The sequence below is a fragment of the Heteronotia binoei genome, chromosome 8 (genome assembly GCF_032191835.1).
Source record: "Heteronotia binoei isolate CCM8104 ecotype False Entrance Well chromosome 8, APGP_CSIRO_Hbin_v1, whole genome shotgun sequence".
In the NCBI taxonomy this organism is placed as follows: Eukaryota; Metazoa; Chordata; class Lepidosauria; order Squamata; family Gekkonidae; genus Heteronotia; species Heteronotia binoei.
In genome coordinates this window covers 79,361,959-79,476,755 of record NC_083230.1, presented here as the reverse complement: position 1 = coordinate 79,476,755, position 114,797 = coordinate 79,361,959, and the positions used below count along the sequence as shown (strand labels likewise).

At 44.3% G+C, this 114,797-nt stretch overlaps 5 protein-coding genes across 6 annotated transcripts; 3 read left to right on the top strand and 2 right to left on the bottom strand.

Moving 5' to 3' along the window:
• Positions 1-9,373: 9,373 nt before the first annotated feature.
• Positions 9,374-36,774, top strand: WBP2NL (WBP2 N-terminal like). Its single transcript, XM_060245349.1, has 8 exons — positions 9,374-9,535; positions 13,915-14,023; positions 14,535-14,670; positions 15,560-15,652; positions 16,856-17,074; positions 31,042-31,161; positions 33,092-33,168; positions 35,151-36,774. The coding sequence occupies exons 1-8, from the start codon at positions 9,477-9,479 to the stop codon at positions 35,196-35,198; spliced, it is 861 nt and encodes a 286-aa protein (XP_060101332.1). The 5' UTR covers positions 9,374-9,476; the 3' UTR covers positions 35,199-36,774.
• A 254-nt stretch (positions 36,775-37,028) lies between these two features.
• Positions 37,029-68,721, bottom strand: NAGA (alpha-N-acetylgalactosaminidase). Of its 2 annotated transcripts, XM_060245347.1 has the most exons (10): positions 68,658-68,721; positions 68,457-68,514; positions 57,843-58,020; positions 55,177-55,351; positions 53,548-53,725; positions 46,590-46,684; positions 43,058-43,219; positions 41,737-41,934; positions 41,380-41,523; positions 37,029-38,390 (listed from the first exon to the last, which is right to left on the bottom strand). In XM_060245347.1, the coding sequence occupies exons 3-10, from the start codon at positions 58,001-58,003 to the stop codon at positions 38,202-38,204; spliced, it is 1,302 nt and encodes a 433-aa protein (XP_060101330.1). In that variant the 5' UTR covers positions 58,004-58,020; positions 68,457-68,514; positions 68,658-68,721; the 3' UTR covers positions 37,029-38,201. The 2 variants fall into 2 exon arrangements, with proteins under 2 accessions (XP_060101330.1, XP_060101331.1); XM_060245348.1 differs by lacking the exon at positions 68,658-68,721 and having other exon boundaries at positions 57,843-58,017; positions 68,457-68,619.
• A 7,834-nt stretch (positions 68,722-76,555) lies between these two features.
• PHETA2 (PH domain containing endocytic trafficking adaptor 2) lies at positions 76,556-83,753 on the top strand. The gene is made up of 3 exons (XM_060245346.1): positions 76,556-76,784; positions 78,381-78,579; positions 79,072-83,753. The coding sequence occupies exon 3, from the start codon at positions 79,087-79,089 to the stop codon at positions 79,876-79,878; it is 792 nt and encodes a 263-aa protein (XP_060101329.1). The 5' UTR covers positions 76,556-76,784; positions 78,381-78,579; positions 79,072-79,086; the 3' UTR covers positions 79,879-83,753.
• Positions 83,754-88,635: 4,882 nt separating this feature from the next.
• On the top strand, positions 88,636-92,084 carry SMDT1 (single-pass membrane protein with aspartate rich tail 1). The gene is made up of 4 exons (XM_060245345.1): positions 88,636-88,717; positions 89,264-89,552; positions 90,835-90,975; positions 91,823-92,084. The coding sequence occupies exons 2-3, from the start codon at positions 89,292-89,294 to the stop codon at positions 90,970-90,972; spliced, it is 399 nt and encodes a 132-aa protein (XP_060101328.1). The 5' UTR covers positions 88,636-88,717; positions 89,264-89,291; the 3' UTR covers positions 90,973-90,975; positions 91,823-92,084.
• Positions 92,085-93,969: 1,885 nt separating this feature from the next.
• On the bottom strand, positions 93,970-101,568 carry NDUFA6 (NADH:ubiquinone oxidoreductase subunit A6). The gene is made up of 3 exons (XM_060245343.1): positions 101,226-101,568; positions 96,732-96,847; positions 93,970-95,166 (listed from the first exon to the last, which is right to left on the bottom strand). The coding sequence occupies exons 1-3, from the start codon at positions 101,431-101,433 to the stop codon at positions 95,035-95,037; spliced, it is 456 nt and encodes a 151-aa protein (XP_060101326.1). The 5' UTR covers positions 101,434-101,568; the 3' UTR covers positions 93,970-95,034.
• Between the last annotated feature and the right edge of the window lie 13,229 nt (positions 101,569-114,797).

Below are 114,797 nucleotides of genomic sequence, written 5' to 3'. Positions count from 1 at the left end.
GCTTCCTTACCCTGCTTTGTGCTCACTGTAGATTTTGCCAAGGCTGGATCTCATAATCCACATGGCTGCCAATTGCCAATATCCCAAAATGGAATCTGGCAGCTCTATGTTGGTCCTCACAATTCCAGCATATATTTTTAAACAAAGAACAAGTGCCTGGCTCTCATGGCTATGGAGAAAAGGTGTCAAGGTGTCTGAGTAGCCCCTGCGGAAGGTTTAGGATGAGGTGATGGCCTGGGTAGAACTTCTAGTGGTCAGGATGATAGCATTACCCTGCATGGGCCCCATATTAGCCCTCTCTGTCATCACTGTTTCACACTGCTTCCCAAAGTGCCATAAATATAGATCAGTTGTACTCCCTCTTTCAGAAGAAAAAGCAACCCTTGCTCATTTTCAGATGTCAGTGCAGATATACCTTAAATATCCCCTTCTCCCCAATAGTTACTTATTTAAAAATTATGCCCATTCTTTCTCTAGATGTAACTACCAATTACACAAGGTATACAAAGTTGTAAAGATATAACAACATGAAAAAGTCTGACATCAATACTATATAATCTAGTACATGGCAGTCACAGTTGACACAGATTACTGAAAAAGAATGTGTGAAGGAACATTTTCCAGAATCTCCTAATCTAATCTAGGCATGGGATTACCTCTTTAGGAAGGACATTCTGTAGAGCCAGGGAGTCACAAAAAAGTCTTCATTGTGTATTTGGTGTCCTTTTACAAACTGGTATACAAGCTTTCTTCAAATAACACATTATTCTCCATAAGATGCTATTTATGCAACTACTGTATTTCATTTATTTAAAATAATTTTATGGTCTGCTTTCTACTAAAACACTTTCAAGGCAGTTTATGAAGGTTTTTTAAAAATGTAATTTTTTTTTAAAATAACACTAGCACAAAATTAACAATAAAACCACAGCAAAAAGCAATAGCATAAACCCACAGCATAGAACTAACATTTTTCTACATTTTTTAATCCCACTCTTCCTCCAAGGAGTTGAGGGTGGTGGCACACATGGTTCTCCCTGCTCTACATTTCCTATTCAAAAAGTTAGGCAGATTGTGACTGGCCCAAGAATACCTAGCGAGCTGGGGCTATGAAGATGGGTCTTCCCAGTCCTAGTCTAGCACATTAACCATTAATAATATAAAACTAAAGCATAAAAATTGCCATTGCCAAGAAGCCAAAGAAGTTCTAACAATAAAAGAGAGCAACAGTCAGAGCAATAAATACTGATTTGTTATGAGATCAAATTAAAACAGCTATAATCAACCACCTTCAATATTAAGCCACAAATGCCTGGGGAAAAAAGAATCCTCCCCCCTCTCCCAGTACTAGGGCTGGACAAATGGTTGTAAAAGATAAGGTGGCACAACAGAAAAAGCAGAAAAAGTACTATCTCTGGCAATCACTCACCTCCTTTCTGATGGAGGAGACAGGGCATCTTAAGATGATATTAACTGTCTGGCAAATACATATAGAAGCACGCAACCTTTAGATACTTTGATCCTGAACTATTTCCATAACTGCATATTCAGCCTGAAGGTTGCAACTTTGCACTTAGAATTGTGCCCAGAAATGAATAGGCAACCAGTGGAGCTCTCTTAATACTGAAGAGATGTATTCCTTAAAATTGACACCAGCTAAAATCTTGTTGTTGCATTTTGAGCATTGTGAAGTTTCTGAATGCCCCTCAAAGGCAGAATATACTGGAGCCCACTAAACCTAGGTGAAAGCAAACCATGGATAGCTATGGTCAGATCTTGCTTCTCAAGGAAGTCTATAACTGCGACATGAATTGAAGTTGGTTAAAGATGCTACATGCCACAGAAGCAATGTAGTACATCAGTTTCTGGACATGTATCTAGTGGCATCCTCAAGCAAGAAACCCTTTAGGAGTTCATCTCCATTCCATAAAAGATTGTATCTTCAAACTCCTATTAGCCATTTTATCAGTCACCAGCACCTCAGTCCTTTCTGGGCTGTATTTCAATTTATTTTTGCCAGCTCATTGCTGCCTCCAGATGCCTGTTCAGAATACTGGGCTATCTGTGTCATTGACATTCTCCAAATCACAATACAGCCCCTTCCAGCAATTACAAAATGGCTTGGGGCACAGCATGGAGCTTTGCAGGACTCTCCAGTGCATTGTAGTTGAGCAGCAGTCCCACAGCACCACCTTCTGGAAGCTGGGAGCCAGATGGGAATGGAACCACAGAATGGTTGTGTCCTTGTTGAAACCCCATCTCAGCCCATCCAGGATATTATGACTGGTGATACTGAAAACCATTGAAAAGTCCTGTAGAAGCAACAGGATCACACTCCCCCTTGTCTCTCTCCTGATGAGGGTGACCATCAAGATATGGTGTATTTGTCACATACGAAATGGCTGTCTCCAAAAAGTGAGTTTGTGCTCCACGATTTATTAAGGGGGCCAGCAATTTTTTCATGTTACCAGAGATTTTTTCAAGCCATGTACATTTTGCAGAAAGGGAGTCCCTTTTATGAACTGTGGCATACAAACAGTTCACCAAGTAGAGAAAGTTATAATATGGAACAGTTTAAATATGTTAGACTCCACTAATTGCCAGTAACTTCCTCACAATTTTATTCACAGTCCTAATGCAAGCAAGATGTATCTTCAAAGCTGCAGAAGCCTTAGTACCCATCTATTTAAGCCACTGTCCTTTTGGCACTAAAACAAGCAAGGAGTGGTGAGATCATATCCAAAGCCCACTTCTCACAGCATCACTCACTGACAATACAACAAGATGTACAAGGCACTAATGCTGTGGCTTTTCCTTTCACTGTAACTTTAATTAGCACTGCGTGGTTATGTTTTGTTTTCATTATATATGGCAGCAGTGCATTTGAGAAATTAAGATTTTTCTCTTTGATGAAGGAAGTCTGGCCTGGTCTGGTCTGAGCATCCCAAATGGGAAAAGTCTTGATGGGTTCCTTGCCTGCCTGCTGTACAGCTTTTGTTTGCATCACTATAAAAACTACAAAAATATTTTTGTTTGCTACTTTACTTGCAATGTAATAAGATTAGATTTGGAATTCTATTCTCATGCTAAACTGAGTAAGTCCAGAGAATTTACTGTTTATGTTATACTCAATCAAAACTTGAAGTCAGTGCAGTCCATTATGGGGGAAAGCCTGCATATACCCATTATCAGGATACACCTTTGTTTTTCAGTAGCCAAGAATGGAACTTCAAATGTTCAAAGCCTTCTGCAGCAGCCGGGGGAATGCTTATTCTCCATAGCAGTCTTCCCCCAACATCAACACTTAACTGATTAAATAATACTCTCTTGGATTACTGGTATTACAACAATTATACAGTGCCAACAGTGTGACAAGATGTTAGAAAGGTAATATTTCAGTCTTTGATGTTACGCATGGATCTGTATGATAATGCAGGGAGAAAAGGCCATAAACAGAGGCAAAGGATGCCAATTGGGAAAGTATCAGTAAAAGTCTCTTGTGGTCTCTGTAAGTTCCACATTGTCTTCATGCATATCAAGATATACTCAAGCATACTGGAAATCTAGACCCTTCTTGGAATAAGGTTCATGGCACACCAGTAGATTATTGTAAGGTAATTTAGAGCAAGATACACACGCATGAAGGAATGAATGAAGGCTAGATCCTCCTGATAGCTCCAGCCCACGAAAGTATCCTATTGAAGTTCTTTGTATCTGTCTAGCCCTATTTGAGAAAAAAAAAGAAAGACATATACCAGTGATGTAAATGTTAGTAGACTTAACTTTTTATCTGTGTTCTGTTGTCTGATTAAACAAAGTGTCATTTGAACAAATGGTGTGTTAATTTATTTGATCAGTTGTTTCATCAGTCTTCTAGAAGTCCTTCATTTGGTCAGAATTAACATATGCAACTCTTGATGTGAGCGACTCAGCATGCCTGGACATAGGGGAAGAGACTACACTCTTAAGTGTGCATAGGAGTTATCTCCTTGAATGGATTGCCTCTCTTTGTCTTAACCTGGGAGCTGCCCTTTGACACCTCCTTTTATTTTCCTCTTGGTGAGTTAAGGTTGCCAGTTCCTTCTGGCAACTGGTGAGAGTTGGAAGGGGGCTTACTGGGAGCAGCAGGGAGGCTCATCCGACAAGCAGTGACATTTCCACATCACTGCCCATGTGTCCCAGAAATGACATCATCACATCTGGAACATCAGGGCAATGCACTGGCATTTGGGCAAAAACTCTTTGGCAAATTTGACTTTTACCATAGTTTTTGCCCAAATACCAGAGCATCACTCCAATATCCCAAATGTGATGACATACTACCACTTTAACCAACTATCCCAATAGCAACACTTATTTTTGCAATCATTGTGTTGCTTAGTATTACTCTGCAGTCACAGGCAGTGTCTTTTCCAGCATGCAGAATCGCAGAATGGGCCCTAGTCTTGCTCAGATATTCAACATTTTCTATGCCCAAAAATACATGCTTAGGATGACATACAAACTGGAACTTCACAAATCATATTACGACAGGAGTTGCTGTGGCATTGCAGGAAAATATGCTAGTGGTATTGTTAGCATAGCCCTGTGTCTTGTCTGTTGCCTCCAAGCCAAAGCAGATTTATTTTCTACATTTTTCAGAGTCACTTGAATTCTGCCTGCAAACTGGGTGGTTTATCACTATAGTTAGGCCATCGGCTAACATAGCCTTTGATCCTATACAGCATGCATGGAATTGTATTATACAAATAGCAATTTTCCTGTCTCCCCTACCCTGCTGCAGTATTCTATGCCCCCTTCCCAACTGAGTCGTCATGGGTCAGTGGGCTCCCCAGGAACATAAAGGTGAGGGCTGCAGTGAGAGGGGGAAGAGGTGAGAAGAAAGGAAGGTTGGGATCCCAGTCACATTTCACAGCTAAGCAACTTTGAAGTGGCGGGGAGCAAAACCAAAGGGTTAAATGGCTGGCAGCCATTTAAGCCTAACAGCTGTGATGGGGGGGTGGTTTTCTGTTCAGCTGTTAGGTTTAAATTGCTGGCAGCCATTCAACCCTTCAGTTTTGCTTTCTGCTGCTTTGAAAGAATGGGGAGCAAAACCAAATAGTTATATGAAGTCCCTTCCCAGATGGTCCACCCTTTTCCAGTCTGTGGCCAGGAGACAGGAGGAACCAAAGTTGCCAGACTCATTCAGTATGTTTGGGGCACATTTGGTTTGGGGCTTGGTCCATGGGCTGCCCCAAACTGCCTTTTCTAGGTTCGCACCCATCCCTATTGATAATACTGAGACTAAACTATTCTTCATAACACTGAGACTAAACCACTGTAATACACTCTACATAGGTCTATCCTCAAAGACAATTGAAAACTCCAGTTTATTTTATTATTTTTATTTATTACGTTAAGCTTATATCCTGCCCTCTCCGCAAGCGGACTCAGGGCGGCTCACAACATCACATTAATTCCATCCAAAACCAATAAAACATATAAAACATAATTACATATTTAAATTATTTAAAACATTTCATGGTGCTGTATTAATACAGTACAGTATAGCGGTTCTGAAAGTTCGATGGTGACCATCGGTACTCTGCTTGGAGCTCTATATAATGTCCAGTGGCAGCTCTCTCTCGGTTAAAGGTCGAAGGCCTGTCGGAACAATTCGGTCTTACAGGCCCTGCGGAATGTAGACAAATCCCACAGGGCCCTTATGGCCTCTGGGAGAGCGTTCCAGAGTTCTGGCGCTGCCACCAAGAAGGCCCTGGCTCGTGTCGTACGCAACCTGGCTTCTTTTGGTCTGGGGATGGACAATAGATTTTTTGTCCCTGAACGCAGTGCTCTCTGGGGAATATGCGGAGAAAGGCGGTCCCGCAGATAGACAGGTCCCTGCCCATAAAGGGCTTTAAAGGTCAACACCAACACCTTGAAACGAACTTGGAACACAACAGGAAGCCAGTGCAGCTCTTTCAGCACTGGCTGAATGTGCTCCCATCGAGGGAGTCTCATTAACAGTCGTGCCGCAGCATTCTGCACTAGCTGTAGTCTCCGGGTTAGCGTCAAGGGTAGCCCCAAGTAGAGAGCGTTACAGTGATCTATTCTTGAGGTGACCATAGTATGGATCACCATTGTGATGGGAACGGGGCCAGCTGCCGTGCCCGCTGAAGGTGGAAAAAGGCGGATCTAACTGTGGCCGCTACCTGAGCCTCCATTGTAAGGGAGGACTCAAGGAGCATGCCCAAGCTCCTGACCTTAGAGGCCGGTATTAATGGCACCCTGTCAAGAGCTGGCAGATGAACCCCTCCCCCTGGACCACCCCGGCTCAGACAGAGAACCTCCGTCTTCGTCGGATTCAATTTCAGTCGACTCAACCTGAGCCACGAAGCCACGAAGCCAGGTCTAGATTTTCAGAGGTACATTTGGACTGGCTGCCCATCAATAGATAGAGCTGGGTGTCATCTGCATATTGATGACAACCCAGTCCATACCTCCTGACAATCTGGGCAAGGGGGCGCATATAGATATTAAATAGCATCAGGGATAGGACTGCTCCCTGTGGCACGCCACAACTGAGAGAGTGCCTCTGGGATGCTTCCTCCCCTATCACCACCCTTTGTCCCTGATCTTGGAGAAAAGAGGTCAACCACTGTAAGGCGGACCCCTGAATCCCCACATCGGCAAGGCGGCTAGTCAGTAGCTGATGGTCAACCGTATCAAAAGCAGCTGACAGATCTAATAACAACAGCACCGCTGAGCCGCCCCGATCCAGATGTCGCATGAGGTCATCTATGAGAGCAGAATACTGCAGCTCTGTTATTAGGAACCAAATGGAGCCTGCATATTACTTCCATTCCGCAATCACTCCATGGGTTGCCCATCAGTTATTAAGATCAATTCAAGGTACTGGCTATTTGGCTATCACATGCAAAGCCCTCTGTGGCCTTGGTCCTTCATGACTTTGAGACTGCCTCTCTCTCTCTGTGCTCTGTCATAACACATAGGGATGCCAATCTCCAGGTGGTGGCTGGAGAATCTCCTAGGGGGGTTACAATCTGGGTTCCCAACCTTTCACTGGAGGCAGGGTTCCCCTGGTTTGGAGGCCCCTAACCTGCCAGCACAGAGCTGGCTGGCAGGGGGATCCTCAGCCCCCGAAGAGCTTTGTTGGTGCCTGACATGTCCAATGCAAAGAGTGTCACCTAGAAGTGATGTCATCCTGCAGGGCATGTCATGTGGGGGATGCTCTACCATTTGGGTAAAATCTCTATGGTGCCATAGAGTTTTTAACCCAAATGCTAGAGCATCCCTGTGCAACATGCCCAGTGTGATGATGTCACTTTCAGGTGATGTCATCACGCCTTGTGGGCTTTGTGTGCATGAGGGTCATCCCCCGCTGGAAGCCAGGTAAGACCTGGCAACCCTAATTACAACTGATTTCCAGGCGATAAGAGATCAGTTCCCCTGGAGAAAATTGCTGCTTTGGACGTTGGACTCTGTAGCATTCTAGCTCATTGAAATCCCTTCCCTTCCCAAATCTTGCTCTCCTCAGGCTCCCCTTCCCAATCTCCAGTCATTTCCCAACCTGGAGCTGGTAACCCTATGCAACAGCTTTGCTCCTCTTAGCAGGGTCACCTGCAGGATTCAACCTGCAAATGGGCAAAATCAAAATTCTGTACACATGCATTCTCTAATGTGGCCTCCATGTTATTAGAATGGTCTTCTTGATGAGGTCAAGAAGGCTCCTGACTTCCTGGCATTCTGCAGGCTAGGCAAAACTGAATGATTCAAGTGCACTTGTTGCCCAGGAACTAAGGCTGCATTCTAACAATATGATTCAGAAGGAAGCTTGGAGTAAAGGGTTGGGGACTGTATTCTACATCACTGTATACAGTTGTACTATCTGGTGCTATAAGTAGGTTCCTACTATGTAAATTTTAATGTAGCATGTTAATATACATGCTGTACTTCACCTCTGATTAATTTCCAGACTTCAACAAGTCAGTTATTGCACTGTCTATGGCAAGGTTCCCAGACTGATGCCCATGGCTGCCATGGCACCTGCCAACACCTTTCCTGGCTCCTGCCAAAATATTTTAGGAAGTGGGTGGGGCCAGGTAGGGCTTTTTGTCTGGCAAGGCTTCTGATTATTCTAAATGTTACTTGGCAGCAGCTGCCGCCACAGCACAAGGATCTGCACTGTGTTCCTGAAGTAAAACTGTGGCAATCATTTTGTGGCTGGCTGCACCTCCTAAAGCAGACATTTTGTTGCTGCATCCACCATGCCTTGTTGGGATTCCAAATGTGCCCCACAGGCTAAAAAAGATTGGGTTAGGGTACTCCTGGTCTATTGAGTGTCCCATTCCTTTGACTGTATTGACTTACTGGGTGTAATCTATCTTGATTCCTATGAGAAAGGCAGACAATAATAATTATAACATCCCTGACAACGGTGAATGCAAGATTCCCCCAGGTTTTCTTTCATCAAGGGAGTGACCAGATTTCCACTTTCGATGATGTTGCTGCATCATGGGCCTTCTACCACTAAGATGGGCTTTTACAATGTTAGGAGTCCAGTGGCACCTTTAAGACCAACAAAGTTTTTATTCAAGGTATGAGCTTTTGTGCGCACATACATATTGTATCTGAAAAAGCCAGGGGGGTTTGTGAGCAGGAATGCAGTTCCGGCTGGTTTGGCCAGGGTTCCAGCTCAACAAAAGGTGTCTGGCAGAGGGAAGGCACTAGACAGCCATGCACTCCCAGACTGCACCCACTGTCCTCTCTGCCACCTCCGGGGCTTGCAAAGAGAGCGAGAGAGGCGGAGCCACCCATGAGTGCACCCTCCTGGGAGAAGCTGAGCAGCTCTCTCTCTCTCTGGCTGTGTTTGAGGGTGGGGGTTGAAACAAGGTCTTTCACTGGGCTGTATGAGAACACACATCCATGAAATGCAGCTGATGGCACTGTACTGTTCTGTGGCAATATGCAGAAAGTAACCTACTGAACTGGTAACTGGGGGTGTGGTCTAATATGCAAATTATTCATGCTGGGGTTTTTTACCCCCCCCCCCAAAAAAAAAAAAGCCCTGGAAGAAGTCTTTGTGCACACGAAACCTCATACCTTGAATAAAACTGTTGGTCTTAAAGGTGCCACTGGACTCAAACTTAGTTCTGTTACTTCAGACCAACACAGCTACCCGTATGGGTTCTCAGGTAGGACTGGAGCAACAGAAAGCACGACCGCCTTCCACGCAGCAAACTAGAAGTACAGCCTCCCTGGCGTGCAGTTCCGCGATCAATCTCGCGCTCCACCTCCTTATTTGACAAGCGAGGCCCCGCCTCCCTCGCTCCTCCCGGCCAATCTTCCACTTGCCCCGCCCCGCGAAGGGGCGGTCTGGAGTGCCTGGAGGTGGCGGCAGCTGCGGGGCGGTGTCGTGGGAAGCGGACAAGGATGCGAGAGGAGGACCGCCCCAGTTCGTGACACCGGCGGTGAAGATGGCGCTGAACAGGAACCACTCAGAGGGCGGCGGGGTTGTGTTGCCCCACGGAGAATGGTAACTATGGGTCGGGCTGGAGCCCGGGGGGCCCGCAGCGTCCATCCTCAGGGACTGTCAAGCGGTGTTGGTCTGTCTTTGCGTCACAATCCTGCTGTAAGGGACGGGGAGCAGGCTCATATAGTGAGCCTCGGGGTGCCCCTAACAAAGTCGCCCCTAATTCTCCGCTGAGAACGACGCCCGAGCCCTCCTGGCGGTCCCGACAGCCGGATTGTGACGCGTCCGAACAGTGCTACCCGAGCGAATGCCACTCAGGGCTTTCTTCTTCCTGGGTTTTCTTCCCAGAAATTGCAGTTTCTTGTCCCTCTCCCCGTTCTTGGAGCGGAGATATTAAAGCGATTTTTAACTGTGAACTGTCCTTCTTAGTGACTCATCCTCGCTTCCCCCTTCCCGCAGCGTGACCCTAATCCACGCCTTCTATTTTCTGTTATGCGTCAGGCACATAAGTATACATGGAAGATCCTTCACAGGCCGTTGATAAAGAGCCTCACTTGCTCAGGCTTCTCCCTGGTAAAATAACTTTTTGGAGAGGAGAGTAAGGGACTCAGTGCAGGATAAATATATTCCTTAATGTTTCTCTGGCAGGCCAAGCACATCAACAGTGCCTCTGACAGAATTATCTGGATTGCATTTCTTTTGTGGGAAATCATGGCCAGCAGTATTTGGGCTGTAGCTCCAGCAGCCAGATGTCATCTTGCCCTGGTTAGGGAGGTTTCCCATTTTGGGATGAATGGAGAGCTCTGCTAGTTTAAAGGTGTCACCATTATTCTAATGAACTCAGAAGTTAATTAAAAGTAGAGTGGCCCGGCCTGATTCTCACTACTATTATTGTTGAAGTGGTACTCCATGTGTGAGCATTGTTTTTTTTTAAGTAGTATTGCTGAAAATTGGCATAACTAGGTAGGAAAGTTATTGCCATAAATAAAGTTGTATATTTCACATGGCCACACATGCATTGGTTTTCATGTGTGAATTGGGTCTCAAAGGTTTTTCTGGAGGTGTGAACTGCTGGCTTTTGTGTGTTTCAAGCAGGATCTGTAGGATAAGGGGTGATTTGTGAATGAATTGGCCATCAGATGGTATCTAGTGTTAATGGTAAACACCTGTTTTTCTTCTTCAAGGTTGCTGACAGCAGTGTGAGTTTACTTGGGCTGCATAGCTCAGGACTCATAATTTACATCCATCAGGGACAGATCAAAAATCCACCTTAGTTTCTTATACGATATATTATACCATCATCTCTTTTATTAACTTTTCTCCTGTGGTTGTTAGAAATGATATTTTTTGCAATGTAAATCAATTGGGAAAGTATGAAGTGTTGCTGCAGACTGTCCTCTTATGTTGCATCAGCTATTGATTTTGTCACTTTGGTTTAATTCTTAGCAAGTTTAAGTTTCAGCTGTGTTGACTGACTGATGCTTCATCATTGATTAATCATTGGTTCCATTTGATTTAGCTTCCTAGTTAGTTGTAGGAAGCCTGTTGATCCAAAAAACAGTCCCTTGCTGATATAGATCCAAAAGGAATGTGAAGAGTTAAATTGATGTCACATGATTTCTGTTTGGTCAGTGAGTGAGATGAACCAGAATGTATTGTGCCTCTTTTGTAGCACATTCTTCAACAGTACATCACCAGTAAACATTTCCCAAGCAAAAAGGAAAAGGAAAAAAAGGAATAATCTGATAAGAATATTCAGAACTCTGCAGAAGGAATGAGTTAAGTAGATGATTGCTTGGCTGGTAAGGGAGCTCTAGTATGCTTTTGAAAAGTAGGAAGTGAATATGAAGCAAAGATTATTTATGTGACTTTTTGATGCATTTCGAGGGATGCAAAGTGAAAGCCAGTTATAAAGGGTAAGAGGTGTAGGGCAGCAGATTAACTGCATGCTCCTTAGAACACTTTCTTGGAAGTTAGTTCCATTGAAATAGACAGGTCTTTTTCAACATATGAAGCTGCCTTATACTGAATCAGACCCTCGGTCCATCAAAGTCAGTATTGTCTACTCAGACTGGCAGCGGCTCTCCAGAGTCTCAAGCCAAGGTTTTTCACACCTACTTGCCTGGACCCTTTTTAGTTGGAGATGCCAGGGATTGAACCTGGAACCTTCTTTACTTACCAAGCAGATGCTCTACCACTGAGCCATCATCTCTCCCCTGAATTTTCTTGACAAGAATGCAGTTCCAGGTGGCTCAGCATCAGGGGGTATGGTCTAATATGCAAATGAGTTCCTGCTGGGCTTTTTCTACACCCCCCCCCGAAATAGACATAGACTCCTAGAATCACAGAGATGGAAGGGACCATGCAGGCCATCTAGTCCAACTCCCTGCTCAGTACAGGATCAACTCAGAGCATCCCTGACAAGTGTTTGTCCAGCCACTGCTTGAAGACTGCCAGTGAGGGGGATCTCACCACCTCCCTCAGTAGCTGATTCCACTGTCGAACAACTCTTACTGTAAAAAAGTTTTTCCTAATATTCAGCTGGTACCTTTCCACCCTTAGTTTAAACCCATTATTGTGAGTCCTTTCCTCTGCTGCCAAAAGGAACAGCTCCCTGCCCTCCCCTAATACTTAAAGAGAGCAATCGTGCCCCCCTCAACCTCTTCTTCTCCAGAATGAATATTCCAAAGTCCCTCAGCCTTTCCTCATAGGGCTTGGTCTCCAGGTTCATGATCATCCTTGTCACTCTCCTTTGCACCCGCTCCGTTCTGTCCACATCCATTCTGAAGTGAGGTCTCCAGAGCTGCACACAATAGTCCCAAGCGTGACCTAACCAATGACGTGTACGGTGGGACTATGCCATCTTGTGATTTGGATGTTATGCCTCTGTTGATACACCCCAAGATCGCATTAGCCTTTTTTTGTCGCTACATCACACCAGCTGCTCATTTTTAATTTATGGCACCCCACTGGACACCTCCATTCAGATTAAATGTCATTGACAACTACTCTTTGAGTGTGGTTCTCCAATCAATTCCCTATCCACCTATCTAAACTAGAGTCCAGTCCATTGTCCTCTAGTTTACCCATCAAACCTCATGAGGAAACCCTTTCAAAAGCTTTACTGAAATCCAGGTAAACAATATCAACAGCATTTCTTGATCCAGTAAGCTCTTCACTCAATCAGATAAAGAAATGAAGTTGGTCATGGGTAGGATTCTCATTTTTGTTGTTGTTGTTCAGTCGCACAGTCGAGTCCGACTCTTTGTGACCCCATGGACAAAGTCACACCAGGCTATCCTGTCTTCCATCATCCTCTGACCTCTGAAGTCTGCTCAAACTGCTCTCATTAGACATTCCTAAAATCAAGAGCCCCATGACGCAGAGTGGTAAGCTGCAGTATTGAAGTCCAAGCTCTGCTCACAGCCTGAGTTCAATCCCAGTGGCAGCTGGGTTCAGGTAGCCAGCTCAAGGTTTACTCAGCCTTCCATCCTTCCGAGGTTGGTAAAAGGAGTACCCAGCTTGCTGGGAGGGAAAGTGTAGATGACTGGGGAAGGCAATGGCAAACCACCCCATAAAAAGTCTGCTGTGAAAACATCATGATGTGACGTCACCCCAGAGTCGGAAACAACTGGTGCTTGCACAGGGGACTACCTTCAAGTTGCTCTTCTATTTTGGGGTTGGCTTGATAGTTCTGTCCCTTACTGCCCAATCATATGCATGTTTATTAAGAAGCAGATTTTGATTTTATCAAAAGCTTACTCCTAAGCGTATGTAAGATTATAGCTACAACCCAAGAAGCACAAAAGTGTTAAATGTTTGCATGTACAATGATGGAGAGCTCCTTTAAATTCAGCAGGCCTCCCCTGCTGAAGACATCACTTCTAGGTGGCCCAGATTAAACAAACATAAAAGTCCAGTGGCACCAGTTTCTGAGATTGTGTGCACTACAGATGGTGCGACCTGTTTTTAAATTTTTATGTGTATTTTAATTTTTTATTAATTTGTTTATGTTCATCAAATGGCCTAACTACTTTCTGCGATCAATCCTGAGCCTGCTTGTGGGGAGGGCAGAATATAAATCTGAAAAATAAATAAAATAAAACAAATACATGACATTTATTACAAAAAGAAATTGTTAGCCTAAAGATTACTCTAAAATGTAATCTTTTTAATGGGTTGTCTGAGTGGATTTCATTTAAATAAAGACAGACAGCGTGTGTCCGTCCAGTGGAGGCACAAGTCTTGACAATAGTGTTCAGGGGGACTGCAGTTCCAGCTTTGTACCTAAAGACTAATACATTTATTGGAGTGCATTATGTGTTCTTGGCATGTCTTTCCCTGACACATATTGTAAAGATTACATTTCACCCATCTGTGCTGGTACCATCTGTACTGAAATATGCTAATTGTGATTTGTGTTTTGTTATCTTCTCTTAAAGTATTATCAAGCAGTGTAAAGATGTGGAGTTGACCTTTATTGATGTGACAAGCAAATCTGATATCTTCAAAGGCACCAAAAAAGGGACGGTGTTTCTTACCCCTTATAGGGTAAGTCTTGGGTTAGTTGCATCTTTAGTCATACAACGCATTATTCTTTTCCAGACACAGTTGTGATCATTCTTTAAAAGGAACTGAGTGATATATATATCACTCTTGGATCCAGATTTATGATATGTGCAGGTAGCCAATGGTGCTTTTATAAGGTTACTTTGATATTCAGGTTGTATCCCTTATTTAGGGAATGAAGGAAATCTGTGCCTCTTTACACCTTGAATCTTTATTCTGAATAGTCTTCAACATTTTCAGGCTCTATACCCACATTTAACCTGCAATCTGAGTCTTTTCTTCCATGTGCAATGGAGAATAATTCTTGTTGTATAGAGGGGGAAATTTTAGTGTTTTTTCTCAGTCTGCACCTGCAAAAATTGCCTAAATTACTGACTGTAAATCTTCTACAGGTTGGGCCTTGAGTAGCTTGGATAGAAACATCTTTCCCATATTGAGGTCTCTCTCCATGATGAGATCTTTGACTGGGGTGCTGATTTGCATTTTCTTTCAGGTCATCTTTTTGTCAAAGGGAAAAGACCCAATGATGTCCTTTAATATGCCATTCACCTTGATGAAAGGATGTTCTATTGAACAGCCAGTATTTTCTGCTAATTATATCAAAGGAGTGATACAGGCAGAACCAGGAGGTATGTTACCACTCATGCAGAGAAATACAATTGTTGTGTTTGTACTAGGCATGTATATATCCTGTTGGAGGAGTCAGTTTTTCATTTCCATTGCTTTTGAACGACAGATTCCACAGAGAATATATAGTAGAATCCCTTTGGATTTGAGAGAGAACTCCCTTGTACCGTTTAGTAAATACCTGCAGCTAAATAAAACAAATCCCACTTGACCTGATTTTCTGTCAGTCTTCAGCTTGTGGAAATGACCTTTTGACTTGCAAATTCTTTTCTCTAGTGGCATTGCTATAAGATAAGCATTATGAGCATCGTCCGCATGAATTTTGTTTCTGCTATTCTGATAGTTTGAATTTGAATGCAGAAGAAGCTTTTTTTTTTAACTTGCATTTCAGCTAAGAATTTGATGACCAAGCCACAGAGGCTTTGTGTTGAAATAAGATTAAAGACTTTGCTCATGCTGTGGTTAGTTTCAGACTCTGGTTAAATTTATTTTATGTGGGAAACAACTGACTTTGGCTTTAACTACCCACTTAGGTCTTTCCAGATGAAGTGCAAGTTTTCACTCCTCCAGCATTTTGAGTTTCCGCTTCAAAGAAGTATGTCTGTGAGCACTTGTTGGATGCTGGGAGAAGAGAGCAATTGAACAAATGCAACCTTTGTACAAATCTCATTGAAACTTAGTTTTATGGGAGCAGCACTTGATTTTGGGGTGCATTGGAGCTTGCATTGTAGTATGTTGCCAGTTGTAAAATACAGTTGAATCTCATAATTATCTCACTTTTTAAAGTTACGTAATATTTGTTTTGTCTTCACTGCCAAGAAATGTGCAGATTCAATCCTAGTTTTTATCTATGATTTCCATGATTAAAATTTCTATGATTATTTCCCTCAGGTGGCTGGGAAGGTCAGGCTTCATTTAAGATGAGCTTCTGCAGTGGAGGTGCCATCGAATTTGGACAAATGACGTTCAGACAGGCCAGTGATCGTAAGACTCTTTTCCCTCTAGTCCTAATCATTTGGTAGCTGCTGCCTGGTTTAAGTAGCAGGTGTGCTCTAAATCAGGGGTGTCAGACTCATTTGTTGCGAGGGCCAAATCTGACATAAATGAGACCTTGTCAGGCCGGGCCATGTCAGACCAGGCCATGTGTGTACCTATTTAAGATTAGATAGCAGAGACATAAATTTAATAAAGGACACAGACAAACACAATTAAATGTTTTTTTTTTTAAAAAAATCTTAAAACATTAGCACATTGACCTTAAAGGTGCTTTCTTTGTAGCTCTCCCATGGGATTTAGGGAACTCAGCAAAGGAAGCTCTGGCTGTTTTCTTCCTTCCCTAGGGGATGAGGAGGGGGGATAAGCCTCAGCCAACAGAAAGAAGAGAGGCTTGACACAGTAGCTCTGCTGTGTGATCAAGAGAGCCTGGCAAAGCAAGCTATCCCTCCTCCCCTTCCTCCCCAAGGGAGGAGCCTCAGCCAATGGAGAAAATAGAGGTTTTGCTCTTTAGTTTCTATGCGATTGAGCAAGTCTTGCAAAGCAAGCTGTGATGCAGAAGGAAGCAAGAGAGAGGGAGAAGGAAGCAGATGACAGCCAGTTGCTTAAGGGTCTAATAGGAGTCCTCCAGGGGCCTGATTTGGCCCCCTAGTCACCCCTACTCTAAATAGTCCTGCAATAGAAACAAACTGCCCCACCATGCTTATGTTTTTTGCACTCTTTGACCTATTTATTCTCCCCCTCAAGTTCCATTCTTGCTCCAAGTGTAGTACTGATAACATGTATCTGTCAGCATAACAGGAAAGACTCACAGTGGTTAAGAGCAACTGACTCTAATCTGGAGAACTGGGCTTGATTCTGCACTCCTCCATGTGCAGTCAGCTGGGTGACCTTGGGTCAGTCACAGTTTTCTCAGAGCTCTCTCAGCCCTAGCTACCTCACAGGGTGTCTGTTGTGGGGAGAGGAAGGGAAGGAGACTGTAAGCCACTCTAAGACCCTGAGTAAAGGGCGGGGTATAAATCCTACTTTTTTTCTTTAAAATCGACAATAATTGATATGTTAGTTATATGATGTTTATGCTTCTATTTCAGGATTTGAGTTGACAAATTTAATGAATGCAATCATATTGCTCATCAAAATGCAGTGAAAACATTTTTTCTTCTAAATCTTGCTTACTAAATATATTCTGTTTAGGTTCCAGGGGAGTACCTTTCCAGAGCTTTGTCTATGGGTTTGCATATTTTGCTGGGGGCTATGCTCCTCCCGCACCTGTTCCAGGAGGCTACGTACCAGCATCAGGGACTTACATTGTTCCACCACCTGCTGCTGGACAATACCATTATATGCATGCACCAATGAATGGATACGGACCAGCTCCACAGCCTATGGGATATCCATATCCGCCTCCTCCAGGTGTGTTTCTGTCTGTCTCCATAACATTTGTTTCTCAGATACAGATAGTATTATACTCCCCTGTAGTATTTACTGTAGAAGTGAACAAAAAATCTGTAAAAACATAATAGAAACCCTGCTGAATTAAGCTAAGAATGCATCTATACTAGCATCTAGTCTAGCATCCTAAATTGGCCAATCATATACTTCTGGGAAACCCTCAAGTAGGGCGTCCCATATTCTCATCACCTTTTGAGCTTCCAAAGCCAGTTGCAGTAAATTCCATAAAGCAATTTTGTGATGTGTGAAGAAGTACTTCCTGTTTTCTGCCCTGAATCAGTGTGATTGGGCCCCCTCCCCCCACCGTATGAGGAAACTGAAAAATAAATTTCTGGTAGTAGTGACTGAAGCAGCTGACCCAATCAAGGATGTGAACAGTAACATGATTTTGCTTTTGTGGAGAGGATCATAGTTAGTAAAAAGAATACTCATTATATATACATAATGGACAGTGTCTTCTCTAAATTAATAAGAGTTATCTTTTAATAGGTTCAGTGTGGCCAAGTGCAAAGTAATGCACATTGGGGCCAAGAATCCCTGCTACAAATACAAGTTGATGGGTTGTGAACTGGCAGAGACTGACCAAGAGAGAGATCTTGGGGTCATGGTAGATAACTCACTGAAAATGTCAAGACAATGTGCGATTGCAATAAAAAAGGCCAATGCCATGCTGGGAATTATTAGGAAGGGAATTGACAACAAATCAGCCAGTATCATAATGCCCCTGTATAAATAGATGGTGCGGTCTCATTTGGAATACTGTGTGCAATTCTGGTCACTGCAGCTCAAAAAGGATATTATAGCATTGAAAAAAGTCCAGAAAAGGGCAACTAGAATGATTAAAGGGTTGGAACAATTTCCTTATGAAGAAAGGTTAAAATGCTTGGGGCTCTTTAGCTTGGAGAAACGTCGACTGCGGGGTGACATGATAGAGGTTTACAAGATAATGCATGGAATGGAGAAAGCAGAGAAAGAAGTCCTTTTCTCCCTTTCTCACAATACAAGAACTCGTGGGCATTCGATGAAATTGCTGAGCAGTCAGCTTAAAACAGATAAAAGGAAGTACTTCTTCACCCAAAGGGTGATTAACATGTGGAATTCACTGCCACAGGAGGTGGCGGCGGCTACAAGCATAGACAGCTTCAAGAGGGGGTTAGATAAAAACATGGAGCAGAGGTCCATCAGTGGCTATTAGCCACAGTGTGTGTATATATAACTTTTTTTTTGGCCACTGTGTGACACAGTGTTGGACTGGATAGGCCATTGGCCTGATCCAACATAGCTTCTCTTATGTTCTTATCTTCTTAATAGCTTATTATAAACCTATTGAAATACAAATCATGAAAAGAATGCTAGCTAATTGTTAGCTCCTCCAATATCGTACTGCAAGCAGTAGTAATCACTTCTTTATTTTATTACTCTAATTTGGGTAAGTAATAGGGATGGGCACAAACTGGGAAACCCCAGATTGGCTTGTGAACCGAACTGGGGCATGTCTCACCTGGTTTGTGAACCCAAAGTGACCCTTTCTTCCTGTGCTGTATGAGTCCATAGCTAGAAATGTTTGGTTGGTGGGTTGAGGCAGGGGAGTGGGGAACTTAATTAGATCACCAATCAGATTAGCACTAATCTAATTACCAGTGATGCAAATAGGGGAGGGTGCACCAGCCAGTGTGCTTTCTGCTCTGCAGCAGAGAGTGCATTCCAGCTGGCTCTCCTTCTCTGAACATGAAGGGAGGACAGGAGCCCCATTGCCCACCCCTCAGCAGCCCCATTGTCCACCAGTCTGCCTGCAGCAGGGCCAGTCAGTATAGTTTTACAGGTGAGCAAGCCAAGCAAGTGGATGGGTGATGAGCAGGCGGATTGCTGGCAGGTGTGCGAGCTGAGGAGCAGGTGGGCAAACAAGCCAAAGAGTGGGTCAATGAGTCAAGCAGGCCTCTCTGACATCGTGACCTGTGATCTGATCATTTGACCTAGCCACCATGGGTCACATGAAGTCAGAGCAGCCTGCCGACCTGTTCTGCCCACTCCTCAGCCACTCACTTGACTGGCTTGCTTGCAAAACAATGCTGACAGAGAAGGGCTGGGTGAAGAAAAGCCATTCATAGCTTGGCCATGGTGAGGATTAAGTGTGGCAGGGGCTTGATTGGTTGGGCATGGCTCAACACGGAGGGGGCTTGGCCCTGAAATGCCCCGCTGTAGCCCACCCACTACTGACATGGTAACTGCTGGACAGGGCAAACACTCCTGCCCTGCTTGGGTCCTCTGTCTCCCTGGGCCCAGCCTCCCTCATTGTGTGATAAGTGGGCAGGGCCAACCAGTTTTCCCAGTAAGCTGTGTTAGTGTTTGCTAGCTCACAGTTTTTTAGCCTACGGCTCACACATTTTTGTCTTAGCTCAGGAAGGATAACCCCTGAGCAAACTAATTTATGCAGTAGCCAAATCACTCACAAAAATGTTAATGCCAGTAATTCACAAAATCGAATTTTTGCTCACAAGAATAAAGATTGCAAGCTGTGTTGTTAGATTTCTTCCCCCCACCCCCCTATGTTAGAACTGGAAAGGGGGATCTATCTTTCTCTTTCATGCTCTCTCTGGCTTTTTCACTCCTCCCCACCACACCAAAAAAGTGTGCTTGCACACGAAAGCTTATACCTGGAATAAAACTTTGTTGTCTTAAAGCTACCACAGGACTCCATCTCCCCCCCCCCTCCACTGGCTCTTTCCTTCCCCCTCATTTCCTCCTCAAAGGAGGGAGAGGAGCATATAGTTGAGGGAAGGGGGGCTTGGCTTGCTTCCTTTTCTTTGCAAAGCATGAAGCAGGAGAGGAGAGAGCTGGGCAAGAGCAAGTTGTGAAGCAGGAAGCAGATGAGAGCCAGTTGCTTGCAGGCTGGATAGGATCGCTGCAGGGGCCAGTTCCATCCCATGGGCTGTATGTTTGACACAACTGGTATAATGCATACAACATTATAGTTCTTGCACACAAACTGTGAGCCAAGCGTGCTCCCTCACTGAATCAACAAGGGAACACACAACCAGGGTTCTGTTGAAGCAGGAATTGTTTTTATAAGGCTTATCAATAGGCCTGGAGAAACACTTAACAATCTCTCTACCCTGTGTTTCTCAAGGAATTAAATTCAGTACAGCAGTTTATATACATTTTGATAACATATCCAGTGTGGGACAATTATAATTGGTTTTTCAAAACATGACCCAATAAACTATCTCTGTTCCCATTGGGCAGTTTCCCCTCGAGCTACTTGTGCCCTTGTGAAAAGCTGAGTAGTGCAAAAAGTGTATACCTTAGCATAGTCCAAAAAAAATGCTAGCCAAGGCCAGTGTGGACTGCTGGAAGTTCTGTTCCTAAGGAAATGCTGGATTATTCTGGAATGGACTGGGCTCTTCCCGAAGTGCCTGCGTCAATTTATTATCACTTTGACCCACCTGCAGTTGTATGGAATATGGAAGTTTTCCTCAAAAAGGCTTCCATTTGTTTGGCACTTTCTCTGAGATAAAGACCTTTTGTTTAGGAATACTCTTCTCTCTTGCTAACACTTTCTGGCTTAAACTTTTCTCTATTAGAAAATAAGGCTTTAATATAAAACTCTTTAAGCATAATCAATATCTCCCATATTTAAGTATGATTCTCTCTGTAAGGCACACAGATTAATTTTAATTAATCTCAGAAGTGTTAGTGCAAGTTTAATGTGCAAACAGGTTGCTTTGTCTATTATAGTAACACAGTGTAATGAAGTTAGATTACAAGATTGGAGAATACTGAAATAATAACAGTATAATATAATATAGTGGAATCAAGCAACTTTTAGCTACCAGATCCAGATACCTTTCCAAGTTGGCCTCTGGTTTCTGAACAAGAAATTAGATGTCATATTAATAATCTCTGAAGGAATAAAGCCACTGGCTTGGACAGTGTCCCCCCAGAGCTGTTGAAAGAAAATGTGGATTGGTGGGCCCCTTTTCTTGCATCACTCTTCAAGTATATTGACGCATCAGGTCGTATCCCCAAAAGCTGGGAAACGGCAATGGTGGTTCCTTTTTCAAGAAGGGCAGAATGGATGACCCCTCAAATTACAGGACTGTTAGCCTGTTAAGTGTTATCAGCAAACTCTATATGAAACATCTCTTTCACAAATTTTTGTCTTGGCTCATTGATGGGGATATCATTGCAACAGAGCAAGCAGGCTTCAGGGAAGGTAAATCTACCTCGTAGCATTGCTTAGTCCTTCAACATCTCATTAAGAAGTATTGCAACAAAGGGTTTCCCTCCTTGTATGCAGCCTTTGTGACCTTAAGGCCACATTTGATTCATTTTCTAGGGCCAAACTGTGGGATAAACTGGAAGTATCCTCCATCGATAGAAGACTCCTCTTTTTAATAATTCTCTTCATATGCATACCTCAGAGTTAAAAATAGTAAACTGGGGCACCTTACCGAACCCATTAATACTATGAAAGGAGTTAGACAAGGATGCTTCTTGCACCACTGCTTTTTATATTTTATATTAACTGTCAAGTCGGCTGAATTCAATAACGAGTCTCTTGGTGAAACAGAGTAACAAGTTTATTGTAAACAGAACTAGAGACCATGGCAGAGATTGAAGGACTAAAATACATAGGCTCTAAACCAGCATTTAAGGTATAGATGAAAGGAATTCCTACGGTGGGGGTAATCTATGCAACACATTTTCGCACTAGGATGCTACTCCCTTCGTTCCCAGGCCGAAGCCTCTCCCACAGAGAGCAAGGCTGGGAAGGCGCCCTTATCTTATTCACATGTTAGCATTTCAAAGCAGACTACACAACAAAGGCTTCTCTAGTGAGGGGGCAGGAAAGTGAGCTAGCAGCAATCGGTGTACACTGTAAAGTACCCAGACTCCTTCACTTCAGAACCAAACTTAATACAGGTATTGAGTAATTCATAGCAGACTTGACATACTGCCCCCCCTAGGCCCCCTCCCCTGCCGGGCGGCCTTGCAAGGAGGGCGATTCACATTTATGGCTCAGCAACTCGGGCCCCGAGAGGCTCCAGCACTCCCCCTTCGAGGGGAGGGTTGGTGAATCTTGTGAGTGCCACTTGGACGGCCCCGGAGATCAGCGCAGTAGGCTGCAATGAAAAACAGGGTGGACTTTACCAAGAGCAGGGGGAAGGTCTAGCTCTACTGTCACCGGGTTGATTACCCGCTTGATCTTAAATGGCCCTAGGAACTTAAAAGCCAACTTTCTAGATGGTTGTGCCAGAGGCAGGTTTTTTGTTGACAGAAATACAGAGTCCCCCACCTTCAAGTCCCAGACTGGCACATGGCTTTTATCGTACTGTCTTTTATACGCCTCTTTGGCCAGCTTCAGGTTTTCTTGTATGGCTGGCCAACATTGGCTGGGACCTTGCCACCATTGCTCGAAACTTGAGCCCGTCAATCCCTCCCCCCCTGGCAACATGGGGATCGGCTTCCCCTCATACCCAAACACTGTTGCAAAGGGAGATGCTTTGGTGGAACTGTGAGCGCTGTTGTTGTAAGCGTATTCTGCGAAGGGGAGGAGGTCCACCCAGTCTGATTGGCGTAGGCTTACAAAGCACCGTAGGTACTGCTCTAGCACCCCGTTCACTCTCTCCGTCTGTCCGTCCGTCTGGGGGTGATAGGCAGAGCTTAGCCCCTGTTCCATCCCTAATAATTTACAAAACTCCCGCCAGAAGGTGGCAACGAACTGAGGGCCCCTGTCACTTATGACCTTGTCAGGGATGGAGTGATGTTTGGCCACGTGGTCGAAAAATAAAGCTGCTAGTTTCTTGGCTGTGGGTAACTGGCTGCAGGGGATGAAGTGGGCTTGTTTTGAAAACGTGTCCACTACCACCAGTATGACTGTTTTCCCCCGGGAGGGTGGCAGCTCGACTATGAAGTCCATGGACACCACGGCCCATGGCCGTTTCGCTGTTTCTAACGGCTGTAGGAGCCCTGGGGTTTTCCCCCCCCCCTCTTTTTTGCCATCACACACACCGGGCAACCAGCCACAAAGTCCGACACATCTTTCTTTAGAGACGGCCACCAGAACTGCCGGTGCACTAAGTGCAAGGTTTTGACATAGCCGAAGTGCCCAGCTAGCTTGGAGCAGTGACACAGTTGGAGAATTTCTTTCCTTAAGGTTTCCGGGACGTACAGTTTCTCTCCCTTGTACCAAAGACCATCTTTTCTTTTCTGCAACCCCTCTGGCCGCCCACCTCCCTCCCGTTCGGCCTCTAGGGCGATTCGTTCTTTGCTTAGCCCACTCAATTCCTTTTTTCTCTGTGAGCGGGTGGTAACCATAGCCGCCACTTGCGTGGGGGGGATCAGGGAGTCTATCACCTCCTCCCTCTGGCTCTCATGCTGTGGGAGCCTGGACAGGGCGTCTGCTAGAAAATTGCGGGTCCCCGGGATGTGCTTCAGGGTGAAATCGAATTTGGAGAAGAAGCCCGCCCACCTGATTTGTTTTTCACTCAATTTCCTTTTCCCTGTTAGGGCCTCTAAATTTTTGTGGTCCGTCCATATCTCAAAGGGCACCCTGGCTCCCTCCAACCAGGACCTCCAAGTTTTTAGTGCAAACATGACAGCGAAGGCCTCTTTGTCCCACACCGACCAGTTCCTCTGCTCCTCCGAGAACTTTCGCGAAATGTAAGCACAGGGTCTGAGCTTCCCCTCCTCATCCCTTTGCATGAGAATGGCTCCTACGGCGACATCGGAGGCGTCGCATTGGACCACGAACCCCTTCCGCTCATCTGGGTGGCTTAAGACCGGCTCGCTTATGAACAGTTGTTTAAGCCGGTCGAAAGCCGCCTGACAAGTCGGTGTCCAATTCAGCCTGGCTCCTGGTCGCTTTGCCTCTTCCCCCCTCCCCTTCGTCTTCAGGAGGTCTGTTAGGGGCAGAGCGATCTGGGCAAACCCCTCAATGAATCCCCTATAGAAATTGGAGAAACCGAGGAAACTTTGGAGCTGTCTACGTGTCCTCGGGGGGGCCCACTCTAAAACTGCCTGAACTTTGGCTGGATCCATGGCCAGCCCGTCCCCAGACACCCGGAAGCCCAAATAATCTAGTTCCGTGCGGTGAAACTCGCATTTGGACAACTTGGCGTAGAGCTGGTGCTTCAGCAGGGTGGCCAACACCTCCCTCACTAGTTTCACATGGGACTGTTCATCTTGAGAATAAATAATGATGTCATCAAGGTACACCACCACCCCCTTGTACAGAAATTTCCGCAATACATCATTTATGAAATTCATGAACACCCCCGGTGCCGCTTGCAATCCAAACGGCATGACCAAGTATTCAAATTGTCCCATCGGTGTGTTGAACGCCGTTTTCCACTCATCCCCCTCTTTGATGCGCACTCGGAAGTACGCGTCCCGCAGGTCAAGCTTTGTGAAAATTTCCCCCCCGCCACCGTGCTTAGCAGGTCTTTGATGAGGGGGATGGGGTAGGCGTTTGACATGGAAATCGCGTTAATCCCACGAAAATCAGTGCAAAGCCTAAGGCTGTTGTCCTTCTTCTTTCTAAACAACACGGGGGCCGCGTGGGGGGCCGTCGCGGGTCTGATGAACCCCCTTTTCAAGTTCAGGTCTAGAAATTTACGCAACTCCTTCTTCTCAGCCCACCCCATTTGGTAGAGTTTGGCCCTGGGAAGGCTTTCCCCGGGGATCAGTTCTATCGCACAGTCTGTGCTCCTGTGGGGGGGTAGCTGGTTGGCCTCCCGTTCACTAAACACTTCCATTAGGTCGCGGTAGGCGTCCGGGACACGGTGCACCTCTTCCACCAGGACGCACGCCCTCTCCCGAGCGATTGGCGCTCGTGGCCCCCATGCCGCTTGCCAAAGGTGCTGGCTGCAACTTGGGTCGGGAAATCTGATGGTCTGGGCTCTCCAGCGGATGAGAGGCTCGTGCTTCTCCAACCACCCCACTCCCAGGACCACGGGGTAGCCGCAGGCGGGCGCGATCACAAACGTCTCTGAGTCCCAGTGGTCCTCAATCCCCAGGGGGCACGGCTCAGTCTCTTGCGTGCAGGGTTCCCCCCCCATTACTGACTCATCCATCTGTTCAAAGTGCATGGGGTGGGGCAGTTGAAAGCGTTCCAACCCCAGAGCCTCCACCACCTTGGGGGAAATCAGCTCTCTATAACAGCCCGAGTCTATGAGGGCCCGGATCTGTAGGAACCTTTTTAGCTTTGGGTTCAACAATTTGACCACTATAAAGTACAACCTTCCCGTGGGTCTCACCGTTAGTGGTGCCTCCTCCCGGTCGACCTGCTGGATGGCACCGTTCAAAGCAGGTCGGCGTCGTTTCCCGCCGGCTCCTCTTCCCACGCCAGCTCGGCCAGCTCCTCGGACAGACGCACCTCCTCCTCCTGCAGGTCCTCTTGCACTAGGAGCGCGCTGCCCTTCGCCGCATCCTTAGGGCGGCCGGTGGCCTTTTTGGGCCAGGGGTGCCCGGGCGGGTGGCTCCCTGCGATGGGGCAGTCCCGGTGGCTGGTTGGGGGCAGCCGGAGGCCAGATGGTTGGGGTCCCCACACCGGAAACAACGTCGGGGCCCCCCCGGAGCAGCCGCCGCCGGCTTCTTGACTTTAGGTGGCTCAGCCTTCCCGGGGGCTGCTTTCGGCGTTCCCCTGCCGGCGCCTAGTGCTTGGCGCAGCATTGCCACTCGTTTCAGGTTGGTCTCCACCTCCCCCGCCAGCTGAATCCACCCCACCAGGGTATCGGGGCTGGCTTGCGTGAGCGCCCTATCCAGGATGCTCGGGTTCAGCCCATTGGTGAAGTGCTCGATCTTCATCACCTCGTTCCAATTCCGAGCCCGGGCGGCGTTGGCCTGGAAGTCGGCCGTGTACTCTCGGATGGATCGGGCCCCTTGCTTCATGTTCCGCAGCGCCGCCAGCGCTCGGGCTTCTTGCAGGGGGTCCTCGTATTGGGTCAGTAGGGCTTGCACGAAGGTGTTTACGAAGTGGAGGACCGGGCTGTTAGTTTCGCATAGGCTCACATACCACTTCTTTGCTGCGCCCCGCAGCTTCGACCCGAGGTAGTCCACGCGGCTCATCTCATCGGGGAATAGGTCCCCCCAGTAGTACATGTAGCTGTTCGCCTGGATCGCGAAGTAGTTCACTTCCTCCGGGTCTCCATCAAACGTGGCGTCCAGCTCCCGGCCTCCCCCCAGGTCTCTTTGTCTGACCGGGGCAGGAGGGGGCGCCGCTGGGGCTTGCGGGGCCGCTCCGGGTGGAGGGGCGGCAGGGCCCGGTTGAGCCGGGGGTCCCCGCGGACCCGCCGGGGCTGGCTGCTGCTGGCGAGCCCCGGTCACCCCCAGCGCTCTGCCCAGCTGCGCGGTCAGGGTCTGCATCTGGTCCTTGAGGTCTCTCACCGCCCCGTCAATCTCCCTGCGGACCATCGCCCGAAACGTTTCGTAATCCTCATCGGTCTGGTCCTTGGGTCTCGCCCCTCCGTCATCCGCTCCGCACTCGGCCCCTTCGCCTCCACTCCCGGGGTCTTGAGTCCCCGCAGCTCCGGCGCCTTCGCTCGTCTCGCCCGGGTTGGCGGCGGCGGCCTCGGCCAGTTGGACCCGCTTGGTGTGGCGGGTCATGATCGCCTCCCGTCGGATCGGGGCTTGATCCATCAGCGTGGTGGAGGTCCTTGGCTGGTATTGCCGTGGGGTCACCACCAGCTGAAACTGGGGAGGGGAGGCCGCGGTCCTTCTGGCCGTATGGATGTGCCAGGGTGTCTCGGCCCCCTCCACTCTGGTTGGGAGTTCTCCGTTCTCCGGAGACTGTTCGGACATCGCCTTTTCAGTTGCCGGAAAGGTTGAACTCCAAGATAGGGGAGTCCTTCAAAATGTCAAGTCGGCTGAATTCAATAACGAGTCTCTTGGTGAAACAGAGTAACAAGTTTATTGTAAACAGAACTAGAGACCATGGCAGAGATTGAAGGACTAAAATACATAGGCTCTAAACCAGCATTTAAGGTATAGATGAAAGGAATTCCTACGGTGGGGGTAATCTATGCAACACATTTTCGCACTAGGATGCTACTCCCTTCGTTCCCAGGCCGAAGCCTCTCCCACAGAGAGCAAGGCTGGGAAGGCGCCCTTATCTTATTCACATGTTAGCATTTCAAAGCAGACTACACAACAAAGGCTTCTCTAGTGAGGGGGCAGGAAAGTGAGCTAGCAGCAATCGGTGTACACTGTAAAGTACCCAGACTCCTTCACTTCAGAACCAAACTTAATACAGGTATTGAGTAATTCATAGCAGACTTGACATTAACAATATGGTAAATTTGGTTAATGTAACACTCCACCATCCCCCTAAATTGGCCTAGCAACATATTTCAATTTTACTTTATGCTGATGACACTGTTTTGCTTTCCAGAACCCCAGTCGGGTTAAAAAGAGTTCTTCTTTGCCTTGCTTTATATTGTGATTCTCAACAGGTTGTGATTAATCATCACAAAACTAAAGTTATGTCTTTTGGCAAGCACCTCAAAATAAGAAAATGGTCAATAAATGGCCAGAGGTTGAAACAAGTTAATTCTTTTGATACTTGGGGATGATCATGCAAGCGTCAGGTGCTAAAATATCTCACAGCAACTATGTGGCAGATAAGGGAGAAAGATCAACCCTGAGTATTATTACATTTTTAGGGTTTGTAGAATCTTTCAGGATCAAGTGCTGTGTTCTACTGGAGAAAGTTTTCCTTCCAGACGTTTCGTTCTCAGCTGCGGAGAACATCCTCAGTGGCGTTGCAGCCGGAGCAGGCGCTCAGACCTTCTTGGCTACAAATTCCACAGAACAATCAGCACAGTCAACAACCATCTTCCTTATCTTCAAACCCCTTCCAACCCTCCCAGCAATTAACACAGAACAATGGTCACATTCAACAGCCAGTTTCCTTATCACTACCCTTCCAGGAAGCCCCACCAAACAATGGGCACATCCACAAACCAATTGCCTTTTCATCACACCCCCTCCAGCCTAGAAATAGCAGCTCTCCAGCAGCCCTGGCTCCACTCAATGCACAGCAGCCAAGAAGGTCTGAGCACCTGCTCTGGCTGCAATGCCACTGAGGATGTTCTCCGCAGCTGAGAGCGAAACGTCTGGAAGGAAAATTTTCTCCAGTAGAACACGGCACTTGATCCCGAAAGATTCTACAAACCCTAATGATGTTACCAGCCGTGAAAACCTGAAATCTTTGATTATTACATTTCTTTGAATGAAGGAGGGCCACTTTGCATCAAGCTCTTTAAAGCACAATCTTTATCTCAGTTACTTTATGGGACATATATTGGTCCATCTACTTCTTGTTTTACCCCTCATGAAGCCAGGTTTTTGAGAGCAGTATTGCTAGTTCCCAGATGCATCTCTAATGCAATGATTCGTTTGGAAACAAGGATGCTTAAGGTCGCTGCTAGAATATTACTCTCTCCACTCTTCCTTTGGCTTAACCCTCGAGATCTCCTTTCATATATGCTGTTAGATGACTTTCAAGCTGGTTGGCTTAAGGTGGTCCAAGACAAAATTGCACAGTTTGGATTTTCTTTCTCAGCCCTTCTTCGGATTGATGGTGATTTAATTAGGCAAGCCTTGAGGCAGAGAGTTGAAGATATTGAGCTTGGATATTTCAAGGGCATCTAACTACTTTGCTGCTCCTTATAACTTTTATCTTTCCATGCCAGCTATTTACTTTGGAAAATAATAACCAAAGAAGAGCATTTACCCTTGCTAGGTTTTCTGCTCTGCCATCCTTAGTTATTGAGGGTAGATACCACAAAACCCCAGTGGTAGAGAGATTCTGTCCTTGTAATTGTGGGGAGGTAGAGGCAATGGTGCATGTGTTTCTCCACTGTTCTTTTTATAATGGTATTCATACTGTACATATTCTCCTATTACTTGAACACTGTTCAGATACTTCCAATTCAGGTGTTGTAAATTTCCTTTTGTCTGATGATAATACAGAGGTCACTCGGAAAGTAGCTAAATTTTGTTCCAAAGCAATGACAGTGCTATTCAGATTTCTCAGGGTATTGAAGAAGAAGGGAGGGGGGATTCTTATCTATTTCTGCCTGATTGAAATTTAGATGTTATTGTTTCAGTATTATTATTAACAGTGTCTTGGGGGTTTCCTTGGTTTGTGTTTGTTGATTTTTATCAATGTACAGATTTTATATTTTAACATGAGTGTTTTAGGGTTTCGTTTGTATTCTGGTCATGGACTGTAATAAATTTTTTACTACAATACAGTGGACTTAATTGTTCAAGTACAGGTGGTTGTCCCAGTGTTATAGTGGTAACTTCTGCTTTCATTCTTTCAGAAGTATTTTACAAATAATAATTGTGTTAACACTGTGTTAAAATCTTCATTTTATATTCTTTTATTATCAGGAGTTTGTTTTCAATGTTTTGCTACTAGTAGGAGTTTAGCAAATAGCAAATTAATATTTGCCTTTTGTAAAAAAAAAACAAAAAAATCAAACCAATCCACAAAACTACATCCTTAATATATCTGAGGGGACCCCATGGCATACAGTGGTAAGCTGCAGTATTGCAGTCCAAGCTCTGCTCACAACCTGAGCTTGATCCCAGCAGAAGCCGGGTTCAGGGCTCAAGGTTGACTCAGCCTTCCATCCTTCTGAGATCAGTACAACGAGCACCTAGCTTGTTGGGGGTAAAGTGTAGATGACTGGGAAAGGCAATGGCAAACCACCCTGTAAAAAAGTCTGCCATGAAAACGTCGTGATGTGACGTCACTCCAGAGTCGGAAATGACTGGTGCTTGCACAGGGGACTACCTTTACCTTTTTAATATATCCTAAGAACAGTAAAAAAAGGTTCCAGTGGCAGTTACAAAGGCTTGTCCACATAACCCTTAATGTGGTATAGAATGCCTTGGTTCACTGCATCATTCCCCACAATATACTGGTGCAGGATGCTTCATTGTGCACATGTTGTACACAACTAGTGGGAACAGTGACAGAACTGGGGTATTATTTATTTAATTATTTATTTAGTTCCATTTATATCCCACACTCCTCGCCGAAGCAGGCTCAGGGCGGCTTACATGCTCATGCGTATGCATGGGTATAAACATATAATAGGACATAAAAACCATGAAACAATTTTAAAACATAGAAAAATAACGTTTTGATGCTATGATCTTACATTCAGATTTATGTTCTCTATAGGCAAGTCTTAGATGGTCCCTTCCGCTGCTGCTATAGAGCAGTTTGCAAGAGGTGGTCCAGATGTTTCCTGAGAACTGTAGTGGCCAGCAATCTAGTTTGCAAATGCCTGGTGGAAGAGTGCCGTCTTACAGACCCTGCGGAACTGTATGAGCTCTCGTAGGGCCCTAACTTCTTCCGGCAACTCATTCCATCAGCGTGGGGCCACTACAGAGAAGGCCCTGGCTCTAGTTGTCATGAGCCTGGACTCCTTAGGGCTGGGGATTGAGAGGAGATTTTGTGACCCAGACCAAAGTGCTCTCTGGGGAACATGTGGGGAAAAGCGGTCCCTAAGGCATGCAGGTCCCTGGCCATATAGGGGCTTAAAAATAAGGACTAGCACCTTGAAATGAACCCAGTATGCAATAGGCAACCAGTGCAGCGCCTTCAGCCCAGGTCGAATATGCTCCTGTAAGAAAAGGCCCAATAGCAACCTGGCTGCCGCATTCTGCACTAGTTGAAGCTTCTGGGTTTGGGACAAGGGCAGCCCCATGTAGAGGGCATTGCAGTGATCCAATCTTGAGATAGGCTTTGCATCTTGCATTATGATCTCTAAATACATTAGTCACTCAAGAAAAAGGTGCCTTTTTTCTGGGAGAGAAGGGGATAATGTTTCATGTAGAGCTGCTACCAGCTGCATACTGCTATGATATGTATGTAGACTGATGTGGTACCCAATATCTTCTTCCTTCAGGCATGTATCCACCACCAGGTGGGATGTATATGGCACCTCCTCCCTCATATCCTGGCCCTGCTGTTGCAGGCCCTTCGGCTCCTTCAGCCCCTAAAACCTGGGTAGAGCCTGGAATGCCAGGTAAGACAAATCACAAGGGCTTTTTTTTGTTTGTTTAAAATTAACATCAGGTTTTGCCTTGATGCAATTTTCTAGGCTTGAGTAAGAAGTTCTCAGTTGAAGAGGCTGCTGAGAAACAAGTAATCCTCTTCTGTTCTGTCATATTTCATACTGTTTGGAGGATATCCATTTTCAAAACGAATTCTTGTGCTGTTTTCTGCTGTTTCAGTAAAAGGTGGAATGTGGCTGGAAGTAGGAATATTTATTCCATATTTATGAAATTCTGATGGATATATGAGATGTGAGGGCTGTCCACATATGATCTTCTGATTTCCTCAGTAATGTTTTCAGCCCATTATCCTAGCAGTAAAGTGTATAGTTCAGTACTAAAGCAGATGCTTCACATGCAGAAGGTCCTTGGCATCTTCAGTTAAAATATTTCAACTATCAGGTGTTGAGAATAATGCTACTCTACATTAGACCCTGAAGAGCCATTGGTGGTCTGAATAGGAAGCTAGATGGACTAGTAGTCTGATGATCTAAGGCACTGAAAAGCAAACACATGGGGTCTTGCAAGCAAAGTATATTACATAGTTGCAAGCATAGTATATTACAATCTTCACTAAAATTTTACCATGTAATAGTATATAATAATATCAAACAGACACTTCTCATACAATATCAAAATACAAAGTAAGCAATGAACTTTCAATAATACAATTAGAAATAACACACAACAAAAATATACAAACATACTACCAAGTCCATACTTCCATAAGTCAAAATTGTTCTCCAAAATTCTGTTACAAATTCTCCAGGTAGCTACATGGGGAAGTCTCTGATGGTGCTACTCATGGAGATAGAAATATCCATTCAGCTGACCAGTAATCGATGCAAAAGGTCTGGTTTTGGAATCTTGGTCCACAGCTGAGCTTCTCTCACAGAGCAATAGCCTCTTAATGCATCATTTTAAACATAGAGGAGAAATTTTTTTTTTAAATGAACATCCTATGTCTTTCTCAGAGAACGCTGTGCCTGCTGAGAAAGACATAGGATGGTCATTTAAAAGTTACTTGAGGCCTGGGTGCTCCATTCTTTGAGAACTTTTTTCTCCTCTCTGTTTAAAATGATGCATTAAGAGGCTATTGCTCTGTGAGAGAAGCTCAGCTGTGGACCAAGATTCTGAAACCAGACCTTTTGCATTGATTACCGGTCAGCTGAATGGATAATTTTATCTCCATGCGTAGCACCATCAGAGACTTCTCCATGTAGCTACCTGAAGAATTTGTAACAGAATTTTGGAGAGCAGTTTTGACTTTTGGGAGTATGTTTGTATATTTTTGTTCTGTATTATTTCTAATTGTACTATTGAAAGTTCATTGCTTACTGGGTATTTTGATATTGTATGAGAAGTGTCTGTTTGATATTATTATATACTATGACATGGTAAAGTATTAGTGGAGACTGTAATGTACTGTTTACTGGGGGTTTCCTTTGCTTGATGATATAAGGCAGCTTGCATGTAAAAGTATAACTAATTCTGAGGGATTGTGAAGGGCATATAAAAATCATATAATATTTGCTAACAAGAATGCACACTTTGGCTGAAGCTTCCTAACCTTGGGGAAAGGGTTGCATTGGAACTGTGTGTGCATGTGTATAGATTCCGCCATCTTTGTCGAAATGCTTCTTGATGCCATTTGGTCCTTGTGACCATTGTGGGGTTTCCCATCCTTGGCTCCTCAAAATCAGTGCAGTTAAAAATCAAACTACTGATGATTCTGGGTGCCTAGTCATGCTGTGTTCCCTTCCTGCAGAGAATGCAGGAACTTGCCCTCTCTTGTCTTATCTAGAAAAAGATGCCAAAACAGATATGTTAATACTTACAAATAGTCTCTACTGTTTATGTATTTGTGAACAAGTTCTGCTTGATTCTTTTCTTACGTTGCAGGTGGCAACAAAGCAACGCCTGGGACTTCTAGTGCATATTATAACCCTGCCAATCCTCATAATGTCTACATGCCTATGGTAAGGAATCTCTGGAGGTAAACTTTGGGGTGGAGCATGAGGGAGAAACAGTGATATAGGAAGAGCTATGTTTCTGACTCTCTCTAGCAACTGAATTAGAAATGTAAAATATCTGGAAATTTTGAAGCCCCAGGAAAAAAGCACATACACTTTTCTCTGCCCCATCCTGGGGAGGGGAAATGTTACTTTCCTATCAAACCTAAAACCTTTTGAACTGATTGAACAGCATTAAAAATGCATCATTTGTAACCAGCCTATAAAACCTGTAAAATTTGGCACATTTATATAATTTGAAAACATAGACAACTTTTTCTATAAGAAAAATTGCAAGTATATCCAATACTTAAGGAAGTGTTGCAAATTGCTACACCCTGTATTACCATTGTACACGTCTTTAATTACCTTTTCTATCTTTTCCACCTATCTTCATATCTAATAACATTTTCATTATATGACACATTACCAAATTTTTCTTCCTATCATTGTTTTGATTTAATTTTGTTCTTGATTTTGTTTCAGATTTCCATTTTTCTTGAAATTCTGAAGTGTCTGTTATGTATGGAAGATGTTAGCTTTGCCATTGTTGCATATTCATTCAGTTTGTTCTTCCAGTCCTTCAAGTCTGTACATTTTGCTACGAATATTATTCTTGCCACTTTCACCATAAAAATTCACTGTGTATTTTTGTGATATACTTGGTAAAATATTTAATAGCATACTTTTTGGGTCCATCACAGACTATCGTTTTAGAGTCTTTTGGACTTCTTCATGGATCTCTATCCAATATTTTCTAGCCTTCTTACATGTCCACTACATATGATAGAATGTTGCATCAGTATTCTGACATTTCCAGCACTTATCATTAGAGTCTTTATTTGCTTTTGTTGTATCTTTAGAGGATAATATACCATTTAAAGAACATTTTATACCAGCTGTCCTTTGGTGTTTGAAATTCAGTAAACTTAATTTCTTTAATGATTTTCCTATTTAGTCCTGTATATATTTTCTCCATGCAATTTTTCACTTGTTCCGTTTCTGTAGCATATTGCGATAACATTTTATACATTTTTCCTAATAGACGTTCTGAATCCCCAGTGATTAATTGTTCAAAGGTGGCTTTCTTTCTTAATTGTGACCTCAGTTATTTCAGTTTTAATACTATTTGATGATAACCACTGAATGTTTTATCCTTTATCTTGAACTGTTTGCCAGTTTTATTTGTTTGTGCATCATACTCTCATAAGTTATATGATCAAATTTCTTTCATGTCCTCAGACTTGTTCCGTGCCATAGAATTCACCCACCGTAAGAGAGAACATTTCACAGGAATTCCCCCACCCCCTGAAATGTTCCAATTTTTCCACTTGAAAAAATTAAGAGGGTGGGGTAAAAAGGCTTCAGAACTTTTATTTTCCAGGCTTTCAAATTTCTAAGGCAAACCTACCTTGCAAATGGTTAAATTATACAGGCCAATGTTTTATAGTTCCATAAGTAAACCTGGTATTAGTGCAGAGTGAGAGAACTCAAGAACATAGTGTGTTTAAAAAACAGCACCTTGTCAGTTGAGTAATGCTGATGCTGGAACATCCAATGTATCTCTCTCTTCCCACCCCACCCCCCTTAATCAAAGGAAGGGGATAATAAGACATAGCATTCTAACTCCTTAAAACAAGCATACGCAGATTACGTGTAAGTGTGGCTTGAAGCATTTTTCTGGGCAATACTGAACTTCTTCTGCATAATGTGGAAAATAGCAAGATACTTTATGATTCCAGTGCTCTCACCTTGATGTGTTTTATCTTGGTGCACCAAAAGGAGCTATCACAAAGGACTCCCATAAAGGATATTGCATGGAAATGACTTCCATGAATAAGCAGCCAGGACAGAAGGAATGAGAGGCTAGCCTCAAGTATTTTAGCCTAAAATGAGAGAAGCCACCTGAAATGGGTATGCTGAATGATGCAGTTTTCTTTTCTTTTTAGGATCAGCCGCCTCCTTATTCACCACCTGATGAGAAAAAAAACAACTAGCAGGAGCCCAGCAGCAGCCCTCCTCCCTCGTGTGTTTTTGCCGTTGAAGACATCATTGCTGCCACCTCTGGCTTTCTGTTACTAGATCATTCAGTATCAATAACATGTACCATGTTAGGGTGATTTAACATCAACAACTCTTAAACTTTTGTCATGGCAATACAAAATGACAGTGATGGCAACACTTTCTTCACTGTTTGGCTGTTCTGGGGCCCAAGTTGGAATGCTGTAACTCTTTCAGCCTTTTAGTTTGAAGGAGAGATTAATTGCCCACACTGCAAAGGAAGACAAATCTCATGCATAGGAATGAAATATTGAACCTCTTTGCATGACGTAGAACACTTTAAATGATGCACAAATATGCATATAAAAGAAGTCTTATGCCCATTGGCATTAGTGCGATGTGTTAAAATTGTAACTCTGTGCAGTTTAATGCATGAGAGGGGAATTCTGTAAATATGTTGGAGGCTTCTGTCTCCTTACTTTTCCCTTGGGGGAAAAGTCTGCCATGATGTTTAGAAAACAGCCACTATTGGTGTGGTTGGGGAAGGAAAGACTAGAAGAGTAACCAATAACTGTTATTGTATCTTCAACTACATGGGGGAAATCACACAAACAGCAAAGATTTTGTTCATTCTTTGGATTTTCATTACTCATAAAAGAGAAGTATTGAGATGTTACAGATTTCACGCACTAGAATTCTCAATTGCTTTCCTTATGACTCTGGATCTCAAGTGTATCATATCTCTTGCAGAGGTTGGGACATAGTAACAGGTCTCAAATTTAAATGAGGCCAAGTTCTGACGGATAGAAGATATGTTTATATGAACTGGAACCAAAGTGACAGCATTGTGAAAGTAGGAGCCTGGTGAACAGAACAAAACATAATTAAGCAAAGGGTGCAGATTAAACTCTTGACATCCTGCAGTTGGTACCTGTGCAGAAAGCCTTCTGGAAACCAGCATTCCCTTTGTCCACAGTAGTAGCTAGTATAACAGAGATAAATATATTTAGCAGGAAGGCATCTTGTCAGAGATGAACACTGAAGCCATTTCTCCAGCTTGGCCTTTGTGCAGGTTGAGCTAGGCATGAATGTAACTAGAAGCACTGCACAATGCAACAAAACTATGTGAGCAAGTGACAGGCAGTATTGGAAGAACTAGCTTAACTGAGTGAAGAAGGCAAGAACTGTGATTTTAAAAAATTAGCTTTCTGCAAACCTTTGTTAGAATGCCTTTCTTAACAAGCTATCGCTAAGAAGAGTCAGGTTTAGCTGCAACTTGACTTACTTAGTTCTAAAGAGAACTCTTGCTCCTTTTGATGGAAGGGGGTATTGGGGAATTTTTCCTCCAGAAGGCTTGGACTTTCCCCCCCCACAAGAGCTCAAGATACACTCTGGTATCAGTTTCCCCCTCTAGTAGCTGAGCGCATTACTCAGTGTTACAGATATGGGAGGAACTTTTTTCTAATAAAACCTTTTATCTGGAATCCAAGATGGTTAGTGTTCCACAATATAATATTTAGCTCTGTTTATAATATTTTTGGATTGCACTTTAATACAGAAGTATTGAAATCTTTGTCTGTTTTGGTATGTTGATTACTCAATGAACTGAGCTTTGTACAGAGATTGGTGGGGGGTGGGAGGGATAATTCAATAGCCTGGAATAATTTTTTGGGAATTGGGAACTGTATGTAGTAGCAACAGTACTACCCTGCTTGTACATCAACAAGGTTCTGAGAATATCACAAATCTTTTAGCTGTTTGCTTCTGTGAGTCTTTAATAAGAGTAGTAAGATAACTTTAGCTCAATACTCATTAAAACAAGGACAGCAGTGTCAGATTATCTTTATTCCACAGATAAGTGCATGAAAGTTACAAGCAAAAAAAAGAAAAAGAAAAAGCACCAAATGGCTGACAAGTAACAGCATCTTCCAGTGATACTTAAACTTGATTTTGGCCTGCTCAAGTTCAGTTTGTAGCAGTTTTGATAACTGTTTGCATCTGTATTACATGACGTACAGCATTACTTTCATTTAACATGAAGTCCCCTAAATAGTTTAAGGGGGAGCACACTGCTTACTGTACAGTCTGTTCCACAAACTGACTCCCTCCTTTTGGTAGGGCTATCCTTACCAGATATTAAGTTTCTAGGCTGTACATATATTTCTCAAAACTGTATGCTATCCCTAAGCTCAAGTTCTGCCCCAGAGATGGTCATAGCCACTTGTTTTCCTGTTACACAGCAGTGCTTCCTGACAGAGTTAATGGGTTATGTGTTCATTATGATGTCCCCTCACAGCAACAAGCTGCTACTTGAAAGGTAACTATAAAGCTGGCATGTGAAAATGAGTTTTTCCCCTGTTATGGAACTTGTGTCCAAAAAAAAAATCAATATATTCATCATTCTATTTGCTGTTCAAAGAACAGAAGTCTTGATCATAACAAAGTTTGATTTTCCTGCATTATGCAGCGGGTTGGACTAGATGACCCTGGAGATCTCTTCCAACTCTTATGATTCAAAGATATGATTCAGCCTCTCGCAAATATTGTAGGTGGAAGACACCATGCTGGGTAATTTCCCTTCCATAAACTTAATATGCTTGCTGTTAGCACCTTTCCCACTACTGTTGCACATTTGAAAAATATTTGTATGTAGGCAGAATAGGATATTGCAGCTCTCAGATCATTCTCCATTTGGGTATTAAACATCTACTATGACAGCTGATTCATAATTGTAAGAATAATTTAAAATTTCCTACTGTTTAAAGCTATCTAGACTGCACTATGAGTATTTTAAAATACATCAGGCAATCATTAAGGCTGATTCTCCAAGCTTTTCCTTGGCCCATTGAGGTAGATATAAATTGTCTCCATTAGTATCCAGAAGCTATGCGTAAATTACCAACTTGCACAATTTGATTATTTTCAGTGTGGGGCACTGTCAGCTACACCAGGTTTGCTAAGATGCTATACCAAACGAGGATCCATTTGGCCTTTTGATGTCACAGTGGAAAAGGATAGAACTTCTTGGTTTCAGATTTATAAAACTGGTTTAGAAAGCTGAAAGGCTGGTCCAGGTACATTATTGGGTAGAGGTACCACATGACTACCCCAGAGGGGTTAATTACCACTGTGAATTTGTCAGTAATCTTCAACCCACTGATCATTTCACCAGTGTAGACATCTTGTACCTGCCAAAAACAAAGACGCAACATCAGCCCCAGTGTGCCGTGGGTTCCAACTGCAATCAAATCAGAGGATCGTGATAGATCAAGACAGGAAGCTGTGTTAGTCTGTAGCAGTAGAAAAGAGCAAGAGTCCACAGCAGCACTTTAAAGACTAACAGAAGTTGGGGTAGGTTTAAGCTTTTGTGAGTCACTGCTCACTTCTTCATCATGATAGAAACTGACTGTAATAAGATGCCATCTTATGATGAGACAATCAGGTTTTCAGAGAAGACTGTCATGTATCAAAGGTTTGTGCAATGCCAAGGGCTACTCCTTATCCAGGCCAGAATGAAAAACCAGTGCTTAGGTTCAATTCCCCTCCAGAAGCATCCCAAATAACACAGGCCTTCCCTGTGAACCTTAATCAGCAGGATAACATCTATTTTCTGTCTTGTTTCCACCACTGCCAGTAAAAGGAATGAATTTGAATAGAAACAGACCCAATTTTAGCCTTGCATTTTAGGCTCACTTTCACCACTGTGACTTATGATAAAGTTCATTTTCACCCTTAGCCAGATCCTTCTAACACCATACCTTAACTATGTTCACACTTCAGCATCACCCAATGTGAGCAGATCTCCACCCCCCTCCCCCAGGGCCATCATAACAGCATTATGGGCCCCAGGCAAAGCAGTGTACTGGGCCCCTATGACAACTACTCTCAGGGATAAAAATGTAAATGGTTATTAGTACCGCATCATACCCAGATTAATATGGGGCCCCTATGCTCGTGGGGCCCACGGGCAAGTGCCCATCAGGCCCATGCCTTAAGACAGCCCTGCCCTCCACCCACCCAGCAGCTGTTCTCATTCCCAGTGCATTCTTGCCTTCTGTTCTCTCTGACCCCTGCTCCACTTGCTTCCTTTCTCTCCACACTCCCCTTCCCTTCTGTTCCCCATCAGCTCCAGGGCATCATGTTGCTTCTCCCCCCCCCCCCTTCCTCTCTTCTTAGCCTTGCTTGGCTGAGTGCTTCACCCCTCCTCATTGCAATCTCTACTTCAGGTCCTATCTCCAGTCTGCAATCCTTTCTTTCCCCTCCGCTTCCTTTAGGGCACACCACATGCAGATACATTATGTGTGGTCATTATTTAATTGTCCTCTGTTGTATCCCTTAATGTGCATTCAATTGCTTTTTCATTACATTGCCCAAGTTATATTATTACATTCTCTAGATCTGCCCCCTTTTTGTCCCTGTATTTAATATTTAGTTCAGTTTCTCCATCTCATATTTCCCCCATTATCATCCCAGGATGCACTGTAGACAGTTAGGATCCTGTAACTAGCTCAGGAGGTACATGTGTGAAGGACACAGTCACTCATGTGCAGCATGCTGTGTACTACAATGACTGCAATAGGAAGCTGCACAAAACACACAGAGAAACCAATAACTGAGGCATACATTAAATGTTTGTTATCACTGGCAGAGGCCTGTGAGAATTCACACAGGTAGAACATTTTTAAACACCTAGTAAGAATGCAAAGTCCTACAGCTGAGTTCTTTTTCCTCAGCATCATCAGGTTTAAAATCAAGCCTAAGGCCCATTTGGAACAGGTTGCAAGAAAGAATGCATTAATTGTTTCACATACTAATGCAAATATGTAATACAACTAAGAACTAATTTGCACAAGCAAGCAGAGATGTTGGCCATTTTCAATGTAACAAGTGACCCCTAATTGTACTGACAAGCTGGATTTCAAAGCACTGGAAGATCTTGTAGCACCCTCATCTCCTTGCACATCACCTGTCATGGATTGCCTTGTGTTAGTGTGAGATGAGTCCTCATTGGAGGAGGACCAGTACTTGAGCCCTGTGTGGTGGATTGCTCAGTATCTCACAGAATCAGAACTGAAAGTGGCCATACAGGCCATCTAGCCCAACCCCCTCCTCAATGCAGGTTCAGCCTAAAGCATCCCTGACAAGTGTTTGTCCTGCCACTGCTTAAAGATTGCCAGTGAAGGGAAGCTCACCAACTCCCTCCCCAAAGCAAACCTTCACCAGTGCTGCACCAGCAAAACCCTTCAGCCTGGAATGGCCACCATTTCCCAAGTTGCAGAGAAGCCAAAGAGCTAGGGCCGAGGCCTGGACCAGGCACAAGCATGTATGCCTGGCAGACCAAAGCCTCCCCATGAGTAAGGAAGCACCAGAAGAAGTCAAAAGCCACCAAAGGATTTTGGCTCTGCTGCTTCTTGTAAGCAGAGCAGCTGACTCAGCTTGCAAGATGAACCTAATGCGGGACCTACCATCACCTGCAGGGAAACTCCCTGCAGTGAGGCTGCAGCCAGTGTGGAATCAATATGTGTGGAACCTTGAAGTTGAGCCTAACAGTTGCTTGAGTCCTGTGAACTTTGTTGCCTTTGGACCTGGTTGCTGCACCCTGTCCGCCAGAGGCCATTGCTGTGACACACTGCTGTTGTCCAGGGCTTTGCCTCAGGTCTGGTGAGCAGGACACCACCCCTACACAGTCAAACTCCCTTCCCTTTCAGAAGACTAATGCAAATACAACATGCAATTAAGAACTAATTTGCACAAGCAAGCAGAGACATGGTGGCTGTTTCAATGTAATGATGCAGTAAGACCACCACAAGTTAATGGTACTATATGCATCTGGTGATCCCACCAAGGGTTTGTGCATGATGGAGCTTTTCTCTCAGAGAGTCCCCAACATAGCTTCTCACTTACCACCCACATTGTTGCTCAGTGGCAAGGTAGGTAGAAAAGGCACAAATCCAAGAAATAGTGGGTGGGATTCATTTAGGGAAGCAAGGAATGAGATTTCCCCCAAGAATAATTTTGAGAATGCAGCACTACATGCAGAGATGGCTGCAAGGAGATTACATCTCCAGTATACACAGTGTGTGTTCTTAAGGGCCTCATTCCACAATGGATGGCTACCTTGACAGCTAGCATGCTAGGATGGCAACTGCTATGAGATACAGAGGGTTCTTTGCTTACCTCATATATGGCATTTTGTGTATAATTGAGCTTGGCAAGGGAGGTGGTATAGTGATATGGCATGTCTGTCCTCCGGCTAAAGAAAACCAGAGCACTGGCTGAGCAGGAAAGAGGCCTCTGGAACACTTCAATGTAAGATTTCTCCTAGGAAAACAATGTGTCACTAGCAAAAAAAGGCTGTAACTTCCAATAAACTCACACTTCCAATAACACCTCCCCCCGCCCCAGTCTGAGGCCTTTGAATCCTCTAGGAAATATCCCAGGTTAGAGGATCTCAAAGAAGTATGAATTCAGACTCCAAGGAGTCACATGGCTTGCTCAGTCAGCCCCCAGGCCTCAGGCCCCTGCTTCTTTTACCTGAAGGATTCTGCGTCCTTGGATTCCTAGGGGATCTTGGTTGATTTTGATCATCAGTTTGTTCTGCAGAATCTCCTTTGAACTTTGAGAAATTGTGCGGAGGTCTGTGGATAGCAAAAGAGGAGCAGCAAGGATAGTCCATAAGGCCATCTGGGACCGGGATTGTTCCTCACTAAGACCGAAGTTTCCAATGATTAGCTGCAGGACACAGGTAGAAAACAAAAAAGCAAGATTCAAAGTCAGCAAAAATGGCAGAGTTTGGAGACCCTTCTATAGCTTCACCACATGGAAACTTGACAAGTTAGTTTACTGTCCTTGGGGTGGGTTATCTAGAACCAAAATGTGTTTATAGATATTCTAAAAAGGTATTGTTAGGGTCAGATGTATTCCCAGATCACATCTTGCCAGCACAGAAAGTAGCATTAGGTGCAGAATTCAACATCCAAAGTATCTCAACTTTTCTTTTTCATTAAAAACACAAGTTTCTTATTCTTAAACTCTTCAACAACAGACATTCTCTGCCTGTAAATTTTCAAGCCTGGTGAAGTCTCAGAAGATAGAAAAGGTTATGCTTGAGGGAATGAGTTCCATTTCAATGGTGGGCGGAGGCACTGTCTGTCCTATATAGCTCTCTATCTCTCAATATAAACAGTTAAACTAAATAGCTATTCAAAATTTATACACAGTTTCACAAATACCTTGTAATCTTTGTAAAGCCATCACTTTTATTCCCATTTGCTGAGGTGGGGATGAGAGAGAATGGCTTGCCCAAGACCACTTTGGATCAAAGGCAAAATCTGAACAAGGATCTCCTGGATCACAGCCTGTTCACTTAGCAACTATCCTACACCTACTCTAGGCACAGGACATAAACCTGCATACAGGTCCCTGAAAACAGACTCTTCTTGGTGAAGTGCTTTGGTGGCACATGGGTTCCCCCCCCCCACCCCAAATATAGGCTAATTCAGAAGGATGGGCCTTTCAAGAACTCCTAAGCTTCCTACAGAATAATTTATTTATGCTTTTACATTTATACCACACATACAGAAGTCAAGGTGTTGCAGCACAGGATTCCCAAGAAGTCTCCCATTCAAGAACCAGACCCACTCAGCTTCAGAAAACTAAGCAGCAACATGTTTTTTTTTCAAACCATACCCATGAGGACTGAGCCAGGAAGATCATTTCACTTAGCCTTGCACCCTGTTATGTAAGATGCTGGAAACAAACCCTGCCAAGAATTCTATGGAGTTGCATTTTCCAACTTTGAAACTTCTCCTGCTAAGTCCTAGTTTTCATTTCAACATCCTCAGTTCAACATTACCGTGTCTGGATCATTCCAGTGGCCAGGGCCGGCCTGTGGCTGAAGCACATCCTGATGGTTTGAAAACCAATCCACAATGGAGAGGACACTATCCCAAGAGTCTTGAATGTCAACATAGTTTCGCCAGAGATTACAGATATTGCTCAGGAGGGTGTAGTTTACCTGGAAAAGGATGTGAAAGAGTATGTTCCAGAGATGGACTGTTTACCGTATTAAGGTCATGTGATAAAGATTTAGTTGAAGAGAAAACACCACAAATACTTTGCTTGTCAGGAGCTGAATTAGCTGAATACAATGAAAGGGCAACTAAAAGCTTTAATTTGTAGTTAAAATGTGTTAACCATCCAACCTGAAAGGTGCCCAAAGCATGTCATCAAGGCAAAAAGGAAAATGCAACTTAGAGATCATGCTAAAATTTCAGAAACTTGAGGCTCTACAAGGCATAAATACTACAAACGGTTTGGGGAAATGTGTTTCACAAGGTGACACTATTCCCTGAACAGAGATTTGCTGTCCTAAGTGGTATGGGACAAGCTAGGGCTCTCAACAGACCAGCACCCTGTTCCTGTCCTATGGTTAAGAAATGCACTGCTGCATAAAGCCAGTGGACTAGTGATTCTGGAGACAGCCGGTTTGGTGTAGTGGTAAAGAGTGGTGGACTCTAAACTGGAGAACCAGGTTTGATGGTTTGATTACCTGCTTTCCCATCTCAATGACCTCAGGCAAGTCACAGCACTCTCAGCCTAAAAAATAAGCATAGTTCGCCACTAGTCAAAAAAGAGCTTCAGCAGCCAGACCCTCTGGGATCTCCTGGGTATTCCATACACAATGTTATATGACAATTTCAATTACTAATAATTCCAGTACTCTGTGTCCAACTAGACACCTCTGGGATGCTTCCCAAGGAGAGGCATGATGGAGAGAGACCCCTTTTAGAGCATGTTTTATTGTTTATCAGTGTGTATGGCACTGTGCAGAACAGAGTACAACATGACCAGCTCCTGCCCTGAGGAACTTACATCCCAGAACTCAAAGAACAAGAAGATTACTCAGGGAAGTGGAAGCAGGCAGAAATCAGAGAGGAATATGCATTCATGTAGCTACACATACTTAGGCTTCATTTCAGTAGGGGAGAACTAAGGGGTTGTGGCCAAGGCTTCAAGAAAAAGCTAAATCAATACAAAAAAAGGTGTGTGTCTGTCAAACCACTTCTGACTTACAATGACCCTATGAATTAATATCCTCCAAATCATCCTATCATTAACAGCCATCCTCAGGTCTTGCAAACTGAAGGCCACAGCTTCCTTTGTTGAGTCAATCCATCTCACATTGCATCTCACCGTTTGAGGGAAACAGTGCTCAACATGGCAAAAACAGAACATATAAGGAGGGTATGAAGTTCCAACCTAGAATCAGCATAGGGGTAGGACATAAATACCTAGTTTCTTTAAATGAAACTTAAGTCCTCAGAGCCAGATGAATTGCATCCAAGGGTTCTAAATTTCTGAGCCTCTGGCTATTATTTTTGAGAATTCTTGGAGAACAGGAGAGGTGCCAGAAGATTGGAGGTGGGCGAATGTTGTCCCCATCTTCAAGAAGGGGAAAAAAGATGATCCGGGTAACTACTGACCCATCAGCTTGACATCTATACCTGGAAAAGTTTTAGAACAAATCATCAAACAGTCGGTCCTGGAACATTTAGAAAGAATGGTTGTGATTACTAAGAGCCAGCATGGTTTTCTCAAGAATAAGTCATGTCAGACTAACCTGATCTCTTTTTTTGAGAAAGTGACTACCTTGCTGGATCAGGGGAATGCAGTAGACATCAGTTATCTTGATTTCAGTAAGGCTTTTGATAAGGTTCCCCATACTATCCTTGTTGACAAGCTGGTAAAATGTGGTTTGGATTCTGTTACCGTTAGGTGGATCTGTAACTGGTTGACAGATGCACCCAAAGAGTGCTTGTGAATGGTTCCTCATCCTCTTGGAGAGGAGTGACAAGTGGAGTGCCTCAAGGATCTGTCCTGGGACCTGTTTTGTTCAACATCTTTATCAATGATTTGGATGAAGGAAAAGAGGGAATGCTTATTAAATTTGCAGATGATACTAAATTGGGAGGGGTTGTAAACACAGAAGACGACAGAAACAGGATACAGGATGACCTTGGCAGGCTGGAAAACTGGGCTAAAACCAATAAAATGAATTTTAACGGGGATAAATGTAAAGTTCTGCATTTAGGTAGGAAAAATCCAATGCATGGTTATAGGATGGGAGAGACTTGTCTTAGTAGTAGTATGTGCAAAAAGGATCTAGGGGTCTTAGTGGATCATACGCTGAACATGAGTCAACAGTGTGATGCGGTGGCTAAAAAGGCAAAAACAATTTTGAGCTGTATCAACAGAAATATAGTGTCCAGATCACGTGATGTGGGTATTGCTTTACTCTGCTCTGGAATATTGTGTTCAGTTTTGGGCACCACATTTTAAGAAGGATATAAACAAGCTACAACGAGTCCAGAGGAGGGTGACGAAGATGGTGAGGGGTCTGGAGACCAAGTCCTATGAGGAAAGGTTGAAGTTGCTGGGGATGTTTAGCCTGGAGAGGAGGCGGCGGCTGAGAGGTGATATGATCATCATTTTCAAGTACTTGAAGGGCTGTCATATAGAGGATGGTGTGGAATTGTAGGACCAGAACCAATGGGTTGAAATTAAATCAAAAGAGTTTCCAGCTCAACATTAGGAAGAACTTCCTGACCGTTAGAGCAATTCCTCAGTGGAACAGGCTTCCTCAGGAGGAGGTGGGCTCTTCTTCCTTGGAGGTTTTTAAACAGAGGCTAGATGGCCATCTGACAGCAATGAAGACCTGTGAATTTAGGGGGGAGGTGTTTGTGAGTTTCCTGCATTGTGCAGGGGGTTGGACTAGATGACCCTAGGGGTACCTTCCAACTCTATGTTACTATTATCTTCCTCTTTTCCTGCTGCCTTTAAAGTTTCCTAGCATTATTGTTTTTTCCTGTGAGTCTTGTTTTCTCATAACATGACCAGAGTAAAGTACAATAGCCTCAGAAAGAAGATACCAGAAGAGGAATTGTAGGGACTAACCACATGTATTATAATGGAAAAGGACCAATGTGATTGACTGGCTGCTCTTTCTATAGTATTAGTCTAGACAAACACACACAGCCAATCACACCAAGAAGTCTGTCATCACTGACTCAGGCCTTCCCTCAACAGGAAAAGTAAGGCCTTGTCCCTCACATAACACCAAACCTCAGAGACATTTGGAAGCGATGAGACTTCTCACTGCCTTCTGAGGGTTTCCAAAGACCAGTACAAGATCAGACAGGAACACCTGCTGCTTGTCATATAAAAGGAAATGTATGCCATATTTCTTTTTAGCCCGTCCCCATCAACATGGAAGGTGAGAAGCTGCAGTTCAGAATTCTGAACATGATTCAAGGAGCAGCTGTGCAGCATAGTTTAAACTAAGGAAAAGAAAATACAACCCCAGTGCCTTCTCAGTGATGCCTCACCTGTGGTGGAAGCCCCCCTCGATATGCTGGCCAACTACAGGAATAGGCAATATGACGGCCTGTTGCATTTAGAGCCCTGGTCATTCGAGGATAACCTTTTATGGACAAAAAGTGATACAACATCAAAAGAACTGTTAAAGTAAATGCTGTGGGATCTTTATAGACATGGAGGATGGGCGCATGGTGAGAAGAACAAAGGCATTGTTCACCTTATGAGTACTTCTCTAACTCAAGGCCAGAATCTACCACAATCACAATCCTGCTAACAAAACAGCAAATTCCTCCTATGTAAAACATTTAGTTGGACATCGGGTGTTTTAAAAAGAAGATATAACAATTCTCTTTCCCACCCTAACAGCTCCCTAACTGTTTATGGAACAGTCTCATTTTCACATCTTAGCTGGACCCATCTGCCCTCCCCATCTTTTACAAGCTAGAGGTATCACCTGCGATGTCTCTCAAATTGGAGTCCAATGACTGCTGGGGCCTGCAAGCCCTCTCTAAGGACAGAGATAGTCCCTTTCTCAATCTCATGCTATCTAGCTAAACACAGTGAAGGAAATAAATATATCAAAACCAGAAACTGATGGGCAGATGTACCCTTCTTAATTGTGGGATGCCATGGATAATTAACCCTGCCATTACATTCCTTCCCTCTCCTCTCAAGCATGGAGGCAATCTTACAGCATCCTCTTCTTTGAGGTGGAGCAAATGGCTGTCCCCACTTGCCCATCAATTTCACATTTTGACATATTTACTTTCTTTGCTATGTCTCCCCAGAATTAAACCCAAACAAATGGTAACCATATAAATTAAGCTTGTTATTCCTGTTGGTCCTTGAATCTGTTAAACATCTTCATTATGCTGTATGCTAATTTGCTGCTCACCCTCTACCTCTATGTATGGACTGGTAACTTCCATTTTGATGCGTCTGAAGAAGTGTACATGTACACAAAAGCTGATACTTTAAATATTAAATATATTCTTATGAGCCACTCTGAAAGTTCTTTTAGGTCTCGTGCCACTCATGTTCATCTTGTCCCTATGTAGAAATTATTAACCCATAAACAGTTTTATTGCTGTCTGTGTCACAAGCTCTACTCCAATCAAGGGGTGAGCATGATAAGATCTTGGGTCAAGGACTTTTGTGTTGTGGCCCTATTAGAATCCGTTACCCTCTAAAGGTCTGATATTATAGGCAATGTTAGCCTCCAGGTGGGGCCAGAGATCTCCCACCAGCTGGAGATCTTCTAATCTCCAGATGGCAGACATCAGCTCCCCTGAAGAAAGTGGCTGCTTTCAAGGGTAGACTCTATGGCACTGTACCATGCTGAGGCCCCTTCCCCTCCCCAAACCCCACCCTCTCCTGGATCCACCCCCAAAGCCTCCAGCTATTTTACAACACAGACATGGCAACCCTATAGGCAATACACAGTCAATAAGGACATTTTACTTAAGCTTCTTTTAAAATCTAGCTCAGTATATTGTCTCCACGGGGCATGTGTAGCTTGCCACACACCTAGAAAAGGGGATGTCTCATATGCAGCAGGCACCAGTGTGACAATAATTGGCCTGCAACAATCTGTCAAGTGGTTGACTTTCTTGGGGTGGACTGGTCCCTTAACAGAGCAGTCATCTGTGTAAGCATGTGGCCAAGTCCTAATATAGCTGTATCTGCAGCAATTTTGGATATACTTCTAGAATTTTGTGAGAAAATGAACATAACCATAAAGTAGCAAAAAGAACCCTGCTGCTTTTAAAAGATAGTTTAATAGGGTGAGATAAAAGGGATCTTCAAAACTATGATGCTGAAAGTTATGAATAAACACTGGGAACAGAAGCAGGTGGCCTTACGCTATCCTATAGTGTGTATCTGTCTCAGCATAAAGGAAATATGCTCACAGAGCATCTCCAAGTCAAGGTGATTTAAATCATGATTTCAATCCAATTTACCATTCTGAAATCTGTTATCTTCCTGAACATACATACACATTTATAACACCAATTAAACTACACTGGTTAGCTACTAAACTGACCATTATACCATTTAGGAACATACTAGTAACTTAAGATCTTTGAACAGGTAACCCACTCACACCATAGAATTATACCAGCTCAGAGAGATTTCTGTTTGGCTCTCTATACAAATGGAATGATATTAAACAAGTGAGGATTACTACCAAATAAACATATGCTTTATAGGGCTCTAAGGGTCTCAAAGCAATGGCAAACATTTTTAAAGAGACTTTTGCAAGCATTACATTACTTATCTGGAAGCGTCGCAAGTGTTCACATTCATTTTCAGGGCCACAGTAAATGGTTCCATGGATGCCAAGGTGGCATATTCTAGATCCTTGTGTTTATGATGATTTACTTTTTCCCAAGTTCACTTGAAAGCCCAACACTATGCATGGCTTATTGTACCATTTATAATGCTCAACATCAGATGCCATATTTCCCACCCACCCCCTGGCCCTTTTCTACTCAGTAAAACAGATTTTAATGTGTTTGAGAGATACATACAGAGGTTGACAAGCTTCTTTTAACTGTGACAGAATTTAGATTTCACTTTAACCAATTCATTGTTAAATAGTTACTATGATCATTTAAATAATAAATATGAGGAAAGGCTGAAGGAGCTGGGGATGTTTAGCCTGAAGAGGAGGTGGCTGAGAGGTGATATGATCACCATCAAGTACTTGAAGGGCTGTCATATAGAAGATGGTGTGGAATTGTTTTCTGTGGCCCCGGAAGGTAGGACCAGAACCAATGGGTTGAAATTAAATCAAAAGAATTTCCGGCTCAGCATTAGGAAGAACTTCCTGACCGTTAGAGCGATTCCTCAGTGGAACAGGCTTCCTTGGGAGGTGGTGGGCTCTCCTTCCTTGGAGGTTTTTAAACAGAGGCTAAATGGTCATCTGATAGCAATGAAGATCCTGTGAATTTAGGGGGAGGTGTTTGTGAGTTTCCTTCATTGTGCAGGGGATGGACTAGACCCTAGAGGTCCCTTCCAACTCTATGATTCTAAAAAGTCCCTGTTTCAGCTTCCAAGATGGCGACTGGAACTGGAGCCCGGGTGCTAGGGCTCCGATTAATTCAGTGAGAATTTAAGAACAAAAAGCTACTAAGAACAAGAAGCTACATACATAATTCATAGTGATTGTGCCTGGAGGTGCTTGGAGTGGCCAGAGAAAGAAGTAGTCGCCGTGCCGCACCGCACCGAAGGAGTCGCGCCGTGCCGCACCGACCTCCCGGCATAGGAGGTGAGCTGGGAGCGCCGCTGGTTGCGCTGCCGTTGGGCGGCCGCTGTAACCGGCCGCTGGCTGAGTCGACCAGGCCGACGTGGAAGTAGGGTGTGGCCGGAGCAGCCGGAGAGGGTCTGGAGACCGAGGCGAGAAGCACCCAGAACGGGTGGGCCGGCACGGAAACCGGGCGCAGCCGTGGGCTGAGGTATCCAGGGAGACCGGAGAGGGCCAAGAGGGCCGGGAGACCGAAGAGAGAGCCGCTGTGCGTGGCGATGAGAGTTTGGAGGACGCCGTGCTCGAAACAACGAGCGTATAGTGCAGACGGAGCCGACGGGAGTGTGGGGGTGACAAGGCCGCAGCCACCACAAAGGTTTAGTTCGACCCGACTGCCAGGAGCCCCACGACCAAGAAGCCCTGTACGGGGCGAACGGCGTGTGGAGGCTTGTGGAGTGGTGATGGCAGAGCTGGAATCCCCCCACCCCTTGAGATCTACAAGGGCTCAGCCCAGACTGCTGGGAGGTCACAGGGGGGAAATTCCATCTCCTCCTGGACCCTTGGACAATAGAGAACATCAACGGAAACTCTGACCACAGACCAAGGCTACTGACAAGCACTAGCACTTTAAGAACTGTATCCACTGACTTTCACTTCATTGGCAGCTAAATTCACATTCTCCATTGTGCTGGTAACTAGAAAGATTGAATTATTTAGTTAATTAATAAGTGTTTATTAATTGTTTAGCACTAAGGATTATTTATATATTTATTAGCAGATTAATTTTGAGGGGTAAAATTAGGGGTTATTTATTAATGTGCTATCGATATTTTTACAGTTAGCTAGGCAATTGGAGTAGGTTAGGATTAAGGATTTTAATTAATTAACTTGGATTATTAATAGTGAACCAGCAATCTTAGGGATAAAGTAAAAGAAGGGGGAGGGAGGTTAAGATTAGAACAAACAAACAAAGAGAGAAGTAACGACAACCTGGTATTAGTGGAGGACATACCGATCACAGAGGGGGATGTCTGGCATGGGGATCCCAGTGCTCATGGGGAGGGGAAGGTATGACGGTGGGAGCAGACGGTATGATAAGGGAAGGAGGCGGAGACAAAACAGTGCTCGGCCCCCTTCCAGCCTGCGTCCCATCCTGACAGTGGCAGGTAGTGGGGCCAAGAGGAGCCCATCTCCGTCATTGGTGTTATGTAATGCCAGGTCCATAAACAATATGGTTCCAAATGGCTCTGCGGGATCCCTGGCCCTCCAACGATTCCCTTGATGACCTGGTAGAGGCCTGGCATGACAAGCTATCCAGGGCCATCAACGAGATCGCTCCCCGGCGTCCTCTGCGCCCCCATCGTAGGCTGGCTCCATGGTTACGGCAGCTGAAACGGGGACTCAGACGACTAGAGAGGCGGTGGCGGCATACTCGTGACGAAGCAACGAGAACATCCTACAGAACGTTTATGAAGTCTTATGAGATGGCAGTCAAGGCCGCAAAGAAGGAATACTTTGCGACCAGGATTGCGTCTGCAAATTCACGCCCGGCACAATTATTTAAGATAATTGAGAATCTGACTACTCTGCCTCAGGGCAGACCAAATGTAAAAGAATTGGAAATAGGCTGTGAGGCTTTTGCGAAATTTTTTGCAGACAAAATCTCGTCGCTCCGCCAAGACTTTCCCGCCACGTTGGATACAGTATTGGAACCCGAGGCTCCGTGCCTGTCTTCTGATTTTAGTTTGGATCACTTCGACGCACTTAGCTTAGGGGAAGTCGACGGAATTCTCTCTACTGTGCGCCCTATAACTTGTGACCTTGACCCATGCCCCTCCTGGCTGATTAAATCTTGTCAGAGGGAGCTAAGATATCCTATATGGGATATCATAAATAGATCCCTCTTGGAAGGGCAATTTCCAACATCTTTGAAAGAGGCCATGGTCCGCCCTCTCTTGAAAAAAAGTACAGCAGACCCGGCCGAATTGGCAAATTACCGACCGGTCTCGAATCTACCATTTTTAGGTAAAGTTATTGAGAGGGCAGTGGCGGCACAGTTACAGAGATTTCTGGATGACACTTCCGCCTTAGACTCCCACCAGTCCGGCTTCCGTCCAGGCCATGGGACGGAGACAGTGCTGGTCGCCTTGGTGGATGACCTCCAGCGGCATCTGGATCGAGGCGGCGTGGCGGTGCTGATGTTGTTAGATCTGTCGGCCGCGTTTGACACGGTCGACCATCGGCTACTGGCCCGCCGGCTTGCCGACACAGGGATTAGGGGGTCGGCCTTACAGTGGCTTTCCTCCTTCCTTGATGGGCGGGGACAAAGGGTGGCAATTGGGGGAGAGCTGTCCCAGAGGCACCCACTAGTGTGTGGAGTGCCACAGGGTGCAGTTCTCTCCCCGATGTTATTTAACATCTACATGCGCCCCCTTGCCCAGATAGCCCGGAGGTTTGGGCTCAGGTGTCACCAATATGCAGACGACACCCAGCTCTATCTGCTAATGGACGGCCGGCCTGGCTGCATCCCGGAGAACCTGGACTTAGCATTGCAGGCCGTGGCAGGTTGGCTCAGGCTGAGTGGGTTGAAGTTGAATCCAACGAAGACAGAGGTCTTTTGCTTGGGCCGTGGTGCCCTGGGGGGGAAAATCCCCCTTCCAGCTTTTGACGGTGTACCGCTGAAAGCGGCCCATAGAGTCAGGAGCTTGGGGGTTCTTCTGGAGCCTTCATTATCAATGGAGGCATAGATAGCGGCCACTGCCAAGTCCGCGTTTTTTCATCTTCGACGGGCGAAGCAGCTGGCCCCCTTCCTTGGGCGCCAGGACCTAGCAACGGTGATCCATGCTACGGTCACCTCGAGACTGGATTACTGTAATGCCCTCTACATGGGGCTGCCCCTGTGCCGAACTTGGCGGCTGCAGCTGGTGCAGAATGCAGCGGCTAGGCTGTTGTTGGGGCTCCCAAGAGGGGAGCACTTACAGCCGGGGCTACGCGGACTGCACTGGCTGCCGGTGGCATACCGAGTTCGTTACAAGGTGCTGGTTATTACCTTTAAAGCTCTATATGGCCGAGGACCTGTCTACTTGAGGGACCGTCTCTCCCCGCATGAACCCCAGAGAGCACTGAGGTCAGCTGGAAGGAACCAGCTGAATATCCCTGGGCCAAAGGAGGCCAGATTAAAGTCCACCCGGGATCGGGCCTTCTCTGTAGTGGCCCCCCTACTGTGGAACCAACTCCCGGAGGAGGTACGGGCCTTGCGATGCTTAGATCAATTCCGCAGGGCCTGTAAGACCCACCTCTTTAAAATAGCCTTCATATAAACCGAGCCAAGAAAGTCCTGTTGGATATGTTCTATGTTTTATGTTTTAATCACTGGATTTTATGAAAGATCTTAATTGTGGCACCATAATCTTAATGTAAGTTTAATGATTTTAAGGATGATTTTATATTGAAATTGTATAGGAATTTATAATTGATAGCACATGGTTTTGTTGCATACTGTATTCGCATGTTGTGGGCCGCCCTGAGCCTGCCTGCGGGGAGGGCGGGATACAAATAAAAACTTATTATATTATTATTATAAAAAACTTAACCTTAAAAACAGTTTTGTAAGCTTATATAGATTAGATATTAATTCAACCTGATCAGACGAGAGAGTAGCACAGGATGGAAAAGTGTGAGAGATAGAGACCTATAAACTGGAAGTCTTTGGCTCTTACCTTTGGCCTGGTACCATGCTGATGAATAGCAGCCATCTAGCTTCAGCATGTCCACCCCCCATTCAGCAAAAGTCGAAGCATCCAGTTCAATTTGATTCAATTTAGTGCCCGGGTATCCACCGCAGGTATAGATACCAAGGTCACCATAAATGCCAAGCTTCAGTCCCTTTGAGTGTACCTGCCAAAATAAATTGTGACTTCTGAGATACAGAGAAATTTGCAAAGCAAGTAGAATAACTAAGCCCCACTGGGCAATGCTTTGTCATCTGTGAGATTACATACCAAGCACCTTTGTCTGTTTCTGGAAGGGAAAGTGTCTTTGTTCATGTCACAGGTTTATACTTTATGAGACATACACCTAATATTCTCCAACAGCAAGTTCACATATTACTTTTTCTCTTACACAAAAGCAGTCAAAGTGTCTGCTGCCAGAATTATGTGTGTGTGTGGGGAGGACAATTAAGAATCAGGGGCACATGAATACAATTGGCAGCAATGACTGGGGCAGCACTTTTCAGTCACTGGCATTTTTGTTGATTTTTTTTTGGGGGGGGGAACTTGCAATCCTGTTGATTGTACCGGTTTACTGCCATTGTTACATTATGCTTCTCTTTGTGAGTGTGCATCCACAAATATGTGCTCATATGTAGGGATAAAAGCTGTGTATGAACCAAGTCTCAATGTGGGGTTTTTCTCCTTTCTAGTAGCCAGACCATAAAGATCTCCTTGAGTTAAATCCAGGATAGTACAAACTTTTCCATACTATATCAGCAATGACTTCTGAAGGTTATTTGTGTGGGACAAATCCAGACATCATGCTGTTTGTAACAACCACTAACCCCAAAGATTGTCTAAACCCACGTCATTCACTTCAAACCATCCTATCATACAAACAGAGCCGGCCCTAGACTGTCTGGCACCCTAGGCAAGGCTAACTTCTGGTGCCTCCCTCTGTACTGATAAGATCACTGAGTCACATGGGGGCACCGAATTTGGTGCCCTCAGAAGGCCAGAGCCCTAGGCAATTGCCTAGTTTGCCTAGTGGCAGGGATGGCTCTGCATACAAAATTCCAAAATTCATCCACCATCACAAGCAACCTCTTTCTCATACAAACCATATTTCTACTATATGGGTACTATAGAACACCACAACTGAAGTTTGATTTACACTTTTTCCAGCATCCTTGCCTTGATCTTCAGAAAGACAGCATATGGACATGGGGGGTTTCCTTTCCCTCTATAATCCCAGCCTGCTTTGTGAGAGATGTTTCCCCATTCCCCAAAACTTCACTCTAGCTCCAATCATCCTCCCAATCCCTCCTACAATGTCTACCTTTTCTTCCTGTGTTATTGTCGCCTCCAATCCCAGCATACTTGGAACAGCAGTAGAGGTCATGGAAGCAAAGCAAGTGAAAACACTTTGTGAAACTGAAGAAATTTTTCACAAGTGACCCACTGGCCCAGACTCTGAATTAAGTATATTACAGCCCTTAATCCTTTAAGGAGTTGTGCTTTAAGAGCCCAGTGTTTTCACTGCTTAATTCTCACAGCTCATGCCTCAATAGAGGCTATAAAAAAATCAGATGAGACCCCCTAGATCTTGCTTCTACACAAGAAGACTCCACTCACATAATCTGCTAAGGCTTTGATCCCATGAGGAAACCTCTCAGGATCTGGAACCAGTCGTCCTTTGGCATCCCGCTTCTTTGCTGTCCAGCAGTCATCTATGTTCACATACACATAGCCCAAATCCTTCCAGCCATTGGTCACCAGGTAATCTGCCATTTCCATGAACAGATTTTCACTGTCCCAAAAAGAAAATAGAACACAGAATATTTTTAAAAAAAAAAGAAATCTGAAGTGACCTTAAACTATTTTGGGCAATATGAACCATGAAAGGTACGACCCCAGTGACCCTGCAGAGCTGCACATTGTATTGAAATCTGCTTCCTAAAAGTCTGGCTATAGTCTGTTCTTCCTCAAGATGGAAAACTTATATCCATCCTGTGTAGTCTGCTTCCAAGTGCCACAGAAATCCCTTCACTGCAAAATCACAAGAAGTTCTAATTTGTTCAGAAACTAAACTAACAAGAGAGTGAGGCAGTTAACTAAGGGCTGCTTCACTGAAAATCCATAGAACTTTGGGTACAACAGAAGGAGCTATGACCAGTCAAAAACTACCCTGTATCTGCCCTGTGTATACAACTGTGCATATACCCTGTATCACTAGGCTTGCCAATCCGCACGTCCCACAGGGGGATCCCCTGCTTTAGCAGGCTCCTTCCTGCTCCCTGGCAGCTGGCTGGTGAGGGGGAAGTCCAATCCCACAGACACCATGTGCCTTTCCACCTCATAAGGCTTAGAAGTTTGGGAATAGCTTGCTTTTTGAAAGGTGTGTGTGCCTTTACATCTCTGAAGTCAGGCTGAATGGGTGTGGGATGAGCCTACAGAACAACGTGGCTGTTATGAGAAAGGAAAGGAAGCAGCCCAGTCTCTCTATTTGTTTTACAGTCCCTTCAGAAGTTGTTTTGCACAGTAAAACAGAGAGAACTTCTGGTTTCCCTGTATTAGTCTGAAGAACCTGGTTGAGTTCAACAACTCCCATGCTGAGTAAATTGCCCCAGTGAGACCACAGTGTGTGCTTCCAAACTTTTATTTTGGCTGGGGTGTATGTGTTTGTGTGTGAGAGAGAGTACAAGTCGAAGTGCAGCCAGCTGCTGGGGAATGAGGAAATGAAGACTGTACTCAGGGGAACTGCACTTCTGTATTTTTAAAATTTATTTCAAAGAATGGGAAAGTCTCCTGGATTCACCCCCAAAGTCCCCAGGTATTTTCTGACTTAACTCGGCAACCCTATGTATCACATGTGCTGGTACACATACCATTTTGTTTGGGCATGCAATATAAGTACATGCTAAAAACATAACAAATGAAGTGTCCCAAACATCAGTCACTCAACTCAGCTACTAAAATCCTACTGCAGAACATTTCCAGACAAGGGCCCATTATGGCACCCCTCATTCCATAGCCAGAAATTCTGCAACCAAACAGTCTAAAACTGCCTTTTAGGATCTGCTGTTCAAGAAGGGAAAAAATAAACAGGGCACCACAACTGAAAAAGTCCTCTTATTGATTGCTGCCAACTTGATCTCAGATGGCTGAGGATCCAGAACTGGCCTCCAAAGCAGGTCTCAAAGGAAGTACTCAAGGGTGGCTCCCTCAAGCACTGTGGTCCAGGTCAGCTCATCCATGAGGCAGTATTTTAGGGGACGGCAACCTCTCTCCTACCCCTCTGTTCCTGGCATCTACCCTGCTGCTGCCTCTGCACTAGGAGCTGAAAGAACTAATACTTCCTATCTCCTCCCCCTAGTCTCTCAGCAGCATGGCAAGTTATCTATGCCTTTTAGGGCTTCCCAAAATCTTGGCTGATCTTTATGAATTTTGACCATTATTTTGTCTGAGAAGTCCAACGGCCATGGCATGCATAGCTTGCCATTCTGCTTTTAGAAAAGGTTGGGGAGAAATGAAGAGGCAAAAGGCATTAGTTCTTCAGGCTTCCTGAGTGATCTCAAATAGCAAAGTGACTTGAACTGCCACTGCTGAGGCCCCAGGCTCTTTGGAGTTCCAAAGGTCAGAATCTATTTCTTGGATTGTACTTGGGAACATACTGCAAGCCAGTGCGGATCTTTTATCCTGGTGTGATACAATCAGACATGCTCCAGTTAGTAATTCAGGAGCCACATTTTTAAGTAGTTGACATTTCTGAACAAATTTCAAGGGCAGCCCCATATAATTGTAATAATCCAGCCCAGATGTTACAATAGTATGGCTAACTGTGACCAGATTATTTTTGTCCAGGAGAAGTTGCAATGAGTGGTGAAGAAAATACAGTTTGAGGAGTACCAAAGAGTTGGAGAATATCCATATAGTGAAAGGTAGACCTGTAACCTATGCTAGGAAAAAAGGTAACCCTGAGCATTCTGCAAAGGACCTCTTCCACAAAAACAGAGCTGAACTCCCTATTTTAAAATATTTACAAGACCAAAAGGAAATTCCAGATATAATTTCAGTTTTAAACTTATGGTAGATATTAAAGAAAGCCGATTTGCACTTTAGCAAGTCTATAGAGTGTGGTATTTGTTATATCAATATTTATGATCAGAGAGACTTTGTAACTCTTTATTAGTGTTTTACAGTGCTTTGTTTTGATTTTTGGTTTGTTAAAAATTTAATAAATTAAAAAAAACAGTTGAACTTAGTTTGAGCTGCATTGTTTCCAAAGTTCTTACACTTACCTGATACAGTTCTGAGGATCATTCTTGCAGTCAACATTACAACGAAATCGCTCCCATGCAAGCCAACCCATTGGGGGTGTTCTCATGAGTCCGTTCTCCAGAGCCTGGCAGAAGGAGGCTACAGCCAGTATGAAGACAGAGGCTACAAGCTTCATGGCCATAAAGTGATGGATCACTGCTGAAGATAGAGATGACAAAACTACCTTCCAGTAACAGGTCCATCTCCCAACATGCCTTGTCTATATCTCAAGTATTTCCATTCACTTCCACAGTCCATTGCAGGGTCCATTCTTTTGTTCAGCACTTTTCAAACCTGCATTGGAAAACCAAGGACTCAAGGGCTCTCAACTCCTATCAGAGTGGCACCACTTGCCACCGCCATTTTTTGACACTATTCTTAAGTCTCTCTCCTCTCCTTTTTAAAAATCTCTGCACAGATAACAAACTGTTGAAACTCAGAAGGATGGATGGTCAGCCTACAGTATAGGCACCAGCAACAGGTGCTTATGGTCCTCTTGGACAGGAGGAGCAAGAGAGGCTGCAGGACTAGCAGAAGCATAAAAGCAGGCTTACACTTCTGCCTGCCTATCCTGAGCTGCACAGCTGAATTTTCCCTTCCTTAGCAGAGCATGGGCAATTCCACTCCATAGCAGAAGGATGGGCACTACAAATATTGCCTAACGTGCATCAGAGTGGCACACTCACTAATACTGCACTTGGGTTTTGGCACACTTGCCCAAAAGGTTGGCAATCATTGCTCTGAATCATAAAATCATAGTGCTGGAAAGGACCTCCAGTCATTTAGTCCAACCTCCTGCACAATGCTGGATATTTACAAATAGCTCCCCCCCCCGCCCCGCACACACACCCAGTGACTCCTGCTCCATGCCCAGAAGATGGCAAAAATCCTCCATGATCCCTGGCCAAACTGGCCTGGAGAAAGACCGCTGCATGACCCCAAAGTGGTGATCAGTATTTCCCTGGGTGTGTAATAAAGGGCCACAAGAACTAAGCACTGATGCAACCCTTCCTGCCCTCCTTCTCATGATATGCCTAAATTCACAGAATCAGTATTGCTGTCAGAAGGCCATCTAAGCCTCTGTTTGAAAACCTCCGAAGAAGGAGAGCCCACCGCCTCCTGAGGAAAGAAGCCTGATCCACTGGAGAACCGCTGTCTGGAAATTCTTCCTAATGTTGAATTGGAAACTCTTTTGATCTAATTTCAACTGTTGGTTCTGGTCAAAGTTTCTGGGGCAAGGAGCCACTCAGCTCTCTAGAGGCTACTGTAAGTAAAAACCTCACTGATCTTATTAGGATCTCAACAGCTCAGGAGGCACATAACATGAGACAGACAGGGTGGCGATCTACTCTGACTTCATGATGCAAGACATATTAAAAGAGTAAATACATATTACATTCAAGCCTAAAATCAGCCAGTTAAAACCATTTAAGAACTAAGGAATTTACAAGCAGAAAAACTTACCAAAGTTATTGGCCCATAACTTTCTTACTAGCTGACCTGCGGTGTTGGCCATTTCTGGCTTAAGAAGCATCCACTTAGAAAAGCTTTTGTTAGGTAATCCTTACTCTTTACAGGTGATTAGACACAAGGAGACCAGTTACAAGTCTGGGCTGAGGAACAGAACTGATATAAAACAAGAGAATGGAATTCCTGCACATTGCACATAGCCCAAGTTCTTTTCAGAACTTTGGATTTTGGCATCTGCTGTACTCACTGTGGGTAACCTGGGTGGCAGATGTTTGTAAATGCTGCATCTCCTTGAAGCAAGCCAGCATTTACCATTGTGGATATAAGGGCATTTCACGTTCTCTTTTCATCCCAAATTACATCAGGCAGCTTTGGTAAGAAATAGCGAGTATATAAGACGAGTTCTCCATAACTCTGCTGATAGCTCCTGACATCAGAAAGGAACTGAAATTACTTTATTTGGTTGCTGTGCTTCTGTGCAATGACTGATCTTCTCTTCTTGCTATTGATAACGGCAAAGAGAGAACCTCCTGTGAGCCTGAAGGAACCTCTTTCCGGGGGGTCTAGTCTATGGAACTGTAGATTCATCAGCATCATCTGCACTGTCTGGGGGAAGCATATTCCCAGCTCTTGTTCTCACTGCCAGGGCTGGGCTAAGATGTTTTGGTAGGCTGTGCTGCAGGATGCTCTGAAACGTTGCATACCCATTTCATATGACACCAGACTTGATCAGCTGCCATAAAAGTGTTGTCAATCCAAGTGGTTGCTTGGATCACTTATATGCAGTTGGGCCTAATCTCCCCTGCTACTGAAATGGGAAAGTAAGCATCACAGGCAGTTGACCTCTTTCACCTTGACAGCATTGCCACAAGACTGTCATCCGAGATCTCTTTCTTCAAGAAGATGCAACATTTACAAACATCTGCCACCCAGGTTACCCACAGTGAGTACAGCAGATGCCAAAATCCAAAGTTCTGAAAAGAAGTGGCCAAGTACCAAATGACCAGGGATCCAGGTATTTCAGGTACTTTTTACCTACACAGAGAGACTCCCAGGATGTGGGACTTGTTATTTTGTTCACCCAACTTGCAGCCACAAATTGGCCTACCAAGCCGTAATCAGCAATTAAACCACATCCCAAGCAATTTAAATGCTGAGGATGTAGTTTTTGACTGGGTTTGGGCCTAGGCATGATTGAAGGGCGCCTCACTGCTGCCCTCCCTCCTCCAGTGATGGCTGTTTGTTTCAGTGCAGGGAGAGCCCAGACTATGACATGTTAAAAAGGTGTGCAGCTTGTCCTCCCCCAGAGATAAGCATAATGGTGGCATGAATTCACTGTTTCCCCCACTGCAGACAGCATAGATTAGTCAGCTAATACATACAGCAACTACACAGTTTATATAATGCTGACAAGACAAAAACAACTACCTTTGTACTATTGTCATACTTTCCAAGTTTCAGTGTGGGGTTTCTGTCCAATCATCAAATCTTATCCTCATTTTCCTGTCCTTGTAAAACAGGAATGATAGATCCTATCTGCACAAAAAGCATATGAATTTCTCTTTAAAAAACTACAAAGGCATTGAAGGGGCTTTCCTTACAGTATGGTCCCTCCTTTCTGCTGTCTTGGAAATAATGGAACTGGGCAAGTAGGACAGTGGTACAGGAGCTGTCTTGCTTAACTGTTCCCATGCAGTGTGTGAAAATGGAATGATGGTTACATTCTCAGGGAATGCACTTTAAAATGCACACAATGGGAAAGCCTTTGTATGGTTCTTAGGAAAATCTGTATGTTCCAGCAGTGTTCTAAGAAGAAATAAGAGCAATGTTTTCTGTCTACAAGATAGGCTTCCTATGCAATATCACCCGCATTCCCCATTCTTTTTTGGTAAGTATTATCTTAAGAATATCAAGGTAGTTGCATTCACTGCCATCAAAAAGGACAGGTTTCTTACCTGTAACTAGTGATCTTCGAGTGGTCATCTGTGCAGTCACACATATGGGTAATCCGTCAGGATCGAGTCCGACCTCGGAGAATTCAAAGCAATCTTGAAGCGTTAATTTTAGCGCGCCCTCCCGTTGTCCCGGGGAGGAGGCATCGCCTGCGCATGCCTGGACGAAGGGGAGGCGCCTAACCCACTCAGTTTCTTCCCGCCGCCGTATAGGTGGACCAATTCTATTGATAATAAGCATCCAGCTGCGGGGAAGGATGTGTGGGCATGTGTGACTGCACAGATGACCACTCAAAGATCACTAGTTACAGGTAAGAAACCTGTCCATCTTCTTCGTGGTCTCTGTGCAGTCCCACATATGGGTGATTAGCAAGCTATTCTGTCAGAAGGTGGGTGCTGGGTCTGTAACCAGAAATATGGTTAGTAAAGCCAAGAATAATAGGATTGTACTCACGGTTGAGTGTCAGGGAGGATCAGTCAAAGATGGATCACAGCACAGCCTGTCCGAAGGACGAGTCACGCTGAGCACGGACGTCTAAGGCGTAGTGCGAGGCGAATGTGGATGGGGAGGACCAGACCGCAGCAGCACAGATGTCCTCCATCGGGACGCCCTTGCAGAAGGCTGATGAGGTTGCAACGGCTCTAGTAGAGTGAGCTCGTACATATTCTGGTATTGGCTGTTTTGCCAGTTCATAACATAATGTAATGGCAGCCACAATCCACTTTGAAAATCTCTGAGTTGAGATTTTGTTGCCTTGGTTGTGGGTTGCATATGTTACAGAGACTTGTGTCCTTACGGAACTGTCGTATCCTTTCAATGTAAAAGGCAAGGGCCCTACGTACATCTAGGTTGTGTAGAGCCCGTTGGCCTGCATCCGCAGGGTGCTGGAAAAACGCAGGTAGAGTGGAGGGTTTCCCTAGATGAAACACTGAGACCACCTTTGGTAGGAATGCAGGGTCGGGACGTAACACTACCCTGTTGTGATGGAAAACTGTATATGGTGGGTCTGCTCTAAAGGCGCAGATATCGCTAGCTCTCCTGCCCGTGGTGAGTGCTATCAGTAGGGCTGTTTTCCAAGTGAGAAGATGTAGAGGAATGGATGCCATAGGTTCGAACGGTGGTTTCATCAACTGACTCAAGACAAGTGAGAGGCTCCAGGTAGGAAGGACTTTCTTGATGGAAGGGTGAAGGTGAAGAATTCATTTTAAAAAGGCTTTAGTAGCGTGGTGAGAGAAGACTGTGGAGCCCTCAATATGCGGGTGAAATGCAGAAATAGCCGCTAAGTGGACCTTTAGGGAGGAGTACGAAAGTCCAGCATTGGAGAGGGCCAGAGTATATGCTAGGATTTGGGTAATACTGGCAAGGCTAGGATTAAATTTATGCTGGCATGCATATTTGGGAAAACGTTTCCATTTAAGAAAGTAGGATTTCCTGGTGGTAGGTTTCCTTGCGTTTACCAGGACATGGCAGACTTCTGGAGGAAAGTTCAAAAACTGATTCTCCAGGCTGTCAGTCGAAGAAGTGCTGGGTTGTGGTGTAGGACCTTGCCTTCTTGTTGGGAGATTAAGTCCTGAGCTTGCAGAAGCCGGAGGAATGTGTTGCTGGATAGGAGGAGGAGAGCAGTGAACCAGGGTTGACGTGGCCACCAGGGTGTGATCAGAATGCATTTGGTGTGGTCCGTCTGTATCTTCTGTAGCACTCTCGTGATGAGTGGTATTGGAGGAAATAAGTAATGGAGTGCTCCGGACCATGTTTGGAGGAAAGCATCCCCTGGTGACAGTAGGGACGGAGGGCCTCGCATGTAGAAGCGGGGGCACTGGGCATTGTTTGGGGATGCAAATACATCTATCTTCGGGGTACTGAAGTTCTGGAACATGGGCTCTAGGTAGCGCCTGTTGATGGTCCATTTGTGGTCATTGATTAGGCGACGACTCAACGCATCTGCTTGAACATTCTGGACCCCTGGTAAATGTACTGCTGTTAGGAAGATACCTTGGCTGATGCTCCAGTGCCATAGTGCTAGGCATAGCCGGGTAGATGCAGTGCCTCCCTGTCAATTGATGTAGAAGACAGTGGCCACAATGTCGGAAGTGACTTGGACATGACAGCCGCGAAGAGATGGGAGGAAGGATCTCAGAGCTCTGTGGACCGCCAGGAGTTCCAGGCAATTGATATGGAGGGATCTTTCGTAGTCCGTCCATTGCCCCTGGACTGTGAGCGTTCCCAAGTGCACTCCCCATCACCACTTGGAAGCGTCGGTGGTAACAATCACAGAGGGAGGTGTCTGTGCAAATGGCATTCCTACCCGAAGATGATGTTCTATCGTCCACCATCTCAGCGATGAGACAATGTGAGACGGAAGAGTTATCACTGTACTTTGGTGCTGTCTTTGAGGGTGGAATGTTTGGACAAACCACAGTTGCAGAAGGCGCATGTGGAGCTTGGCGAAGCAGAGTACTGAGGTGGTGGCTGCCATTAGGCCTAACATCCTTTAAAAGATGAGAGCTGTTTGGGAACGGTGCATTATGATTTTGTTGGCCAAGGATTGGATATGTAGCACTCTGTCTGGTGGCAGGTAAGCCTTTCTGGAAATCGTTGACAGGTGCACTCCTTTGAATTGTATGGTTTGAGTAGGAGTTAGCTTGGACTTCGTCGGATTGACCTGAAGTCCTAGGGTAGCTAGGAGGGAGAGGGTAGTCGAGACATCCATTTGGAGCTGTTCTTTTGTTTGTGTGACGACCAGGCAATCGTCTATGTAGAGGTAGATGGATATTTGTTGTTGTCGCAGTGCTGCGGCCACCACAGCCATACATTTTGTAAATACTCTTGGTGTCGTTGAGAGACCAAAGGGAAGAGCGCGGAATTGGTAGTGTTGATCTCCGATCGCGAATCTGAGGAATCTTCTGTGATGGTGGTTGATGGTAATGTGAAAATAGGCGTCTTGCATGTCTATAGATGCCATCCAGGCCTGCTCTGGAATCAGTGGTAGGATAGACTGAAGGGTGACCATACGGAATTTTTTGTGGCGGATGTGAAGATTGAGTTTCCGGAGATCTAGTACGGGGTGTAATCCCCCGTCTCTTTTTGGCACCAGAAATTAGCGGGAGTAAAATCCCATATGATGGTACTGTGGTGGAACTGGTTCTATAGCTCCCTTGTCCAGCAAGGTCGCAATTTCCAATTGTAGAGGTGCGGATGCTGGGGTAGTTATGAACCTGTGATGTTTTGGGGTTGAGTTGAATTCTTTGAAGTAGCCCCTGTGGATGATCGCCAGGACCCATGAGTCTGATGTTATGGACTCCCACATGGGGTAAAACGGCTGTAGTCTGATGTCTGGATAGTGCTCTGGACGTCCGCGGGGGGTAGGGGAGTCAAAGAGACTGCTTTGTAGTTGGTGTCGTTTTCTTTGATGTTTGGGGACGTGCTCTCTGTTGGAAAGGTTGTTTTGGCTGGGGGGCTTGCATCTCCAGGGTTCGGCCTGTCGTGGAGATCGAGCGGGTTTGTAGTAGTTCGGCCTCCAGTTCCTCTGTTGTGTGGATTGAGATTGTGGTTGGGTAACCCCTAATCTCTTAGCCCTCTTTCTGCTATTGTGAACATTGGTCAGAATGTCATCTGTAGTGGCATTGAATAGGCCGAGCCCATTGAAGGGTAAGTCCTCTATCTTAAACTTTATTCTGGCTGCAGTGATGAAGACCTAAGCCACGCATGTCGACGCAAGGCTATTGAGGATGCAAGGGTTCAGGAAGAGCATTGGGCTGCGTGGCGTGCCGTATTAATCTACTGCTTACTGACTCTCGCGAGCTCTTGTAGGGCATGAGAGGCTTGTTTTTGTGTTGCTTCAGGCAGAGAAGGAACCAGGGTGTTCAGATATGTGGTTAAGTGAAAGGCGTACGCTGAGAAGTATGTCATATAGTTGTGGATTTTTGTAGTGGCAGTGGTAAGGGAGTAAATTTTTCTCCCAATCGTGTCGAGTTTTTTGCCTTCCCTCTCCGGAGGAACAGGGTGTCTTGTCTGTTTAGATTTAGATGACGAGTGCACTATCATGGAGTTCGGTGCAGGGTGGTTGAATAGAAATTTGGCCTCAGGGGCATGAACCTTGTAGAGTGATTCGACCCGTTTTGAAGTTGGTGGTACTGATGCTGGTTTGTCCCAAGCCTCTTTCAGGGTTTTGAGGTGGACTGGAAGCATCGGGAAGGAGGAGCCTGCAGGCAGGTCAGCGTGTACGAGGTCGTAGACCACAGCTGAGACTCTAGGCGCGTCAGTGGTTAATTTAACATTGAGGGAGTTCGCCATGTTGGATAAGAGATCCAAGTAGAATTTTGGTCCCTCTGATGGAGATAGGTCAGTCTGTTTTGCAATGTCAGATGCTGGTGAATGGAGACCTGAGGTTGAGGAATGGGAGGAGTCAGAGTGCTCTGCCTCGGATTCTTCCTGGGTGTCTAAGTCCAGAGGTTTGGTAGTCAGTTCTGTTAGCGAGGGCTGTGTCCGTGGTTTGGTGGAACCGATCAAGGTCGATCTGGCTGGTGAAGACGATCTAGGCTTCGTAGTATAGTGAGCAGGGACCTCTCGATACCGAGGACGATCTTCATAATATGAATGTTCTCGGCGTGGAGGGGTCTCACAATACCGAGAACGGTCTTCTCTGTGTGTATGGTCTCGGTATTGAGGCGACTCATGGCGTCGGGGGTCGTCACGGTACCGAGAATTGTCATGGGTATGTCGATAAGAACCCGTGGATGGCGACCTTCGGTGTCTTTGGTATCCACGAGGGGATGGTGACCTGGACCTCGATGGAGTATAGTAGTAGTAGCGTTCCCTGTGACCGCTTCTGGACCTCTTGGCTCGGATACGGATGGGCAGTTCTTTCGGAGTCGACGGCTCTCTTTGAAGGGAGTGTACTCATATTGTCTGTGGAGATAATGAGACCTCTCGGAAGGAGCGCACGTCCAGGATATTGAGGCACTGGCTTCTGGTCGAGTCCGGGGACTCGGTGTTCAGTATTTGCTCCGGTAAAGATTCATGGATCGAAGGCGACCGAGAGTGGATGTGAACGATCTCGAGAGGCGTAATGGCAGGTGTCGAGGTTGCCTTCGAGGCCGGTGTTGTCGGAACCGGGGCGCCAGAGCTGGCCGTCGGGTGCGGTGTGGGAAGCCTTGCCGAAAAAGTTGGATCCGATGGCTTATGGCTTGTCTTGGGTTTCTTAGGAGTTTTCGGGTTCCTTAGAAGTCGATTCTGAGTGGTGACGCTTCCTGGAATCGTCCAACTTCTTCGAGTGTTTTCCGGACTTAGGCTTACTGGGAACCAAGGCCATGGAAGCTGCCAGTGGCGCTATTCCCTTTAGAGCTAGGGATGGTGGCGAAGTCTGAGGAGCCGAGGCGTGGGACATAGCCGGGCGCAGAGATGACTCAAGCAAATGGCTTCTGAGTCTTGCGACGTGATTTTTTCGAGCTTGTTTGCCGAAATGGCTACAGTGCACGCAAGTATCAATATGGTGTGCCTCGCCGAGGCAAAAGAGACATAAAAAGTGGCCGTCTCTCGATGGAATTTTAGCGGCACAGTGGACACACGGTTTGAAAGCGATTTTATCCTTCCCTTCCATCCGCCTGGGGGGGGAATGGGACGGGAAAAGTTTGAAGAGATAGTACAGCTTTTTTTTTTAAACGATACCAGGAGAAGTGAAGAGCGAAGAATGAAGACGGTGAAGGATCGGATTGCGATGAAAAAACAGGAGACTCAGTGAAGAAGGTGTGTTCCGGACGGCGGTAAAGAAGAAACTGAGTGGGTTAGGCGCCTCCCCTTCGTCCAGGCATGTGCAGGTGATGCCTCCTCCCTGGGACGACGGGAGGGCGCGCTAAAATTAACGCTTCAAGATTGCTTTGAATTCTCCGAGGTCGGGCTTGATCCTGACGGATTACCCATATGTGGGACTGCACAGAGACCACGAAGAAGATGCATTTTGTTTCCTCAGCAGCTGCACAGTGCAGTGTGAGAGGGGTGGCTCAGATCTCTCAGTACTTTTGGAAAGGATCTTGGGGGGCATGGGTATCTTTCTGATTCACTTCCATCCAAGCATTTACTCAGCAGGACAGTTCCTATTTACATTTTCACTAACAAATTTATTTTTAAAAGAAACAAATCCTAGCCAGAAATCATCAAAAGCAGGCAGGGATGAAAGAGATCTCACTATTAATTAGAGTGCTCTCATCTTGCTGAAACAGGATGGATTTGATGGAATCTATAGCATAGCCAATTCCTCTTTGCACCAAAAATAGATTTGGTTGTGACAGGCACACACCAGGAGTAATTGCTGGGCTTGAATATGCCTTCCCTGAGACTGATGACAGAACCCCAATAGCATTAATACTCTGAGATGATATTCTTTCCTAGTAATCAGGATTCTGAACTATAGTTTAATCTTGGTTGGGAACCCTGGTGCCTAGAAAAAAAACTAACTGAACAAATTAGAAGTAGTTGACTTCCATAGTCAGTCACTGTGTGATGATGGGGCATGGAAGCCCAGAAATTAACCACAAACACTGCCTTATTCTGAACATCTGTAGTGGCCCTTGGAGCATGAGGTGCCTCAATATAAACATTTGACTTTCTTTGTCATCCTTTAGGGATAGAAAGACCACAGATTCACTCCACTGAAGGGCTGCGTCATTTTTGGAATTCACCAGGGTATTGGAACACCCCAGCAAATTACAGCCACCATTCAAAGCACATCAACAGACTGTTTCAGCATGAGTTACATTTGCTCCTTTGGCTGCTGTGAAGTGACTGCTGCACTTCCAGCATGGCAGCCTACCTACAAATCCACATTTAAGCAACAATTAGCAAATAAGTCCAAGTGGGCAGTTGTGTTCGTCTGAAGCAGTAGAACGAAGTAAGAGAGACAAGTTGCTCCTTTAAGATGCAACTTGACTCTTACTTTGTTCAATCAGCAAATAGTTCACTGGAGAAAAGCATTAAGCATCATGGGTGGATGCCACCTTTCTAGAGTAAGGCATAAAAAAAAACCAGACTAAAGAACAGGCAGAGTGAATCCTGTATAGTCACCCTAAGAGATCCTGTAGGAACACCTCAGCAATCTCCAGACTGCTAGCACAACTTTTTCAAGCTTCAGTAAAACGGAGTATTTGAAGAAACAAACATGCATTCATCAGACTTACCAACGAGTGGAACTTAACTGGCTCGTCTCTCTTCTGTTCCTCTCTGCGGTTTCGTTCACTATGAAAAAAGAGAAGCTGCATGCTCAAAACAAAGAGCTAACTGCGACTAGACCCTTGTTAGGTAGCAGCACCCACCAGAACACTGGCAAAAACCGCGCGCCCCAGCACTGTTCGAGCGAATTGCAAGAAATACCAACCTACCCAGAATTGGCAGTAAAGGAAAAGAGCAACCGGAATCCCCCTTCGAACCCAGCGGCGGCCAGTCACGTGCTCTTCTCCTCCCACTGGTCACCTGACCAGGCTGGCCGCTTTGAACACCCAGTCGGCTGATCGGAAGACTTTGCTTTCTGCCGACAGAAGGAAATGGAAGAAAGCTGAGAGGGTGGCCGCACTCGGTCTTGAGAAGCAGAAAGACCCCGGGTGGAGGGGGGGGGGGGATCTGATCTGTGACCTCCAATCTCTAATTCAGCGTTTTCCGGCATGACAGTACAAACGGAACGGTGCAGAGGCCCCCATGGCAACTTTAGTATTTCTTTGCCAATATAACCGGCGAGGGCACATGGTTGGAGAGCGGCGCGCCTTGCACCAAAAGCAAAACTACTTGATTAAGAAAATGAACCACACTGACAGAATGGAAGTGGTATGCAGGTGCCTTCTGATAAGAAAAGTGGACAGCGATAGTCTGTCTCCACACCACATGAAGCTTCTCCCACAGGCAAACCTGCACCAGTTCTTCTTTGGCCGAAAGTTTATTTTGACGAGCACAGGTGACAGCATTCCACTTCCTGGTTCTTTCTGCCCCTCTCCTTTGAATGAGGAACTGAGTGAGAACCAGAAAAGCAGCTTTATCCTCCCACAGAACCTCTTCCTGGATCACCATGAAGAATTACTGTCTAGGGGCGAGGTTGCCTGGACTGGGATATTGTTGTATCTCAAATCCAACAAATTGTCTATCATACTACAGCAGTAAATACTTTCTCCAAATTTAAAAAGATTACAGTTTGCACATTTATAATACAGCTGCGGGAGTTCAGTAGGGTGCTGTCTCCCTGCAACAGCAAGTGCCCCATCAATTGATTTCAGTGTGACTGCTTCAAGAAAGGAAATAGGATTCTTGCCCTGCAGTCCAATTCTATGCATATTTACTTAGAAGTAAATCCCTTGTTTTGCTGTGCAAGCTTTGTCAGAGATAATCACATCGTTCTGGAACTGTCCACAGCAATTAAAGAATTTTCTTTAAGAATTTCATTGCTGAGGACAGTTCCAGCACTACTTCTGATTCCCCCTGATGAAGCCTGCACAGCAAAATGTCTAGGACAGAGGCAACTCATTTGTTACAATGGCCAGATCTGACATAAAGGTCACATTGTTGGGCTGGGCCTACCATGCCATCAAATGTATACATGAGGTATAGAGGTCATTTCAGATGTTGAATGGCAATAGCAGGTGAATGATAATAGCAGGCTTGATTGGATTAGGTGTGATATGCAGAGAGGTAGTAACCCTGGAGATACCAGTATTGGCAATGAGACAAGAAACATAAGTCTCAGTTCCATCCAGGAGGATTCAGTCCTGGAGGATGCAAAGAATCAATGCATAATTCTGACATTAGAAACCACAACATTCAGTTGCTGACCTAAGAGTAGCAGTGCTCTTACAAGGGAATTTCAAAGGAAGATTAGAAAGAGAGACTGCTGAATTGCAATTGATGATGAAGCTCAAGACAATGCATCCTCCTGGACTGACCTGAGAGCCAGTTTTCCTGTCTCCGTACCCATGTGTACTATTATCATTTTGTATCTGAAATCACTTCATTCTTCAAGATAAAAGGACCAATCCAAGTGTTCAGATTCCTAATCAGGGTCTTTTTGAAAGAAAATATAGATAGGAACAGAGAAATCCAATCTTTTCTTTTTAAAAAAACACTTTTCAGAATAAGCCAAAATAATTTCCTCTATGTGCATTGTGCTTGTCACCCATCCATGAATTAGAAGTTTGCTTGCACACCAAGGTTTATATCTGGAATTAAATGTTGTTGGTGTTAAGCTCCAATTTGTTTTCACTTTTTCCTCCCCAAAAGAGGAAGAGCAGCCCTGGAGAAGGAAGCAGAAGCTGAGTGTCTCTGTATGTGTGTGAGTGAGTGAGAGAGGCTTGTTTTTATATCTCTCCGGTACAATGCAGGAAGCAGCCGTGGAGCTTTCTATCACTGAGAGAGCTCCAAAGGCTGCAATCCTTTGCACACTTACTTGGAAGTAAATCTCCTCAAAACAAATGGAACTGGGATCTGAGTAAGCCTGCTTTGTCTCCAGCTGAAAGTTTGTTAAGGAGTTTGGGCTTTCTTTCCAGTTTAACGGAGGTTCTGGTGCACTGCCCAACAATTTAACCTGTTTGTCTCTCTGGTTGTAGGTTTTATTGTTATTTACAGGGGAAATATCCACATCAACAAGGCTTCAGATTCCAATGGAGTAGCCATATTAGTCTTCTGCAGTTTATTAGTGTGCAGCAGCTGAAGCAAAAAGGAGACACATTGGATGAATTGGGTTCAGGCCTATGAAAGCTTATGTTACAGTAAAGAAGGAAGACATAAATAGATTGCAGACAAGATGGAAGTGATGTTGGTTGTGAAGGTGGAGGTCTTAGGCTGTCATGTTTCCCATTTTCAATGTGGTTTTGCTGACTCAGTTAAGAAGAGCCTAGGGGTCATACTGGTTCCAGCATTGATACTGGAGATGCATGTTAACGAAGCTGCTAAAATGTTTTTGTTCCAATTCAGTCTAGCCTGCAAGATGGTTCATCTGTCACACCATGGCAACACTGAGACTAGACTACTGCAATGAACTCTACATAGGTCTTCCCTTGAAGTCAGCTCAGAGACTTCAGCTGGTATAGAATGCTGCAGCTCTGTTCTTACCAGGAACTAGGAACAGCATGCACACCATGCCCATTTTACAGTCACTCTGTTGACTGCCCATTAGTTAAAGGGCTCAGTTCAAGATACTATCACATGCAAAGCCCTTCATGGCTTTGGTCCCTCATCTCTGTGGACCACCCTCCCTCCTGTGCAACAGTTTTGCTCACTGGAGCACAGTCTGCTGTAGGTGCCACATTGCAAGTGGGCAAAATCAACAACTGCCCATACATGGGGATTCCCTGTTGTGACCTCCATCTTATGGCATGGCCTGCTCAAGGAGGTTTGGAAGGCTCCCACCCTCCTGGCTTTTCTCAAACTATGCAAAACAGAATTATTCAGGACTTTTTTCATAGGTAAGGCTATGTTGTAAACCAGATGCTTTTAGACAGGAACTCATTTGTATATTAGGCCACACCCCCTGATGTCATTGTTTTCACACAGGGCTTTTTTTGAAGAAAAAGCCCAGCAGGAACTCATTTGCATATTAGGCCACACACCCCTGACACCAAGCCAACCGGAACTACGTTCCTGTGCATTCCTGCTCAAAAAAAGCACAAACCAGAACTGTATCTTTTAAATATTTGTCAGAACTCGTTACTGAAACCAACAATCAAGTTTTTTATTCACGCAGTAACAGCAGCAAGGATAGTGTATGCGAGATGGTGGAAATTACAAGTGCCTAAACAAGAAGAATTTATTCAAAAGCTTCTAGAAACTGCAGAAATGGACATACTTTCTATTAAATTGAAATATGTCAATATACGAGAAAACAAAAAGACCTGGCAACCACTATATGATTGGTTAAGTAATACATGAAAAATAGGGTATGAAATAAATTTTCTACAATCTTTATAATCGGGGAGATAATAAGAAAAAGTTCATGTATATGACTGGAGAAAGGTATATTAGATAAGAGGTTGACAGGATGTATTGTAAGATGTAATTATAAGAAAGATGAAAATGTGAATTACAAGAGTATGAACAAAATATTTGAATGATATAAGAGATGAAGAGAAAGAGTAGATATAAATGTTAATGTTATATAGATTATGAAACAATAGTAAATATAAAGTGATAAAATGAAAGAGAAATGTAAATAGAAAAGATATGTTCTCTCCCACCCCCTAGCCCCCTCCTCCTTTTTCCTCCCCATGTTCCCTTTTTCCCTCCCCATAACTGCCACACCCCCAGCAGCCCTCATTAACTCCTGGAGAAGCCCGCACCACCCTTTCTACACTTATGTGATTTTGGGTGGTGGAGGGCTTGCTGGCCTTTTAACTGTGTGTGGGGGGGGATGGCCAAGGAGAGCCCCAGGTGAGCAAGGCCTGCTTGGGCTGGCTAAATCTCTAGCCAGCCCAAGCAGGTTTCACTTGCCCTGGGCTCTCCTTTCTTGTGTTGGGTTGCTTTTGGCTGGTGGAGGGCTAGGGTTGCCAAGTCCAATTCAAGAAATATCTGGGGACTTTGGGGGTGGAGCCAGGAGACTTTGGGGGTGGAGCCAAGATCAAGGCTGTGACAAGCATAATTGAACTCCAAAGGGAGTTCCGGCCTTCACATTTAAAGGGACGGCACACCTTTTCAATTCCTTCCTTCCATAGGAAATAATGAAGAATAAGGGCACCTTCTTTTAGGGCTCATAGAATTGGACCCCCTGGTCCAATCTTTTTGAAACTTGGGGGGTATTTTGGGGAGAGGCACTAGATGCTATACTGAAAATTTGGTGCATCTATTCCAAAAAACAGCCCCCCCAGAGCCCCAGATACCTGCGGATCAATTCTTCATGATTTTCTATGGGAATAAATCTCCATAGGGAATAATAGAGTTCCCAGCAGACATTTCCTTCCCCTCCCCCCGCTTTCTGATGACCCTGAAGCGGCGGGAGGGTCTTCAAACCGGGGGATCCCCTGTCCCCACCTGGGGATTGGCAACCCTATCCTATGGAGGGCTGCATATGCTAATATGGTAATGAGCTCCACCACCTCTTTTTCTACAAAACAACCCCTGCTCCTAATACATAATTTCTGCATTGCTAAACATGTTTTGTGAATGTTTATGCTTTGTTTCAGATGTTTGCTTGTTTTATTGCATTGTTATTTGTTGATTGTGTTATATTCTATTATCTTGTTGATTGTATTGACTTACGCTATTGTGTAATTTGCCTTGAGCCTCAGTGAAAAAAGCAGACTATAACCAGTTTGTTCTACTGCTTTTACCTGATTTTTGACAGTGATTGACTCAGTTCCTTTGCTCACTTGTGATTCTGTGGAAATGATCAAGGTTCTTCCCTCTTCCTCCAAACATGCAGAAGTCATTTAGCAAACCCACAAAGGCCGTAATCCTGTGCACAACTAGGTGTATGGTGGTGGTGGGGGGGAGAAAAGTAAGGAAACAGATGGTCAAAGGCTGTTCTGGAGTTGTTTTGATTTCTGAAGCACCTTAATCTCCATTTCACCCTCAAAAGCTAGACTATTTCCTCATGGGAGACAGGAAGATGAATTCAGTTATGTTTCTAAAGCTCTTTGCAAGGTCCTTCTTTGTTTGTTTCAAAGTGCTCCAGGCCCAGCTTGGCATTAGGCAGCAGTAGGAAGTGCAGTCAAATCATGGCTAACCTGTAGGGTTGTCAAGGCAAGTGATGATGAGAAGTGATTTGCCATTGCCTGCTCCTGTATCATGACCCTGGGATTCCATGCACGTGGTGTTCCCTGTAAACTGAGTTAGTGTGAGGTAGGTCACAGTCACAGGTCTTCAGCCTCCAGCTCACACATTTTTGTCTTAGCTCTGGAAAAATGACCCCGGAGCAAATTAATTTATGCAGTAGCTCACAATGCCAGTAGCTCACAAGCTAGAATTTTTTTGCTCACAAGACTTAGAGGGAGTATAAGCTTAGCTTCCAAAATCCAACACTATCAGGCTAGCCTGGGCTATCCAGGTCAGGGCTGTTTCGTATTTGGCTATTCTTCAGCTGCAATCACACACACTAAAGAATGCACTTTCCAACTGGATTTTAGTGTGTGAAGTGGCAAAATTAGGGTTGCCGATCCCCCCCCCCCCCCGGTTTGGAGGTCCTTCCACTGCTTCACAGTCATCAGAAAGCGGGGGGAGGGGAGGGGAATGTCTGCTGGGAACTCTATTATTCCCTATGGAGACTTATTCCCATAGGAAATAACGGAGAATTGATCTGCGGGTATCTGGGGCTCTGGGGGGTGGGGCTGCGTTTTGAGGTAGAAACACCAAATTTTCAGTATCGCATCCAGCGTCTCTTTCCAAAATACTCCCCAAGTTTCATAAAGATTGGACTAGGGGGTTCAGTTCTATGAGCCCCAAAACAAGGTGCCCCTATCCTTCATTATTTCATATGGAAGGAAGACATTTAAAAAGGTCCCTTTAGATGTGATGGCCAGAACCCCTTTGGAGTCCAATTACGCTTGACACACTTTTTCACCTGGCTCCACCCCCAAAGTCCCCAGATATTTCTTGAATTGGACTTGGCAACCCAGTTGGAAAGTGCATTATTTAGTGTGTGTGCTCGCAGCCTTCCTCAGTACATCCAACTCCATATGGACTCAGCCTCGGCCCCTTTCCAGTATAGGTCATGTGATTAGTCTCAGGGTTTCTCCGGAACCGTGGCACAAAGTGTTAAAGCTGCAGTACTGCAGCCCTAAGCTCCGCTCAGGACCTGAGTTCGGTCCTCGGTGGAAGCTGGGTTTTCAGATAGCCGGCTCCAGGTTGACTCAGCCTTCCATCCTTCCGAGGTCCATAAAATGTGTACCCAGCTTGCTGGGGGAGAAAGTGTAAACGACTGGGGAAGGCAATAGCAAACCACCCAGTAAAAAATCTGCCGTGAAAACGTTGTGAAAGCAACGTCACCCCAGAGTCGGAAACGACTGGTGCTTGCGCAAGGGACCTTAGCTTTCCTTTCCTTTCTCCGGGCACCTCCTGAGGCTGGGGTGTTTATTTCCCGATTTAATCATCCTCACTTTGCCGCTTTCGTAAGGGAGCGCCCTCGCGTGGCTGCTTGGTGAAGGCAACGAGGCGCGCAGCAGGCGCTGCAGTTTCGTTTACTTTTCTCTGTTCAACTATCATTTTAGCAGCGTCTGTTAAAACATTGTAATCTTAAAGGCATAGGTAGTCCCCTGTGCAAGCACCAGTCGCTTTCGACTCTGGGGTGACGTTGATTTCACAACGTTTTCATGGCAGACTTTTTACGGGGTGGTTTGCCATTGCCTTCCCCAGTAGTCTACACTCCCCCCCCCCCCAGCAGCTGGGTACTCATTTTACCGGCCTCGGAAGGATGGAAGGCTGAGTCAGCCTGGAGCCAGCTACCTGAACCAGCTTTCGCTGGGATCGAACTCAGGTCGTGAGCAGAGGGCTCCGACTGCAGTACTGCAGCTTTACCACTCTGCACCACGGGGCTCTTAGGTAGTTTTAGGTAAAAAAGGAAGTCCTAGGTAGTCCTAAAAAGCAATTTCTTCTTTGGTTAGAGAGAGATCGTAGAATAAGGTCAGGAGTTGACATGGAAGTGGACATTTCCTCTTGGCATAGGTTACATATTTAAAAATAATAAGTATGATCACCGAGGCTTGTGTTTCTGAATGTATATTCACCCTGGAGCATTTACACCTGGTCCTATGAACTTTCTAAATGAGGATTTTATAACTCTAAGCTGTTAGCAACTGGCATAAATTTAAGATAAAACTACTGTTACAAAATAATATTAGCAATGAAATTTTAGGGAGCAAATTCTGAGCGCTTAAACTGCCTCCACATTTTGGAAGGAGCATACTTTGCCTGCTTCATGTAATTGCACAAGGATATCATTTATAGGGGCAATGAAACGACCAAGAAAAAAAAACTTAACCAGCAAAGACATCCTTGGCAAAAGCAAAGAAGCTTCGATCGTGGCAGGTATGTCGGAATTCTCCTATATGTAGAACAAAATAGGAGTCGATTGCACCTTTAAGCCCAACTTAGTTTTATTCACACCGTCAGTTTTCGTGTGCTCTTACGCTCTGAATAAAACTAAGTTGGTCTTAAAGGTGCAATCGACTCCTATTTTGTTCTACTACTTCTGACCAACACGGCTGCCTACTTGGATCTTTCTCCTATATGTGGCTTCCAGGACCTGGAAGGAAAGAAAGGAATGGGGGAAATCAACAGAGTGAAATAGCGTCTCTGTGACTGATTTGAGGTTGCTGGAAAACCTGGCTTCCAGAGCGCTATCCCGGACAGCCCATGCACTTCCTCCGGCACTAAGGATTATGCGTTCCGGGTTTTGCTTCACGAAATCTGCGCGAGTAGTAGCCGAGTTTAACAAAAGAAGAGGGTAGCCAAGAGGAAAGTGCTCTAAAAAAGGGAGGGGTAGGGATAACGGGCAGATGCGACAGAGGACCCAGATATTTGGATTCCTGAAATAAAACGAGGTAAAGTGGATTATCTACCTCTTCGTTTAGAGCAAGTTTGTGTCTTGAATTGGAAACAATGTTCTGGAAAGTCCGTTAACCGAGTGAAACCTTTTTCTTCGGCATACCCAGATGGTCTGGTGCTTTGGAAACACCTTTCTTGTTCTAAATGTATCTTGAAGTATTTTGGCTCTAGGGACCAAATTCAGGTAGGCCACAGGGCAGTAATATGCTGTCAAGCGCGCTTATTTCTGTAACATAATTGTTTCTTAGACAAAGAGCAGGTCACCAGCTCTCTACTGCTCCCCCCTTATGTACAACCATTGGGCGAGTAATAAATCCATCTGGTCCAAGGATGTTTATGCTACAGCCAGGCTGGTACCAAGTTGTCTTTCCCACAGGTTCACACAGACAACTCTTATCTTCTGCTAGAGAAGTGTGAGAAAGGGAGATGTTTTTAATAGCCTAAATTCCTTAGTAATAAAAGAGTGTTTAGTAACCTTTGAACCCATGACTCAAGTATGCATCTGTAATGTAACCTTTGAAGATACCTTATTTAGCAACTGTGTAACCCTATATACATCATTACTCCCAAGGCTTGCGTCCTTAGTACAGCTTCTGAATTTCTAACAATAAAACAGCTTTGATTTAAAACAAAAGACTGCTTAGTGAGAAATATTGGCGCTTGACATATGCTTAACGTGGAGATCAATGGTTCCAAATGTAACAAAACAAATTTGTGCATCTGGAATAAAGTGTACATCCCAAGGGCAGAATCAGAAAAAAACTAGTGGTTTTGGTGGTTGAATAAGATATTCTAGAAATTGTGCTTTTCTTTTCCTGGCAGAAGTTCAATGGTTGAAATTCAACAGTTGTTTTCTCCATTTCTCAGCCTGTGATATATTAGTAGGGGGGGGGGAATGGAGGTCAATAGGCAACTTTGACTGTTATAGCGCAGAATAGCCAGGTGCTGTCAAGAAGAAAGGACTTGCACCATCAGTGCCTGGAAAGCCTCCTCAACTTTATTAGTTACAGGAGCTGGGGAAGGACAGGTACATGTGGAGACAGGAGAGGGGATGGTTGGGTTGGGATGAAGAAAGAGAAGGCCTGCAAAGGGTTTGTGCGTGATCTAAGCTTGCCATTTAAAAACAAAATAAAAGCAAGCTCATCTCTTGGGCTTATAGCCACAGCTCCACACATTCCTTGTGGCACACTGCTTTGCTGGTGGTTGTGCACAGCTTATAACCTCCATCAGTTTCTTGGGACTTTGAATCCCAAGTCATTTCAGCGGCAAAATCATTCCGAATGAGTTGCACCCTCTAGCGCTTTATTTCAACCGACATTTGTTGCAATCCTTACAGAATTATGGGTGTGTCTGTTATTATGTACTAGGACACTGGAACAGTTCTGTCAGCATGGATGGCAGGAAAAGAATCAACATAACCAGGAATAGAAACTCTAACCAGAAAGGCTGAATGTATTTATATGCGTAATATTACCTTTGTGAATACGATGATATCTTAAGGACAAGAAACCATGGAGGATTACGATACTTCATAGTTCTTGGGTTCTGTTCTATGTCTGCAGAAATATTAGTTGAACCATTTTCTATTTCAGATTGGGATTCTGATCTTCAGCATCTTTGCAGTGACTGGAATCAGCAGCAAGGAGAAAGATGAAGCCCAACAAGTCTTTTGGTCTAAGAAATGTCCAGAGAACTACCATCTAACCCTCCATTTTCTATATTGGTGCAAACATGGCTTTATATGACTGCAAAGGTCAGGTCAAAGTCCCATTTCTCCATGAATAGGGGCAGGTGATTGCATTTGTTTACTTCATTTATAGCACTTTACATTGTTCTTGTCTCCTCCCATTCTGTTCTTAAAAACCCCTGTGAGGTTGGTTAGGCTGAGAGCATTTGTCTGGCCCAAGGTCACCCAGGAAGTTTCCATGGCAGAGTGAGGATTGGAATTTGGGTCTCCCAGATTCTTATCTAACAGTCTACACCTTGCTAATCTGTTGGTTGCTGCAAGTTGATGTTGCTAAATATGGAAGCCTCTCCTTTGCTCCTGTAATACCTAATGGGTGGCCTAGCTCTGGATACTTTAATAAATATTCCTGAGAGTAGGCTGGATCTTAGTGGTGTAAGGGTTTAGCCCAGAATCACTGACTGTAGTGGTAGATCTGATGCTGCAGAAAGGGTTATCTTTCAAAAGACTTGGGTGGCCTGTATTTAGTTGAATTACGCAATCTATGCCAAATTGGAAGTTCAGTGCATTTCTCTCTCTCTGTCTCTCTCTCTCTGCAGGGGCACATCATTACTATGAAGCTGAATGAGCGCAGTGTGGCCCATTATGCCACGTGTGACTCTCCAGCAGACCACACTGGCTTCCTATGTAAGCGTGTGGAGCGCCACCATCACACCACCTCCTACCAGCGTCGCTGGTTCGTCCTCAAGGGCAACTTGCTGTTCTATTTTGAAGAGCGGGAGAGTCGTGAACCCCTAGGCCTCATTGTGTTGGAGGGCTGCACTGTGGAGCTATGCGAGGCTGCAGAGGAGTTTGCCTTTGCCATCCGCTTTGATGGGGCTGGTGCTAAGGCCTATGTGCTGGTTGCTGACTGCCAAATGGCTATGGAAGCTTGGGTGAAGGCACTTTCACGGGCCAGCTTTGATTACATGAGGCTAGTGGTTAAGGAGCTAGAGAAACAACTGGAGGAGACCCGGAAGAGCTTGGTTGTCAGCCATAAATTTCCAAAGAAGTCATCTTCTGGCTGGAAGAGATATCTCTCCAACCCCACCATGGTACCTGTCCAGGAGCATCCTGTCATCATGGAGAATGGTTATGCTACATGGGGTGATAGTTATTCTCTTGTTGAAGGAGTTTCTTTTGACCATGATGGGGGATATTTAAAACCCCCACCCCTACCTCCTCGTCGAAGACTGGCAGGCAGTAACATAAGTGGAGTGCCGACTGCTGGCCTCGCTTCCACTGTACAGGAAAGCCCTGTATCTCCAGAGACAGCCTGCTTCTCCAAGTTGCATGATTGGTATGGCCAGGAGATTGCTGATGTGAGGAGGGAATGGTTGGAAAGCCAGAAAAAAGTGGAAATTTGAACAGAGTGGTTGTTTGTCAAGGGGCAAAGAACGATACATGTCAAGCACATTCAGTGACCTTGCTGCACTTTCTGGATTGATCTCTTAGCCAAGAGAATCACCAAAGATTACCTATATTGCTTTCTGGAAGCCCATGACTGATTGCAAGTCTGTCTCTTACCATTTATTCCACCCTTCCTCAGCAAAGCTCATAGAGGCATATGATATATGATTCTTCTCTCCTCCTTTTTCTTGGAGCAGCCATGCAAAGCAGATTGCAGAGTGTCTGGCCCAAAAGCATCCAGGGAGCAGCTGAGTGGGGATTTCAGACTGGGTCTCCCCAATCCTAATGCTGTGACACTCTTACTACCACACAACAGAGGGTTTATGTGTGTATATGCTGGGATACTTACTACCAGATCTTTGCATTCTCAGAGGCCGAAGAAATGGCCTTGCTGTCCCCAAATCTTATACTCAACATGTACCTCAAGAACCATAACAGTCTTTCATAATTTTGTCTAGAATTGGTTCAAAGTGGGGTGCCCAAGACAAGAGGCAGGCAATAGCAAACCACCTCTGAATGTCTCTTGCCTTCAAAACCCTACAGGGTCACCATTAAGTTGGCTGTGACTTGACGGCACTTTCTGCCACCAATGTGGAGTCAATTTTAAAACTGATTTTTTTTTAAAAGTGTCTGCAGTGGAAGAACTTACAGAAACTTGCACAAATTATAAGTCTTTGCAGGATTGTGTGAGAAAAGGCATTGCCATCTCAGCTGTTAATCAGTTTTCTTCTGGTGGCTAATAGCCCTAATTTGAGGATTAACAGCTCACATAAATTGCACTGGGCTTTTGACCTGTATTGTTGAATATATTTTATATGGACAGGCCAGAAAACAAGTCAACTGGTCAGTGAGAAAGTTGTTCATATGGGACTTGAAAAATTTCTCTTCATAATTGTAGGTTCTTAATGCCCCAATTCCCACTTCATATCTGATTTTGCAGAAAGCTATTACTCCCATTTAAATATGTATATTTCAGCACTCACAGTATTTCTGCTCTATAAGAGTAATACAAATTAAAAACATGGAAGCTATATGCCTTTCCTACTCACTAGAATAAATGCTTAGTAATTTTATATAGCACATATTAAATATTCAAAGCATTTATACAGTTACACAATAGTAATCAGGTATCTCTCATAAACCTATATCTGACCTAGGTCCAGGGTAGCTGAAGGACTGCCTTTACCTGTATGAGCCTGCCTGCCAACAAAGGTCATCCAAAGCTCTGCTCTGTGTATCCTCAGTCTGAGTTGTGGTAGGCAAAAACCAGAGACAGGGTCTTTTCTGTTGTAGCACCAACACTGGGAAGTCCATCCAAGGCTGAATTTACAGTTCTTTGGGTGCTAGGGTAAGTTTTTTTAAAAAATGCTAGTAACTAGGGCTTTTTTTGAACAGGAATGCACAGGAATGCAGTTCTGGCTGGCTTGGCATCAGGGTGTGTGGCCTAATATGCAAATGAGTTCCTGCCCTGTGTGGGACAATGGTGACATCAGGGGTATGGCCTAATATTCAGATGAGTTCCTGCTGGGCTTTTTCTATAACCACCACCCCCCGCTAGTAACTAGTTTCCCCTTTATCTGCTTTTAGTCGAGTTTCTCCTTTGTTCCCTGATTTTAACTAAGCAAGTTTTTATCTGCTTTATTTTTAGCATGTTTTATGGTTGTGATTACTATTTTAAATTTTATTATTGTAAACCACCTTGGATACTCTTGGATCACAGTGCAGGATAGAAAAAGTTTGAAATAAATAAACTTCACATAGCCATATCATGAGGGAAGAAACTAGATCACACTCCTTAACTTAAACTTCTGAAAATGGCACACAAGAGGCTTTTTAAGTTCAAAAATAATATTTTATTCAACACAGAGGGGGAAAAGTCAGGTGAAACCAGGGGTAAAATGTCTGCCGTAAATCAATAATGAACTCTGAGGTAACAGTAATTTCCCATCCACATGTTTCCAGCAGATGAGAGTTTAAAGCTTTTCACAGTCTAACAAGCTTAGAGACTAGAGACTTTGATTTTGGTGTTTCCTAAACACTCCAGTTCATTTCCTTGAGTTTAAACTGACTCCTCAGATTTCTGAAGGCAGGAAAAGTGTGCAGATTCCTTCTCTGAACACTCCAGTTCATTTTTTTGAGTTTAACTGACTCTTCAGGTTTCAGAAGGCAGGGAACACACCAGGAAGCACTCCAAACTTTGAGCTATCTCCTTTATCAACTGGGCAGGAAATCACTTAACTAGAAGATCTATCCCTTTTTCTGGCCACATGGGGGTCTTCGCGGATCCTCTTTGCCAACCTTCTCAGTCCTCAGTCAGTGTTAAATGTTTCTAAGTGCTAACTCTCCTCAGTCAGAACGAAACTGTTCAAGTTCTTAGAATGAAACTGAGTTCTCTTCAGCAGTCATTTCCCAAGTCTTTCTGCTCTACTGATGCTAACCAATCAAATCCCTTTGAGCAGCCTGTCACTCAAGGCTCTCTGTGAGGTATTAACTCACAAAGCCTCACTCCAAAGTTGGATTTAAAATTAAGGTTGCTTTTCTCATGGATCTTGTTCCATGCCTCCTTTGCTACAGTAATTTTCTTTTAGCCTGCCACTTGACATCACTGTGCTGTTACCCACCTTCTCGGTCTTTCCTTGGCTCTGCTGTGTTATAATCTGTCCTTAAAGATGGAACTCAAGAGTGGGCTTTGAGAGCATGTAGATATGAAGTTATATATTTCCACACCTCACTGCCAACATCTGATTCTGTTTTCCCCAGCATCCCTGGCAGACTGGTGTTAAATTGATAGTAGCTATATTGCTATAATATCCAAAAACTATAGCAATATTCGTACTACTGATTTTTTTAAAAAAGCAAAAGCTCTTGATGGGTGAAGAAATAGCAGCTGTGAAGGGCAAAACTGAAAATCCCTGAGTGAATCATCTTTGTTACTTCTAGTAAGCTCCCTATTCTCAAAAGTTCAATCACAGGTCATAACATTGATATCTCTGAACATTACAGGTGGGCTGTTTTGACATTGCAGCTGTGTACACACCTCACATTTCAAATATGCACAGCTAAGGATTCAATACTGCCATTCCACTCTCAATCTTTGAATAAAACTATCTCATAGGATGGACCAAGGCAGAGATAAAAGCAATGACTTTTAATTTTTTCTCAACCACAACCACTGAGTAATGATTTCTATGATCATGACTGAGAACTATAGCTTAGTTCGTGTTAATATGAGATGGAGGAGTTAAGTGGTGTACACAAATTCTTGCATACCATATTGCTTTCTGATCTTTTAGTTCCAGTTTTCTCTTTAAGGGACTTGCACATAAATAAACTTTAAGTGTTGAACCAACAAAGCCATTCAAGTGTAAGCCAATGCAGATGGTAATCATAAGACATCTGTTCTGTTTATTTATGTGGACAACTGCAATACCTAAATAGGGTGGAATATTGGAGAACTGGAGAAAAAAATAACCATCACAATTCTTTTATTAAATTAAAAAAAAATCAAGCTGTCATGGCAAATAAAGCTGCACTTCTGAAAGGAGTGAAATGTGAAATGAAAACTTTTATATCAGGATCCAAAGACAAATTTTCTTCCAGCTGGTCTGGAATATTCATATTAGCAGTTAATAGATTTGCAAACTATACGGAACTTAATGGAATTTAGACTCTTGCAATGTTGAAGTTGCTTTGCATGAAATGTATACAATACAGTCTTACTTTTTAAAAAAATATTTGCATGGGCAGTGTTACATACAGAACAAGGAAATATATTGTTTTTCAGTTATTAGTAATTCTGTTTAATACTGAATAAAGGTTTTTTTTTAAAGTTTGTAGCTTGTGTGAAGTAACTTTCATCGCTGCCTATTCTGTAAACCTCAGGGTTTTTTATGGACACTGAAGATGAGGAACAACCAGCTCTACTTGAGAAGCAAGGACAGGACAACCTCCCCACCAACCCACTTCAAGAAGATGGCATGTGCACTTTCCTCCAGCTGACTAAAGTTGCCGTAATTTTCCAGGTCACAAAGAGCTTTGCCCTCTGGTCCATGTAATATAACCACAGAAGAAAATAAGTTACATGGTCTTTTCTGTTTTCTATGGACCCCTTCCCAATCTGCAAGATTCAGAAATCTTTAATATTTAGACACAGGAAACTTATTTTTATTGGTATTTGATTATATATCTCAATATAAAAAACTTGCACTGAAATGAACTCTTCTTCCATCCAAATAAAATATTGGTACTGCATTCACTTGTAGAATACAAGCCAAAGCTAGTGCATACCAACTAATCATACAAAAATACATGGTTCTATACCGTAGTTGTACAGACATTCCAGTTAGAGGAGCCTTGGAGATTCTGAGAAAGTAATGCTGCCTCCTTCAGGCATGTATTTTGCATTCATTCCTATGGTGAGCTACTATCAAATTATGACAAAGCTTTCAGCCAATATGCTCTCTTCTCAAATCTGGCAATTTATAGTTCAGTCTTAAAAAACATCCTTCCAAGTACTTTGAAGTCAATTGGTTTAACTCTGGCTAGGAGGGCAGTGTTTTTTTGTTAACCACTTCTTCAACAGCCTGCACACTCCCTTGTTTTGCTGCAGGTTCACATGTGAATATTCATGTATTGTTTTCAAAGCTTTTATGGCAGACTCTGTACACACACACAACTTTCCAGGGTTTGTGCATATTTCTTTCTTTATGCCTCATTTTTCTCCCGAAGGTGGACCAAAGTGGCTTATGTAATTCTCCCTTTCTCCATTTTATTTTCACAACCCTGTAGGTGAGTGTGACTGACTCAAGATTACCTAGCAAGCTTCCATGGTAGAATGAAGATTTAAACCTCCAAACAAATATACAACGGACCATTGAATTACCGTTGTGTAATTGTTTGAAAGCTGTGAAATCCCCCAGTAGTCATTACTTTTGTCTTGATGTTCAGCTGTAATCCTGCTTTGACACTTTCTGCTTTGACCTTCACCAGTAGTTGTTTCAAGTCTTCACTATTTTCTGCCAGTAATGTGGCGTTATTTGCATATTTCAGACTTAGTATTCCTTCCACCAGTTTTCACTCCACCATTGATTAAATCAAATTCACACTGGCACTCTTATATTAGTTTATATGTCTTGCTTTATTTAAATATTTTGTATGTGTGTAGTCATGCTGTGTAATCTGAAGGACTGGCCTAACTGCCTCCATCATTTTGTCCAACCAGTTCAGCTTCTGGTGAGGGAAATACCCATGTCTACTGGGGCTTTTTCCTGGAAAAAGTGGTGCTAGAACTCTCAAGATAGAAATGAAGGAGAAACACACAAGATTTTAAGTTGATCACAGAATGCAAACGGGGAGATTGGTGGGTCATCAATTCACAGCCACCAAGACCAAGAGAGAGATCTTGGGTTCATGGTAGATAACTCACTGAAAATGTTGAGACTGTGTGGGACTGCAATAAAAAAGGCCAACACTGTGCTGGGAACTGAAAACAAATCAGCCAGTATCATAATGCCCCTGTATAAATTGATGGTGCAGCCTCGTTTGGAATACTGTGTACAATTCTGGTCACCACACCACACCACACCTGTGTACAATTCTGGTCACCATTACAGCATTGGAAAAAAAGTGCAGAAAAGGGCAACTAGAATGATAAAAAGGTTGGGACATTTTTCCTACGAAGAAAGGTTAAAACGCTTCGGGCTCTTTAGCATGGAGAAACGGTGACTAAGGGGTAAGGTTGCCAAGTCCAATTAAAGAAAAATCTGGGGACTTTGGGGGCGGAGCCAGGAGACTTTGGGGGTGGAGCTAGGAACAAGGATGTGACAAGCATAATTGAACTCCAAGGGAGTTCTGGCCATCACATTTAAAGGGACAGCACACCTTTTAAAATGCCTTTCTTCCATAGGAAATAATGAAGGATAGGGGCATCATCTTTTGGGGCTCATAGAATTGGACCCTCTGGTCCAATCGTTTTGAAACTTGGGGGGTATTTTGGGGAGAGGCACTAGATGTTATACTAAAAATTTGGTGCCTCTACCTCAAAAAATAGACCCCCCCAGAGCCCCCAATTCCCACGGATGAATTCCCTATTATTTCCTATGGGAATCGTTCTCCATAGGGAATAATAGAGTGCCCAGTAGACATTTCCCTCCCCACCCCCGCTTTCTAAAGGGGGGGAGGGCCTCCAAATCAGGGAATCCCCTGCCCCCTCCCTCTCTCTCACACACAAATACTTACCAGATCTTCTTCCGGAGAACTCTTGCTGTGAAAACGAAAGCAAAAGAAAGGGAGGGGCCGTTCTCCCAAGCCCTTCCTGCTTCCTGCCCAGCCTTAAAGGGGCATACATTTTACAAACGGCTCAGGAGCTCTATAATAACATGAAGCCTACAGGTATGTTCTCCCCCCCCCTCCACCCCCCACCCCCGCATCCTGATTTTTGAAGAGCGGGAGATGAGGCTGCGAACCCAGGGGTCTCCCGCCAGAGCGGGAGGTTTGGGAAGCCTACTAAGGGGTGACATGACAGATTTACAAGATTATGTGTGGGATAGAGAAGGTAGAGAAAGAAGTACTTTTCTCCCTTTCTCACAATACGTGGACATTCAATGAAATTGCTGAGCAGTCGGGTTAGAAGAGATAAAAGGAGGTACTTCTTCACCCAAAGGGTGATTAACACATGGAATTTACTGCCACAGGTGGCGGTGGCTGCAAGCATAGACAGCTTCAAGAGGGGACTGGATAAACATATGGAGCAGAGGTCTATCAGTGGCTATTGTTCGAACTCTCTGTCTGGGACAGTGATGCTCTGTATTCTTGGTGCTTGGGGCGGCAGGGACACAGTGAGGGCTTCTAGTGTCCTGACCCCACTGATGGACTTCCTGATGGTGCTTGGTTTTTATTCCCCCCCCCCCCCACTGTGTGACACTTAGTGTTGGACTGGATGGCCATTGACCTGATCCAACGTGGCTTCTCTTATGTTCTTATTTTTTCTATGCAATGGGACACTTTGTTTACTAAGTTTGTTTTCAGTGAGACAGGAGAGTGGCAGCTCCATGTGTTTAAACATAAAATGAAGATCTGGGCAGTAGAACTTTAAAAGGAAAACAGGAGCCCAAGAGAGAGCACAGAACCCTTCCCCTGATCAGTTTCCCTCCCACAAACCTTTTTTCTTATCCAGGATCCTGTACTAGAAGTGGGTGAGTCAGTGAGAGGATACATGGGAAGGCATGTGGAACAGTGCCCAACATCAGGTTTGGCCCTCAGCATTTCATTTTGCTACATTCTTTGGGAGAAAAGGTGGTAATAAAATGCAACAAACTTGAACAACATTTTGGGCCTCAGTGGAAGATGTTTTTGCCTTAAGGACTCATTTCTTTCTCAGATTATAAAGTCAGGCCCATAAATGAAAACAAGTCTTCCACCTATTATGGGCTGGGCTAGCTTGGACAGGGCAGCGTAGATCATGGAGTTATAAAAAACAAGGATAAATAATTCAATAGTTTGAAATAGAACAAGAAGAAAGATCCTCCGTTTGACTTTGGAAAGCCTGAAGGAGTGGGTCTGGGATGTGACATATTGGGAAGAAGACCACATGGCTTTTAAAATTGCTGGAAAACAAACAGTAGCAGGCCTGTAGCCAGGGATTTTTTGCTCAGGGCAGCAAATATTTTGCTGATGGAGCAGCCATTATGTGTCTGTACAGCAGACATGAAGTCTTTTAAAAATCTCTAGGGGAAGCAACACTGAGCATGTACTGAGTGCTTTCTGCAAAACAGTAGCTGTTATGCTTGGGCATGTACATCCTCCTTCTGGCTAAGGAGGATGACATTCTAGGCAGCTGGCTTTGTTTGCACAGCATTTGGCTTCTGAACATGTACAAAGTGCTCCTAACCTTTGCCTAGAAGGATGACTTTGTCTGCAAAGCCTTTTCTTTGTAATGGTTTTGGGGAGGCATTGAAATGTTAGTAAAAGAAATAAAGATTATGCATTGTGGGATAACTAAGTTGCTTGGAACACAACAGCCTGATAATGCAGCCAACTTTTTGTCATTCTCTGTTCCTATGCCTATAAGAGCAGCTTGGTCTGTAGACTGTAGCAGAAGACCATGCTCCATGTGAAATTCGGTGTTTAACTCTCTCTCCCCAGCTCAAGCTGCCCTGATTGGGTTTTGGCTGGTCAGCTGACAACTCCAACTCTGTCTCCAAAATGCATGTAAGGGAGCCCAGTACCTATCCCTACTTACAGCTCCATTCAATCAGCTTATCTCGGTATTTCCCCCTTATTCTAGAAAGTGATGGTTTAAAACTCCCCTCTCTCCTTGGAAACAAATTTCTGCGTCCTAGGGGTAGAAGGGGAGAGCTGCTTTCCTCCTCCCCAATATCTATAGTGTACTCTAGGAAGTGACCCTTAGGATTGGATCTACATGTTTTTGAAGGGGGGGGGGGCGCAACATTAAAAAATGGCGCCTCCTTATGGGCCATTCTATCTTATGGTCCCATAGAATATAATGGACTTCATACCCAATTTGGTGCCCCTCCCCTCCATCGGCGCCCGGGTCAAGCACCCTCCTCTGCCCTCCCTCCCTAGATCCGGCCCTGTGAGCAGTTCCCACCCTTTTTGGCACCAGGGACCGGTTTTGTCTCCCATTTAAAGACCCTCACCAATCAGCTGATCGGGCAGGGTCTTTAAATGCGTAGGCCAAGGTTGCTGCCACACCACCTCTTCCGCCTGCCCTGGATCGGTTGTATGGCCTCAAAACAAGACCGCACTGACTCTTTTGTCCGCCCGGATCCTGGGCAGGTAAAAGAGGCGGCGGGGCACCTCTGCATCGCTCCAAGACTCCCTCCCCTGCAAGGGCTGGGAGGAGAGCAGGCACTGCCCTGTGGCTCTTAGCTGCCCGAGTCTGTGAGCCGGGAAGCCGAGAGCACCATGCCTTTGTGGCCCGGTTGTTAACATACCAGGGACTGGTACCAGTCCACAGCCCGGACATGCACCACCGGGAGTAAATCAGGAAGCAAGGATTGTAGACTGCCACAGACAGTGAAGAGAACAGGAAGGGGGAGGAACTTGAATGAAACATTAGCTCCCGACGGCAGCTAAACAGGAAATTCTCCGTGCGGCGGGCAGTTCAAGGGTTTCTCATAGCTGAGTTTAGACACATGCCATATCATGGGAGTGTAGGGCTGAGGAGAAGAGCCCCGCTGGCCAATGAAAGGCCAGTCCCGCTGTCTTCTCCCTGCCGGCCCGGCCCATTAGAGGTTCCGGAATGGCGTTCTGTCAGAGGGAGAAAAAAGCACACTTCTCTCTCACTTGTCCGCATTAACCCCCACTCCCACCTTTATGCAGCTCCCGGGCTAAGCAGCAACTCAGCCGCATGCGCACTGGCCCCTTCTCGGTATCACGAGATTTGAGAAAGCACCGCCCGCTGCTTTCACAGTCCCGGGCGCGTTGCTACACTAGTCTTCGCGAGGGCAGCGGCTCCGGAAAGAAGATGGCTGGGCGTCTGTTGGCAGCGGTTGGGTCTTGGAGGAGGGCGGAACCCACCAAGATCCATGGCAGCCCTTCCGCTACCGTGGCACCATCACGCAGCATTACGGTCACCCAGTCTGGTGCCATTTTGCCGAAGCCCGTCAAAGTGAGTATCTGAGGGAAAGCCTTAAAGGAGAAGCGGGGGCGGGGGGAGAGTAAGTATTAACCAATCAGATGCGCCATTATAGTATTATTGGCTGGTTTGCCAGCCAGTAATTTACACGGTTTCGGTAGAGGGCGGGATTTGCGCTTGAGTGACAGAAAGCTGGATCGATGAATATTGTAATTCGCCCGGAGGCCCTCAGAACGCGGAAGTGCTATTTGAAAGGGTCTGGCAAAGACAAGAGAAGGAATGGAAGGGGTGGGCTCTTTGATTGCAGTGAATCTACGTTGGAAAATATGGGACTGCCTTGCTAGTATATAACTTGTATATTCATACATAAGCTCCGAAGGTCCTTCTTTCCATTTATTGCTTCCCTTTGTCTAGTAGGTTTACAGACTGTGCAGTGCAGGCTCGTTATCACTCCCTCCGACATCTTATTGTCACCACAGACCTGTGTGGTGGTGACTAACTAGAGGTTTGACTCTCTCCGGTCCCAGACCAACTGATTATTTAAAGTGTCTTCAAATATATTATATAAAAAAATTTATATACAGGCTCCTGGTCATAAAGCTCAATGCTGTACTAAGTCCTGTATTATTGCTAAAAGAATAGAAGCTAAATTTATTTCCCCACATCATTCGGTACAGTAGACTTTCTTCCTGATATAGGAGCCACTACGTCAAATTATTACAGACATTTGTTTTCTTAAGTATGCCTCTGGGATCATCCTAAATTTAGTTGTATCTTTTTCTTTTTGGTATTTTGTATATATATTGTGTGTGTGCATTTGCAGCTGGAAGTCATATTGACCTCTGGAGACTGACCCCTACTGGGGCTCTGGAAGGTATTCAGAAAGGTGGCTGAATAGAGCCAGCCCTTGTCCTCTTGACTGGGTATTTCAAGGAAGTCTCCCATCCAGGTGCTAACCACAAGTTGACCCTGCTTAGCTTCTGGGATCTGACGAGATTGGGCTTGCCTTGGCTATCCAGGTCAGGGCAAATTGAATTGTATCTTTGATGTTTAGACTTTGTTTTCCTGTTATAAATTGGCTATGTTAAAGTCATTCTTTCAAGCTTTTTTGCACAGGGAATAAACACATTGAACCATGTGAGGTCACATAATTATTTGTTACAGGAACAAGTCTTGGTAGGATGCAATTTAAATATTTCCATGAATTCTGGATTTAGTTATTCTAGCAACTACATAAGCACCGACACTGCTGATGGCTATTTAGTTTGGCAACACTTGTCTTCTGAAAGATACTAACATGTATTTATCCCTGTAGATGCCCTTTGGTCTTCTCCGAGTATTTTCCGTTGTAATTCCCTTCCTCTATGTTGGGACGCAGATCAGCAAGAGCTTTGCAGCTTTGCTTGAGGAACATGATATCTTTGTGCCAGAGGATGATGATGATGATGACTAATAGGTACGGCTGCTGATAAAGGCAGTAATTTCAGTTCCATTTTTCCTATTCTTTTTAGAAAACGGTCTGTTAAACCTATGTGCATTTTGTAGCAAAAGCCCCCCATTAAGATTTTGTTTAGCTATTCAATGGAGAACCTGTAAAGAACATCTATATGCTGCAGCTTCAGACTGAGAAGACATCCTTCTCTCCTGCCTATTAAAGCTTTATGAGTGATCCTGTGTAGGTCAAACTATGTATCCTTTGATTTGTAAAATTCAGCATGGGATAGTGGATGCAGTGTCAGATTAGGAAGTGTCTAGGAACAATAAGCAAGTGCATACATATAATATATTCTCACTGGAGTTTGCAACAGCCAATAGAAGAGGTTTTTCAGTCTGTCCAGCACCCACCCACCCCCAGCATGTTTAATTCTGCTCACTATCCCGGCTGTAATGACATCTTTCTGTTCCCCTTTGTTTTCTTCTGTATCCAGTTCTGAAGCAGAAATAAACTTGTAAGAATTTTTTAAAAAATATATGTTATCTTTGGTATCTCCCTTTTAAGTATAACAAGAACTGGAGTTGAATGATTATTAGGGCATGCCCAAGTCTGCTACAGTGATAATCTTGCAGCAAACCAACAAAAGTATGCTGCTTGCTAAATATTTGCTAAAGGCAAGTATTTCTTATGAGAATGAACTGAGGGGGGGGGGAGGAACAAATTTGTTTTTAAAATGTGTTGTGGTATGAACATCTCCCACTACTTGAATCTTATTTTTAGTGACTGTGTCTTGTTCTAGAGAGCAAAACTAGCTTTCTAGAGGGGTACTACCACAGTATAGACTAATTTTGTTTTTGTTTTGTTATAGGAGTGCAATGGAAGAAAGACATAGTTACAAGTTAATCTGATATCTTTGTTGAAGCACGATCCCTTCTTTTACTTTGTAAAGAAGACAGTTCAGAGAAACAGATGTTATTCCAGCAAATGCTGTGTGTGCATGTCAAAATGAAGTTAACATGTATATATGTTGGTTCACCTGCACTTTACATAAAAGACTGTTTGAAGTTCTGGTTCCAATGAGTACAGGGAAAATGGAAGTAATTTAGATTGCAAATAAAGCTAGACCAAGAGTTATGTCTTTTCATTGACTGTCTGAGTATTGAAATATCAGCACTTATGTTCTTAGCCAAAGCTCTTACTGAAAGGAACACAAGTGAAAGACTCAAACCACACAATCTCACTTCCAGTTCATATAAGCATGGAAAAAGATCAGTGAATGGAGCTTTATCTTCAATTTAAGAAAACTAAAATTCTGTGCTTAAATTATATAGGTTCTTCATTTAATCTGAACCAGAACTTAACTGTTTTGTTGTCTAAAATATATTTGCTGAATATTGGTATTGGGCCCTTTGCATTTTGTATTTAAAGTCTGAAGGTCAGTGTTCAACAGCATTTGCATTTTAAAGTGGTAATGCAGTGATATTTAGTATCTGACAGCTTGATGCTTCATAGTTTGTATTTTTTTGCCATCTGCCTTTCTTGATGAGACTCCTGGCAGATTCTATCAAAATATAAGTTATTCTGTGTAGTCTCATTAAGTATATGCATTTCAAATTTGACACAAGTGAAAAGTTTGTGAATTTTCTTTTGGCACTAGTGAGTGCAGAACTTAGCAACACTGGTGATAGAAAAAATTAGAATATACTTGAGAGCAACAGGATAGAAACTAAAGCAAGGGAACAAAAGAAAATTATCCTGGAGCAAAGACATGGCAAAGTAAAAGGGACATCCCAGCTTGAGATATGTAATGCAATGATTATTCTATAAATAGAAATGAAGTCAGTAGAAAAAGGAAACTTTTTTTGTTGGAACTGTAACATATCTGCAGGTGCCTGTAAGTAGGGCTGCTGGCCTCCAGGTGGCATCTGGAGATCTCATGCTATTACACTTGATCTCCAGACAAAGATCAGTTTAGCTAGATTAAATGGCTGCTGACTATAGCATCATACGCAGATGAGGTCCCTCCCCCCCCCCCCCACACACAAATTTTGTCCTCCCCAGGCTCCACTTCACAAATCTGGCAACATTCTATATAGTGCTACATCCTTTTAACTCCACTGAAAGCTTTAAAGATTCCACTTAGGAGTGCACTGCAAGTTAGGCTACAAAGCAGATACTTAATGTGAACAAATTTATACCCCAAAAAATCCTTTGGCATTTACAATTAAATGGCTGTCTACCTATTAATATAAATAAAAATTACTTTAGGTAATTGGTTATCGTATGTACTTGAAATAGTTCTGGATTGTATACCTGTATGTAAAAAACAATGAAACAAAACTTGAACCTGTGATGAAGATTCTAAGCAATATACTCTGGAAGCCTTAGGCTCAAAAGCATGTGGCTAATTTCCAGATCAGATTGCCTGTTCTGTGGACTACTCATAGTAAAAAAGATAAAGATAGTCCCCTGTACAAGCACCAGTAATTTCCAACTCTGGGGTGACGTTGCATCACGACGTTTTCACGGCAGACTTTTTATGGGGTGGTTTGCCATTGCCTTCCCCAGCCATCTACACTTTCTCCCCAGCAAGCTGGGTACTCATTTTACTGACCTCGGAAGGATGGAAGACTGATTCAACCTGGAGCCGGCTACCTGAATCCAGCTTCCACCAGATCAAACTCTGGTTGTGAGCAGAGAGTTTGGACTGCAGTACTGCAGCTTTACCACGCTGCGCCGTGGGACTGCTTTTACTCATAGTACCCATCCCCAAAACTTGGCTAGCAGTGCGTTAAAATAATTATCACTTTATATACCAGATTCTGTATGCATGACAGGACTGCAGTGTGATATACAACTTAATAATATTTTGGAATTTGTTACCTTTTACAGAATAAGAATTATGACTTGCTCGGGGAAAAAACCAGACAAGTCACTAATTCCTACCCCATTGATATAGCAGGGCTTACACAGGATTTCTCTGGTTCCATCCTTTTTCAAGTTTTCTCCCACATGTAGAAGTTCATTTTTTTATTATTCCTTTACATTATTAAAATTTTACAGAATCCATAGCATTGTGTTTAAATTAATAACTAAGTGAACTGTTTGAATTCAATTAAATTGCAAATTTTAAGAAGCATATTTCCACAGTCAACCCCCCATCCAAAACATTCAAGATTATTCTATACAGCATGTGCAAAATACTAGTGATGTACTTTTGAGCTGTGTTCCTAGGGCTGTCCCTGATGGCCTTCCCAACACACCTGATGGGGGGAGAACTTACAAAAAAGTGATGCTTACTTTGATTGAAGAGAAACTGCTTGGATTATGTCTCTCATATTCCAGTCTTGTCCATTTTGCCTGCTTGATTCCCAAAGCTGAGTGCATGTGTGTTAATCACAAGTTTTATACTGGAATACAAATGCTTTGTTCTTGCAGTCACTGCAAACTGCACAGAGAAAAAAGCAGCATATACATTCAGAATGCAGCTATTTTTATGGCTTGATTATCATGACACTTGGAGGTATGTAAGCTCTGCAGTCCAGTAAATGAACCAATGGCAACCATCTTGCCAGCTTCATGCTGAAAGCTGGTACTATGTAGACATCAACAATTTAAAATACTGTTTTAAACTGAATGAATTGCCAGTGTGATCATATGAAGTGTGCAATTCCAGAGCAAATGGGCATTCTGGATAAAATTAGTGATTTTCAATTACCTTATATACAGAAATCACATTGTCTTTGGTTAACTTCTCTCCCATAGACTTCTAAACTCAACATCTATTTACAGCACAATTCTACATAGGCTTACTTGCTGTGAGTACCATTGTATTCAGTGAGGCATACTGCAATGCAAATAGGAAGTTTCTTGAGACACTAATTACAACAAATATACCCAGCCTATTGAAGACCATATAGGATGGATCATATAGGATGTACCAAAAATTCAGATTCAGTACAGAACAGGTAGTGCTCGGTTGGATATTTTTCCTGTTGAAGGGCTCTTCAGTATTCAGTGCTTTATTTGCAACAAAAGCAACTGAAATACAGAGTTACAGCTTTACAAAGTTTATTTGGCTCAAGGATCATGACCTGCATAAAACTTGGAGAGGAAGTCCTTGGGCTGTGGAGTTTCTGTCTCATGGAAGAATCTCATGATATGGGTCCGCTGTTTCCATACACGAATAGTCTCCTGTAGTTCCATTTTCCCCTATATCAAGCAGAAAAGGTAAGTATTTTAAATGCTCAGGAATCTGTTCCAACCCATTACTGTAATGCAAGGTAAGAAGTTCACAGCTATTTTATTCAGTGTTAGCAATCACAGTATCTTCTGTGCAAGCAAATTTAGTGACATGACAAGCTGGGGTCCACTGTAAAACACACATTTGTCAGATGTGGTCGTTCAAAAGATCATAAATTGTAGGCAGGATCTCTCTATGCCAGGTATATTGTTCCCATACCTCCATTTGCTCAAGTTGCTTTTGAAGATGGAAGAAAGTAAATAAATTGGGCAACTTTCAAAATATTCTGTCATTTCAGTTTTACAAATGTAGAACATTTACTACTTAGATCATTGTGGAGCATCTGACTCTGTAGTGCCCCTATTTTCTTAGCAAATTATTTCAGCATCATTTCTCAAAGCACTCAGTCCTCTTCTATCCAAATCAACTTTCAGCATCCATCCTCAGCTATGTCTGTTGCCATATATAATCACAGAGTCCTGGAACAGGGCAAGTCAAGAGGGTCATGGAGGAATCCCCAGGCATGTATAAAAATGTCACTTGACCATATGCATGAGGACTACTGCAGCATCTTTACAAACTAGCCAGCTAAACAGGCTACTAGATCAAAAGTGAGCTGATACTGGCTCCCAATAACTCTGTCAGCATGGCATGACTGCAAAGACAGCTGTGGTGTTGGCATTTCTTCATCCTACCTGTGGCATCCCTGGGCAGGAATAGGAAAGGTGAGGCTGAAAAAATAAAGGAATGAGGTTTGGGGGAAGAGTTAGCTTGAGCCTGAAGGAGAGAAGGAAAAAGGAGAGGCAATGCAGTTTTGGAGGAAAGGGCTACACAAAGGGATGCAGCAATAAGGGGGATTTTTATACAGGTAGTTGGGTGTTTGGAAGGGAGGAGGATCAAGAAGAAATTGAAAGAGAACTAGTACAGAATAGGGAAAGAAGGGTTGCTATGGGGAGTCAGAAAATAAAGGATGTGAAGTTGTGGAATTGCAGGGTCAAGGAGAAGAATTATAGAGAGAGATGGTGAACTGACTATGGGAGAAGGAGGCTGAATTAGAGGAAAGGCAAAGCAGGTGAGGGGAAAAGGAGGGAAAATGGACTAAAGGCAGCAGAGATTAAAATAGAAAAGGTTGCAAAGGGGGGAACCTGGGGAGGGGTACTAGCATTCAGTCCATAGAATGCACAAGAAGCCATGGTTTTAAAAAACTTTTTGTTCCTCTCTTCCTTTTGATACTTGAACATTTATTTTTCTGTAGTCTAGAACAACACGTCATTTAGCAATACTGATACTTGTTGTACTGCACATGCCATTGACAAATGAATCAGGGATTCAAAATGCTTGGGTACAGACTTTGAATCTAGACAGCTTTGCATTTGATAGTTTATATAGATAAAGACTATTGAACAGATAAAAGCAGTATACATGCAGAAATATAGGAAAGGAAAACAAAATCCATCAGCATTTACAAGGAAGAAAGCAGCTCAAAGGCACCCTATGCCTGCTGTGGATTTAAGACAAGTGTTATTTGTTTTACCTTAATAACTAGCATATCAATGACTCGAGGGTCTGTGACATGAGCATTCTTCATAAACATCTCCCGGACTTTGTCGCGCCCCTGTTTCACTGTGATGTCCAACTGGTACAAGTGCACTAGATCAAGAACAACAACCCCTTAGATGAGAAAATGGACACTAGGGCACACACATGTAGGCTACAATTGCCCACCACACTGCTTAACAGTCCCTGCATGAACTAGTCTTTGGGGTGGTGTTGGTTGTCCTGGGGGACCCCAACATTCATGCTGAGGCTGTCTCATCTGGAGTGGCTCTGGATTTCATGACAACCACAGACCTGTTTAAGGTAATAACTGTTCCTACACACAGTGCAGATCCAACTCTTGAGTTGGTGTTTTGTTTTGAGCAGGAGGAATGTGATCTGAGGATAGAGGACCTGATGATGGCTCCTTTGCAATGGACAGATCACTACCTGCCTGGGTTAATCTTACAGAGATACCAGGCTTCTGCAGGGGTGGGAGATCTATTAAAATGATCCACCCACACAGCTAGGTGGATTCAAATGGCTTTGTGATGGCTCTAAGGTTTTTTTTTGTTGTTGATATGGCTGGTACTCCTATGAATGCCTTGGCTGACCTCTGGAAAGAGATGACCCAGGCAGCTGACATAATCACTCCCAGGCACCCTCTCTTTTGTGTTAGAGGCCAGATAGCCCCTGTGTTTACTGAAGGGGCCTGCAGAAGATGGTAGTCTGCTTGGTGGCTTGCTGTGAATGTTTTGCTCAGAACCATGCAGATAAAATCTCTTGCATCTCTTTTGACTTGGACTATATGTTAGCAGTGACAGGATTGGATGGTGCCAGGGTGCTGTTTTGTCCACTTGTGTAGGATACTTTTCAGTTTACTCAGACTGAGGGTGTGGAAGTTTGAAGCCTACCACCTGCTTGTATGATCCTTGCCCTTCTTAGGTACTTAAATCTTCCAGGTGGGGGGCCCTGGTTGACTGGGTTTGAGAGGTGGTTAATGCTTCCTTGAGAAGGGGTGTTTGCCCCAGCCTTGAAACAGGCTGTGATGCACCCATTTCTAAAAAGCCTAGCCTCGATCCAGGAGATCTCAATAATTATTGATCTGTATCAATATTCCATTCTTATGGCTGGTAGCTGAAAAACGCAAAGCTTTCCTGGATGAAGGAAATGGTTTAGACATCTTCCATACTGGGTTTAGGCCTGATTACCAGGCTGAAACAGCCTTGGTCACTTTGTTGGATGACTCATACTGGGAGATGGACACAGGAAGTACAAGTATGTTGATTCTCTGGACCTCTCAAAAGCTTTTGATACCTTCAAGCATGGTGTCCTTCTGGACTGCCTATCTGGACTGGGAGCGGAGGCCCCATTCTACAGTGGTTCCAGTCCTACCTAGAAGCTGTTTCAGAAAGTGGTCCTGGGGGACTGCTGTTCAGCCCCTTGGCCTTTGGGCCCTGCAAGGTTCCATCTTGTCCCCTACACTCTTTACATGAAACTGCTGGGTGAGATCATCTGGAGATTTGGGCTGTATTGTTACCGATATGCAGATGATGCTCAGCTCTATCCTCTACTTCAGGGCTTTTTTTTAATAGAAAAAGCCCAGCAGAAACTCACCTGTATATTAGGCTACACACCCTGATGTCACCATTGTTTCACACAGGGCAAAAAAAGCTGTGCTCCACTTCAAGCTTAACTCAGGGAGGCTGAAGAAACCCTGAAGCAGTGCCTGGGCTAATACACTAACGTTTAATCCAGACAAGACAGAATTGCTTCTGGTGGTCTGACTTGGTACAGGTCCATAGTCTAGGGGTGCTCTTGGACCCTGGCCTATGTTGGATAAGCAGGTGGCAGCTGTGACCAGGAGTGCCTTTTATCAGCCTTTTACTAGCTTCTACTAGTTAACCAGCTGTGGCCTTTCTTCAGGAAAAAAGATTTGGCCCCTGTGGTACATGCCCTGATTACATCTAAATTAGAGTACTGCAATGTGCTCTATATGGGGGTGTCTTTGTCTGGACACCTCAAATGGTACAGAATGTTGCAGCCAGGATGCTGACCTGAGTGAGTCAAGGTCACTCTTGCTCCATCTCTACTAGATTCCAATTTGCTTCCAGGCCCAATCCAAGGTCCTATATAGCTTGGGAGCTGCATACATGAAGGATCACCAACTCCCATATGAACCTACCCAACCATTCAAGTCACCTTCAGGGGCCCTGCTTCAAGGGCCCCTGCCATCTGACGCTAGATGTATGGCAACCCAAGAAAAGGCGTTCTTGCTGCTGGCACCAAAGCTTTGGAAGTATTTCTCCAGGGAGTTGTCTGTTCCTTTCTGTTGCCATCTTCCACCAGAGGGTGAATTTTTTTTTCTTTGGCATTCCCTCAAGAATCCCTTTCCTAACCAATGTTTTAATTGCTGTTTTTATGTCTTGTATGCATTCTGACTCTTTTAATGATGTATTGGAGGAGATGATCTAATGGTTTTATAATGCAATTTTATCATGTATGTTTAAAATGTTCTTCTCTTCTCTGACCCAGTGCCTGGATGCTGTGGTTGGATGGTTGAAGCAGAGCTTGTTGAAACTAAATCCATCCAAGACTGAAGTCATGTGGCTGGAGATGGCTGGGCCAGTGGAGGGATTGCAGCTTCTGGCTCTGGATGGGGTCCAGTTCTCATTAGTGGACTCCGTGAAGATTTGGGAGTCTGGCTGGATGCCTCTTATACTGAACACAGAGGTGTCCACAGCTGCAAGGAAGGCTCTTTTCTATCTATGTCAGTCCCATCAGCTGGCCTTCTATCTATCTATCTATCTATCTATCTATCTATCTATCTATCTATCTATCTATCTATCTATCTATCTATCTATCTATCTATCTATCTATCTATCTATCTAGAATAGACTACTGCAATTTGCTCTATGCAGGGCTGCCTTGAAGGTTTCTGGTTGTCCAAAATGCAGCTATCAGGTTTCTGACTGGAACATCTTGGTCCTCACATATACAGCTTGTCTTAAAGCAGCTATGTTTGCTGCCCACTGGTTTTTGGTCAAATTCAAGGTGCTGGCTTTCGCCTTTAAAGCCCTAAATGGTCTGGGAACTTCATGCCCAAGGTCTTTGTTAGGGTTGCCAGGTCTTTGTTGGAAAATATCTGGAGACTTTTACGGTGGATCTAGGAGAGTGCAGGGTTTGGGAAGGGAAGGGCCTCAGAATGGTACAATACCATAGAGTCCACCCTTTAAAGCAGCTATTTTCTCCAGGGCAGCTGATCCCTGCCAGCCAGAGAACAGTTGTGAAAGTGGGCAATGTCCAAGCTCTGCCTGAAGGCTGGCAACTTTAGACCCACCTTTCCCTTTACAACCCTCCTCAGTGGCTGCCGTCGTTATGCTGGTGCGGGACCCTGAGGTCACACACTTGGCATTCACCAGGGCAAGTTTTTTTTAGCCATAGTGTCCTCCTGGTGGATTGCCCTCTCAGATGAGACTTGGGCTCTGTGAGACCTCCCTATTAGGTTCTGTCAGGCCTTTCTCTGATAAGCTTATGGGGAAGGGGGGCTTAATGCTGGAGCCACTGCTATGGGGGTTTTTAATGTTGTCTTAACTATATCATGTCTGTTCTATACAGTTGTGAACTGCTCTGAGTCAGTTTGGTGTAGTGGTTAAGTGTGCAGACTCTTGTCTGGGAGAACCGGGTTTGAGTCCCCACTCCTCCACTTGCAGCTGCTGGAATGGCCTTGGGTCAGCTATAGCTATCGCAGAGCTGTCCTTGAAATGGTAGCTTCTGTGAAAGCTCTCTCAGCCCCACCTACCTCACAGGGTGTCTGTTGTGGGGGAGGAAGGTAAAGGAGATTGTGATCCGCTCTGACATTCAGAGTGAAGGGCAGGGTATAAATTCAATATCCTCTTTCATTGTTTATTAGCTGTTCCATTTTATTAATTGTAATCCACCTTGAGTCTCAGTGAGAATGGTGGACTATAAATAAAGCAATTAAATAAAAGTTTGACAGGTTTATTATGCCACCAAAGGAAGCATGCTTTTCTTCCCCAAAAGCCTTTTCCAGGAAATACGTTTATCATTTAAAGCTACCGCAATGCTCCTTTTTATTTATCTCATATGCGTAGAATCACAGTACTGTATTCCTGAATTAACTAATAATCCGCTCCGAATTGATCTCTGTGACAACCCACTGAATGGATCGGAAACGATGTTTGTTTCCAAGGCCACATAGCAGCAGCAAGGCACAGACTGACTACAACTGAAGCACCCACTCACGTATGCAGCTGCAACAAGGCATGCGGGTAGCAGCTGAAATTAAGCTTCCGCCTTTGGTGAAAAGCGGCAAATGTGGGAACAAGGTCAGCTAATTGAAGAGAAACGAGAGCGCAAAACCCGCGATGCTTCCTTCCAATGCAAGCAGGCGCAGGCGGGTCCCAAATTGGCTCCGCCCCTTTAAGTAACCTTGACAGGGAGGTCGCAGCCCTACTCACGCCCCCTATACCTGTATTTGGGATTTCTCGGAACCAAGCGCGGTACAGTTCTCGCACTCGCCGTTTAGCCTCGGCCAGGTCCCGGCTGAAGATCGGCTTTACAGCTGTCCCAGTAACGGCTGCAGCCACTTTCCCGGCTCCGGCCATTTTGCTTACTCGACTCCGAAGCACTTCCGTTGCTCTCCTTGTAGACCGGGCGGGTTTTTTGAGATTATCCATCTCTTATTGGTTTGTTGAAATGCCATTCATTTGTGATTAGCCAACGATTGACTATTGGTGGAAGTTGTGAGCAGATGGGGTGGGCGCAGCTGTTCGCTTTGAAGACGTTACTTGAGGACGCGCTGTTTAATTGTTGGTTAATAAAATGTGGTTCCCGTGTATTTCCATAGAGGTCAAAGGGCGCCCCCTCCCTTCTGGTCCATTTAGGTCGGGAAGAACCACACCAGCTGAGAATCTGCTCTAATTTCTGAGTTGTTCAGGGGTGGCCAAGCTTGCTTTACGTAAGAGTAACTTAAAATAAATATCAGACGTTTGAGAGCTGTAAGACGGGAATGTCAGATGTTTGAGAGAAGGAAGGAAGGAGGGAAAAATAAAAAGGGAAGGAGAGGTGGAAAGAAAGCAACTTTAAATTTATTCTCCAAGCTGCCAGCTGGCTTGGCAAAGTGATTTAAAGAGAGAAATGCCTTATCCAAGCTGACTGACAGGTGTTGGAAGCTTAAAGAGCCACACAATAAGTGTGAAAGAGCCACAGATAGCTCCCGAGCTTAGCATTTGTGAACTCCGAGTTTGAACTTTCATGGAGAAATAGAACCTGGGGTTTTGGAAGGAGAAAGTGACCTTAGTGGGGTACTGTCCAAAGCAGACATTTTCTTCAGAGGAACTGATCTCAGTATTTTCAGATCTCTAGACACCACCTGAAGGAGTTGCCAATTCCTAGCTGGGGGCAAGGGATCCCCTGGTTTGGAGGCCCTCCTTCCCCTTCAGGGTTATCATAATGCGGGGGTGGGGGGGGGGAGGGGGTTGAATGTCCTTTGGGCACCATTTTACCCTATGGATTCCAGTCCTCATGGAATACAATGGGGAATTGATACATGAATGTGTGGGGCTTTGGGGGGGCTGTTTTTTTGAGATAGATGCACTAAATTTTCAGCATGGCACCTGGTGTCTCTCCTTTAAAAAAGACTGGACCAGGGGATCCAGTTCTATGAGCCCCAGAAGAAAGTGCCTCCATCCTCCATTATTTCCAATGAAGGGAAGGCGTTTAAAAGGAGTGTGGTCCCTTAAAATGTGATGGCCAGAACTCCCTTTGGAGTTCAATCGTGCTTGCCACAACCTTGGTCCTGGCTCCACCCCCCAAACCCAGATATTTCCTGAGTAGGACCTGGCAGCCCTGCAGTTTTTAGCCATATATGCATACATAATTGCAAGTCAGTTTCTTCATACATTTTTTTTAATAAATGAAGCTACAATATAAAATTCTAGAATGGAGTACCTGTCTGAAAAGAGTTTAATTTCCATTCACACAAAAAATTAATCTTGTGCTAAATCTCACTGCATATCTTATTTGCATACATTATAGTTTAAAACAATATTTTCTTCCATCGGCTATGTGACCAATTGGCTATCCAGTCCAATCCTGCTCTGGTAATTGCACCTCAGAGCACACACTATTCATTTTATGAGGAATACGATCCTTGTTAGAATTGGCAACCATCTTTGAAGGGCAGACAGACATTCTCATCAAGGACTCTGTTGAACAAAGTTTGAGTCCAGTGGCACCTTTAAGACCAACAAAGTTTAATTCTAGGTATAAACTTTTGTGTGCGTGCACATGAAACTTATACCTAGAATTAAACTTTGTTTGTCTTAACGGTGCCACTGGACTCAAACTTTGGTCTGTTGCTTCAGACCAACATGGCTATCCCACCTAAATCTGTTTTCAAGGATGCGGTGCTTAGAGTTGAAACAAGTTATAAATCAGGAGATCAAAGAGCACTGAGAAGCCTGTGAGGCCAGAGAGAACAGTTAGCCATCATCACCCAATGTGAATAATCTTTTGTAGCCATAGCGTCTGTAGCATGACTAAAGCCAGCTATGCATAGCTTATCAACAGACATGCTTCTCTTCTCATCCTTCAGCTTCTCAAACATAAAATGTGATATTAAAATAGCATGATGAGTCCTGTCTACTTGGGGTGGAGTTTTGACATCTTATGTTTTTAAATTCTTCTGGCTGATGAGATAGCTTTATGAATTTCTCATTACTGTACAGAAATGTCAGTGCAGATAACTATTGGTGTGTTGTTTAAGAGGCAAGGTGGATAAAATTGGCCATCCAAAAATCTGTATTGTAAATTTAGAGATTTTGCCTCATTTCAAATATTTGTGAACTTTTGTTTCTGCCCTGGTTTTTGTCTGTTTTGTTCTTTTTTTACAGGGCATCATAAAATCAAGACACATATTTTTCTCTTAAGCACGTATTTCTGTAGGACAGTTTTACAAATGGTGGTAATTTAGTTTGTTTTGTTAGTGCCATCAATATAGATTGTACTTTAGAGAGTGCAAGGAAATGGTTTTACAGTCTCAAAATTGATACTAAGGGTGGAAAGGGAAACAGAAGCAGGGATAAACAAAGGAAAAATATGTGGTAATTCCAGTTAAATATACACATGCTTAGTATCAAGAAAACAGGCTTATCTCAAAGCCTCCCAGTAAAAGCGAGTTTTGGGGAGGGATTTGAAGAAAGAGGTGCATTACACATGCATTCTGGGAAGAATTTCCAGAGAGACAAAGGTGGACTTGTTTCAGTGAACAGAAGAGCTTTAGACAGTCATTCCAGGAGAGGAAAGCAGGCCACTGTGCTCGTGGTGGTGGTGGTTTGTAAGAGTGGGAGCTTGAGTAACCCTCAGGAAACCAGTGGTCAGTCAGAAGGCAGACACAAGCACAGAAATTCTAGGAAAAGATTTGATTTCTAGTTATCAGCAAGCAGCCAGGACACTGAAATAAAGGACAGTTTTCATTTGGGGCTTGGAAACAAATGGTATTTTTGGACCCATGAGTAAATCAAAACTGAAAACTGGCTGGGATAAATTCTGTGGGCAACAAATGGACCATTATATAGACAACAGAATAACATACTAATAATGATATGGTAGCTCTGGTGAAATCACTAGATTGGATCACCTCTGTGGTTTCTATTTGCTGAAGAGGGCATTGCCTCATATTTCTTACCAGGCTACCTTTTTCCAGTGAATGTGATTCAACAGGTGCAGCGTGTCCCTCCCTTCTATGTCTATCTCACTGCATCACCTTGACCAAGGTGGAATGCAAGCCTCAGCACAAAAAACTGTGCTGTGAGTTAAGATCTAGCAGGAACTGTGCCCAGTAGTTGAGCAAAAAGAGCTCACTTGCATCATATGTAATCCAGCTGGGATGAATCAAGATTAAATACAGCTCTTGTATGTTAACTTCTTGAAAGCCCAACACGGATATGATACCCTATGATACCCTTTCCCCTTCGATGTACTGAACAACTTCAGCTTATCCACAATTGACTGGAGCCAGAAGTCTGAGAAACCTAAAAAAGACAACAGAGAGCTTTTTAAAAGCTATAGATCCTTGTTTTCCAGTAACTCCAGTCATACCAACCAAATACACCACTATATTGAAACAGGGAAGTGAGCGAGGGCACCTTTGCAACCACTTCCAAGGAAGCCATGGTCACAGTGCACAAGACAGTGTTTGAGAAGTTGAAGGACAGGGTAATAGATGCATACAAGCTTAACAGAAAATACAGGGGTGAGAGGGATATGGCAGGGATTTGGGGAAAATATAGTTACCATTCAGATGTCCAGGAGTTCATGAAGCAGAGGATATGAATATGGAAAGTGGCCCAAACAGTTTGGGGGTGCAAGTCTGTAGCAGGACAAGACAAGACACACCCACAGTGGGAAGTGCTAGTTTAGATATAGGCTAAAATGTTACCTGGGGGCATACTGATGTACCTGCCCACTATAATAATGTCCTGATGAGATTAACTGGTTGCAGGCATCATTTTGTAGCAGGAACTCCTTTGCATATTAGGTCACACACCCCTGGTGTAGCCAATCCTCCAAGAGCTTGCAAAAAAGAGCCCTGTAAGCTCTTGGAGGATTGGTCAGGGGTGTGTGGCTGCTATGAAATGACCCCTGACTGGTAGTGAAATGCTGGGGAATGCTGATAGGGCTCACAGGAAAAGACAAAGAGGTTGCCATAACTACATCTGTGTGAGAGGATGGGTTTCTGGGTGTAAGCATGAACTGTTAATGTTTTTTAATATAATTTGTCCAAGGAGATTAGAATACTAATGTTTGCTGATGGTCCTACATTGCTGGAGAGAAAAGGTTACCCATTTGTTGGAATGGACCATTAATTAAGGTGACAGGATTAGGAAGGGAGGACCCGAAGGTGTTGGACTTTTGTGAGAAGTAGTGATTCCTGCTTTCCTGTGGGCTCCACAATAGATAGAAATACCTCTTTTGTTTTAGATGGGGGGGAAATCTGTAGCCTGGAGATGCTCTACAGCCACCTCCCAAAATAACAAGCCAAACTTGTCCTTTTGCTACCAGAACCATTTTGTTTAGTCCTACTCCATCTTAGTTTATACTGTACACTTCCAGACCTCACTCTGGCCAATCCTGGGCCAAACAAAGCTGGCGCTTGTACTGTGAAAGAATTGGGGGTGAAGGATTATGAGGCACATCTTTTTCTCAGTGTGTCCTTTGCAGAGGTACATGGGGGCCTTACATAAAAAGCCCCCAAAGTCTGCTAAATTGAAGAGTGTGGCTCAGGGAGTACAAAGTACTTTCTTTGGTTTAGCAATGCTATGAAGAGTTTTATTTCTACATAAATACTTATGTTGTTAACCTTTAAAGCCCTTTATGGTCTGGGACCTGTCTACCTTCAGGACCGTCTTGCCCCACATGTGCCCCAGAGAGCACTGCACTCAGGATCTCAAAATCTTCTAACAATCCACAGGCTGAAGGAAGCCCGGCTTCCTACCACCAAGGCCAGGGCTTTCTATGTGGCAGCTCCCACATGGTGGAATGCACTACCAGAAAACATCAGAGCCCAGAGGGACCTTTCACAGTTCCGCAGAGCTTGTAAGACCAAACTTTTCCACCTTGCATTCAATAACTAATGAGAGATAGCTGTCAAGTTTTTGAACAACTGACAATCTTGGCCAATATTACTGTAACAACATTAATGTATCAACATCATGACTGTCATATCTGAATCTTTGTGTAATTTTAATTGTTCTTTTATGATATAGCACGTTTTTGATTGTTTATGTTTTATATTCTGTGTTGTGTTTTATTGATTGTTAGCTGCCCTGAGCTGGTTATGGGGAGGGCAGGATATAAATCCAATAAAATAAAATGAAACTACTAGCTGAGGAGTGGGATTTCTAGAAGACACCAGCTATTGTCAGCCCAGATCACACTTTTTATCCCATTTTCTTCTGCTGTATGAGTTCTACACTGCTGTATGTAGCCACTTTGCTTCTGTACACTTTTCCATTATTGTTCTGTCAAGTGTTTCATTTTATTTGTCAGCCATTACCCTGTCAAGTACTCATAGTCTTATTAACGGTAGCATTTTTCTTTTGTTGCTTTGTTAGCAGTAGTTTTGTTGAAACATAATAGAGGTATATTTTGAACATCACACATAACCCTACTCTAGGGTAAACAGATTTTGCAAGTGAAAAAAGAGGACATTGTTCACCAATAAGATTTCCCCCCCTCAGCTGTGCAGACAAGAATTTCTTGCTGGCAAATGAAACAGGGCTGCAGAAGTCACCCAGCCATTGTGGATGGGATGGGCTTACATACACACACACACACACAACTATTTATTATAAATGTATATACATAACTGCTTATTTTTACTGAAATGGCAAGTTTACATTAAAGTAGAAAAGAAATAAAACACTAAGCAAATAACAAAATAAATGCCTCCCCCCCCTCAAAATACGAATTTACCTATCATATGGGGTGGGCACAAATTGAAATATGAAGCCAAATTCATGATGAATTTTGTGTTGATCACAGTTAATGAACAGAAGTTTGTGATGAGTTCACCATCATGAACTTCCATGAAAGTTTAGAGTGTGGAAGTTTGTGGATGGAGTAGAAAGTGGAGTTTTAAAGAGACTCCAGTCCCTTTAAACCCTGGTTTTTGATCCCCATGAAAGCTGAAAAAACAGCTGAGAGGTGGGGAGGTGCTCCCTGCCTCTCAACTGTTTTTCCTGCAGCCTTGTGCAGTCCCTTTAAACTTTAAAAGGACTGCAAAAGACAGCCTGAAAGAGCTGCGTGGCAAGGAGAGCCTCCCCACTGTGCAGATGTTTTTTGAGCTGTTTTTTGAGCTGTTCTGCAGTGGAGCAATAAATTTTATTGCTCCAGTGGAGCAATAAATATGTCAGAGTAGGAACTGCCCAAGACAGCCCAAAACAGCTGAGTGCTGGGGAGGAAGCTGCTCTCTGCTGCTTAGCTGTTTTTTTGGTCATTCTGCAAATCCCATTTAAACTGTTTCTGTAAACCCTGTTTAAACAAACAACGAACTGAATGGCATTTTCCCAGTTTGTACCCATCCCTATCACTACACATTTTGTTGTTTACAACACTAGTACCTGTATACCTTTGATGAAGTGGCACCTGAATACTTGTTGGAAGATTTTATCTCCCTAAGCAGAGTTGATTGTTCAAGTAGGCATTTGTATGACTGAAGGCATGAATAGTCATGTAGATTGTATTGCAGTAATAGAACACTATTTATCGCTTCAACTGAAAATCTGTTCCTTTTATCTATCCACTGGGTGTTCATTAAATAAAATATTCTCTCAACCTTTGCATTATGTCCTGGACTGCAGAAGAAAAAATGTGCTATTTTAAGCAACTCAGAATTGTAGCCCTTTTGAAAGATTTTAACCTGCTAGTCAATAACTGGCCCATTTTTTGAAATTTTTGTCTGTTTAAGCACTTTGAACAAAAGTCTTCATGTTACATAACTGGTCAAAACATTTTACAACATCCACCAAAACTGAAGCGTCACTCTTCTGCAGGACTGTAGGGCAAAATAGGCTCAGCCTTCTGGCAAAAAGAGAGAAGATATTTTAATCAATTAAAAAAAAAGAGGCCAAGAGAGGACAGTCATCAAAAAAGAGGATTTGTTCTCTAAGAAGAGGACATCTAGCCACCCTACTCTACTCTGCTAATTAGCCTATGAGCTTCAAATGTGTTTGTAGGAAACAGTGGAAGAGAGAATGAGGGAGAAATGAGCAAACCAGGGCAGTCTAGCAGATTACATACAAAGTGATGAACTGCAACTCTCAGGTCTATCTCTCTTTTAAATATCCTATCTAGAAAGCTACAAACCTCACATTAATTTTTTTACAGCATTTAGTGTCAGTCTTTCTAAAAATAAAAAGACTCAAGGTGGATCAAAATTAGCATGTAAACTGGGAAAAGGAACCCAAGGAAAATGGAAGGTGTATAACAGAAGGAAGTTAGGAATACCCTGGTAGAATTGAATAAGAAGAATTGCAGATTTATACACTACCCTTCTCTCTGAATCAGAGACTCAGAGTGGCTTACAATCTCCTTCTCCTCCCACAACAGACACCCTGTGAGGTGGTGGGGCTGAGAGAGCTCTCACAGCAGCTGTCCTTTGAAGGACAACCTCTGCGATAGCTACGGCTAACCCAAGGCCATTCCAGCAGGTGCAAGTGGAGGAGTGGGGAATCAAACCCGGTTCTCCAAGATAAGAGTTCATGCACTTAACCACTACACCAAACTGGCTCTCTAGCTTGGCCTGCCCCTGGTAGCAAGCTAGCATCAGCTGAGTAACATCTGGCTGAGTTTGTATATCATCTGTTCAGTTTTTAAAGCCTGGGTGTCCCATAAGAAGACCTCCCTGCCTAGACCCCCACTTTCTGCTGCTTGGCGAGGTGGTGTGGGGATGATTTGCATCATGCTGACACATGATGTCACTTCTTATATTAAACTGGAAGTGATTTCATCATGTTGTTGCAATGGTCTAGGATTCACCCCAAACTCTGTGGTATGGGACATAATGGGAGAGGCTGTCCTGTAGATATGTGGGTCTCAGGCCATGTAGGACTTTATAGATAATGACTAGCACTTTGAACTTACCCCCAAAACTAATTAACGAAAGGTTCTGAACAGTTTTTTTAAAATGTCCCATGGGACAGGAGTCCTTTTGACAGGCACGGCACTAGGGGTTCTGACGCCCCTAGGCTGAGGTCTGTTCCCCCGCCCAGTATCTTGCCAGAAGTGATGTCATCAGGCTGCGTGTGTGAGTGCTCAGCCTGGCCCTCCCCTGCTTCAAAGGGAGCCTGCCAGCTCCCTTTGAAGCAGGGGCGAGCCAGCCTGAGCATGGGAAGTGTCTTCGGGTGCAGGGAGGTGGGTGGAGGCAGCTGGGCGGAGGCAGCCGCAGGGAGGCAGGTGCGTGGGGAGGCGGGCAGAAGTGGGTTAGGGTAGGGTAGGAAAGCTGGCAGAGGTGGGCTCGGGGAGGCAGATGGCAGCAGGGGAAATGGAGGGCAGTGGGCGCAGGGAGAGGGAGCACCTCATGGCACCCCTAGGCCAAGTGGCGCCCATGGCAGCAGCCTACTTGGCCTACTCCCATGCGCCGGCCCTGCCTTTTGATTGAGGTCAAAGCAGATATAAATTGTGATAATCTGAGCAGGCCCTTGAGGCCTGAGCAGCATCAGGAATTTTCTGTTTTGTGTGAGCATAGTATGTAGGATCTGAGAGTAGAACCTGAGAGAATGTAGGATGGCCCACCTGACAGAGACACCCACTTAGGAGCCAGATCCTGCAGGAAATTAAGATGCCAATTTGTCACCATGTACACTTAAGCTGCACAATAACAGGACCTAATAACATCAACTGTGCTATTCCAGGCTCATTCTCCAATGTGATATATGCCATCATGTGTCATACCTTTGGTTCTTTACTTTTGACAAATGGTTCAGTCTCAAAACAAAAGAATATATGGATACATATCCATCATATATTGCAATATTAATAAAACAGAGGGTGAACACTTTAATCTTCCAAGGTATTCTGTTGCTGATCTAAGAATCCTTGTTGCCATACAAAAAAGTTAAAAGGAATAATCCAGCATGAAAATGCTAGATTAAGATTCATAAAGAAGATCAGTGCTATTTCACTTGCATGTATGAATAGGAATTTTGGATTTCACACTCACTGTAAGTGTCAATATCTTAGCATAACCCTTTACATATGTTAATTCATTCAGTGGAATCTCTATTTGCTCTCTACACTTTCCTACTTGGATTGGCTTCCTGTATTTTATTTTCCTGGATTAGATCTGATGACAATCTCACTTTGCTTATCTGTCAGTGGGAGTGGCCCACACCCATTATCAGTGGATTAATTACTCTTTGATCTTACATATTGTTTGATTGACCTTTCTTCATAACATCTTCCCTCTCCTGCCATTCTGTTGCTTGATCTTTAAGTTTAAATGTATCTGCTTGGTGAATGTAAGCTTTGTGCATTTAATGAAAAAAAATCTGACTCATGAAAGCATATGCTGTAATATATATAATTTTTAAGATGCCACTGGATCACTGTTTAATTTTGTGAATTAGGATGCTAAGGTGCTATATTCATGGAGCAGCAGAAAGGAATCTGTGACAACAACTGAATTCATCCCCTTTTGCCAATATTACTGCTGAACTTCACAGTAATTGAACATGCTTTCTTTGGGCAACATCCTTGATTTGAAGTAGTTTTCTGTCCCTTACCTGCAGCTTGACTCAGACTGCTGCAGGAGGGCTGTCTTTGCCCAGCTGGAAGGAGGAAGAACAGAACAGCAGGATTCCTGTTGGGGAGGAGCCAGCCTTGGTCAGCTGACTTCCTCTCTTTCAGTCTTGCCTCGTGCTTGCCAACAAGGGGGGTCAGTACCAGTCCTAGGGTGCATGGCATCCCAGGCAGACTCCCTGCCCATCGCCCTCCTTCCCTCCACAGTGCCGCACTCCATCATCTCCCCCCACCCGATTGATCAGAGGAGTGTGCCGCAATGAGGCTCGGCCCTACCAGCTTCAAGGCGGCCGGCATCTGAGCATTTTTTGAAGAGAGCTCTGGAGGAGGCTTCTCTCCCTCCTTTCCGGAACCGGAAGTGAGGGGGGAGCAAAGCCTCCTCCAGCTCTCTTTTCAAAGAATGCTCAGATGCTGGCTGCCTCGAAGCTGGTAGGGCTGAGCCTCGTCGTGGCGTGCTCCTCTGATTGTGCGGGGGGGGGGGGGCAGGTGGAGCGTGGTGTGGCGGAAGGGAAGGGTCTGGAGGTGGCAGTGGCGGAGGTGGGGAGAGAGGCAAATTTAGGCATTTGTCTTGGGTACCGGGGGGGGGGGGAGCCCAATTAGTTGCCCTACCTCCCAGTGCCCTATGCAACCGCCTAGTTTGCCTAGTGGGTGAGCCAGCCCTGGGGCAATAGCACAGAATTTTCCCAATAACCTTTATTTCTGATTACACTCTATCCAGATTCTCTGTATACCTTCCAGACGTGTGGAGATATCTCATCACTTTGTTTGAGGACTTCTTGAAGGCAGCAATCAGGATCTTTTATTTTGATACAAATATCTGGGCTGAGAAATTAATAATCTCAAGCACTCAAAATAATAGAAGAATACAATAATATTCAGTTCTAGAAGCCCATATCAAGGGCCAGTCACTCAAAACATGTAACTCCACACAAGGTGGAAGGTAAGAGGTCCAGCGCATATAAAGAGTAAGCTGGCTAAAACTATATAGTCGTGTAGGGAAGGTCTGATTCCCAAGGCAGGGGTCCCAGTGTCTGGGCAGCAAATAATCCAAAAAGGGAAGAAACAGTTCTGGTCGCCACACCTCAAAAAGGATATTATAGCATTGGAGAAAGTCCAGAGAAGGGCAACTAGAATGATTAAAGGGCTGGAGCACTTTCCCTATGAAGAAAGGTTGAAACGCTTGGGACTCTTTAGCTTGGAGAAACTGCGGGGTGACATGATAGAGGTTTACAAGATAATGCATGGGATGGAGAAAGTAGAGAAAGAAGTACTTTTCTCCCTTTCTCACAATACAAGAACTCGTGGGCATTCGATGAAATTGCTGAGCAGACAGGTTAAAACGGATAAAAGGAAGTACTTCTTCACCCAAAGGGTGATTAACATGTGGAATTCACTGCCACAGGAGGTGGTGGCGGCCACAAGTATAGCCACCTTCAAGAGGGGTTTAGATAAAAATATGGAGCACAGGTCCACCAGTGGCTATTAGCCACAGTGTGTGTGTATATATATAAATTTTTTTGCCACTGTGTGACACAGAGTGTTGGACTGGATGGGCCGTTCGCCTGATCCAACATGGCTTCTCTTATGTTCTTAACAAAGACCACATTTCATTATAATTGAAAAATGTAAAGAGAAGCAGAGACACAATATGTATTCATGAGAAGCTTCTATACTAGCAATTGGAGGTGAACTCAATAGAAGTGCATTGTAGATTTTTGTGCCAGCAACACTGAAGGAGGGAGTTTAAGGGAATATTTTCTTCAGTTTCCTAAAAGCCACTGTTGCAAACAATGCTCCCTTTAAGCTGTGGAGTCTTGTGAGCAAAAATCCTACTTTGTGAGCTACTGGCATTAAAGTTGTGAGCTACTGCATAAATTAGTTTGCTCAGGGGGCATTTTTCTTGAGCTAAGACAAAAATGTGTGAGCTGGAGGCTAAAAAAACTGAGCTAGCTTACACTAACTCATCTTGGATGGAACATTGGTTGAAAAGCTGCTTTCATTTTGGTTCATCCCCCCCCCCCCCCCCCCGCCACTCCCAGTTTCAGTACCCGCTTCACTTCTCCTTGTCTTGCATTAAATCAGTAAACTGTTTTTGGGTATTACCACAACAAAAGAGCAAGACAATGCCTAATTTCATCATCCAAACTGGAATAAAATGACTTTCTCAGTGAGAAGCTTCACCACGCCCAGTATCTGACCATCAGATCATTAATCAGTAATTCATCAGTGGGACTTCAGCCACCTGAAGAAGCTCTCTTGTTGTCATTTCTCAAGGAAAGATGTTGCGACTGATCTGAACTCCTTTCTTCTGATTAGACCAGCACACCTCCTCTTGGCCAAGATAGCACTCCTCCCTAAGCTTTCTCAGCACCATGAACTGCCCATCCTGGTCTATACAGTCAGGTAGTGCACCACCCCTTGCGGCCTACTCTCCTTCCAAGGTATTGCATTATTCCTATGCAGTGTTATCTATGCTCCTCAAAAACAAACCAACATACACACACACACACACACACGGGGTAAGTGAAGAATCTTGAGGGTCACCTGAGAACACAATGTATGTGTGTGCGGGGTGTGTGTGAGATTCAGTGTACATCAGGTGTGAAAGGGGAACTATGGCTAACAATGGAGATAAATGGATTATCCTCTGCCATCTAGAATCTCCATCGGAGGGCTGATTTCACATACACTTGCATCAGTAACCTAACCACCAACCACCTTGGTGTGGAAGCAGCCAGCATTCCAGAATTCAGAAATGGATTGCCAGCTTTTAAAAAAAGGATGGTTTCTTCAGTCTCCAGTCTCTGTTAGACTATTTCTATTTTTGTTGGGCAGGGTTTTTTTTATGATTTAGCTATTGCCACAGTTTGTGCATGCTTTAAGTTTTAAATGTTTAATGCCCTTCCAACTATGAACAGTAATAATCTTTGCTACTGTAAAACTCTCCAAAACCATACTTCTTTGTAGTGCAGGACAGTAATTTCCTAAAAGTCCTAATAAAATAGTATTTGGTCCTTCAGGAATATGGGGAAAACAACATCCATTTCATTTCAGTCATTAACTTGTTTCTATTCCTACTCCCCCATGTTTGTAGTTAGCAACCTCTGTTCCAGATCTAAAAGCCAGCATGGCTTTCTTAAGAACAAATTATGTCAGACTAATGTTATCTCCTTATTTTGAGGAAGTCACTACCAGGGCCGGATTAACAATTAGGCCAAGTAGGCACTGGCCTATGGGCCTCCACACCTTCAGGGGCCCCAGGATGGCTCCCCCCACCTGGTTTCCCCCCTGCTTGTAGCCCTGCCAGCCTGCACGCACAGCCAGCAACTGAGCCATTCTTTGTCTGACTCGCCTGGTGCGACTGCTTCTGGCAGCATCGCCAAGTTTGCCGCTCTCTGCTCTCCCCCACAGCTTTGTCAAAGGTGCCTGCAGGTGCGGATGCTCCAACTATGAGATAATTTACGAGGGGCCCCCCGAGATTTTGACTGCCTAGGGGCCTCCACAGGGTTTAATTTGGCCCTGGCTACTACCTTGCTGGATCAGGGGAATGCTGTAGACGTAGTTTATCTTGATTTTAGTAAAGGTTTTGATAAGGTTCCACAAACTGTTCTTATTGAAAAGTTGGTAAAATGTGACTTGGGTCCTGTTACTGTTAGGTGGATCTGTAACCAGGGCCAGCCCTGCCACTAGGCAGATTAGACATTTGCCTAGGGTGCTGGAAGGGAGGGGCACTGAATTG

What these genes read in the sequence shown, in the direction of transcription:
- WBP2NL (XM_060245349.1), top strand. Translation starts at nt 9,477, where the DNA reads ATGGCGCTGAACAGGAACCACTCAGAGGGCGGCGGGGTTGTGTTGCCC. An exon ending in TCCATATCCGCCTCCTCCAG is followed by an intron (nt 17,075 to 31,041) that starts GTGTGTTTCTGT and finishes TTCTTCCTTCAG; the next exon opens with GCATGTATCCACCACCAGGT. An exon ending in ATAATGTCTACATGCCTATG is followed by an intron (nt 33,169 to 35,150) that starts GTAAGGAATCTC and finishes TTTTCTTTTTAG; the next exon opens with GATCAGCCGCCTCCTTATTC.
- NAGA (XM_060245347.1), bottom strand. Translation starts at nt 58,003, where the DNA reads ATGGCCATGAAGCTTGTAGCCTCTGTCTTCATACTGGCTGTAGCCTCC. An exon ending in TCAAAGCCTTAGCAGATTAT is followed by an intron (nt 53,726 to 55,176) that starts GTGAGTGGAGTC and finishes TTATTTTGGCAG; the next exon opens with GTACACTCAAAGGGACTGAA. An exon ending in ACTGGAATGATCCAGACACG is followed by an intron (nt 41,935 to 43,057) that starts GTAATGTTGAAC and finishes TGTGTCCTGCAG; the next exon opens with CTAATCATTGGAAACTTCGG.
- SMDT1 (XM_060245345.1), top strand. Translation starts at nt 89,292, where the DNA reads ATGCGCACTGGCCCCTTCTCGGTATCACGAGATTTGAGAAAGCACCGC. An exon ending in TTTTGCCGAAGCCCGTCAAA is followed by an intron (nt 89,553 to 90,834) that starts GTGAGTATCTGA and finishes TTATCCCTGTAG; the next exon opens with ATGCCCTTTGGTCTTCTCCG.
- NDUFA6 (XM_060245343.1), bottom strand. Translation starts at nt 101,433, where the DNA reads ATGGATAATCTCAAAAAACCCGCCCGGTCTACAAGGAGAGCAACGGAA. An exon ending in CCGAGAAATCCCAAATACAG is followed by an intron (nt 96,848 to 101,225) that starts GTATAGGGGGCG and finishes TTCTTGATCTAG; the next exon opens with TGCACTTGTACCAGTTGGAC. An exon ending in TTGATATGCTAGTTATTAAG is followed by an intron (nt 95,167 to 96,731) that starts GTAAAACAAATA and finishes TGCTTGATATAG; the next exon opens with GGGAAAATGGAACTACAGGA.
- PHETA2 (XM_060245346.1), top strand. Translation starts at nt 79,087, where the DNA reads ATGAAGCTGAATGAGCGCAGTGTGGCCCATTATGCCACGTGTGACTCT.